Raw genomic sequence first — 144,179 nt, 5'->3', positions numbered from 1 at the left:
CATACACTCAATAGGAACCTTGGGGTTAGAGAGTAAGATGGAAGTGTGAGTTGAGGGACAGGTAGGTTGACATCAACTGTGAGAGGGGTTTCATATATTGACATAAGAGTGCATGTGAGAGTTGGGGGGGGGGGGGGGGGGGGGGTGTGCAGGGGCAGAGAAAGTTCCTTTCTTGATCAATGAGCGGTGAGATCATGAGTGTTAAAGGAATTAATTTAAGAAAATGAACCTTTTTGTTTGCATAAATGCATGAAGCACATGCATTAGATAGGCTAAGCACATTATCTTCTTTGCATCCATTTCTTCTTTGTGAGAATTGAATGATTGAAGTGTAGGTCATGCCCTTTAGAATTGCATCATTTGTGAAGCATGGTGTTTGAGAATCTATACATCAATGGCATTGGCATCATTTTGGATAGGTGCACAAGGGTTAGGCTATATAGTGGTCAATAGTGCAAGGAAATGGGTTGTGAGGGTGTTGGGGTGGAGTGTAGATTTTGTTCTCAACAAGAGAGGTGAGGATGAGAAGAGAGTCTATTAGTGTGAGGAGTACCTAAGTAACCTATGGTCCTATGTGTTTATGTAATTACATACATATTATTTTCTAGTTTTTTGGATATGTGTTTTCCCTACTCGGGCCTACTATTACATGTTCATGCCTACTAGTACATATGGCACGTGGTTTGTACTCATGAGTGCTCCTTTTGTAATATGTTTAGTGTGATATTACTCGAGGGTATGTTTCATTTCTTGAGATCGATTTTGTGGTTCAATATAGTAATGAATGCTTGCGTTTGTGGGGGACATAGGCTATGTTTATATATTAAAATAAGTATAAGATATGGATGTGCTTGTGCTTGAGCTTGTGTTTCCTAGCCACACGAGAATAGGTGCTTGCTGGCGCTTATCCTTATGGTCTTTAAAAAAACACATCTAGAGCACGTGGAGAAGAAGCATGTGGGTAAGGTGGAGGTCGATTAGTAGAGCATACGAGAGATTAAAGAAGGAGAGCAGAAGATCGATTTAGACGAACAAAATTTTAGCAGAAGTTATGAAGAAGAGCGTATCTCTGTGATTCACCCCTCCCTCTGGCACCAAAAAGCAAGATGCTGCATCTTCAGAAAGTGTGACGGTTTCAAGGAGATACGAGATCATACCAGTTGCAATCATAGAATCCTATCTAGAATAAGTGACAAAGGAAACGCGCAGCAAGCAGAAGACCCGCCAGAGATTCCTTACTGATCGAGACGAGGGTCAGATTGACGCCGGGAAGGTGGCGGAGCATAGGCGATCGCAGGGAGGTCGACAGTGTGGAGAGGAGTTGGACGTAGATTACCATCTAATAATCTTCAGAGGAACTGCTGTTGTGTTGAGGACAGAAAGAGTACGAAGTTTGCAATTATATGGGGTTCAAGTGGAACCCTTTTGTCACAGAGTGCATCAGCAGCTCAGCAGCAATCATGCATGGCGCCGTGCCTTCAGCAGCAATCATGCATGGCGCCGGTCCTTCTGGGAATAGTAGAAGATGGTGAGGAAAGCGGCTGCTTTGTCTCTCAGTTCTTCCGACAAGGGTGGGGATCATCCCGTGGACCAGATATGATCAGCAAGCAAAGGTGAAAACGTGGCTGGAGCTCCAATCAGATAGCTGGAGGCACGTTAATGTTCACTTGGGAAGGCACTATATTTGTATCAATCCGAGGTGCTTCAGTGCTTGGAGTGAGCCGAACAGTAGCCGCCAGCTATGTTAGTCAACTCACTGTGGTGCCTCTCCTAATACTATCACTAACTTCCTCATCCAGTTAAATTTGGGATGTTTATGGATTTAGTTGTAAAATTGGAAGACCAAGAGTATGCTTTTTCCTCTCTTAATCATCAAAGGCTTGAAGTATATTGCTTTGTGATGAAACAAACTAGCTGGATAGTGAAGAACATTAACAATTCCCTTGAATGTATATAATAACAAATGAGATGTGCAAGGAATGCAAAAATAGTTTAGAGAAATGTAAAGGACAAAGGGAAGGGTAAATTAGAGACACGAAGAGAGAGAGAGAGGGGTAATGAAATAAGAGCCCTAAAGTGATAAAAACATTTAAAGTTAAGTGATCTTTACATGTAGCATCAAAGTTGTTGTATTATGTTGGTTATTGAAGAGATACTAAGTATTTGTTGTGAAAAAATTTAGAAAAACCCAGTGGAGATTAAATATATTGAGTTGAGTTTGAGCAATGAAGAGAGATACCAATAATAGATATTGCAATAAACCGTGTTATTGCCCATGGATAACACTGAGTTATGAGGGTTGACTTTGCCTAGTGGAAAGTAATTACGAGTTCATGCTATGAGTTAAGCAATGTGGCAACATAGTATATTCCCTAGGGCTATGAATCAAGAGAGCTATTTGCTAGGCTAGGGTTTGCACACATTGACAATCTATACAAGGGAGTTTGTCTTGTGGCCTAATTGTCTTTGAGCGATAGAAGGTGTTTTGCTAGGCTGGGACATGTAAGGCTATTTAGAGAAGGTGTTTTGCTAGGCTAGGTGTTAGTGCTGCCCCTAACAGAAAGTCCACCTCAACATCCTTCTTCTATATGAAAAAAAAAAAGTATTTCAAAAATCCCTTCTTTTGAACCCACATGATATGCTTACATATTTATGAGTGCACTCCCGTGTGTGTGTGTGTGTGTGTGTGTGTGTGTGTGTGTGTGTGTGAGAAATCCCATAGCTTGCATCTTTGCTAGAAATTTTTAGGGGTCCATATGCATTACTAGGGGATATTAACTTGCTTTGTGTGAATGATCATATATGCATTACTAGGGGATATTAACTTGCTTTGTGTTTTTCATGATCATTCACACAGTGAATGGATTGTAGGGAGTATGCATGTGCATAGTAGAATCAACTGAGTGTAGAAGAGTAAAACATGGGTATGTCATAGAGCCCTAGTTCTTGTGTGTGAATGGTGCCTTGTGCCACATAGCATGTCCCCAAATGTAATATCCCTTGTGTGCACGAGTGTTGACCTCCTATATACCTAGTGCAATTTTTTGTAAGTGTTCGATCATGTCAAAATTATGTGCTTTGTTGAGCCTATAGTGCACAAGTTTGTATGGGAAGGGGTGCACGAAAGTATGTGCATATGGGTGCTTAGAACTATGTGCAGAGGTACTTTAGATGTGTGTGTCAGTGTGAACCCTACCTAGTGTGAGTGGGTCCTAACAAGTGTACCCATGTGCATGTGTAAGAGTGCGATAATTGAGTGCCCAACATGCTCTGTGTCATCAGAATGCCTCCAAATATTTTCTCAAGTGCTACTTGTAGAGCACACTTATGGGCCAAGCCTAAGGTGCATTAGCATGGACTTTTTCCTGATGGTTGAGTGGTATAACAATGTGTACCTAATTGAACTAGTTATGCATGTGTGAACCACTACTTTATGTGGTCTACTACATATAAATTGAACCATCATGTGCATGATTCATGCCTACCTACATGCGCACAAATGTGGGGCAAGATCGAAGTGTATTAGGAGATACATATATGCACAATATGGACTTGGTAAGTCATATGGATGAGGAGCAATGGTTTGCTCATCTACATAGTTTACATGCATGAGTTGATGTCTATAGGAGTGGCACTACACAAGTGCACCTCCCGGTATGCATGTGTGCTTGAGATGATTAACAATGTATCTACTTCAATCATGAGTACCTTTCATATAGTGGCGTGCTTGAGTAGAAGCCACAACATGATAAAATAAGGAAAATTTGAATTATAAACTCTTAATGCACTATGGTTGTGATCAAGTGCTCAAATGCATGGATCTAATGCACAAGAGCATATTGCATCAATCGGATGTACACAAGTTGTGTACGAGTCAAGATAATGACATGGACCATGTGCATTGTGTATGAGTAGTGGAAAGTCCATGTACGAGGAGGAGAAGATGATGACCTCACAAGTCAAAACTGTGCGATGACTTAGTATATGGTTAGCTTAGAAATTTAGTGCATGTGCATTTTTGTAAGGAAGCATAGGGTCTCTACAGGCCCCATCAACCTAGAGGCTATGGGGATAATAACACAAGTCAAAGGCTATATAAACAACATAGTCACACTAGGGTACTAGTAGGGCAGGAATTTAGAAGATCATTTTGATTTGCCAAAGCATTATGTTGTTAAGACTCTCGAAGCAAGTGCCAACCAATGAGATGTGTCGACATCATTCTTGCCATCAACATCTTGTGCAAAATGTAGAAAGGAGAATATGGAGAAGGGGAGAAGATGGGCAAGAAAGGCTTCACTCACATCTCTCACTCAACTTAATACCACTCGCAACTTCACCCCTCATCGAGAAGGGATGGATAAAAACAAAGGAGAGTACATGAAACTTCACCTCTCAAAGTCCCCCACTCCCCCCTTCTCTCTCTTCCTTTCCTCCTCTCACAAGCATCTCTCAAGCATGCACAGAAGAAAGAAACTAGGGCACTTGAGTGTGAACACGCTTTCCTAAGGTCCATGAGCCTTTCTAAGGTAAGAATTTACATAGCACACTTTGCTTGAACCTTAAAGAGTCCATGGAAATGAACATTAAAATGATGAAGCTCAAAATTTATGCATCCATCTCACAACTTTTGGTACCTCCACTTAATCTTCAGTTGGCTAGTCCCTTGTGCTTGTAAGAGAAAAAGACATGGCCCTTGAAGAGGAAGACTCCATATTCTTTTTTGTTAGGTTAAAATATATCTACTTATGGTGGCATTGGTCTTGCTTATGTCCCTCTACTTTTATTCTTACCCAAGTCTACACATGATGTTGCCATCGTTGCCTAATATCAAGGTTGAGATACTTTAGGATCTCTCAAACTTGCTAATTGAATTCCTTCATGGAGCACAAAATAGAGTTTCATTGTTGAAATTTTAGGTTTTGGGCCATCCCAAAGGTTTTATACCATCCCAACGGAGTATCCTAACCATGTTGTACTCTCTCCTCGAGGAAAATTTTCGCATAATAGTAGTATTGTCCCCTTCCTATGGGATTTTTTTGCACAAAACCGTTATCCTATGTGGAATCTTGAACATTCCTTTGGACACTCATTTGGGGATTTCTTTGCACAAAACCCTTATCCTAAGTGGAATCTTGAACACTCATTTGGGTAATTGGGCTAACCTATGGGCATGTTCACATTTGCAAATATTTTAAACAATGATGCTCTAAAAGAAGAATAACTCATTTAGCTTGTGGAACACATTTACTTATAGGGCTATTTTGTTGAGCATAACAAAATCTTATGAGCTCATGCATGCTACAAATTTGTTGAAGTAAATAAGATAAAATGATACATATTGCAAATTTGATGATGTAAACAAGATCAAGTAATTTTGAGTTGAACCCTCACATCGACCTAGAAAGGCATGCACTCACAATTTTCATGATCCCAAAAGAAATTAGGGGAATTCATGTCATATTTTAAAAATCCTATATATGATTTTATTCATAGTTCTACCTCCCCATTGTCTTGGAAGGGATTTAGCTGCTCATCCATGCTAGTATAGTGAAACTCTTATTTCTAAGCTATGAAAACCCCCTATATATTGGAAGCATTTAATGGTCTTATTCATGGTTTACATGCATGAACTTTGAATCGATTTAACGCTCTCATTTCATGCTATTATGGACAAACTGTAGGACTTCTTGAACCCTCTTAAATTTTTATGAAGAAAACATATATATCAAATACATTTCATGATCTTTTCTCGTGCTTGCTTTTGGGGCTTTCGACCAGCTAGAGATGTATTATTGAGTTCACACACCGTGAAGAACTTGAAAGGGGAAGTGGAACCCAGGAGGAAGAAGCTTGGCGGTGAGAGCTATGGCAGATGGAGAGCAAGAGCCAAGAGAGAGAGAGACTCAAAAGTGAGAACTCCAACAGCCACAATGTGTGGTCGGGCCTTTCTTTATTCAAACTGTCACTAAAAGAATAAAGAATAAGTGACTGTGATAGGTGCCTACCACCTGCAGTGTGCAGTGGCGGGTACTGTTAGTGTAGTAATACATGGGCGGCTAGGCGGAGGCGCCTTTACCCCCAACAACCTCCCACTTAAAGGCAAATCTACCCCAGTGAGAGAGAAAAACAAAAAGACAGTACAACATGTACACATGTACAACAAGATGAGGAACTCCATCTCATCCAACGCCCATCAATCTCCTGAGGAAGGCAAAGCACTCTGCAATGAGGCTCTTCGTGAGCAAGTCTATAGGATTCTACTTGACAAGGTCAACAGAATTGTCCTCAACGACCTCGCGAATGAAGTGATACCTCACCTCAATATGTTTCGTCTTCACATGGAAGACTGGAATCTTGGCCAACTGAATGGCATTCATAGAATCTAAATGTAGTGTAGGCATAGCCTCTATCATACCAAGGTCTGCAATCAAACGGCCTAACCAGATAACCTTCTTGCAAGCCTCTGTGGTTGCAATATACTCGGCCTCTATAGTAGAAAGAGCCGTACACTTCTATGCCATGGACATACAAGGACATACAAGAGATAGCCCCTCCAACATAAGTGAACACATAGCCAGAAGTGGACTTTCTACTATCTACATGTCCTGCATAATCACAGGCAGTGTACCCACGACTCCTATATCCTAGCTACCATAGCAAAGGCACATATCTACTGTGCCCTTTCAGTATCGCATGATACCCTTCATGGCATCCCAATGTTTCTTGCCATGTGTAGGCGTATAATGTACCACAACCCCAATTGCAAAAGCTATATTTGGACGGGTGGCTATCATGGCATACATAAGACTGCCCACAGCTGATGCATAGGGAATCTTGGCCATCTCGGCCCTCTGCTCATCTGTCTGCGGACAATCGGCCTGTGAAACCTTCACATGAGAAGGTAATGGACAGCCAATAGGCTTAACATATTACATGCGAAAGCGCTCAAGGACTTTATGAATGTACTCCCTCTGTGACACAGAGAGTAGTCCCTGAGATATATCAGGCATAATGCGCATACCAAGTATATGAGAGGCCTGTCCCAGATCTTTCATCTCAAAGCTCTTCTTGAGTTGAGCTTTAAGAGCATCTAGCTCCTCATGAGCTGCCCCTACTAAAAGCATGTCATCCACATAGAGTACCAAAATCAGTAGAGAACCATCACGGGCTTTCTTCTGTACAAGCACGGATCCATAGCACTGTAGCTGTAGCCCTGTGACTACATGAATGCATCAAACTTATAGTACCATTCCCTAGGTGCCTACTTCAAGCCATATAGACTTTTCTTTAGCTTGTACACTAGGTGTTCCCTGCCAGGGTCTGCAAAGGCGTTAGGCTGCTCCATGTAAATCTCATCATGCAAGTCCCCATGTAAAAAAGCCATCTTTACATCCATCTGGTACAAGTCCAAGTCAAGCTGTGCAACCAAGGCCAAGATTAAGTGTAGGGTGGTCATCTTGACCACAGGAGAAAATACTTCATCAAAGTCAACACCATGCTTCTGCTTAAAACCCTTAGCAACCAATCGAGCCTTGTATGCCGGCTTGGGGTGTCCAAGGGTACTTTCCAGCTTGTACACCCACTTGCATGGCAAAGCCTTCTTACCATGGGGCAAGGAAACCAAATCCCAAGTCTGATTCTTATGCAATGAGTCAAGCTCAGACTGTATAACCCTCTCCCAAGAGTGACAATCACCCCTGTGCATAGCCTCATCATAAGTGAGAGGCTCTCCTACATTTGTAACCAATACATAATCCATAGAGGGTGCAAAACGGTCGGGAGGTCGTCTATCTCTAATAGAACACCTCAACCCAGGCTCTGCTGCCTGATCGACATCCTGTCTAACACTAGCATGTCTAACATCTGGGCCATGAGCATCAGGTGATGATGCACGTTGTCTAGCTGGCCGTGGAGTGGGCTGAACCGGGAGCAGGTGGCTCCTCCTAAAAGATAACTCTACGTACCTCAACCACTTTCTCAGGCTGCATATGCATTTTGTCCTCATGAAAGATGACATCATGGCTACGGATCACTTTCCGTGCCTGCGGATCCCATAGAGGGTAACCCATCTCTCTTGCATCTCCATAGCCAATGAAAATGTATTTGACACTTTCAGGATCCAACTTATTGCGTTTGTCCTTGGGCACATGGCAGAATGCCTCACATTCAAAGATACACAAATGATCATAAGAGGGGGCCTTGCCTACCCATACCTCCTCTCTGCAACTTGAAAGTCAATGCCATTGCTAGGTGACCTATTAATAAGATGCACTGCAATAATAACTGCCTCAGCCCAAAAGTGTTGCGATAAGCTAGCCTGGCTAAGCATGCTACAAACCCTTTCTTGAATGGTCCTATTCATGCATTCAGCCATACCATTTTGGGGTGGGGTGTAAGGGGCGGTCAACTGAAGTTTAATACCCCGCTCATCACAAAATTGCTCAAAAGCACGTGATACGTACTCACCCCCATTATCTGACCTTAGGAATGTTAGCCTTTTCCTAGACTAGTTCTCTGCCAATGCAAGCCAACGCTGAAAGGTGTCTAAGACATCAGATTCTCTCTTTATAGGATAAGCCCAAACCTTACGTGAGTAATCATCTATAAAAGTAACAAAGTACTTTGCTCCACCGAGTGACTAACAGGGCATGGGCCCACATACATCTGAGTGCACACGAGCCAAGGGCTCACCCATGTGTTTCTTACCAGACTTTTTATGTGTATTACTAGTCTGCCTACCATACAAACAATGATCACAAGAATCAAAATGCGAAGAGTCAAAAGGCGGAAAATACTGCAAAGCACAGAGCATTTTCATTCCTTTAAGGGACATGCCCCAAACGAGCATGCCAAAGGAATACATAGGAGATAGAACCCACAAACAAAACATGATCCAATGTAGCTCCAGATACAAGGGATAGAGGCTGCCAAACTTGGCACCTCTTGCAAGCACAAGCCTGCCAAGAGTAATTTTCCATGCAGAGTCTCCAAAAGACACAAAATACCCTACATCATCAAGCTATCCAGCTGGCATAAGGCTGCAAGTCAATGCAGGTACATGGCATACATCATATGAAACAAAAGAACTGCCAGAAGGAAACTACAGCTTAACATCTCCAATGCCCACAATGTCAAGAGACCTGTCATCACCAAGATGCACAAAACCAGAGATGGTACGATAGGTATGAAATTATGTGCCCGAATCCAAGAGCCAGCATCGCATGAAGAAGCTGTGAGTATGTAATCATCATCTGAATCAGTGGCCTGCGTGACATTAACCTCTTCTATCTTTACACTGGACTTTGCAAGTACAATGCTACACTCAAAAGACTTTTCTTGCACTTTCTCTTTTCCCTTTTCCTTGCACTTATTATCACACATTTTATGGCACTGTGGCCTAATATGTACTGCTTTCCCACGATAATGACAGGTAAGATCATACTTTCGTCCACGGGACTTATTGCGACCACGTGACTTGGACCTGGACTTCTGAGAGTCCCTGCCCTTATGATCATTATCATGCCTGCCATGTCTGCCACCTCTAACGGTCAATGCATGTGAAGAGCGGGAAGTATCATTGTTTCTCCTGTTGATTTCCTCAGTCAATAAAGCACTCTCAACATCTTTGATTTTCAGCCCATCAAGCTTGTTCGTGCATATGGCAGTATGGAAGACATCCCATGATTCAGGCAAGGTGCCAAGCAGAAATAACGGGTGCAAGTTGTCTTTGAACTCAATACCCTGTGACAACAGACTCTTCATGATAGCATGAAACTGACTGAAATGAGATGATAGGGAGGTCCCCTCCTTCATGCGAAGGTCCATTAACTACTTCAGCCAATACATCTATGATGTAGGACTCTGCTGCACATAGAGCTCCTGAATCTTCTCCCATAAATCCCATGCACTCTGATTCTCATCTTCAACAACATTATGATGGACCTTTTCTGAGAGTGAAAAAATAATGATAGACTTGCATAGCTCATCAACTTCCATCCAAACATCATCATCCATATCCTCAAGTTTAACACCCTTGAAATGCAAGGGTTTAATCTGCAACTTTTGCACCAAAACCTGCCATATTTGGGACTTCCAATATCCATAGTTGGTACCATCCAACTTCACAATGTTAAAGAGAGCTGTCTTTCAGATGGCCAACCATACTGTCCCAAATCAAAGCAAAAAATGTAAAATTGTAGGTGGTTGTAATTAGCAAGAAATAGAGTAAAACCATTGCTAAAACTGGCTGAAAGACTGGATATCACCAAGAGAAGCACATATCCACCAAATATGACAAATATAACATCAAATAGTAAGCATTACCCTCATACAAGTGCTCAAAATCTGCAGATTTCAGCTTGCTATAATAAATGACAGTAGTGTGTAAAACTGTCCCAAAATGAAGCAATCACTGATACATGTCACTGCAACTGCTAGGTAGCAAGGTACATCCAACAATGAGTGTCAAGGGGCGAGAAGGTACCAAGAACTATCAACCAATAACCTGTCAGGAAAGAGACATCTCGTAGGTCTAGAAGTCATGCATGTGATGGGTCTCGGGGTAGGAGAGGAGACCAAGCACAAGCATAACTGATAAAGCAAGAAGCTCAATACATAACCATCCAAGATGCATAAAAAACTAACCACCCTAGACAGAGATAGGTGCCTACCCCAATAGGCGTATCAAAGCAGCCCACTATAGACTAACTGCAAACGTAAAGCTCTCAAGAGAGCAAATGCATGTAACTATCCCACAAGCTCAAGCTCAAGTGTAAATAAGACTTTGTGTATATATCCGAATATACCAGGAGGCTCCCACTGGAAGTAAAGTCAGATGCAAAGAGAAATCAGCGCTCTTTAACACATCAAATACATAGCATCAGGCATGCCAAATCCCAGTAGGGTACATCCGGAGCATAAATCCCAAGCTATCTCAGACCCATAAAGCATAAGCCTGAAAGCATTCAAAGGCATGTAACTGACAACCAAATGTGATGCCCAATAGGTCCAAAATGCTCAAATACATCTAAAGATGAAGCTCCAAGTAAGTGTTAAGCATGGGCAAACCAAGTGGCATCCATATCTGACCAAAGCATAAATGCAAGAAGCCTAAATGTCAAGCAGTGACAATAGGCATAGACCAGTCCAAAGCATGCCAACTGAAGCTAAATGCTAGTGGACGACGACCAAGTTGGAGCCTGATCCAAGCTCAAAAGCATTCCAGAATCAAAATGAAGCATTTGACAATCTCCAAATACATTGGTATGATCATTCAAACCTCCAGTAAGCACCTCGTATCCAAGAACCAGTGCATACACCAAGTAAATGAGCTTCAGCCCACTGTATTACAACATATTTATTGTTAAATGAAATCGGTGCCCAAATCTGCTCCAAATCAGTCCCAAAGCATAGACATAGCATCCCATAACATCTGGGCATCACCGGGAATCAATAGGCTGATAGGCATCAAACTGACAATGCCAAGAAGCATCAAACAATAAATGTCAAATGCTACCATGTTTTGACAGTCCTGGGACTGTGTATACAGCAAGGGCTGAAGGGAGAAGCACTCGAATTGATCACCGGGAGCTAGGAAATAGTGTCGGGGAGTTCAACAATGATCGGGAAGATTGCCAAGAGTGCCAAGAAGCCGAAGAAGAGCAAGAAAATGCCAGGGGCAGGTCAGCCCAGCCCCCTAAAAATACACCGCAATTTGCGCTGGCTATTCCTGGGGACCAGGGGGTCTTCAACAGTGCTCAGGGGCACTTAGCAATGTCCAGCCCTGGAAGAAGCTAATGAAGGCTCGGAAGCTCGGGGAAGAGGTGGGAGATCAAAACATACTTGCAAATGAAGGTGCCACAACTTCCATTGAAGCTATGCTTGAAGCTCTTCAAATCCGGGCTGAAGAGAATATCAGGCAAGCTCAAATGCCTTTGCTCTAATACTAGTTGAAAGAGAAGTAGAAAGAAGAAGAAGCTTGGCGGTGAGAGCTATGGCGGATGGAGAGCGAGAGCCAAGAGAGAGACTCAAAAGTGGGAACTCCAACCACCACAATGTATGGTCGGGGCTTCCTTTATTCAAACTGTCACTAAAAGAATAAAGAATAAGTGACTGTGATGGGCGCCCTGCAGTGTGCAATGGCGGGTACTATTAATCTAATAATACACAGGTTGCTAGGCAGAGGCGCCTTTACCCCCAACAAAACTTTATTAACATATGTCTATATATACAAGACATCTTAAGTCAAGAACTCCCTATCAACTTGAAAGGCATTGAAATCCCTAACATCTTATGGAGCTAGGGTTACTTCCTTAACACACATTATAATGTGTAAACACTAATTAAATACAAAAGGCATTGAAATCCCTAACATCTTATGGAGCTAGGGTTACTTCCTTAACACACATATTATAATGTGTAAACACTAATCAAATACATTTCAAATATTGATGGGACTTTTACCTCCATTTTCGAAGAAATCACAGGAAATTTTTGCCCCTCTTTGATAGATAGATCATGTAGACACTAATTTAACTAGTTACAACTAATCAACTCATTGAATATAACCACATTCATTAAAAGTTCGAAGGTAAAATAGCTTTTAAGCTACCAAGATTTTTTTTTAAAATCCCATATATTGGACACATTTTGTGGTCTAAGTTACTTGCCTATTGATTTGGTGGTTTAACATGGTCTTTTCATGCCACTATAAAAGTTTTGAAGGTAAAATAGCTTTTAAGCTACCAAGATTTTTTTTTAAAATCCCATATATTGGACACATTTTGTGGTTTAAGTTACTTGCCTATTGATTTGGTGGTTTAACATGGTCTTTTCATGCCACTATTAACTTTCTTTGTTGTTTCATGCTATTTTGGACAAATCCTAAACTTTGAAAGAAATCATGGTCTAAGTTAATTTTTCCCACATTCATATGCTTAAAATTTTAATGTTGTCATGAACCTCTTCTCAAAAACATCCATGGATGTCATTTCATATGTGCATGCTCATATAAATTTGTAAGATGTATATACGTGTGTATATATATTATTAAGGCCCATTAAAGTCCCTACTTCAAAAAAGCATGTCTAAATAATGAACTCAGTCAAAATGGCAATCAAACGCCAAATGAGGGCCAAACCATAATCAAACCCATTTGAAGTGGGCTCGTGAGGATATTCAGCTCAAAGGGAAAACACAAGTGCAATCACTAAAAATGCAATAGTAGACAAAGGTGCCAACAAAGAACCATTGCCATGTCCAGCACCAGGTACACTAGAATTGCTAGCACCACTACCACCAGAAGGAGAGCCTGAAGTAGGAGATCCAATTGGTGCTCCAATAACACCTATAAGAGAGCCAATGCACTCATCAAATTTCAATCCAATAGATCCAATTAGTATTCCAATAACACTTGTAAAAGAGAAAAGAGTGCACTTAACAACAAATTAAAAGTAGGAAGTGTAGTTGATGGTTAGAGTTGATGTCAAAGTTGCTATCAAATTTCAAGCACACACCTCATAGGCTTCACCCCTTTACTAAGGGAAAGGATGAAGTGAGCTATCTTGGCAATGCACTATTAAAAAAGGCTTCAAGCCCTACTGATAACACATTTAACCCCAAGGTCACTTGAAAAACATGAACTAAAGAACTAGAAACAATGGAAGACTACCTTTTGCTCAAATTAGAACAAGTAACCTAATCTTGCTTCTCTAGGCTTTGGATCAAAATTTTTAAGTACCTCCATGGAGAGTGCAATCCAAGTCACCACAAATTCATGAGAATCATCCATTGAAGGCAAGGTACTCTCACGTTTTTATCCCAAAGCAGAGTTTTTAATGCAAGCAACAATGTACATCCCAATGCAATCATGTTGGATTTTTTATGATTGCTACGTGTGACATCATCATTTCTCACATGTGATGGATGAAATGAAGCCCCCTCACTGTCCCTATGCAATGATGTAACTTTGTGGCTTGATATGAAAAATAAAGAATATTGGTTTTTGAATAATACACTAAGTATGATCACTTTGCCACAATTTATTTTCATGGCACACGATGTGTAAATCGGTTTCTAACCACCAAATATTAAAAGCATACCAAGCATAATAGTAGAAAGAATGCAACAACATAATTTTTGGTATACAACAAGATAATAGTATAAAGAATGCAACAACATACATTTTGGTATATAACAATATACTTTTTTATACCAAGTTGAAGGAAAAAAACTATAAAATACAAAACATTTCAAATGTGTACTTTGCACAACATACAAAACTCTAGTAAGGACACATACTAGTGTACTAAGGAAAGCAATAATCCATGCACCACAACCACATCACAATTTTACAGTACAACTCTTAAAATAACAAAAAAAATCCACTACAACACCCAAACATAAAGTATGAATATGCACAACTAAACATAACATTTTGACTACCATAATCACCATCACAATTTTATAGTTCACAAGTATACAAATAAGAATATTTCAATTTTATACTACACAACTATAAAGATGCCCGACTTCTTACCATGAGAACTTGCCTAATGAACCTTCCCTACACTAGATTATCAACTTGAAAATATGAACATGCACAACTAAACATAACATTTTGACTACCATAATCACATCACAAATTTATAGTGCACAAGTATACAAATAAGAATATTTCAATTTTACACTACACAACTATAAAGATGCTCAACTTCTTACCATGAGAACTTAACCTTCCCTACACTAGATTATTATCAACTTGAGACATTCTTTCCCCTTTAAGAATGAACCCTTCTAGTTCACACCTCTACATAAAAAAAGAACCCTTCCAGTGCCTCCTCAAAGGAGGACCCTTCTAGTGGCCCCCACAAAAAGAGCCCTAATTTCAAATATTAATGTAACCCTATGGTTTCTTAACATGCTTACATTGATTGATAATACAATTCTTTTATTATATAATATCACGTCATTTAAGAAAGTTTATCACAATCTCCAAATAACTATGTAACCATAAAGTTTCTCAACATGCTTTACATTAATTCATTCAAACTACAATTCCTTTATTTCACATCAAGGCATTTCCTCCATTAAAAAAGAACTCTTTAACATGTCTACCGATCATATAAAAGGCACACACTTAATGTATTACCCTCATTTTTAATTGAAAACCCCTCCCTACACTAACTTCCCACATTGAGAAAGATTGCCATCTTTATATGAACTTTTCTAAACTCTCCTACATTACATTATTAGCTTTAACACAAATCATAAAAGCATTGCCTCATCTAAAAGGGAGACCTTCCATAAATAACATTTCTCACATCAAGCCATTTCTTTCACAAGAAAAGAACCACCCTTCTAGCTAGCTAAAACATTCCCATAGTATAGTGTCAAGATGAATCATACAAAAGATGAAAAAACATTAAACTATTACCGTTATATGTTTTACTAAAGGACCTCCCCTACATTAGCTTATCATGCTAAGAAAGCATTGCCATCGTTGAACTCTTCCGTACACTCACTTAACAAAGCCTCCCCTACATTATATTATTAGCTTCAATATATTATTGGCTTTAACACCAATCAATTGACCCATTTTCTCAATTAAAAAAGAATTATTGGTAAAGGATCTTCCCCACAATAGATTATCATACCTTGCACGAGACTTCCATTTCAAACAAAGAGTGGACATTGGAAAAAATCTTGGGGGGGTCACTCATGAATATATGTATTATATAACGTGAGTTCAAAATAAGGGGTTTTTAAAACACCATTTTTATACATTTTTTACATACAAAAGGGTGTCATATAAAGGGTTTACTTACGGATTGAATAGAAAAGGGTTGTGTTTTATTCAAGAAAAATTCACAGGTTAGGATATTTATAAATAGGCCATGAACGCACGCTATATAGAGAATATATATATATAGTGAACCTCCCGAGGAAAAAAGCAACTCTATGACTAACATCTCCTAATAAGTATAATGTTCTAGTCCTATAGTTTCTCAACATGATTCCACTCCCTACACATCACAAAAGAATTTTAAACTAAAATTACCTTCCCAACACTAGCTTATCAATGGAGAGAGCATTGCCTTCTCAAGGACAATATCCTTCCCTACACCTACACAACTATCAACTTACTTACAATGATGTTTGTTGTCACCCAATAGTTTCTCAACTTCCCTACATGTTTCTCAACTTCCCTACACTACATCCACTAGCTTGCTTGAAGCATTTTTCCACTACATTTTTCCACTACAAGAAACCCTTCTAGCTTGCTTGAAATATTTTTCCACTACAAAAAACCCTTCTAGTTGAAATATTGGAATATTCCCACACTAGAGTTCTCTATCCCTACACTAGATTCCCAACAGTAGCTTATCCATGGAGAAAGGATTTCCTTCTCAATGATGAGAACCTTCCGTAGACCAGATTATCAAATGCAATTTTTCATCAACATATAATTTCTCAACTTCCCTACACACTCACCTGAGAAACTTCCCTACACTATCACCTTCCTTAACTATGATATTTGTCATCATTGTATAGTTTCTCAACTTCCCTACACTAGATTCATCAACTTTCCTAAAACATTTTTCCACTACAAAAAGAAACACTTCTAGTTGAAATCTTGGAATCTTCCCTAAACTAGAGTCATCTATCCCTACATTAGATCAAGTCTAGCTTAAGACATTATTTGTCATCACCCTATAGTTTCTCAACCTCCCTACACTAGATCCATTAGCTCGCATTTTTCAACTACAAAAAAAAAAACCTTTTAGTTGAAAACTTGGAAGCTTCCATACACTAGCTAGCTTGAGATATTTTTTAAATTAGATCGAGTTAGCTTACTTAAAGATGCTATTTTTCATCACTGTATAATTTCTCAAACAACTTCTCTATACTAGATTTGTCAACTTTCTTGAGACGCTTTTCCACTACAAAAAGAAATGCTTCTAGTTGAAATCTTTGAATCTATCCTCTATCCCTACACTAGATTACTAGCTTAAGACACTATTGTCATCACCCTATAGTTTCTCAAGCTCCCTACACTAGATCCATTAGCTTTCTTGAAGCATTTTTCCACTACAAAAAGAAAACCATTATAGTTGAAAACTTGGAATCTTCCCTACACTACATTATCAACTACCTTGAGACGTTTTTCAAATTTTAAAGAGCTAAATATTATTTCAATTTTCAAAAACCATTCTAGCACATCTCTAAAAACCTATTTGTTACAACCCTATAGTTTTTCAACTTCCCTACACTAAATTTATTAGCTTGCTGGAAACATTTTCACTATGGAAAAAAAAAAACCTTCAAGTTTTTTTTAAAAAAATCCAAATTACTATGTTGTAACCCTAAAGTTTCTCAACGTGATTGCACTCCCTATCCCAATCATAAAAGCATTACCTTTTATACATGATTCCACTCCCTATGCCAATCATAAACGCATTGCCTTTCAAACCCAAGGAACTATCTTTTCCCATAAAAGAACTACCTTTCAAACCAAGATTACCTTTTGTATCCTACTCTCTCATCTATTGAGAGAGCATTGCCTTTACCAACTCCAATCATATAGGAAAATTGGTTCCTTAAAACTCTAGCTTTGAGAGAGCGATGCCTTCTTTACCAAGAAAACCTTCACCACTCTAGATTTTCAACTTGTAAAAACCTCTCTCAAGTAAGAAAAGAGCCCTTCTAATGTCAAAATTTCCATTAAAAGAACCTTTCTAGTTCACATCTCCAAATAACTATGCCCTATTGTGATTTCCAGGGTACATGTGGGGGATTTCAAGGTGTGCCTCTTTTTTTTGGGTGGAAAATACAATTTAAATAAATCAAAGTACCTATGTTTGTGCACATTATTTATGTACAAGTTCTATGGTACACTACGAGATTTGCAAGAGCCACGTGTAAGATCGAGGATTATATTTCAATGCTGCATAATGATCCATATCATGTGGATGTATGCCCGCATGCATGATGTAGGTTAAGAGTCCATTAAAACCTATTTGCATTCCCTAACCATGTGCATCTCCACACAACCATGTCATAATCTAGTTTCACTACTTCCAATTGTTCAAATTTAAAGGGATCTTCCAATAGCTTCCATTTAAATAAGTTCCCTTATAGTTCACATATCCAAATAACTATGTCAAATCATAGTTTCTCAACTTTCCCAACTTTCTTGCACTAGATTTATGAGCTTGCTCCAAGATCAAGAGAATAGATATTGAAACGAGAGTCCCCCTTTGTTGGTTTCCAAATAACCATTTTGTGAACCTATAGTTTCCTAAACATGTAAACATTGGTCTCCAAATAAATATGTTGTGAACTATAATTTCCCAACATGATTACAATCCCTACTCCAATCATAAAAGCCTCTCTTTAAATACAAAAGGACCTTCCTTACACTAACTTTATCCATTGAGGGCATGTTGCCATTGTGAAGCTTCACTAGATTACACTTCTTTGCTAGAGAGACCTTCCCTAGAGTTTTAAAAAATGTTACCTTCCATACAAGCCTTCTCTAGAATGGAAAAAACTGTGCCTTGCTACAAAGGCCTTCCCTAGAATTTCAAAAAAGTATCTTCTCCATTACCAAGAGATCCATAAACCAAGATAATTACAATACTCTTTACCTAGAGAGCCCTACCTACACTAGATTATGACCTTTCTTGAGACCTTTCTTCCATTATAGCTTCCCTACACTACATCGTCACCTACCTCTTTACAAGGAGGCCCTGCAATACATTACCATTACCAACTTGCTTCAAAAAAGTATTTTCTTCTTTACCAAAAAAATCCATACACCAAGACAACCTACATTAGATTAATAGCTAGCTTCATTTTTTCCGTTGTGCTCAAAGAACCCCTTCTTGTTCATATATTAAAAAAACTATGTTGTAACCGTCCTTTCTTAACATGATTACACTCATTGACCATATATTCACACCAATCAAGAAATCATTATCTTTTAAACCAAAATGACCATTCCTACACTAGCTTATCACATTGAGAAGACATTGCCTTCTTTTACCAAGAGAGCCTTCACCTACATGCCTTGTTCATATGTATAAAATACTAGATTGTAACCCTAGTTTCTAAACATGATTGCACTCATTGACCATAATTTCACACGAATCAAAAAATCATTATCTTTTAAACCAAAATGACCTTTCCTACACTAGCTTATCACATTGAGAAGACATTTCCTTCTTTTACCAAGAAAGCCTTCACCTCCACTATTTACTAAGACAACCTTCCCTACAAAAGATTATTTACTTGTTTAGAGAGACTTTTTCAATATAAAGAAGAATCCTTCTAGTTAAAAGTAATTAAATAACTATGTTGCAATCCTATAGCTTGTCAACAAGATCAAATACCAATGTTTACTTAATGAGTTCATTGCTCCAATTTGAGACATTTTTAAAATTTTAAAAAAAACTTCTAGTTCAACCATTTAAATAAATATGTTGTGATTCTATAAATTTTCAACAAAGTTGCACATAATTTTTCATAGAATTATGTCAACCTGAGCAATCCTATTGAGTTTTTATTGCTCCACGTATTATTCTTGAAAATGGATTACATGAGCGTTGCTTTGCTTAAAATCTCATTGAACCATTCATTATTCTCAATGTTTTTCCAAGAATGATGTAAACCTATTGAGTTTTTATGCTCCATGCAATATTCTCAATATGATGGATTGCATGAGCATTTCTTTGCTTAAAATCTCAATATGTTTGCCACATCATTGTTCATATGTAATTCTAGATATCTATCTTTATTTGAATATTAGATTTTTAGCAAGCTCTTATCATTGCACCTAAATATATCGTTGTTCATATCCAATCTAGATATCTACTTCAATGCACTTGGGGGGTTGTATTAATATTCCCATATTACACACACATTATTTAGAAACCTATTGGAGTAAACTATGTGACTTAGCTTTTTAACAGGCTATTATTCTTGCACCTAAATATATTAGACACATCATTGTTCATATCTAATCTAGATATCTATTTTCTTATTTGACTACAAGCTATTATTCTTGCACCTAAATATATTAGACACATCATTGTTCATATCTAATCTGGATATCTATTTTCTTAGTTGACTATTAGATGTTTACTGTGCTATTATCATTGCACGTAAATATATGATCATTGTTCATATAATACAATCTAGATATCTAATTCGTACACCTAGGGGGTATATTAATCTTCACATATTGCACATACACATCTTTGACTATTACATTTTTTCTATGCTATTATTGTTGCACCTAAATATATCATTGTTCATATAGTCCAATCTAGATATCTAATTCATGCACCTAGGGGGGTATATTAATCTTAATATATTGCACATACACATCTTTTAGAGATTTCAAATGTCATTGTATAAGCAAATATACCTTTTTGAGGGTTTCGTGTTGCATACTTTTGTACATTAGCCAATGCAGAGTAGTTTTACCATCACACATTTCTTGCCTATAGCAAAACTACATTACCAACATTTCCCTTTTGTATATACTTATTTGGTTATAAATGATTTACATACAATAAAACTTTTAACATTCTAGTTTATTGACATAATATGCTCACACATTTCTTGCCAACATCATGAGACATTGTATCCAACATCCAATATCATAGAGATTCCATCCACATCATAAGACAAACATGGTATATGTTGTTAAACTAACATGACAATTACCCTACTCCATAATTCCCACTAGCAAGCCAATTGGCATGCTTGCACATTTTTCTACTTCCCCATTTCCTCCATAGTGGGACTTAGGTCAACATGACTATTCCATAATTAATTGCACAAAATGGTATAGCCTATCAAACTACTACAAATCACGCTTTTGGTGTACAAATTATTATCAATAATGCATGTTCATTCATTATTCTTTAACATCATGTCCTCAATTAGATAAATATTTTATACTAGGAAGCATTTACACACATTACTTAGCTCCTAGATTAGGTGAAGCCAACTTATCATTTGAAAAACAAGACTAGATAGTAGATTAGATAAAGCAACTTGTCGTTTGACAAACCTACTTATGTGCTTCTTGACTACTTGCAATCAATTCATCCAAACATGACATCCCCATTTAGGGTAGCAAGAACTCATACTCATGCTCCATATTCTCTCCATTAAATTGAAGATGTGCCCATTTAATCTAATAACAGTCTTCTCATGCTCCATATTATCTCCATTACATGGAAGATGAATGGGCCAAACTTACAATCTAATTGCTCCATATTGTCTCCATTAAATTGAATATGTGCTCATTTAATCTAACAAGGGTCTTCTCATGCTCCTTACCACCTCCATTAAAATAAAGATGAATGGGTCAAACCTTCCACAACAATGGGGAAACCCGGACATTAAATAATTGTTTGGAGCCCATCCGATCTAAAGCCTATGACATGCACCGAAAGAGTGCATATAACTTAACAAAATGTCACTGAACCTAGCAAGGTTCACTATGTGAACACCTCATAGAGCCAAGTGAAACACTCAAAATGGGATTTTGGTTATTTTATACCCTTTACACCACCTATGTGTGTATATTTGTTGTAACTAAACAAGAATAGAAAATCCCTTCTATTGCACCAGGGTACTAGCTTACATATTCCAAAGTCACCCCTCAACACCAACATGAAGAGGGCAAATGTTGAGATGATTAAAATTTTTATTGTGAAGCACATTCTAAAACTTGCGACCCATGAAAGTTTCTTTGGTTAACTGATTTGGTGAGGTAAATAATGCATTAAGGAGTTTGCTGGCAAAGGAGCAAGATTGGCCTTAGATTGAATCTATGTCTGTGCTGCTATTCGTAGGAGCTAGAAAGATTGTAATCCCTGCAGATGCAATTGATAGAGCTAATTGCGACTACACACTATCAAATTGCAGAAAGTCTCGATTCTTAAAGCTGTGATCAACACAAGGTAACTCCAAAAGGAGATGCTGATCACCGCAAAACGAAGCGGGCGATTGCGAATCGAGCGATGTTCGCCACATAACAGAAGGTAAAATCATTCGCAATATTTCACAGCATGACAGAAACAAAAACGTGTGCGCCTGCACAGCATAATACTATGGCAACAAGACAAATCGGATTATGGAAAGCTTGGCATACCTGCTAGACACGCTTGCACGCTGCTGGGAACCGTCACCTTGCATTGGTTGACGACCTCCAAAGCCCGGGTTGTGTTCACGGTTGTGCCTGACTGCTGCAGCAGGGGCGCGAGCTGGCACACGCAGGTGGGCTGATCTTTAAGCACAGTAGCCAAGGGGGTGCAGCAATCGGTGGCGGGAGCGCTGGTGTTGGAGCCCTGGATGTAGGGGAAGCAGGGGCTCAAGCTGGTCAAGACGGAGGTGCAGCTGCTGGAGTCCTGGGCGGAGACGAGGAGGGGGGCGCCGGGGAGGGACCCGATGAGGCAGAGGGAGGCAATACAGAGGAGGAGGAAGGAGGTGGCGGCGGCGGCGGCGGCCATGGTGGAATTGGAATTGGAGGGCGATGATAGGATGGATGAGCTTCTTCAGAGAGCCGGGTTGATGATCTGATAAGGTAATCTAATTCAGAGAGACAGACGGACGGACAGACACCTGAGTTTTAAGAAAACAAGCAGCAAGAGTCGTGGCCAGCGCGCGCGAGAGAGAGAGAGAGTGAGAGAGAGAACAGACTCCAGAAGGAAAGAGACGAGCTGCTCTTCTTTCCTTTATTTTTTCTCCTTGTTATTTTGCCATCAATATAAAAAAATATTATTTTCTCACCCTTTATCTCCCCCCTTTTATTTTTTGCAAATATCAGTTTCACCGTCCCAATATCAATAATCACATTATTGCCTTCCTTTTTTATTTTCTAAATATCAGCACTAATTTTCTTTTTCCCTTCCAGTCTTTTTCGCCCTTTCTATTTGGTCAATGTTATTATATTGTTTTGCCAATTGATCAAAATATCAGTACCCTCTTTCCTTTCGTTTTCTCAATATTGTTGTTTCCCGTTTATTTCGTCTAATTAGCAGTATTTATTTTTATCTCCGTTTTACTTTGTCAATAGCAGCATCTTATTTATTTATTTAATTATTTATTTACTCACTTGTAGTTTAGTATTCGTGTCCAAGATGGAAGGTACTCCCTCCCCACCGGCAGACACGTGGCGGACCTTGCCGTTTCCTCACACACCGGCGCGTGCCACGTGTGCCCGAGACGGCGCTCCTCCCCTTCACGGAAAATGGACCCGCGCTTGGAAAGTTCCAAGCTCGTGCGCAAACGCATAAGATGACATTTCCCCCTCCTACGTTTTCTCCCCTTCTCCTCATTAACATCTTATTGACCTTATGAATCCTACAATAATAAATAAGACCTTTCTTTTCCTCTTCATTGAAACCCTTACTTCAAAGTTCAAACCCTTTGATGACTTTCACATGGGACGCTCTAAAAGTACTTACACGTCGAGTGACATACATTCCAATCTTAAAGCTCCTTCATGGACCTCAATTCAAACCCTTTCATGACATAAGCACTTATATATATATATGCGGTGACATACATTTGAGTCTTAAAGCTCCTTCCCATACAGCCCTTGCAAGCTTGTTTGCCTAATAGCCTTCATCTTGAACGTATACATCCATCTTGAAAGAAAAGGCTTAGATTAGAAGGGATTCTCATCATTTAATTAGCATGCCCATCCCATCCCACTTATTCCCTATTGCTCTTCTCTAGCCGATTAGAGAACCTTCAATAGCTCCTTACTATCATCACTCAATTGGGTCATAGGCTTAGTAACGATCCCAAATCCTTAAATGCTAGATCAAACTAGTATTTGTGCATGTCTTACAAGTAAAGTGAACATGGTGCAACCATTTTTCCCTTTGCTTCCTTACTCCCAAAGAATATGGCTAGCTTTACTTAGACAATCTCGTCAAGACTCTAGGTGACACTACCCTTAGAAACCATTCCCATAGTTTAAAGACCCATTTTCAAAAGTTTCAAGGCCACGCAATCACGTATAGCTAACATGAATGGCTATAGTCACATGCACCCAAGCTTAAACGTGATACTCCAGCATGTAGACAATTGTTGGTTTGTTGATTGGGGTGCATCATTTGGCATGAGAACGTAACTTCACTGCTGACACTACATGTTTGACATACTTTTGTGCATTTAGAATGCATTGCATGAATCCAACATAGCCTTGAAAAGCTAGATACCCTTTCATTCCCAAGAAGTGCCAGATAGGGCAAGATGGGCACTTTAACACCTGGTTGAATATATTTTCCAAAATGTATGAGAATCAGAAACACTCTAGATCATTTTCCCTCTAGCTAAAAACTTCAAATGGATGCTCATGCAAAGCTTGGTATTTGTGAAAGCCTATTTGTAGCAAATCCACCTACATGCCACAACCATGTGAGTTCGTCCTTAAAGAGTGATACCTTCACATGGGATTTCAACTTAAAAGATGTGTAATATGTAGCATTTGAGTTCAACAACATGTTTTTCTCCTTGTGTCTAAGAAAGTGGTACAACATAAAATTTGCATGAGGACTTTTTAAACTATACATTGAGGTGGTCATGAAGAAAATGAAACCAATAAATTTATGAGAATGAAATGTTTGAAAGCATAGCTTGACAATTTCCTTTGGTTGATCATTTCAATAAGCCAAAGGATGAAAGATGGCAAAGCATAGCTTGAGAGTTTTCTTCCTCATCCTTTAACTATGGTTTCTTTGATTCTAGAAGGTTCATTTTTTAAGTGTGAGAAGCTAGTATTTTGTATTAGTCATAAAGACTTGATATTAGAATCTCCAATATGGGAAAACCAACACATAACAAGCCTACTTCAAACATATATAAGACTTAAGAGGACTTTGAGATATACTTGAAACTATAAAATTATTTCATTAAAGCATGGAGAAACTTACATTTGCATGAAGCAAGAAAGCATAGACTTCTACAAATTTCATTACCTTCGTGTCTATGGAATCATTTAATGTTAAAGTAGCCAATAGTTCAAAAGTTTGGTGTCATCCTACACACCATTCTTAGCATCCAAACCTTTGTTTGCCACACTAAGCCATCACCTTCTTCTACTTAACAAGCACTAATGTTCTAATGCATAGATTGACTGAGTTTGGACTTTAAAAATTTTGGATTAGCTTTAAAAGAGATAATAGGATCTTGCTCTTTTTACATGGCATGATTTGCATAGCCATGACACAATAAGAGCTTCCTCTTGTTACATGGCATGATTTGCATATCCATGGCACAATTTAATGGCTTTCAAGCTAAATCCCAAAAGTTCTTAATGCATAGAGGTAAAGAATGCATGAAATAAAAAATCTACTAGGTGCTGACCTCAAAATGACTCACAAGAGAGATCATGTGTTTTTAAAGGAAAGCAATGACCACTAGCAATCCTCAATTGTGTGGAACTAATTTAAAGATGACTTTTATCTATCAAAAGAAAGTGAGGTGATGTGATCCTCTAAAACTTTTTCAATCATGGTAACAAAATTCAATTCAATCAGCATCACACACATTAGTTATGTTTTACGATCCTTTTAGACTTGGTAGATTGTCAAGGAAAAGAGAGTAAGCATTGATATTTCTAGAGATGACACTTGAACTAACTTACTTGCTCCATACACACATTTGTGGCTTATTTCTTGAAAATAACTACTTAAGCTTTGTATATCTATAGAAATGCATTATCATAAAGGAATAGTGAAGATCTCCTATTAATAAAACATTGTGCGGGACCAAGCTTTTGAATGTTACTTGAACTTGGTACATGTAAAGAAATGTGTAATCATAAAGGAATAGTAAGGATCTCCTATTAATTCAATAGGGTGTGGGAGAATGCTTCATAAAATTAGAACCTAAATATACTAAGGTTAACTTCAATGATTGATGAATTCCTATTAAATGTACAATGGTATGTATCTTGACTATTCTTAACAAACACTCATTATTTTTCAATAGTCTAACTATTTCATTTTACAAGAAGCAAGAAGGGATGCAACCTTATGATGGATACAAAATGATACTTGGTGATGAGCTTAATCATGTGTGAATAGTTACTTGTAGCAATCATAGATGAATTTAAGGTTTTATACATATATTTATGTTGTAGAACATGTGACTAAGTTTCAATTTAGAGGTAAGAATATGAGGTGAATTGTTTTCATTTTAAAAAACAACATATAGTCCAAGGGGTCAATACATTTGAAATATAATAACATCATTCATTGAACTTTTTCCTTTAAAAATCTGTAATCACAAAATGCACTCAATAATATATCTATAAAAGCATGTTACACTATATATAGTTTTGTCAATTTAATGAAAATAACATAGCCATTACATAGTAAACTATGAAATAAATAAGCATGAGAATTGACGCCAATCTTAGGAAAAAAAAGGGCCGAAAACCCAAGCACGGAATTTGCCACAAACATTTTCAAGAGAGAGCGAAAGAGAGAGCGAGAGAGATCGTCACCTTGAGAGGGAGAGGAAGAGGAAAAGGAAAAGAAAGAGAATGAGAGCTTCTCACTGCCACCACCATACACGAAGAAGAGGGAGAAGTGCGCAAGGGAGAAAGAAGGGATGTCGCGAAGAGAACGTGAAGAATCTATCCTCGAGCCTTTGTGGTAGGTACATTGCCTCTTCTTGCTTTGTTCTTGTGTTTTCTTCTTTTCTTTTGTTTGTTTTTCTTTGTAATGAGATGCATTGAAAGAGAGAGAGAAAGAGAGGAAAGGAGAGATGGAAGAAAGAGAGGAACTTGAGAAAGAGAGAGAGGGAGGGAGGGAGAGTGGAGAATGAGTGAGAGAAACAATGAGGGGGGGAGAGAGAAACAAAGAAAGAGAAAGAGAGAAAGAAAGAGAGGAATGAGAGTGAAAAAAAAGAGAGCTAGAAAGAGAGGGGAAGAAAAATGGATGGAAAGAGGAAGAAAAAGAGAGATAGAGAGAACAACAAATAGAGTGCGAGAGAGAAGGAGAGAGAAAAATAAAATAATGAGAGAATTAGAGAGAACAGAATGATAGAAAAATAAAGGGAGAGGGGGAAGAGAGGCACAAAGAGGGGTGGAAAGAGAGGGTCTTTCAATGTCTTGTTTTATGAGTTTTTTATTTTCTATCTTTGATTTTGATTGTAACGAAATGTCTCAAGTACGAGTGAAGAGAAAAAGAGAGAAAAACCTATTGTTTGCCGTAACATAGACCAAATGGAAAACGATGATGATTGTGATGTCCAAGATTGTGAGGCATATCTTAATCAATGTGTCCCATGTCCTTGCACTCAATGCAAGCTAGCAATCAAATGATAGGGTCGCTTGTCCATAGAACATGTACAATGCTTTAGCGAGTTTCAATCAGAGATTATTGATTAGGCTATCACAGACTTTGAGCAAACAGTAAAAAAAAGTGTGTATCTATCATGCTCTACATTTGCAAAGTAATTGAACATCATGCAACCTTATGAAGGATACAAAAAAGTAATTGAGCAAAGTAATTCAATGGTATATATTACCACGTGGAAACGTGATGCCTAAGTCCTGTGATGATATGCAACTGGTGTTATGAAAGCTTGGTATGGACTACAACAGCAACCATGCATGTGCCAATGATTGCGTGTTGTTTCGAGGAGACTACGAGATTATGGAGACATGTCCAAAGTGTAGTGCTCACAAATATCGACAAAAATCGCAAGGTCAAACCATCCCTTAGAAAATTCTTAAACACTTTTCACTTATACCGCATATATGTCACATGTTTTATACCTTGGGCATGACGAGCTTGACAATGTGGCATACCTAGAATAGATCCACAAATGGAGTCCAAAAAATATCAGTAGATTCATGTGCATGGAGCCACATTGACTCCACCTTTCCAGGATTTGCACAAGAGCCAATAAATCTTTGGCTCGACCTTGCTATGGATGGTGGGAATCCATTTGGTCTCTACTCAATGTCTTACAATGTGTGGCATGTAGTCCTTGTTAATTAAAACATCCCACCATGGATTTCTATGAAGAAAGATTACATGATCCTTAGCTTGCTCATTCTTGAGCGCTACTATTAGGAAAAAAATGAACTCACAAATCATGCGCCTTTAGCCATCTCCTCTCTCCTCCTTAAAAAAAGAAAAAGAGGAGAGAAAAATAGTAAAATAATCATCTTCTCTCTCCACTTTTGCAATCTCATTTTTCCTTTTTTGTATTATCTACAAAGATATAATCAAATTCTTTCTCTCCTCATTCAAGAAGTCTTTTTCAACCAAATTTTATATTCAAAAAGGAGTTAGTTACAGGAGTGTAGTGCCTCATTTTCAATGCAAAATGATTAGTGGATGTAAGGTAATTGATTTTCTAATCAAGAACAAGGAAAATAAAATTTAGGAAGTTTCTTTTAAGATATTTTGGGGATTTTTTATATTCTAGCTTTTGGTCCCAAAAAAAAGCAACTAATCAAATTTCATGTTTTTTTGAAATATTTTTGGAGATAAAATAGAAATTTCTAAAATACAAAAAGTCTTGAACATCCCTACTCTCTGAGCTATTTTTTCCCATATCTATACTCTCTCATGGCTCTATTGTGACCTCTTCTATGTGTTTGTGCAACCTTCATTAACAAAGTGAATTACTTACACCCTCCTTTCCCTTAGCACCTTTGTGTGCCTCTTTGTGCATCTCTACTCTACCTCCTGTGACAACCAAGTAGGCTCCCCGTTTCTATTAATAGTAAAATGAATACAGGAAAGAAGGAGTTGCATATTGAGGTAGAGATTGAATACACCCCATTATTCAAAAGAACCCAGCATACTAGTGTCAACCCTCAGATTCTCCAAAGTTACAAGAAAATGGAATTGAAACATGTGGACTTGTGGATTGATGGGAGAATCTACCCAATTGACCTGTTAAATAATAGACCTCCAACTTTCTTAGGAATCACAAATTTGTTGATGTGTGCGAGGGTGAAAATGGGTTGCTTAGTTACACTAGGTGGCTCAATGATCAAGCATTCAAAGTATTTACAACTTGCCAAGCAACCATAAAAATTTGACATGATGTGATCGCTACACATCAACTTCATATACAATAGCTCATAGGACAAGTGGTATAGCTAAATGGCACTATAATTCAATAAAACAATCAAATTATTTCAATGCAAAAAACTATCCATGACATTGGTAACTTATATGAGGAGGCAAAGGCACAATTGGACAACCTAAGAAAGATCAACAGCAAGCTAACACAGGAGCACAAACAAAAAAAGAAGCCAATCAATGAGTTAATTGTGAATAGCAACGAGTGGAAGTGACATATCAAAGCATGCAAGGTAGCTCAAAATGAGAACCTAGGGGAGGGTGAGGTTGGATTATGTATTAGTAGAATTGTTGAAGGCAAGTACATTGGAAAATGCTTTGAGCAATCCTAAGTTTAAAGCTGTGAAGGAAAAGGTGATTGAGTGCATATTAAAATATGTATCAAATGAGTTCTCATATATGGATACACAATCCATTTGTGATACAACCAGTATTAGCACAGTGACTTAAAGATATTCAAAGATGCGAAGATTGGGTTTGGTCATTTGTTGAAGAGAAATAGAATCATGCCTCTTCCACAACCTTCAAAGTTAGTAGAGGCCCGATGACAACTTAATATAAGGTTTTGGGGCTGATAGGAGATCCCATGCATGTTCAATGCATGAAAATACTAAAGGCTAGGACTAAAAATGCAAATGAGGTGAAGTTCATTGAGCTCAACAATTACTATTTACATTTATACAAGGTGCAGTCAACAATGGTAATGTACTAAAATATGTTTGTTGAGGAATATAATGGTAAAATGTAATTTGTTATAAAATTGGATGAAAGTGAGGTCATCAAAGGAGTAAATCTTGAAAGAGTTAGTGTAACTTTCATGAATAGAGCTTTGCAATTCGATAAGAACAACCTGGGGAACTTTAGTGTTCAATCTGAGCACCATGTGTGGTGGCTCGTTGCATTTGAAGTTCCTAAGGAAACATTTGAGGTGCTGTTGATATTCTTTACACACACAAGCATTCCAAATATCATCGATCATCGGGAACATGGTGAGATGCTCTCGGTTGAGGAGTATAGTCAATACTTGGTTGAATGGCATCTTGCAGAAGACTTGAAAACTTTAAAATGCATGTATAGAATCTCCAATGGTGCAAATACAAAGAATCCATACATATATTTCTTGACGAAGAGGGTGGAAGAAAAGGATGGAAAGAAGAACTGGCAAAGGGTGACAAGTGCTACACCGATGCGCAATAGAGAAGATCCCACTTGGAAGCCCATCTTCAACATTCCATTGGATCGTATTCATATTTGTTCATTGCATGCTTTTTTCAGAATCATGGAGAAACTTGTATATGGATACATTTGCTTTGCTTATAGGATGTAACGAGAAAAAGAAGACATTGCAACGTGTAGGAATGTGGAGCAAGTGCTATCAGAAATTAGGCTACACAAGTAACTTGCCAAAAAAGCCTTGCTTTGGAGGAGCAAAGGCTAGGAAGTTTCTCTCAGAAATCATTCAATGAGGAAGGAAATGTCATGGTTCATAGGCCGTATGACTACGATGGGTGGAAAAAGTTGCATTTTGTAGTTCCTAATCAAAGTAATGAAGGAAGAACAAGATTGGCCAAAGCTAAGGTTTGGATAAGTTTTAACAAATTGGCTTCCTTACTTTGTAAAATGGTGTTTAACAATGAAGATAAGCAAGAATTTATCGATGTTGTGCATAGCTTTTATGAAAACATGATGGAAGCGTGGGGCAAAAGCTTTATCACATATTACATAGTGCATGCTAAGTTAATGTTTTAAAATTGTATGAATTGTATAAACTATTGAGCATATTTTTTCTCATGTGTAATATGTGTCTTTGTAGCATATCCTTGAGGCACATGGTCCACACTTTGTAGAAAAGGAAAGCATCGGAGTTTAATCCACACAAGGGATGGAAAATTCACATTGGATAGCACATTGGTGTATACAAAAGAAAAACGGATCATGGTGGAGGGTTGAAGGATAGTAATCCAATGATCCAATTGCTATCTTGGTGGTATAAGACTATACTAGTGGATGAAGCTAAACTCTTGCAAAAGAGAGCAAATGAAAGTGCTGATGAATTGGCTACAGACATGATGGAATCAAGTGATGTCACTAAAAGAGTGCATTATGAAGCCTCAAGTGCTAAAGAAAACCATGCCAAGTGGCTAGAAACAAGGTTTCGACAAGGTAGCAAATGGGTTCAAAGAGAGCTAAGATAGTAAGATGAACAATGTGTTCAGTGTGAATGCAATTCATAGTTTCATAGAGAAAGAGAGAGTGTGCATCTATGTGAATGAGTCTTACGGTTTAGGGTTATATAAAAGAGGATTTCACTTTCTATCTTATTCATTGAGTTCTCACATCTCTTGTGCATGAAAGATGGCTAGGCCAAAGGTAGTTGCAAATAAGCTTCCACTTAGAGCCCCATATCGTATTCAGCCCCTTGGAGCATCTCCTAGCTCAGATGCACCCCCTTATCAACCTAACGAAGCTTCCTCAAGCCGCCCTCACAAGAGTCCTCCTCAGCATCCCCACAAAAAGCGCAAGTGAAAGCTAGGTATAGTGGCCCTAAGAGAAATCAAGAGGTATCAATGCTCTTTTGATTTCATCATTTTGAGTTCGAGCTTCTCAAGACTTGTTCGTGAGATTGTGCAAGACCTCTACCACACAGAGTGCAATAGGTGGTTTTTGGCACAAGGTCATGTTAGGCATGATCGCTTCACAAAAGAATGTCTTTATACTCTACAGTGTGTACAAAGGCCTTTTTAGTTAACTTGATGACTGATGCTCAGTGTTGTGCAATACATGCGAAGCGCATCACTGTAACTCCCAAGGACTTCCAACTTGTAAGAAATCTTCAAGCAGTGAAGGATGCATTCATTCCAATGGAATGAACACAATTTGTAATATAATCTTTTTTGGCATAGTGTTCTCCTCATGCATTGGACATATTAGTATATCCCAGTGCAAAACTGTTGTATGTGCCCTTAAAATATGAATTAGTTTTTTAATCTTGTCCTTTGCTCTCAAATTTGATTGTGCATTTTCACAGTATTTTGAACTATTACTTACAGTTTTTGCTAGCACTGTCAATTTCAATAGGAAAAACATGTATAAATTTACCATTTCTTGTTGCAGACTTTACTCATGATGTCTCTGTATAGTCTATGTGGTGCAAAGTTTCTAAGGGCCAGTAGTCATGATGTTGATTTCTCAATTATCAATCCATCCATAATTTTGGTGTGGGATAATTTTTATAATACTAAACTATATCGGAATGCGACAAAACTTCACATGCGCACTTGTTAAGTGGCCAAGAGCCCAAATTATTTTTCTTTGGAAAAAAAAATGCCTACAAATCCTTGGTCCAAAGTCTAGCATCTGGAGCCACTTTCATGGTAAAGTGGCTCTAGATGCGAGACTTCAAACCATGGGTCTACATGCATTTTTTTTCAAAAAATTAGATTTTGGACTCTTGGCCACCTAATGAAATGAGTGCAAATGTCAAGTCTTGTCGCATTTCAATAAAAGGATATGGATTTACAATCACACGATGGACAGTGCGTATGAAACTACATTAACCCAATTTCGAGGTTTAAATGGATTAAAAGTTCATTATTCTTCTCATTTTCACATCTTGCTTTCTTTTCTTCCTCCATTCTCACACCCCTAACCTCTATCTCTTCTCCATCTTTTCCTTCTCGAGCTTGCATAGCACGCACCAAGCAAGCATGTAACCGTTTTGACCATGGGAAGGCCTCAAGCCAAGGCCCGCCACCTAGAGCATAGGGTGGAGCCTCCTCTAGTGCAGCGGTATGCTCCCCATAGAGCACAATGACCACCATAGAAGAAGAGGATATAGAAACCAGGCATTGTCACCTTTCGAGAGATAAGGAGAATCCAACGTGGATACGAGCTTCTCATCTTGAAAATATCATTTCATAAGGTTGTTTAGGAAGTTATACAAGACTTGGAGCTAAAAGGGATGGAAAGATTTTGTGTGCGAGTGTGGGATGACCCACCAACAGAAAGGTAGACTGTTGCAACTATGGAGGCCCTGCAAACGGCTCTACATAGGGGTTTCTTATCGACTTATTTGATGATACACAGCTAGCGGCCATCCATGCAAAGCACATCACAATCACAGATAAAGACATGAACTTTATTGTTCGGCTTTGACATGGCAAGGGGACTCCTCCATAGATTATGAGATTAATGATGCAAGGTTTTGTAATGAGTGTTATAGCACCATAATGTCTTGGAAGGCCAAAATATTTTATATACTCTTCCACATTGGAATATATATATATATACATATATATATATATATATATATATATATATATATATAATATCTCATGTAATGTATACTGAATTCAAATAATTGAGTAACGTTGTTTTGTTTTGTTTCTTGAAACACACAACTCTTAATTTTTGTTTAACATATGTATGCATCGAAAGTAGTAATACGTACAAATAAGAGTTACGTTATTGCCTATGCACAATCGCAAGTGTAGTACTACATGTTGACATAATTAAATTTAATTATGTTAACATATGCGAATGTGTCATTCACATAGTACACATTATTATCGCACTTACATAAATCACACATTTATTTAATAAATATGTATTTATAGAGATAAAGTAAAATATCTTATATTTATCAAGAAAAATATGTGATGGCTAATAGTGATAGCAAATACAAAAAGCCGATAGCCAACAAGAACTCTCATTCCTTGGTGTTGTCATTAGTGGAGAGGAGGGGCCAGCTTCCGATGAAAATATTAGTTTCTTGTTTGCTTCAAAACTGACATGCTCCCCCTTCAGCTCTTTCTCTAGGAGAAGTGGATCTGACACTTTAGCAAGGTCATCTAATATAGCAAGCACACACATTGCTCCACCATGCATTTGGTCAAATAAGTAAAGAAGCTTTGACCACTTGACTAGCACCACCTTCTCCAAGCTAGATGTCACAAGTATCACTCAAAAAGGTCCAAAATTGGTCAAAGCTCGAATTTTCATGACTATTTCTTGCCCTCATGGTGAGCACTTCTTATGGAAGACCACCAAGTCTGCAACAAGGTTGCCAATTTACTCCTTTAGAGTTGAATCCTTCCATCAATCTGCATGTTGAGCTTCTCCTTGCCTTAATGCAAACTCATCTATATACAGTATGTCTGAATGAAAAAGTCAAACCAAACAATATAATTAGGAACTAATCTAGAGTTATCAGAAAGCGACAAAACTTGACGGTAAGGTGCATCGGGTCTCCTAAAGTCCACCGATGAAATCTTGGCCAAAAACGATGCTTGCAGCTACCCTATCCAAAGTCCTGGCATCTGGGGCCACTTTCTTGGCACTCCAACGGACCCAATATATCCTACTGTCAAGTTTTGTCACATAAAAATATATGGTAGTTAGAAATCTCACCTTATCTAGATCATCTTGTATCTTCATTTCCTCGTGTGTCAACAAGGCACCTCTTTAGGCAGAGGCATCCGGCACAAGGTAATCTTCTTCAACAGAGGTAATTTGCTCCTATGCTATTATAACGGCACTCATTGTATCTAAGCTTGTGCCATCATATCTTCCAATCTCTGCCATCGTCGAATGCACATCCATGTAATCATAATCAATCAGGTCTTTCATCAAATCCCTAATTAGGATAGAAAATAACTCTTCTTCCTTCATTTCCAAGTATTGCACATCTGACAGAAGCAAGTATTGTGCACCATCTACTTCAATGGGCATCAAGGAGGCAAGGTTGAGTTTGTCAACTTGTGGTTGTTCTAAAGAAGATGGCACCATGAGAGACAACCCTTGCTCTACCTCACCACCCGAAGTTCCTCTTCAACATTTATGAGCTCTTCAAATGGCTCTTCTCCCATATGATGTATGTGATAGAAACAACCTCTGTAGTTGTATCTTCATCGCTCTCCTCCTCTAGGGGTGTATCCAATGCAAGGAGGTAAATTGCCAATACGCAATCACACTCCATAAGATCCAAATGTGATATACATAGTGCACTACCCATGGGAATAGTGCATACTTTGTGCAAAGGATCCACGTTGCCATGATGTTATGAGGACACAGTGTGAAAAAGTATGGAATGCATCATCATCCGACTTTCTATTGATCTAGAGAGTCAATGTGATCTGAGCCATTAGTACTAGTGTAAGTTGCATTGATTATCTGAAAATACTAGATTTTTTAATAATTTTAGTCTATTTTTTATCTTATTTATTGTAAAAATCCAAAAGGTTAGAAAAAGCTTCTAGATTAGGATGGCATGCAAAAAGCTAGTTGCTTTTTCAGCCAATTAGGAGATTTTTCATAAAAAAGACAGATTGACGAAATCGCATGCGTCGCGATCACTGTAAACAGGCTGAAAACTGCAAATTGAACTAAAAGAAGAAGGAGTGATCTGGGAGATCCGTGATTAGGCATCCTAGGGTTTTACCCCTTTTTGGAGCCAACGGAGCCATCAGATTTGGGTTCCAGGCAACAAAGAAAGAGCTGATTTTTCTTATCCACGTTTTTGGTCTACGAAGGAGCTCTAGGAGAACTAATGCACGGAGATTGCTTTTGATTAGTGCAAAGATTCCAAGTTCTTTCAATACATATTGAATCAATTCATTATGATTTGTTTTTGTCCTGTTTACCACTTGGGTATTCTCTATCTTCTCTTCCATCTCCTATCTCTACTTCCTTCTACTTCTGATCCCTGGTGGATTCGACCTTTTGACAAAAACCCCTTCAACATTTGTGAACCCGACGTGAAAGGTCGTCATAATAGAAGAAGGAAAGATAAGATGGGAGAACCTTCGAATACAATCTCCAATGATGTTTTGCAACAGTTGGTGCAAAATATGAATATGCTTATGGAGGTACAACAACAACAATAGGTGATGCAAGCTTCAGCTCAAATAGAAACTCTTGTGATGAATGCTTTGCAAGTAGTTGAGCGTGAGGTGAAGTTATTCAATGGCAAGAATATATCTGCATATGTACGAACCTATGCTCAGAAGATGGAATTCTTTGGAGTGGCTCAATCTGCATGGAGCCAGTATTTTGCACGTGTTACTGTTCATGAATTGAAAGCACGGATTAGTGAATTATACTTGCAAGATGTAGACTGGGTAGCCTTCAAGAAGACACTCAGGGAAGAATTTTGCATTAAGGACACTAGTTTGATTACGCGCAGGACTTTTCAGGAGTGGGTTATACAACCCAATAAGGGTCTTATGGCTACGGAATTGTTAAGAGAATTTGAAAATCGATTTGAGCAGTTGGATCTTGCAGAACAACAAGCTCTTGCAAGTCAGAAAATTAAATTGTTTCTACAGGCAGCTGATCCTCAGCTTCAAGAGAAGCTTGATGATTTGCTGGAGGATCAGACTACACAGACATGTTTGAAAACAGAGTGGAGACATGTCAAGGAAGTTGTTATTGCACTTGTGAAGAAGCATAGAAGAAGAGAAAGATTGCATGTCTCTAGTTTGCCCACTGTTACGGGCAAGACAGTTGATGTATCCAGTAAGCCACCTACTTCTATGGCTAACCCTATGGCTGTACCTAATATTGTTCCCTTTGTTAGGGAAGATGTCTTGGATGAATTGGTCAAAGGTATGCGGGATCTTCAATTGAAGGTTGCAAAATTGGATGAAAAAGGACTAGAGGAAAGGGGACGGGCAGCAGTCCCTAAGCCTGGAAAAAGATGTATGTTGTGTGACAGTTTGCAGCACGAGAGAAATGATTGTGCTGCCTATCAAGAGGCCTTGGCACGACAACTTATCTTTTGGAAAGATGGCAAGTTCCATGCACAGGAAACGAGATCGCCTCTTGCTTTGAATTTTGGAAACAGAGGTATGCAGAAGTTGTTGGAAGACTTGGCTGTCCGAAATGCTTATGCGGCAGTACATGCTTCTACTTTTGGTCTACAGTCGGATAGAATGCATGGCCAAGTGATGGTTGGTCCAAAGGCTGAAATATAGACACATGCTTTACATGCAGCTGAAAAGAGAAAGGTCACTGATAGTGAAATGTCTCATGCAGGGCAAGACATTTGTGGCATAACTGGTTGGGAATCACTGGTAGATACATATTCAGTGTATGCATATTTAGAAAGGGTACAAAACACGGATGTACTTGTGGAAGAAAAATGAAAAATAGATGAAGATATTATAGGGATATCTAAAAGAATGATAAGAAGAAGTGTGGATCAGCCTAAAGTTGCAAATTAGCCACCCCCCGAGCATGTTATTGGAGCCCCAAGAGGAACACCAAGGAAAAGGGAATTCTCTTGCAAGAAAATCTATCTTGTAACATCAACAAGCTTGTTTATCATGTTTCATATGATCACAATGAAGAAAAGAACACCAGGCACAACAAATCTTCATACAGCATCATGTAGATCTCCCACGGTTTTTAATAGAATCAACCATATTCTTCAACATCTTCACAAAATCCATCAATAGAACAAAGAAAGCAAAGAAGTACACCATCTTTGGATGGAAATACATCACATAGTTTTCATCTTCAATATCTTCATAGTCTTCTCTCTCAATCTCTCATATACAATCACTCTGTTTCAGTAGAATTGGCTATCTCTGACTCTCTCTCTCTCTCTCTCTCCATCAATAATACATCATATCCTCACTATAATCTCTCAATAATCACTCTCAATAATCACTCTTAGGTCGTGGATACCCCTCCCAAGAGGTATGTATGATATGAAGAGTCACCAGAGCCACTACAGTGTCTTTTCATAGCTCACTACTGTCACTTCACTCTAGTCTTCACTTGAGTCTTCAGCAGCTACTTCTTCCACTTCTTCAAGCTCTTTTGCACTTGTATTCACCTCTTTCCAAGGCTAGAAAACTTTCCCAAAGTCACACATACATTCCACAGAACACTTACAGAAGCATACAGAACAGTCTACAGAATAGTACCAGAACAGCTACAGTATAGAGCAGAACAGAACAGAAGCAGAACAGAAACAGAAGCTCTACAGAAGACCTACAGAAGGTCATCAAAACTACATAACTCATTATCAAACCATTCCAAACTCTTACAAACCATTCAATAAGCTTTCACAATATCTCATTCTTCATCAATCAATACTCCACCCCTCCTTACAGAAGATAATCAGAACAAAACAGACCAAAACAGAGCAAAACAGAAGGTATACAGAACCATTCAGAACCTATCAGAACATCACAGAACCACCAACAAACATCATGATCTTCCAAAACACAATCAATATCATCTAAGACACTCTCAAACCACTTCTAAATCAATCAATCATCCCATAAAATCAACCATTCAGCTCTCAAAAACAACAAAAATCAGCCAAAAACAAGTCATTTCAATACTCAACATATCCCCACACTCAATAAGGAAGCGTCCTCGCGATCCAGGAAAAAGGGAATACAAGTTCATTTAAAATCGCAACTTTGATCTTCAATAGCTTTTCACAATAAATCCATCCACCACGACCCCAACTTATAACCTGTTTCTAATATAAAAATACAAAGAAAGGAATACCCCTTTATACATTAACACCTCTTATCAAACTAAAAATCACAACAAATTTGTAAAGGATATAAGAGTTTTCTTCTTCTTCATCTGAAATCATCTTCAATTCTCCAACCACGACCCCATCACCACAAATCTCCAAAACGTAGCTCGTACACGAAATCCCATAGGAAACCACCACATTCGTTTGACATAAATGAACTCACAACACAAACACTAATACACAACACAACCATCTGAATGACTCCTTCAAAAAGAGAGTTTTTCATTAAAAAGCTTCCACTATACATTGGAAAGGTATCAATGAAGATGATCCCTCTTAAAGGATTGATGTTGGCGGAATCGATCCATAGATAAGGATTCATCTACAAAGTTTTTAGGAGGATTTTGAAAAAATTGGAGACAGCACATCCTTTCCAACAGGACCAGGTATCTGCTAGGCAAACAGAGGGCATGAAAATACAGTATCTCCAACTGTTGGGAATCAATGCTAACATTGACATTCATGCACAACTTTGGAATAAGCTTTGAATCAGTATGAGAGTGCCTATGCATATACGCCAGGTACCAAGCAAAGTGAGCAGTTAATCTCACTGAGGGATCTGCAGACTGTGAATACTGCTGGGCAAAATGAACATAGTTCTGATAAGCTTGACTGGAAGCTGTCCATTCTCCTGGAATTACTGGCCAATTAATCTGCGGTCCTGTAAGGCAATCATCCGAACTCCATCCCCTTCTTCTGAAAATCTGATTATCAAACCCGTCACAGTCACTAACCAACTGAGGTGGATGAGATATGGAAGTGTTAGGAGAGAGTAGTGGAATAAGGTAAAGTGGATGAAGGGGAGGATAGGAAAAATCATAAAAGAAATAAAAGGTTAAAGAAGGAGTGGCAGAAATTTGTAAGGAATCACTAAGGAACGGTGTTAACTGATAAATAGGAAATGTGGAGGGTACATTAATGAGGGGTGAAGGACAGGGTGGAGAAGGGGAAAATACCCTATCCTCAATAAAGGAACAGTATGTGAAAATGGGAATTTGAGGGAAAGATAAAGGTTGGAAAAGAAGGGGTAAAATTATTGTGGAATTAGACTGACAAAGGGAAAGATATATAGCATAGCGGTGAGCCATTTGTTGATAATAGAGGAGGGTAGGAACAGAAGGTCCTAAAAGAGATCGTCTATGATAGGCATCAAAGAAGGTAGCATCAAATGGATTATGTTTGAAAATATAGGTTAAGAGATCCATCCTCAGTTGGGTAGTACTCTGGGCAAAGGTAGGAGCTGTGTTTTGTCTTTGATTTAGGACCACCGAATCAATCATGGGATGCCACGAATTATCATGACAATCAGCTACTTTGGAGGAATAACTCTAGAACATGTCAGCTATGCGCAACTCCAAATGATTGACATATAAAACAGCCTGTAAGACCACATCCCCCACATACCATGCCATATCTACCTCATCTGGAATTAACAAATCTCCTCGGAGATACATGTATAACATCAACATGGTATCTGGTGTGACAGAATCTTCAAAGACCATTCTGACTACCTCTGTCAACAACTCAGCAGACCAAGCCCCACTCCAGCCATCCTCTGAAAAAGGTAAATCCATCGTGGAAAGCTTCATGTAGAAGACCAACTTCTGTAAGTGGTAGTGGACAAAGAAAGAATGGTCTGGTAAGACATATTCCTAAAACTGCTCAAAGGTAGACCATAACAAGTCCATTCTGGACTGCAATCTTTCCACTTTTTCTTGGAATAGAGGGCACAAAGTAGCCTGTCTCTGAAAAGCAGCCAAGTCCTGCTGTGAAAGAGAAGGAATCAATGGAACAGGAGGGCTTGGAGGAACAGAGCGGGACTTTGCAAGCTGATCTTGCAACTGCTGGATTTGGGAGGCTTGGTTGGCCACTGTGTCATTAGCCATCTGTAAAGCTGAAAGCTTGTCATCTAAGATAGCGTGGAATTCTTTCGCTTCTCTGGACATCCTCTCCTTCTCTGCTGAACGGCTAGTAACCTGTGATTGAGCCTCTAGTAACTGGGTCTTCAATGAAGAAATCTCATCGCTTTGGGTGGCAACCAGTTGGGTTTGCTGTTCCATTTGCTTAAATAAATCTGCTAGGGTATCCTTAGCAGAAGCTAACTCAGATGTTGCCTTATGCAACTGGTCTTTGGACTGCATGAGTTCTTCATAGAAAGATGCGTACAGCTGTTGAACACAGGCTGTCACTGACAACTCCATGGAACTTTGAATATCCTTGCAGAGGAAAGGAATGGCATCTCTTGAGACGAGACTGTTCAGGGAAGGAACTGAGATCTCCAAGGATCCTTCTCGATGTGCTCTGAACAGGTTATTGCAAGTGAGATACCCAGGGAGTTCACTACCAGAAGTAGAACTCCCTGCTACTTCTGGTAGTGAACTCCCTGGGTATCCGCTACCATTGATATAGAGGATGGTAGCAGGGGCTTTATCCGCTACCCTCTTCAAGCGTTTGCGCTGTATGACCAAGGGAGGCGGAGAATCATCATCCTCTATATCAATGGGTGCTGACTCTTCTGAAGGTGGAGGAGGAGGTACTGGATCTGATGGAGGAGGTGGAGGCACAGTCTTCTGTAAACCTGAATAGGTCAAGAAGGCAGACAAATATGATCCATATGTAACATTGGTAACATTACCTCTGGTGACTTTAACAAAATGCTGATCCATTTTAGTAAGGAGGTATGTGCTCCAATCAATAGCAACTCCTTTCAGCACCATCCTGGAAGTTGTAAAAAGCTCTTTGGACAAATAGTGGGATGGCGTTTTGGCAGGCATAAACCTGTCCTGAAGAAACTGACACATCGTCTTCCATACGGGATCAGTAATCATAGAAAAGGAAACTCCTGAAGAGTTTATCACCTTCTTAACATCAAGGATTTCCCGTGTCTACTTCTGCAACAGCTTGAGAATCTCTTCATTAGAGAAGAGCTGACGAGTGGTCACAAAAGGTTCTCCTTTGGAGGGTAGAGACAGAGCCTTCCCTAAGCCTCGAGATGTCAAAGTCATAGACATGCCCTGGACGACGCCTGTCTTCTTGCTGTAAGAGGCCAGGAACTCATCACATAACGACGGATCCTCTGGAAGTAATGGAAAAGGAGTGGCCATAAAAGCAGCAAGTCCCGCCTTCGTGAGAGGCTCAAAAGTAAGTAGGGAAGAGTAATCCCTACTAACTAATGGGACGTACTGGATAGGGGGAGGAGCATGAGAAGGCGCCATTCAGATGGTTACACACACACCACAAACACAGACAATCAAGGAGAATGCCTGCAAAGCAACAGACAAAAAATCAAGGATAAGAGAACAACCAATAAAATGTGACACGACCAACTAACCCCAAGCAAACCACATCCTAGAAAAAATTTGACATGACCTTGAGACAAATGCGACCGAAAGCTTCATGCGATGCATCAGACAAACACCCAGAACCCCGTATCAGGCAACAAAAGAAAAAAAAACTGCATACCGTACCCTTAACCGGAACAAAGATAGTAAACCAAAATAAGATCACATCCGGCACATATCAATACTACATCTGTGATAAACCAAAACTGGACCATGGAAAATAACTCTAATAACTGCGCATACCCATCCCTCGAAACGGTTCATTAAAAAGGGGAAGTAAGTGCAGTGAGGGGGGATTAATTTAATGAAGGGTTGATTTTAATCAATTATTAAAAATGGGTGAATTTTTATTAGGTGATAAACCTTAGCAAGAAAACGACGGTTCCTTATTAGTTATTTAATTACCACTTATTAGGTGAAAACGGTGCTTTTATTCGATTCCCGGACTTCGATACCTGACTGGGTCTCTAAATGCAATTCATTGATTACAAATTAAGGTGATGTGGAGCGCTTTTTTGCCAGCGCGTGCTCATGTGACGGCTGGTTGATTTTAAATAAAAAATTAAAGTGCCTCTGTAGCACACGTAGCGCGTGCTAAGTGAACGGCGGGTTTATTTTATTTTAAAAGTATGTGTGTATAGCGCGAATGCGCGTGGAAACTGTGAGTGAATTAAAGGGTTCTTTTTAACAATTAATCTGTGATTAAGGGAAAAATGAAAATAAATAAAGCACATAAAATAAATACCTGGAAGGGGTGTGTATGTAATGCAGAAATGTGCACAGGAGAGTCTCCCAAAAGAAGTGAATCCAGTAAAGGAAAAGTAAAGATCACTTATGAAACAACAATGACAACACCTTAGCGGATGTGTGGATTTGGTTTGTGTTGGTTGTTTATTTTTATTTTATTTTTTATTTTTTATTTGTTTTGTGTTAAGTTGTGATTATTTATGGTTAAATAAATGGAAAATGAGCAAGGGAGGTGAGGGGAAATTTTTAGTATTTTTTTACTATTTTGTACTATGTTTAAATGAATTTTCTACATTTATTGGCAATTTGGGGGATTAAATGAGGAAATATTTAATTTTCAGAAATTTTAGGGTAGGCAATTTCCAGCGGACAAATTCCCAAAAATGGGCAAAAGGCAAAAGAAATTTTTAGAAATTTTTTGAATTTTTTGTTATGGAAAAATTAAGTGAGAAATTAATTAAATCACATAAATCATATTAATCAAATAAGTCAGGTAGGAATAAGTCAATTAAGTCTGGTTAGTGGGGGTAAGTCATGTTAGTCACAGGAAGTCAAGTCAGGTAGGTTAGGCAGGTTAGGTTAAGTTAACTAGGTAGGGGTTAGTTAACTAGGTTAGGTTAGTTAGGTTAGGGTAACTAGGTAGGGGTTAGTCAACTAGGTTAGGTTAGTTAGGTTAGGGTAACTAGGTAGGGGTTAGTCAACTAGGTTAGGTTAGTTAGGTTAGGGTAACTAGGTAGGGGTTAGGTTAGTTAACCTAACTAAGGTTAATTTAGGGTTAGGGGGTGGGGTTAGGTTAGTGGTCCAGTTAGGGTTAGTAAACCTAGTTAGGGTTAGTTGAACCTAGTTAGGTTAGTTAACTAGGGTGAATTAACACTAATTAGGTTAGTTAACTGGAATTAGGTTAGTGACTAACCTGAGGGAGGAGGTGGAGAGGAAGAGGAGGAGGAAGGGGAGGTGGATGGCGGCGGCGGGACGGAGGCGAGCGGCGACGGCGGCGACTGGAGCCCGACGGCGGCGAGCGGGGAGGAGGCTGCGCGACTGGGTCGGGAGGGCGGGCGGCGACGACTGCAACGGGGGCGACGGCGGCGTCGACCTGCAACGGGGGCGACGGCGGCGTCTGGCTGCGTGGCGGCGGCGGTCTTTAGCAGGGCGGCGACTGGGCGCCGCGTGCAGACGGGCGGCGGGCGACTCCACGGCGGTGGGCGACTCCACGGGCGGCGCTGCGAGAGGAGGGCGGGTGCCAGGCAGGCAGGAGGAGAGAGGGAGGAATAAGAGGAAGAAGAAGGGGAAGGAGGAGGGGAGGAAAGGAGCAGGAGGAGAGGGAGGAGGAGGAAAGGAGGAAGAAAGGGAGGGAGGGAATGGAGGAAGGAGATGGAGGAGGAGGGAGAGGGAAGAGAACGCAGAAAGAAGAGGGAGAGGGGGGGGGTTGGAGGGAAGGGGTGGGCAGTTGGGGCAATGGGCGGGCGGGGTGGTTGGGCAGGGACAAGGGTAGGGTAGGGTAGGGGGTGGACAGGGTAGGGGAGGGACCAAAGGGGGGTAGAGGTTGGGCCAAGGGGGTTAGGCAGGGCCCAAGGGCACATACCCCCGTCCCGCGCAGGGTAAAAAAATTTGCCGTGACGGGATTGAAATGGCGCTGGGATGACGGTACGGGTCATACGGGCATGACCAGGGCGCGTGGAGACGCGTAAAATCGAAAAAGGGCGCGTTCACGCGCAAAACGGGCGCGTGAATACACGTAAAAATAAAGAAAAATTAATAACGCCAAATCCGGACGTCAAAACGAAATAGCGTAAAAACAAAAAGTGGGCAGGACGGCAGGCGAAAAACAAGAAAAATATATGACGGAGATTCCGGGAGGGAAAAAAGGCGGTCACGTGCAAAAAACACAAAAAATGAACAAAAAAACGCAATTAAAAATTAATATCAAAAAATCCGTTCATCGGAATGAGGTGCAGAAAAAAGGAAAACTGTGCAGAAAGATGTGCCCGACAATCCTATCACATCAAAACATAATTCTGACAGAGATAAGACGCATTCACATGGGAAAAACCCAAAAAACAAACGCGAAAATGGGATCGGAAATTAATATCGGACAACCCATTCACCGGAATGACATGCAACAAGAAGGAAAAATGTCCGCAGGAAGGGGTGGTACAGGGTTATCATGTTAAACCGCAGTTCCGGTGGAAGTAAGAGGGGTTCACATGTGAAAAACTCCAAAAATACTCCCGAAAACTCATTTAAAAATTAATAAGTAAAAATCCGGAAGTCGAAAAAGGGTGGAGGAAAAAAAAAAGGTAGGGGAAGGCACAGGGGACACGGCTGTTAAATCAAATTGGAATTCCGATACAAATAGGGCAGGTTCACATGGAAAAATGTCAAAAATACGCATGACAAAGTCTTAAAAAACCGGAAAATTAATAACGGACAAACCGTGTATCAAAATGACTCAGAGTAAAAAGGAAAAATGTCAAGGGGAAAGTGGTGGTCAGGGCTATGATGTCAGAGCATGATTCTGAAGCAAGAAAAACGCGTTCACATGGAAAACTGCCTAAATTACGCAAAATGGTTCAAAAATTAATAACTTGAAAACCGTGCACCGGAACAGGGGTAGATAAAAAGAAAAAATGGTCAATTCAAGGGGAGGAACAGGGCTATAAAGTTGGATGTGGACTTCAGTGAACGTAGGGTGCATTCACATGGAAAGACCGCAAAATCAGGGAATGAAGGAAAACTGCAAGGGAACAGTCCCAAGGGTGGGTGGAACATAACCGGATGGGTGGGAAGGGACCCCATGAGGGTAAAAGCAAGGCATGGCATACATACATGAACAGGGTAAGGCATATGCAGAAAGGTATGCACTGTAGACGCGCAGGGACGCGTCCCCACACTTAAGACCATAACGGATAGGGTTAACCGAGCAACAGGGACCTAGGACCACGCCACAGACCATCCACTAACGCCCCCACACTTAAAACATGACTGTCACGAAGAAACAGAAGTGGGAGGGTTAGAAAAACTTGGCCCATTTTGTCAAGAAGCAGGGTTGAGTGTCGATGGCACGTCCAGTGTGGTTGTCGGCGCTGGAGGGACCAAGGCATCTTTACAGCACACGTTCGTCAAGGCAGGGACCACGCGGCAGTACCCAGGGAGGTAGCTGATGGAAGGAATCGCAGGAAATTCGTCGATGATGAGGGATACTACACTCAACTCACAATCACTTAATTGGAATGAAAGAACAGTCACTCGTCCCATGACTAATATCACTCGAGGAAGAATGATTAAAACCCATATCTCATACCCGGTTGAGGAATCGACAATGGGGAATGGTGCAGAAGGAGTACGCCAGGGTGCACAGTTGATGGTGCATTAGTGCGTCCAACCCATTTGGCATAGGTGCAAGGAGGAAGGCAAGGGAGCCTTACAGTGCAGTGTATAGAACAGGGTGATGTGTCTTGTGATGACGGTAAAGACCCATCCCGTGGGTGCACAGGGAAACGGGAACATACCTGACTCCAAGTGTCGTAACGTCCCTCAATCTCACCTCTCGGTAATTGATTGAAGAAACTCCAGTCACACTCATCCCACCCTCTGTCGCACGCTCTGTTGATAGATACAGGAGGGTAGCCCTTTTCTGAAACCCATTAATATAATCCTCACAGTCACTTGTGCAAAGGTTGTATGCCTTGTGCGCATTTGATGGTGCAACTGTGCATCCCGCCCTGTGCCGGCATACGGTGCGAGAAGGAAGGCAAGGGAGCCTTATGGTGCAGTGCACAGAAACAAATTGTGCTTTGTGCATTGAGAGGCCCATCCCGTGCGTGCAACACTTCATTCACACTACTCACCTCTCATTTGATTTGAAGGGAAAAGACTGGTCTCTCGCCCCACCCTCTATCTCACTCGTTGTTGATAGATACAGAGGGCAACCATACTCACTTCCCCATCCGGTTAGGATGAAAGCTCTCATCACTCTATTGTTTGTTGATGAAGATCGCGTCATCAATTGTTAAAGAGGCGTACCCAGGGAGGTAGCCATCAAATCGAATATTGTATTGGACAGGATCATGTCGTCTGCTGGAGGACAGGTAGTCACTTTGCAAAGAGACCCAGGACACAGCGTACCCAGGGAGGCAGCTTTGGAATTGGATCCTAGGGATATCAATTAATGAATCCACTTTCTGGACTGCTGGGTGTTACCACCTTTTCCACAGCCAGCTTCTCGCCCAAGGGTGTTTATCACCTTTTCTTGGAACAAGGCCTGCTATGACAAGGAATTGCTTCCTTTTCTCTCATAACAAATTTGTTTGTCTTGTTTTTTTTTCTTCTTTGGTTTTTTTTCTTTTTCTTATTTTCCCCTATTCCCGAGGGTGTTTCCACCTTTTCTCAAAGAATAGGTCAGCATGACAGGGACCTAAGTCCTTTTCTCCCATGACCGATATGTTTTGTTTTGTTTTTTTTTTTTTTTCTGCAAATTGAGCAAGGGAATGGTAGAAAGACCATGTATCAAGACCAACCTCGCCACTGTCGCTGGTGGAAAATAGAGGATAAGAGATCAAGGCTGGAGGGTGGTTTTGAGGGGACAGAGGGTTACGCCCACTTCATCAGAAGTGATTGAAAAACGGCTATCAGAAGTAGCATCATAAGAAGTACAATGCCGCACCAATGAGGGAAAGGATCAAGCGTCCGTAATTGTCAAGATCCCCAAGGAAGGAAGTACTTCTTCAAGCGATATCCATTGATCAGAAAGGGATCATCAGAGGCATCAACGGTCTGTACTTGGATAGAGCCATTAGGGTTGACGGCAAGTACCTTATAGGGGCCCATCCACCGCTGTTGGAGCTTACCAGGAAACTTGCCAAAATGTGAATCATAGGCTAGGACCAAATCACCTTCTTTGAACTCCTTGTGCTTGATGAAGCTGTCATGGTAAGCCTTACGTCGAGCTTGCGTGGCTTCCATGCACTGTAGAGCCATCCTACGAATTTCGTCCAAACATTCCAAATGCAGGAGACGGCGTTGCAGTGAATCATCATCCCCCAAACGCTCTTTGATAGCCACTCTCAAAGAGGGTAGTTCCAATTCAACAGGGAAAACAACTTCTGTTCCATACACCAACTGGAAAGGTGTCTGTCCCATTGCTGCTTTATGGGAGGTTCTGTACGCCCAGAGGGCCTCTGTAAGTCGATCATCCCAATCACGACGATGTGCAGCAATTGTTCTTGTCAGAATCGAGCAGAGGATACGATTGGTGACTTCGACTTGGCCGTTGGCTCTGGGGTAATAAGGAGTGGACTTGCGATGGCGGATCTTATACAACTCTGTCAACTCTTCCATGACTTTGTTAAGGAAATGAGTGCCTCTGTCACTTACCAGCTCTAAGGGACTGCCAAAACGGGTGATGATATTCTCGTACATGAACAGGGCCACGCTGTTACCATCGTCCCGCTTTAGGGCTTTAGCTTCACACCACTTTGTAACATAATCCGTACATACGAGGATGTATCGGTTCTGTTTCCTTCTGGTAGGAGGATCGATTGGACCTACGAAGTCAATGCCCCACTTCTCAAACGGCTTCAAAGGAAGGATAGGTTGCAGTGGCATGGCACTTGTCTTGGTGGGTTTTCCCATTCTTTGACAAGCATCACATCTTTTACAGTAATCATAGGCATCCTTGTGAATGGTAGGCCACCAATATCCTGCTAGCAGAGCCTTCCTAGCTGTAGCTTCTCCTGCAAAGTGACCTCCACATGGCTCGTCATGGCAAGCCTTCAGAACAATCCCAATCTCTTCTCCTGCAACACATCTTCTGAGCACTTCATCTTTGCCTTTCTTGTACAGTGCACCGCCTAGCAGGGTGTAGGGGGCTGATTCTAGCATGAGCTTCTTCCTTTCCCGACTAGAAATACCAGGAGGGTACTATTGGGTTGCCAGCAGATTGGCAATGTCTGCATACCAGGGAGTTACAGTCTCTACCAAGAATAGGGAAGCATCAGGGAGGTCTGGATCATCCTGCTCCTCGTCTGCAGTTTGTGGGATACGCGACAGATGATCAGCCAGAACATGGGAACGGCCAGGCTTAGTAATCACCTCAAAGTCGAACTCCTGGAATAAAAGGAGCCATCTCATCATTCGTCCTTTCACATCTGCTTTGTTCATCAAGAAGGACAGGGCCTCATGATCCACATAAAATTTAAAGTGGGTGGTTAGGAGGTAATGGCGAAACTTCTCTAGGGCAAACACCGTTGCCAAGCACTCCAGCTCGGTCACTGTATAGTTTCGTTCCCTATCAGTGACTTTTCAGCTTGCATAATAGATCGGTTGATCCAACTTCGAGGAGCCCTTTTGGTAGAGGACAGCACCTAAACCTTCAATTGATGCATCAGTGTGTACATGGAACTCTTTCGTCCAATCAGGAGGTTGCAGAATGGGTGCCTCAATTAGACACTGCTTCAGAGTGTGGAAGGCTTTATCACATTCTTCCGTCCAAGTAAACTCTGCATCTTTCCTTACAAGCTTGTGCAAAGAAGTTGCCTTTGTCGCAAAATGGGCTATAAACCTTCTGTAGTAACCCACATGGCCTAGGAATCCCCTCAACTGTTTGAGGTTGGTGGGTGCTGCCAGAGCTGCGATCTTTTCAATCTTTGCAGGGTCTGTGGATATTCCTTGTGCAGAGACAATGTGGCCCAACAGAACTCCAGAAGAAACCCCAAAGATGCATTTGTCAGGGTTGAGGGAAATCCCATACTCCCGGCATCGGTCAAAACATTGTTCCAGGTGTTCCTAGTGTTCATGGATCAAACTATAGACACAGAAGTCATCCAAATATACTTCAATAAAGTCGTGCAGATGATTTTGAAATGCAACCATCATGACTCGTTGGAAAGTAGCAGGGGCATTGCAGAGCCCAAACGGCATCACCCGGTAAGCATAGGTTCCCCATTCTGTGGTGAAGGTTGTTTTGGATTGGTCTTCTTCCGCGATTTGGACTTGGTTGTATCCACTGAATCCATCCAGAAGAGAATAAAGTTCATGTCCTGCCACCGTGTCCAACCGTTGGTCTGTAAAAGGGATAGGAAAGTGATCCTTCTTTGTCTTGGAATTAAGCTTTCTGAAATCCACACATATTCGCAATTTGCCATTCTTCTTGGGTACAACCACGATGGGTGAAACCCATTCACTATTTGCCACTGGATAGATGAACTCGGCTTCCAGAAGCTTCAACAGCTCCGCTTTCACCAATGTGGAATAATTCGGGTTCATTCGCCTCTGTCGTTGCCGTACTGGCTTGGCATCAGGCTCCAAGTCAATATGATGTTGACATATTGTGGGATCAATCCCCTTTAGGTCTTTGTAAGACCATGCAAACACGTCCAAATTTTCTTTCAACAAGTTGTACAAGGTTGACAACTCCTCTTCTGGGAGGCTGCTACCCACCTTCAAGTGGCGTTCAGTGCCTTCTGCATCCACAAAGGTTAACTGCCTTTCACCTTCTACTTCACGGATGAAGGTCCCGCGGACCACTTTTGGATACAGATCCGACTCCTTCAAGGGAGTGATGTCCTTGTCTGATGTCCCACTAGAACCCACTTCTTTTGGTGGAGACTTAGGTTGCTCCTTAAGATGTTGGAATGGGATAAGCGCAGTTTCGGGTTTGGTTTCAAAATTAATTACCTCTTGGCTTGAAGACTCCTCTTCTGAAGATGACACATCCAAGAACGTCACATAACAGGGACCCTCTGATGCCTGTTGGGTTTGTGGGATTGGTGCTTGTTGGCACGGTGCATCATCATCATCTTTCTTTGGCAAGGATGGGTTAGGACGGTAGGAGCCACTCTTGAAAGACGGCTTGCTCTTCTTAATCCATTCCTTATAAAGGTTTTGCATATGAGAAGATCCATTTACTAAACCAAATGGTACCATCACCATTCTGTCCCGTAGCATGAGGTCGTCTGTTTCTGATGCTTCTGGAACTTCTTCTTCAAATGTATCCTCTTCAGGTGGGATAGACCCTTCCATTTCACTTTCATAATCTTCTTCGTCCATATCATATCCCTCCTCTTCTGTCTCTGTCTCTGTCTCTGCGTCTGCTTCTGCTTCTGCTTCTGTCTCTGCTTCTGTCTCTATCTCTGTCTCTGTAGGAGCTCTGTAACAGAAGAACAGATTCTCTGTTTCCTTTCCTGACTCTGTCTCTGCTGTGGCCATGTAACAGGGAGAGTAGTACATCCATGCTTCTATATCACTATCAGAAGTGATTTCAGAAGTCATTCCCGGTTCAGGCAGGAAGTATTCACCCATTGATAATGGCTTGGCATCTTTTGGAAGTCGGCTTACAGTTTCCACTGTTAAGGAATGTGCCACTATTTTCTTGGGAAGGATCTGTTTGACAGCATCTTCGTCTGCCTATGTTCTATCTGTAGCCTCATTAGGGGAGTCAGAAGATAATTCCAAGGAGGTGGATCCATGTCCTTTTTGAGAACCATACAGTTTCAGCACCACTTTGTTGGGTCCTCTACCCAAGGTCAAGGTTCCTTTGAACCAATCCGTCCTTGCTCTGGCTTCAAAAAGCCATGGTCTGCCCAGTAACAGAGGATAAGATGTACCATAAGAGTTTGGCTTCACCACCAAATAGGTCAACAATAATCTTTTCCAGCCACTGTAGTCTTCACATATGGAAGAATGCCCAAAGGCTTGATTCTACTCTGATCCGCCAATCTGATGAGCCATTGGGTGGGTTACACACCTTGTAGGCCTAAATCCTTCATTGTAACATCCGTCATAATGTTTACTGATGAACCACCATCAATCAGTGCATTTGCAATAAAACAGCCTTCTATCCACACACCAGTCTCTGGGGTACCCGGATCTAGGAAAGCATTAGCCACATCCACTTCTTTTACAGGCTCTGGAGCCTTATTGGGCTTTGTTGCTGTTAAGGGAGCAATCCTTAAACCACGTCTTCTTGTCAGTATACTTTTGAACCTTTTTCGGCAACTGGGAGACAACATCAATAATTGTCGGAATGTGAGGTTTGGTCTAAAGGTATCTAGATCTCTAACTAGATCGTATTCCTTAATAGGATCCACTGGCTTCTCTAACCGGTTAGGGAATGGGGCAACACCCATTTTCATTTTCCCTCTTTCTTCTAACAGAGGAATTACAGGAACTTCTGGCAAATCCATCCAACCCCCTTCTCCACCTAAATCAGACGAGGAAAATTAGGCACTGGCTGTTGTGTGTTGTTCCTACACCTTCCATATGACTTTTTTTTTTTAAACATCCTGTTATTTTGACATACGGTTGGCCCATTATTAATTTTTGTGGATTTTCGTGTCTTTTCAACATATTTTCATTCTTTTTTCATGTGGACTTGCCCTATTCTCCTCGAAATTCAATTATAACTAGATAACCTTGTCTGAACCCTCTTCTTCCGCATTTCTCTTTTTTCCACCGTCCTAGTCTGACCTACAAATTTTTTGTTATTAATTGTTATAGGTGTTTTTGAGCTTTGTTTTATTGTTTTTCCCATGTGAATGCCTCCTAACCTCATTAGAATTGAGTTCTAATGTGCCAGCCCTAACGATCATATGTGTCTTGACATTTCTCCTTTTGAGTGCCCTCCATTCCGGTGGACGAATCATTAATTATTAATTGTCAAATCCCTTTTCGGGTTTGATTTTTGGGTTTTTTCCATGTGAACGGATCCTATCTCAGTCGAAACCGTGTTTTGACATGATAAGTTTTTTGAGCACGTTATTTTGCACATTTTCCTTCTTTCTGCCCTACATTTCAACAAGCAGATTTCTGTTATTAATCCCCGTATGTATTATCAGGCTCGTTTTTTGCATTTCTCCCATGTGAACGCCCTGATTTTGCCTTGGACACCTTGTTGCAGTTTTCAATCATCTTCGCCTCATCGCTCGACCCATTTTTCTTTTTAACGGCATTTCATTCCAATGCATGATTTGTGTGCTATTAATTTTTCTTTGTCTTGTCGTGTTGTCGCGCGCCTCGCCTTGCATGTGAATGCGCATGTTTTGCTTTTACGCACCTCGAGATGCCCCCGTGGCATCCGCGACTCTCATGCCACCGTCCTAGCCCCATTTTATCCTGTCAACGCAAATTTTTTTTATCCCCACCCCGCGCACGCGCACAGGATGGGGGCAAGCCACCCTTTTAATGGTTTTTTTCCATTGAATTTCTTAATTTAAAAAAAAAAAACAAGAAAACAAGCCTTTAAAAATTAAAAATTTAAAAAAAGTAAACTAACAAACTAACCAACAAACCACCCCCCTTCCCAGCCGTTTCCCATGAGCCCCCCACTCCCAACTACCTTCTCTCTCCCCACCCTCCCATTTCCCTCTCTTCTCTCTCTCTCTCCTCTCCTCCTTCTTCTTCTTCTTCTTCTTCTCACTACCTTCTCTCTCCCCACCCTCCCATTTCCCTCTCTTCTCTCTCTCTCCTCTCCTTCTTCTTCTTCTTCTTCTTCTTCTTCTTCTTCTTCTCCAGTCCTCTGCCTACCACCCACGCCTTCCACTTGCCGCATCGCCCGCACCCTCTCCCCCCCTTTCCTACCTCTCCCACCATGCCTACCTGCCAGCCCGTAACCCCCTACCCTACCCCCCCACTTTCCTACCCCTTCCACCTCGTCTACCTGCCTGCTTGTAACCCCCTACTCTACCCCCCCCTTTTTCCTACCCCTCCTGCCCTGTCCTACCGCCCACTCTCCCACCCACTAACTCCCACCCCCTAGCCCCCATTCTCCCCTTTTTTTTCCTACTCTTCCATCCACTAACTCCCACCCCCCGTTAAACACCCTTTCCAACCCTCCCCTCTCCTTCTCCATGCAAGCCCCTACCACCAAAATCCCACCCCCCAACCCGCTGCGTCCCCTCTACCTGCGCGAGCGGGTTCCTCCATGTGCAGGTCCATCTTGTTTTTTCACCTTGGTTCACGTGCTGTGTCTCTGTGCGTGGATTCGTGCGTTCCAGTTTTCTTAGCGGCTGTTAACACGCAATCGTGTGTGGTCGGTGTGTCCGTGATCTTTGCAGATGTTTACACGCGACGACGCACGTCATACTCGTTCATGGGCATGCAAGGTTTCCACTGTTCACATGCGCATACCTGGGTATTCATTTTTTAATCCCGAAAATCCCTTCACAATCATTAAATCCATAAAAACCATTTAAATTTTCCAAAAAAAAAGAGAAAAAATTCAAAAATTTACCCAAATTTTTTTGTTGAAAACCTTTTTCCACATTTTGCAACTTTTTCTTCATGAAAAATGCCATTAAATAATTTCTAAAATTTTAAAATTGGCAAAAATCATTCATAAAATGATGAAAATTCATAAAAATCCCAAAAAACATAAAAATCGGAAGAAAATCCAAAAAAAATAAAAAACATTAAAATTTTAAAAAAATCACATTCATATTCTTTCACATTTTGGACAACTTTTTGGAATGAAAAATATCAACATTTTTTTTTGGGACATAATTCTTTCATAAGGAAATCTTATAAAAATGTACTTATAATTTAAAATCCTTTGAAAATTCAGAAACATGATTAACAAATTTTCAAAAATTTGAAACAAAATGGTTTTCACCTTCATGGTGGAAAAAATCCATTTCTTGGTTTTCTTTCTTAATAAAAAAAACAAATCAAACAAAAACACACAAGCATTCCATCATACTTTCCCAAATTGTTTCCATTTAAAAAGAAAAACAAAACAAAACAAAACATCTCCATACTATATTGTCAAGGTATGAGAAAAGAAAAGAAAAACAAAACAAATTAAAACATACAAAACAAAATCCAAAACATTCATCTTTTCATTTATTTTGGTCATGCATATCATTTTTTGCTTGGTCAAGGTGTTAGTTGGTTTCCATTTTTTCTATACGACAAGATGACTATTGTTAGTAGACCTTCTGTCAGTTTTTTTGTGGATTTTCGTGGATTGCGCATTCCATCTTTGGGGACGTGGTATCAAACTTTGCCAATAAACCCACACATCACCAGGTTTTTTTCTCTTTTTCTCTCTCTCACGTTGCACTATAACACACATACATATGTTTAAAAAATCAACTGGCCATCGCACACACCCAATTAACAAAATACACATCATAAAATTGTAAATAAAATGAACTGGACGTTATTTGTAAAAGAAACCCCGCTGTTGCATGCACATCTTTGCACTCTAACCCACTTAAATTTTGTAAATTAAAAAACATTTACAAGTGCACACACATACGGTTATAGACACATTTAAATTGTAATTAAAAATGAACCCCCTAAAGTCACGCCTACATGCACTCAAGTGCCACACATCATATAATTGTAAAAATAAATTGCATCAGTAGAGACCCAGTCAAGTTAAGTAGTGTCCAGTTTGAGAGGGACTGGGCTACATTTCTGACTCACCATGCATTAACATATTAAATTAACAATGAAATGTGGTTAATTGATCATCTTTTTTTTTAAAAACAAAACAAATGAGTCGTTAGTTTCACCCACCCACTTCACCGCAATGTAGGACGTTGAACGTTACATGGGATTTGGGATTATCAGTCTGATCGGTGCTCTTTTTATTTTCGGTCAGAGTTTTTGGTTCAGTCATGACTTTTTGAGTCTATGTCTAGGTTTTGGTATGAGTGGTACTTTTGTTTTCTGTTGTGTGCTTGTCTACAGGGATCATGGTGCTTGATTGTTATGCATATCATGAAGCTTTCGATCGCATATGTGTGTGTAGGTCATGTCAAATTTTTTCCCTAGGCTGTGGTTTGTTTGGGGAAGTCTGGTCCAGTCTTGTTTTTTGTTGCGACTTTTCCATGATATCCTTCTTAGCTATGGTTTTGTTTGGGGTTTTGCAGAAAATTTTCCTATTTTTCATTGGTTTCGTGTGTGTGTGGGTTTTTGATATAGTCTAAATGGCACCTTCTTCTACCCCTCCAATTCTGGTACAGCATGTTCCCCTCGCAGTCCGTGATTATTCCCTCCTTTTAGAGGCAGATTGCATCCGATGTGGCCTCCAATCATTTGTTTCCCTCACATTGCCGCTTGTGGATGAGAACCTTTGTTACTCCTTCTTGGCTTCTTATAAAAACCAGTCTAGCCCCGCACCTTCTCTTTATCTACATCTAATATCAATGAAGCACTATGCTTGCCCATTTCTACTTCATTTGTGCCCAACGGTAACCAGTTACTTACTGCTGAAGAGATTGTCACGCTCGTGAGGAAGGAAACTTCTACCCCCTTGCTTCTCAACCAACTTATTAACAATTCAAGGGTATCTATTGCCCATATCTCTTCTCCCATATGGAAGCAGTTATGTCAGTTCCTCCAGGACCGGTTTATGTCGACGGGCAAATCTACATCTAAGTATCTATCCAAGGAATTGTTCATAGCTTCTATGAAGATTCTAGAGGGTGCTAAGTTTGATTGGGCAGGTTTTCTCCTATCCAAAATGGATCAACATTTTCAGTGAGTATGGAAGGGTCAACTCAGTAATGTCTCCTATGGTACCTTCTTACAGCACATTATCACTTTTGCACCTCCTCCTAGTGGTGTACTAGTGCTTGATCCTACTTCTTTGCTGATGCAGCCTCCATCTTCAATCCCTTCTCCTCCATCCATGCAACGTAATTCAAAAGATGCAGAGTCCCTTGTTGTTTTTCCTGACAAAAACGCCTTCGTACAAAGGGTCATTCTAGTCCTCTTGTACTAGATTCCCCTGTACAAGCATTTGCTCCTGCTGGTTCTGGTAGTGCCCTTCCTTCATTCCTCTCTTGTACCAATTTATTTACAGCACCAAGGGAAGGACAGCTAGATTTGCAACTCCCTTCATCTTTACAAACCATATTATCTAGACCCATGCTTCCCCAGATGGTTTCAAGTGTCCTGTCTACTCTAGAAACCTCCCTCACTTCTTGTCTTCAGACACTGTACACAAGTGTTTACACTTCCATGCAAGACAAGGTGGATTCCCTAACTAGTCCGTTGAGTAAGGAACTGGAGGATCTGTCTTCAGAAAGGGCTACACTCAGTGATATCCATAAACAAATGAATGTTGCCACAACCTTAATGGATTCACAAAAGGAAACCATTCAAGAGCTAGAATCTAAGGTCATTAAATTGGGGGAGGAGAATGCATCTCTGAAGATTGAGAAAAAATCTGCCCTCGAGGAAATGGTCACTTTGGCTAGTAAACTTGGTACTAATGAGGGTCAGTTGCAGCACTCTCAGAAAATTGTAGAGTTCCAAAAGAAACTTATTGAAGAACTTCACCAAAAGGTGGCTATTTTTTCTATTCCTCCTCCAGCTCCTATATCTTCTGTTTTGTCTTTCAAAGAGGAGCTTGATCACTTGCAACATAAAGCTAAACTATGTGATGGGTTTTCTGCTAAAGTGGATCGCCTTCAACAGCATATGGATTGCATGCAACAATATTTTGTCCATTATATTGAATTGGTGCCTCCTCCTCCATCCTTTTGGATATTTCTTTGAGCAATGTAGATTTGGAACCTCCAAAGGATGGGTGGTCAAATCTATGGTTTGTAGACTTACTGAGAATAGTATTTGATAGATTCGTGGATGAGCTAGTTTCCCATGAAGTTCAATTATTATCTTTTATGTATCTTACCAGCCATTTATAGATCCCTGATGAGGAATATCTAAATTTTTATGTAGGGGATGTGATCTTGCAAGTTGTCATGTATGTGCATTCAATTGAGCTTCTGCTAGCAGAAAGTTTGAAGACTTATCATACGCAGACATTTTGGTGTAGAGGACATGCCTGGCATCCACCTTTGGAAGTTGATGCTTTTAAACCTTGTCATCTTAGGAGTATATTTCATCAATCCAATATCTAGCCCTTACATACTCAGTTGTTGAGCTTTATTGCTGATCATCCATTATTTACTAAGTCCTTTTTCCAAGATCTTAATTTTCATTGTTCTATTTATCCATTGGATCTTGCTAATCTCCTTTCTTATTCTCTTATGGCGTATCGTTTCCCTTTTTATGTTTCCCTTCTTTCCTCCAGTCCTGATACCATTCTACTTTTATCTTTTACCCCTTCTAGATCTCCTCATATTCTTGTGTTTACCATTTGTCCTTTTATTGTTGATCCTACATTATCTCCTACCCCTTCTAAACCTCCACATACTGCTCCTCCTATTCCTTCTGTTTTCTTAATGGATTCCCTTCAAACCTTTTTTATGCATTCTCCATCTTTTCCATCTTCCTGATCTCTTCATTTACCCTCATTTTATGATTTGTGTTATCCTCCTTTACAATCTTCTCCTCTTATTTCATTGCCTTCTCCCTTAGTTATATTAACCTTCCTCCCTAGTCAATGTTGGATACACCTAGCTATGATCATGACATTCTTCGTCGACGACAATGGACACTGCATGATTCTATGACAGGACTGGCATTTAGTTGGCCTCTTATTCCATGGTCTTGGGATACGTCTATAGCATGTTTGAATTCTTATCTTCATTTTGCCAAAGTGTATGTTACTTTTGAGGATACCATTGTCCGTCTTGCAGCTCATTTTTGTTGGTATCTTTCTTTCATGCATCAGCAGTCAAACCTGAATACTTGGAAGAGTATCCTCCCATTGACCATCTATCCAAATGTGCTGCTCAAATGGATGTTTTGTACTACTTTGCACAGGCCTTCCCTACCTGAATACTCGAAAGAGTATCCCCCCATTGACCATCTATCCAAATGTGGATGTAGCTGCTGCTCAAATGGATGTTCTGTACTACTTTGCACAGGCCTTCCCTACCAGGTTCATTATCTTACTAGAAAGGATGTGTTGTTTAGAATGTGCGTCAACATTTTGTTGATGAGAGTAAAGCTCTCGAGCGCCTCAAGCTTATTATGTAGTTGAAGAAGAGATACCTTCATCCTACTTAGTAGTGGATCTTTTCATGATTGTATCATATTTTTATTAATGGAAACTTATTTTTTCTCTCCAATTTTTGGGGATCCATGCCATTCAGACTATATTTGTATATGGGTATTTTTTGTGTTAGGTGATGTGTTTTTTTTATTTTTGATCGTGTGGAGCTAATGAAGATGAAGCTATGAAGATTGATGATGTTAGTTATAACATGGTTGCAGTTGAAGACTTGGATGTCGAAATTTTATATCCTTTAATAGTTTGAGTTATTTTGGTTTTATGATGTTGGAATGGTTCTTGGTGTTATTGGTTTTCCTTTCATATGTGTTTTAGATACAAGTTCTATGAGGCTAATATGTTGGGGAAGTAATAGTAGTTGGTGACTCGTGATGGATTGAAGATTATCTTTAGAAAATATTAGAGTTTTTATTCTCATTTTCTTTCTAAGGTCGCGAGGATGCTTCCTTTTTAAGTATGGGGATATGTTGAGTGTGGAAATGATTTTTTTTTTGCACTGATTTTTTGTTGTTTTTGTTGCTGAATGGTTGTTTTTGGTGATTGATTGTTTGAATTTGAATATATTTTAAAGTGTTAAGAATGTTTTGAGTATGTTTGAAAGGTTTATGTTGGTTTTTCATGAGGGTATGTTGTTTTAAAGGGTTATGTGATTCTCTATGTTTGGTTTTGTGAGGTCTGATTTTGTTCTGTTTTGTTTCTATTTTGGTAGTTGAGATGGTTGAATGGATGTTTTGAGAGATAGTTGAGGTTTTGTTAAAAGGTTTACGAAAGATTGAGTTGGTTTTGGTTTGGTTTTTTTGGTTTTTACGGTCTTTGTTGATCTTTTGTAAGGTTCTGTACCTTTTGTAGTTCTATTATCTTGTCCTATTGTTCTATGGTCTATGATGTTTGTTTTTGTTGAGTGCTATATTGGATGTATGGATGTTTTGGGAAGTGTTCTTATCTTAGAAAAGGATGAATGGAAGCTCCATTCAAGCTAATTGAAGTGAAGAAGTATTCGATAAAGATTTATAGAAGGTTACATAAGAACAATGACACAAGCCAAATCTCACAAGACACTATGATGTCTCTGGTGACCTTTCATATCGCACACATATTTTGGGAGGTGTATCAATGACCTAAGAAGGATTATTATGAGGGATTATTGAGCATTGTAGTGAGGAGATGATGTACTATTGATTGATCGATTGATTGATTGATTAATTGAGAGAGACAGAGACAGAGACAGAGATAGCCAATCCTATGAAAAAAATGTATCCTTCTATGAGAGATTGAGAGAGAAAACTATGAAGACAATGAGGATGAATACTATGTAATTATTTCCATTCAAAGTGGTGTTTCTCTTATGTTCTCTTTGTCTATCAATGAAAAATATGAAGAATATGAAGAGCAATATCAATTTTGTTGAAGATAAAACAGTGGGAGAATTTTTTCTATGATGTTGCGTGAAGATTTCTTGCTAGTGGTGTTCTTTTCTTTCTTGTGGTTCTCTAAAGAACGAAACAAAAGCTTGTTGATGTTACAAGATAGATTTTCTTACAGTAGAAACCCCTTTTCCTTAGTGTCTCTCTTGGGGCTCCAACAAGTAAATACGGTTGTATCTTTTGCGTTTGACATGGTCGATCTTGGAGATATACACTCATGTCTTGGTATTCATATTCAACGCTATCGAGAAAATGGCGTTTTATTACTATGTCAAAGAAAGTTCATTGAATATATTATTTAGAAGTTTGTTATGGGTTCTGCACATCCTATTAGTACTCCTTGTCGTATGAGCTCCACCAAAAACTTTCACTTTCTATAGAATGATGGACAATTAGCATTAAAAATCAACGTTGTGCTAATCCTGTTGGATGTCTTCAATTTGTTGGCTTAAATTCTCACCTTGACATTCTTTTTGTTGAAAGTGTTCTCGGACAACATCCTAGTTCTCCATGCCTTAAACATTGGACTACAACTAAATGAGTTTTGAAGTATTTGAAAGGCATTAAAGATTTTGGGTTGGTTTATCGATGCCAGCAAAACTCTAATTCTCTACATTCACTTTAACTTTTGGGTTATACAGATGCAGATTGGGTAAGCTCTCACTTATCTATGTGTTCTACAAGTGAAAATTGTTTCTTTATCAATGCTTGTCTTGTTTCTTGGACTATCAATAAACAATGTTGTGTTATTGTTTCCACTACAGAGGCTAAATATATAGCTGCATCTTTAGTGGCTCAAGAGTTAGTATGGCTTTGACAAGTTCTATCAGATATTGGCCATTCTCCTCTCTCCAGCACACCACTTTGATGTGACAACCAAAGTGCTATTAGTCTTGCTAAAGACTATGTTTAAAATAACAAGTCTAAACATATTGCAGTGCATTATCATTATGTTCGATATGAAGTAAAGAAAGGCATGATCATGATTGAACATTGTCCAAGTGATCAAATGGTTGAAAATGTATTCACCAAAGGACTCAATGAAGCATGCATGCTTCACTCTACTATGCTCAGAACTTGGAGTTGTCTCAACTTCAATCTTTGGGAATTAATCTACTATGACATTGTAGTGCCATTGTATGTACTCCTTGTAGAAACCATACACTACACATATGCACATACACCTCATACATCTTGGTCATCTTTGTACATACATATTCAGTCTCACTTCACATGCATGGATTCACTTTACATCCACACAATAATCCTTCTTGATCATGTTTGTACATTTGTATATAGAAGCTCGGGTTTTTCCCTTGTGCTCCCCAAGGGTTTTTTCATTTGCAACTAGAGACCTTTGTTTGAGTGGGGTGTTAGAGCTATGTATAGCTCACCCTATCTACAATAGGTCACACACACACACACACACACACGCACACACACACACATATAGTGATCAATATGATATAGGCTTTGGGAGTGTATATAGTGTATCTCTTGACTCTCTCTCGTGTCTCTACATATCTTCTCTCTCTATCATGTCTCAACATATCATCTCTCTCTACATTTCAACAACTTTGGGCAAGGAACCTCCTTGGACTAAAATTAGGGAAAAATACTCTAGGATTTGATCCTGGATTGTTATTTCCAATTCCAATAGGTTGAACCTTTCTTCCTTATCTTTCTTCCTTGTGCCATGTATCTCCTTTAGAGAGAGATAACTTCTATATGGTTCTTTCTTAGGTAGTAAGAATAGAATGCTCTACCGATAATTTTGGGTACATTTAGTAGTAAAATGTTTGGTGAAAGCAAATTTTAAATCCAGAATTCAAGGGCAAAAGTGGCCCAAGATCCCGTAAAAGAGGCAGTTTTAGTGAAAAATGGAACGATCACATATCAATGGGCTAGAGTTCTCCTACATGCATTTCGACACTAGGAATCCAACACAAGTGTCCATTCGTCAATCAAAGTCCATTTAACCCCCCATTTATTGCAAGATTTGGCATTATGAAGTAGCTACTAGATCCCGAAGCCAAAAAACATGTGAAGGAGACTAGGTGATAGATTTCGATGCGAGAAATCCACCCATCTAGTCGGATTGTGATTCCAAAGCCGTTTGCCCCTCAATCCATATCAAAACCTCTTCGGGTCAAGTGTGAACATCTAAATTGGAACTAGATAAGTTAGCGGTTATAATTTAAATCATACTTAATAGGACAAAAGCCAAAAAATACCACACAAGATGGAGGGGGCACCTTTTTTTTCGGTGCCCTTTTTCTCCATAAAATTTTGATTTTTTCTAACTATAGCAATCTTCTTCACTCTCTAGGGCCTAAGTTCCATCAATTCCTCTAGGGCTTGAGTCGCCTCAATCTCATGCAAAATGATGCACTCAATGAAGAGATCTATTTTCAGTATTTCTCTCTCCTCTTTGTTCCTTGTTCATATGGTTGCGTATGAGAGAGAGAGGGAGGGCTTTTTATGTTGATGAATCATTAATGCATACGCTAGAAAATTTATTAAAAATGGTTAAAATATATTTGCTTATGTCTACAATTTCAAAAATTCATTCACTTTTCTTTACACATATTGAAAACACAATACGTAGAACACATGATTTAATGAAAAATATTATTGTTTTTGGGTTTTGGAAAACAAACGATGTTCATATGGTATAAAAATGAGTATGCTGATGGATCACACTTCACATAAGTCATGCAAATTAAGAAACTAAAAAATATCAATAATTATATTGAAATAAATAGAAAATTTCATTAAAAATAGTCAAATAAAGAGATTTTTTTAAAAAAAATAGTTTTTACATGTTAGAAAGTACCAAAAATTAGGAGAATGTTTGTGATTGTGTAATGAAGGTAAAGCATGAGGGTTTGCCTCAATTTGCCTTTATTTATATGTTAAAATGTGTGTTTAGGACTTGGTTCTATGAAGAATTATCATTAAATCTCCCTACATTTGTGCAAGTAAGAAAAATATAAATGATAGAGAGTATTGAACTAAAATGGAAAGATGTTTGATTAAGTTGTTGATTTCTTTGCATATCTTAGTACATAGGTCGTAGTTTATATAAGGTTTAAGGGGTTCAGTAGCACAGGTTGGCCCAATGCTATTTCCTAGCAACACAACACGATGCTAGTAGAAAGAAATCATGAAGAGATTCTTTGTACACTTCATGATGGATGGTTTTTAGTTAATGTCTTTGAGCGTAGAAAGCCATACACTTTGTATATGCAATCTGAATATGGTATCAGAAGATAAATTCTTGAATGCATTGCAATTGTATATCTAGGTGATGATCAATGTTGAGAGTGTAAGATCCCCTTTGCTGTAGGATAGTGCAATATCTTGGAAATGGATTAGGAGAGGAATATATACAGTCTCTTGGATTGTAATGTTTGTATTATGAGAGGACCTTGTTACATTTGTGTTCTATGTGTAAAACGGTGCATCATGGGGCCAATCCCTAAGGTGTAGGAGAGTTGTAGGAGCTACAACACTTTGCTAAGGAAAGCTCTTGGTGGTATGTTTGCTAGAAGCTGCTAATGAGTGGCTCTTTTTGAATCTTGGTTAGCAAGGAGGACTAGTTATTTAGTGTATGCTAAAGAGCATTGAAATAGATTCGTTATTTCCTGTGATAGACACCATCAAGCCGAGATTCAACAGAAGAAAGAGCTAAAAGGGCTAGATGGCGAGCTGAAATCATTGGGAGACATTCTCCTAAGCGTAGTAGTCCGATATCTTTGAGAAAGAGAGGTCTTGTTGACTCAATTAATATCCCAATCTATTAGAGAGAGAAGGAAGCTCTAGTACTCCTATTTCCTCGAAAAGTCAATCTACTTCGACTGGGAGTATAACCCCACCAATGCAAACCCCTCGAGAAAACTCGATCATCATGATGGCACAACCCATTGCCATACTTACATAAATGTCAAATTTGCTAACCCTAGGTTTTCATCTACCAATTTCAACAATTCATTCATTTTTCTTTACACATGCGGAAAACACAAAACGTAGAACGCATGATTTAATGAAAAATAGTATTGTTTTTGGGTTTTGGAAAACAAACGATGTTCATATGGTATAAAAATGAGTATGCTGATGGATCACACTTCACATAAGTCATGCAAATTAAGAAACTCAAAAATATCAATAATTTATATTGAAATAAATAGAAAATTTCATGAAAAATAGTCAAATAAAGAGATATTTAAAAAAATAGTCAAATAAAGAGATATTTAAAATTCATGAAAAATAGTCAAATAAATAGATATTTTAAAAAAATAGTTTTTACATGTTAGAAAGTATTGAAACTTAAGAGAATGTTTGTGATTGTGTAATGAAGGTAAAGCATGAGGGTTTGCCTCAATTTTCCTTTATTTATATGTTAAAATGTGTGTTAAGGACTTGTTTCTATGAAAAATTATCATTAAATCTCCCTACATTTGTGCAAGTAAGAAAAATATAAATGATAGAGAGTATTGAACTAAAATGGAAAGATGTTTGATTAAGTTGTTGATTTCTTTGCATATCTTAGTATATAGGTCGTAGTTAATATAAGGTTTAAGGGGTTCAATAGCACAAGTTAGCCCAATGCTGTTACCTAGCAACACAACACGATGCTAATAGAAAGAAATCATGAAAAGATTGTTTGTACACTTCACGATGGATGGTTTTTAGTTAATATCTTTGAGCATAGAAAGCCATACACTTTGTATATGCAATTTGAATATGGTACCATAAGATAAATTCTTGGATGCATTGCAATCGTATATTTAGGTGATGATCAATGTTGAGAGTGTAAGATCCCCTTTGCTGTAGGATAGTGCAATATCTTGGAAATGGATTAGGGGAGGAATATATACAGTCTCTTGGATTGTTATGTTTGTATTATGAGAGGACCTTGTTATGTTTGTGTTCTATGTGTAAGCGGTGCCTCATGGGGCCAATCCCTAATGTGTAGGAGGTGTAGGAGAGTCGTAGGAGCTACAACACTCTACTAGGGGAAGCTCTAGGTGGTATGTTTGCCAGAAGCAACTAATGAGTGGCTGTTTTTGAATCTTGGTTAACAAGGAGGACTAGTTATTTAGTGTATGCTAAAGAGCATTGAAATAGATTCGTTATTTCCTGTGATAGACACCATCAAGCCAAGATTCAATAGCAAGAAAGAGCTAAAAGGGCTAGATGGCGAGCTGAAATCATTAGGAGATATTCTCTTAACTGTAGTAGTCTTATATCCTTAAGAAAGAGAGGTCTTGTTGACTCAATTAATATCCCAATCTATTAGAGAGAGAAGAAAGCTCTAGTATTCTTGTTTCCTCGAAAAGTCAATCTACTTTGATTGGGAGTATAACTCCACCAATGCAAACCCCTTGAGAAAACTCGATCATCATGATGGCGCAACCCATTGCCATACTTACAGAAATGTCAAATTTGCTAGCCCTAGGTTTTCATCTACCCATTTCAAAAATTCATTTATTTTTCTTTACACATATTGAAAACACAACGTAGAACACATGATTTAATGAAAAATAGTATTGTTTTTGGGTTTTGGAAAACAAATGATGTTCATACGGTATAAAAATGAGTATGTTGATGGATCACACTTCACATAAGTCATGCAAATTAAGAAACTCAAAAATATCAATAATTTATATTGAAATAAATAGAACAATTCATGAAAAATATTCAAATAAAGAGAATTTTTAAAAAAAATAGTTTTTACATGTTAGAAAGTACCAAAAATTAAGAGAATGTTTATGATTGTGTAATGACGTTAAAGCATGAGGGTTTGCCTCAATTTTCCTTTATTTATATGTTAAAATGTCTGTTTAGGACTTGTTTCTATGAAAATTTATCATTAAATCTCCCTACATTTGTGCAAGTAAGAAAAATATAAATGATAGGGAGTATTGAACTAAAATGGAAAGATGTTTGATTAAGTTGTTGATTTCTTTCCATATCTTAGTACATAGGTCATACTTTATATAAGGTTTAAGGGGTTCAGTAGCACAGGTTGGCCCAATGCTATTTCCTAGCAACACAACACGATGCTAGTAGAAAGAAATCATGAAGAGATTCTTTGTACACTTCACGATGGATGGTTTTTAGTTAATATCTTTGAGCGTAGAAAGCCATACACTTTGTATATGCAATCTGAATATGGTATTAGAAGATAAATTCTTGGATGCATTGCAATTGTATATCTAGGTGATGATCAACGTTGAGAGTGTAAGATCCCCTTTGCTGTAGGATAGTGCAATATCTTGGAAATGGATTAGGAGAGGAATATATACAGTCTCTTGGATTGTAATGTTTGTATTATGAGAGGACCTTGTTACATTTGTGTTCTATGTGTAAAACGGTGCATCATGGGGCCAATCCCTAAGGTGTAGGAGGTGTAGGAGAGTTGTAGGAGCTACAACACTCTGTTAGGGGAAGCTCTAGGTGGTATGTTTGCCAGAAGCTGCTCATGAGTGGCTTTTTTTGAAACTTGGTTAAGAGGGAGGACTAGTTATTTAGTGTATGCTAAAGAGCATTGAAATTGATTCGTTATTTCCTGTGATAGACACCATCAAGCTGAGATTCAACAGCAAAAAAGAGCTAAAAGGGCCAGATGGCGAGCTGAAATCATTAGGAGATATTCTCCTAAGTGTAGTAGTCCGATATCCTTGAGAAAGAGAGGTCTTGCTGACTCAATTAATATCCCAATCTATTAGAGAGAGAAGGAAGCTCTAGTATTCATGTTTCCTCGAAAAGTCAATCTATTTCGACTGGGAGTATAACCCCACCAATGCAAATCCCTCGAGAAAACCTAATCATCATGATGGCACAACCCATTGCCATACTTACAGAAATGTAAAATTTGCTAGCCCTAGGTTTTCATCTACCCATTTTTAATGGGTTAGCAGAGGAAGATGCGGAGCTTCGTATTAGTGAGTTCCAAAAATTAATGTTCAATTGTCGAATTCAAGACGAAGGATATCTCATAATATTTTTCAACATGACTCTGAAAGATAGAGATGCAATGTGGTATCATGGCTTGGAAGTGAGAACCATAATCACGATTGCCTTATATTTTATGACCTTTGAAAGGGAGTTTTCCTTGAGAGGTGGTCAGTATTGGTTGTGTGTTTTGAATGTGACACGTCAAGAGCCCCATGAGAAACTAAAAAATATGTTTTGCAAATTGTAAACATCTATTCCTATTTCACCTACTGTCCAATTTCAATACTTTTTACATGGATTAGATTTCAATATTCAAGTGCAATTGAGTAGTGTTGCTCTTGCTAATATAGATGTTGCTATTACGGGAGTAGAGGAGATAGAGTCATGCTTATAGGTGGCCTACGCATCTAGGTCAAACCTAAATTCAAGTCTAGGTCTTGGATATAGTTTTGCATTGATTAGTGAAAGTCAAGGTGTGACTAGTACACCTATGACCAATTTGAATGGAACAAGAAGCATAATATAGAATGTGCCCATGTTGTCAGCTCCTCCTAATGTTGCTATGACAATGGCTAGCCAAATGGGTCCACTAAATAATAGAAGCCAAATGGTGAACCCTAATGTCATGCCAATTAATCAGTGGGCTAATCCCTAACCAGATGGTTAGGCCAACTGAATGACAAGTGAATGATCACAGTTATGATTCTAGTTTACCTCTACAATTCTCTGGATGGCTGATAATAGTTTGAGACAATCAGAAGGTTGCTTTACCAAAGTCCACATTTCTATAACTAATGTGAAATGCATTTTTAACTTTAGGGTTATTAGGTTCGCAAGGCGGCCAAGCTATCAAGTATTATTTGGAAGGCCACGGATCTTGCAATTCGACTATCAAGTTGATATACCCATTGGTCGTCTAATTTTTTGTAGCGGTGTGAGATGCATAATAGTAGATGCATATCCTGAATCTCCTCAAAGTGAGAGAGTACCTTTATTATCAACATAATTGGACACATTAGAGGATCCTTCTGGTAGTGAGACTTTGTCAAGTGATGAATCAAGGGAGGGATCCCCTACAGAAGATGTCTACCATGTGACTCTGAATGAGTTGATAGAAGCTAAAGATAGAATCAGAGACATGGATGTGATTGAGCTAGATCTCATACGTTGGATGATCCACGGCTAATTAATTTAGGATCTATTCTTAATCTAGAAGAATAGTTTTGCATGGAGCTATGATGAGGTGAGGGGCATTCCTCCTAGTCTGGCTGTGCATACTATTCCCCTAAAGGAGGACAATCGCTGTGTTTCACAAAAAGTGAGGCACATGCCTTTTGAGCTAAGGGACAGACAATTTGAGGAGCTACAAAATTTATATAAGGCTGGCTTGATATTTCTTATACAACACATGGAGTGGTATTTTCCATTAGTTATCAGGAAAAAGGAAAATATTCAAATCCAAATTTGCGTAGATTTTAGGGAGCTCAATAAACAGATAGTCAAAGATTACTCACCACTTATTGATCAGATTTTAGATCAGTTAGTGGGTAGTTATATCTATTTGTTTATGGATTGCTTTGTTAGTTATAACCAAATGGCTATCGCAGAAGAAGATAAGTTGAAAATGACATTTATCACTATATTTGGTTTTTTTTTGTATCATGTTATCACTTTTGTCCTATACAATGCACCATGGTCTTGGCAATAAACAACTAATAAAACTTTTTATGATGTTTTCCCAAAGGAGTTGAAAGTATTTATTGATGACCTAAGGACAACCACCACAAGGAAAAGACAACTAATTATTCTAATAAAATGTTTTGAGTAGTGTAGGTACTTTTGCATTGCTCTCAATCCAAGGAAATGCATATTTGGAGTGCCCTATGGATTGTTGTTGGGCCATGTGGTTAGCTTGGCTGATATTGCGACTGCATGTCCTAAAAAGATAAAGGTTATCGTCGCTCCTTTGAGTCTGCCACACACTCATGAAAAAGTGAATAGATTTATGTCATCAATCGAATATTATCAACAATTCATTAATGCATTGGCTAAGAGGACATTGCCATTGATAAATCTATTATCCTTTAATTGTTTGTTTTTTTGGAGTGATCTGTGAGACAAGTATTCTTCGAGGATGTGAAGAAGGAATTGGCAAAAGCACCAGTCCTGCAAGCACCTAAAAGATGAGATATTGAGAGCAAGATTTTAAGCTGGAAAAGAAGCTAGAGATGTGTTGAAATATGTCATTTTAAAGTGGAATTTAAATATCAATGGAAGCAAGAGATGCAGATTTGACAATTTTAAGTGGCTGTGGAAGATAGGAATTCAAATTACTTCAAAATACCAACCTTTGCCATGATTGTAGATTTTTCATGAATTTTTTGGGTGCCAGATTGAAGTAGGACAAGTTCTCGGTAATTCAAGACTTCAAGATCACACAAAATTTTTTGGATGCGGAATAATTGAGCACCAAATGTGTGATATACTGGAGGCCGAACTTTGGAGAGGTCAAACAATGGCCAAGATTTCAAAGGGCATGGCCATTGGGTCCATTGGCCCCAAAAAAAATTTATTTTGGGGGCGGGGGATGGGTGTGCCATTTTTTGCATGAGCAGTTTTGCAAACAAGACCATGATGACAATTTGATCATGAGGGGGATTGGGGCTAAAGAACAACCTATAGAACCAAAGATACATGCCGACTCCCATAATTTTTTACTCTCCATCACCGATCTTTGGGCAGAGAATGGCTACCTAGTTGTGGAGTTCCAAATTCAATCTTTCTCTCTCGTCTCTCTCTCCTCCAAGAGGCCATTCATATGGGCAAAAGAAAGAGAGAAGGGGATGAATAATGCTTGTGCGGCGGCATGCACCGGATTGATGTAAGATTGAGAGGATCCTAAGAATTGATGTCAAGTTCTATGTAGAGATTGATGGTAGGTCTGATGGCTATCCATGCATTTAATTTTCGTGACTCGAAACATGCAATTTAGCGATATGTCTATTTTATGAAGAAAATTTGCTTGTTTTTTATAGTTTATGGTCCAAATGAAATGCATATGGTATGAAAATTTGTTTCGACCTTGTTTCACATGTCTTTGAGGGTTGGAGTGATAATACATAGAACCCGTAGTTAAATGTGGCTGTTATTAATAATTTAAAGCCCAAAATGTGGTATTTAAGTGGAAAAATAAGGGGTTTTATTGTTTCGGGTGAAAAAATCATGTTCTTGTGGGATGAAATGAAAGATAATGGTGAATCTCAATAATCCTAATTATATTGAATTAGAAAATTAAAAATAATAGTAATTATTAATGAATAAATAGATAAAAATTAAGAAAAATGAATTTTAAATAAAAAATAGTTTTAATATGCTCCAAAAAATTTCAAAAAATCACAAATGTGTTTGTGGATGTATAGTGACCTAAGGCATGAGGTTTAGCCTCAACTTAGCTCTAATTTCATGTTATATTGAGTGATTTATTACTTTTCTAACAAGAAAATGACATGAAAACATTGTCTATACCTACCACCACAAGCATAACATTAAATGATAGGGAGAGAGGGGGATTTATGAGTGTTGATCATGGTTTAAAATCAGACTTATCCATTGCATTTTGCATATAGGACATGTTTATTTTAAAAGTTAAAGGTTTCAATAGCATGAGTATACTCGGTGATGTACCTATTCAACGTCGCAGTACGCTAGTAGTATGAAAATCATGAAAAGAACTAGTTGTGTACATCCACGTTGCTAATCTATTTTAAATAAATTGTTTGTGCACTTGTGAGCATTGACCTTTGCATTGCATTCTATATACATGGTATCAAACGTGTAATATCTCTTGGATTGTATAGCACTTCATTTCCTAAATGTTGACCGACGTTGAGAGTGTGAGAAGTCCCAAGCTATAGGGTTTTTACATTTGTTTCTTTGGGCACTAATAAAGAGAGGATCCATAGTAGGCCGTAGCAGTCAGCCCGAGGGGTGCTCCCTGTGTATGTGCTATGAGGTGCTAGGCACCATTATATTTGGGTACTCCCTGTGGAGTTAGGAAGGGATCCGTTGGACTATAAATTATATAAACTTGTGTTTAAGTTAGATTAGTAGTGTGTATAGCCTCCAGACGCTCCTGGCCACAAGGCCTTGGGGTGTTTTGGTTTAGCATAGAGGTTCAGCTAGAGCCTTAGAGCTAGTATTGGGCCAGTTTTGATCCTGACATATATTTTATGTATTTTCAATGGCTACGATGTATAGTATCAATTGATGCTGCTTAGCCCCAATTTAGGAGGAGTAGTAGCATCTGATTGTGTTTACTAATTGCAAATTGGGGGTGTCTGAGATTAATTATACCTACATGGAGAAACTATGTCTTGGGATGGTCTTTGCAATGAAGAAATTCATGCACTATATCGTGTATGAAAATGTAGTCTTTATACAAAGACAAAGGGACTGAGGCTATTGTTGAATAAGTTACAGCCACCTAACCACATAGGGAAGTGGTCGATCACTTTACAAGAGTTTGACTATAAAATTAGGAGTAAGTCACCAAAGTTGTAGGGCATTGTTGCATGTCTTGTGGATTTCAGGGAGTTGAAGGAAATCTTGGCTAAAGGTAGTGATCTCGAGGATCTATTTAAAATTGATATAGCCTCCATTCCATCCTGGTATGCTGCCATAATGCACTATCTATCGATAGGAGAGGTTGAAGCCGCTTTCTCAAATGTTGAAAAGAGGAAAATTAAGTAGCAATCCTTGAAATTTCCTTGATTACAAGAACACTATATTGACAAGGGATTGATGATGTTTATCGCCAATGTGTTATGCTTAATGAGGTTCCATTTATCTTGAAAGAGTGTCACGACTCCATTTGTGGAGAGCACTTTGTTGGATGGTCAATTGCATAGAAATCTTTGAGATCCAGATATTGATGGTCATCCATTTTCCAAGATACATTTGCGTATGTCAAGATATATGATACATGTCAAAGACATGACAATAGGGAGAATAGAACTGCCCACTGACTCCTATCATGGTTATACTACCATTTGACAAGTGAGGCCTTGATTTCATTGGGACCTATACATCCTTTGTCAACTACATGGAGAATTATATCATTGTGGCAACATACTATTTCATGAAATGGTTTGAAGCCTGCACTACGATGAAGGATAGTACCAAGAAAATGGCTAGTTTTATTTTGGAACAGATTGTTTTCCATTTTGGTCCATCTAAGGAGCTTGTGTTTAATTTTAAATAAAGTAATTGAGACTTTGACAGAAGCTCTGAAGATTAAACATAATAAGACATGCCAGCTCACAACCCATGGGCAAGTAGAGAGTACTAATAAGTAGCTTGTGGGGATTTTATCCAAGACTATATCTGAAGGTAAGTGAGATTGGGATAAGAAGTTGTATGTGGCTATTTGGGCTTATAATATGACATTCAAAAGAATTACAGGCCACACCCCTTTTAAATTAATATATGGAAAAAAGTGTGTTCTACCTCTCGAGATTGAGCTACCTACAATAAAGATCAATCTAAACCATTCTTTGGATGAAGAGGAAGCATTGCAAGAAAGGTTCATTTCCCTTGCACATTTGGACAAGATTAGGTTACAAGCTTTATTACATCAGGAAAAGGGGAAGAAGTAGATGAAAATGCTTCATGACCTTTGGGCTAAGAAGTATAAATTATGTGAGATTCAATTGGTTCTATATTATGATATCCGTCTTGTAAGCTATTCCCAGGCAAGTTGAAAACCAAATGGGATGGTCCTTATAGGACTATTCATATACGAAAGAATGGCTCTATAGCCCTTTTAGCAGATTTGGAAGGGGTAGAGTTCAAAACTAAAGTAGACTCAATAAACTGAAGCCATATTATGTAAGGGGAATGACATCAAACTTTGTGTCTTTGCAGGTCCTTCAGGTTCCAGCTTAAACTTGTAGAGGGTACACAGACTATTGGATGGGGAAACTCGTTCCTTAACTTGAGAATCTATATTTAGAGTAGAGTTACCCCACTAGGGCAAAGTGATCTGGTAGACCAAGTGTTATCACATTAATGAGTGGCAAGATGGATCATTTATGTGAGATATTAAGGTCTATTGCCACCACTATTAGTGGGTTCTTACTAGTGTCCCTATTGAGTACAGTGAGGAAGGAGAGACTGTACGTGTTACACCCGCTCTCTTGATTAGATTTTGACTATCATAAGTACGAGTAGGTTGATTACCATGGTAGGTTACATCAATGAATCCTTGGCTTACATAATATATTTTGATGGAGCTTCTCAAGGACCTACTAAGTATGCGAGTGTTGGGGTTGTCACTAAAGACCCCCAAAAATGGGAGTGTATTTAGGCACTGCCTTTATGAATAACATGGTGGAATATAAGGCCTTGTTGATAGGGTTAAATCTAACTAGACATGGTAATATTTGCTGGTTATTAGTAAAAGATATTTGCAGCAAGGTTTATGTGGGGACCAGGGGTTTGTTTTTAGTAGTGGGGTGCTGAATGGTGTGCTTTATAGATATACTTTTATTAGGCCAAGAGAACCATTTTTTTTGTAGTGAAATAGTTTGATTTTGTTAGGCTAAGAGGGCCATATATTTTCTTGGTGTGGGTGTGGTTAATAGTTTTTAATTTTAGTAGTGTACTAAACAGATTTGAAGAAGCACTTAGAGAGATCCTCTTACTGCACATAAGCTTCTTATGGCCAAGTCTAGGTGATGCCCTTCCTTTATGAGTCCTTTTCTTTTATGTTATATGCTTATATGTATGTGGAGTATTTTTCTTTTATTGGGGATGAGCATTCAAGGCATGAAGTCCCAGGATTGGGTTTAGTGTGACTGGGTTATTTTTCTTTTGTTAGGGAGACTAGCATTCAAGGCATGAAGTCCTAAGATTAGATTAAGTGTATCTGGGAAGGTTTGAGCAATTGCCCACCTCCTCTAAAGACATTGTCGGCGAGCACTCTCAGAGACTTTTGTGAGAGTAGTCTAGTGACCATGTTCTATTAGCATTATGTCAAACTACGCTTGTCCTATCCCTCATGGACTTCATGCTTTGATTTAGTTAGGGGGTAGGGTGACATCTGTGTTTGTGCTTTGTTGTGTATTCTTATTTGTAGCAGCTTGATGCTCTTTATGATTTCTGTTTGTGAGATCAGTTTATGGGTTCGATGAGCTGAGTCATCCTATCCCGTGGTTACAAATGAGAGCGGATTTTAAAGCCAAAATTCAAGAGCAAAAGTGGCCCAAGAGTTCGTAGAAGAGGCAATTTTAGTGGAAAATGAAATGATCACTATAATATTTTGTACAACAAAATATTATAAGACCCTATATCCCACGCAAAAGCAATTTGAAGTAATCTCCCGCAACAAGAAACTCTGGCCTAAGTGCTCCATCCTCTTGTATTAACAATACCATCCCCCGCGTTGTGCATATGAGACCGTGGCTCACAAAACCACAAACCACCGCAGGAACTCCCCCCCCCCCCCCCCCAAGAAAAAGGATAATGAATCATTTCAAAAAAAATTTATATAAACTCCCTCTCCTTCACTCGTTGCATGGCGGGAAGAGAGAGTGTGTAGGAGTTTATGGAGGGGCATGGGGAGGAGAGCATGCGACTACCACATGTGTGGCCACCCCCACACCCCCCCCCCCCCCACCTCCACCTTATATGACCCCCCCTCCCAAACTTGAAGGGGGGCATCATCTAGACCCGTCGCCATGCCGTCGAGCTACCGCCAACGCCGTCAGTTGTTGCCCACGCTGCCAAACTACCGCCATCATCGCCAGGCTGCTCTGTCGTCGCCATCATCTTCTTCATCCTCACATGTTCGTTATCATTATCTTCACCATCATCACCTTATTAGTCATCAACATCAATCATGTCATTCTAATAATTCAAAAGCTTCAGAAGCTTCTATTGAAGCTCCTCTAGACCAAGTTCACCCGCGGCTTTCGGGATTCTTAGATCGTGTCCTGCAAGGCTTAATTCCTGCACTGCGGGTTGCTAGTAACTTCGGAACTCGTAAGGGATCCAAGGGAGAGTTTTCTGAGTCGATATTAATTTCGTCAATGGCTCCTAAGTAAAAATCGAGAGGAGCACATGCGGGAGCTTCCACCCAACGTACGAGAGTGGACAACACCCCGATATTAAATGCCCAGGTTCCAAAAAATATCCTCGCATGGAAAGGATGCATAAAGCATGTTTTAATTCACATAGAGAAACTTAAATGAATTGGAAATTTTATATACTTGTTTCGATTTAAAAAGTTTAGTTGCATGACGAGGTACCTGTATTGCTTGCACTTCCATGGTCAAGGGTAGTCGCATTTTTGAACATATGATGCATAAGATAAAAGATACAATTATGCAAAGGCATCCTTATTGCATCACGCAAAGGATAGGGCATATAGCACATGATGCACTTATGTAATAAATACCTTATACAGGATGATTGTAGAAGGTCATTTAATGATGAGTAAATAGTTGCAATGAAAGGAAAAGGATTATGAACTTTGACAACAAAAATAACATAAAGTATGCAATTCGCCTGCAATGATAGTTACATTTTAGGTTGAGTTAAGTGATAAAGGAAGGATTAAATCAATGATGTATTCATTGGCATCTGGTTATGAAAGAATGATGCCACCATGCATAAAGTTCTTTTATCAAAAATTTGCAATTGGGAAAGGATGCATCTTCATTAAAAATACAAAAGATTTGAACTCGATGCATAAACGTAGGGTTTATAAGAAATAGTTCTGAATGTCAATCAATATCATATAGGGCAAGGAAAAGAAAGATCATTGTAGATCCTATAGTTGCATAAAGGCAAAAGGCCTATGGTCTTGAAATTGCATGTTCGCATGGAATGATACATCTCATGCATCTTGCAGTTACTTTCATCTTTTAAGGAAAGTTCTTGCAAATTTTAGAGGGAAGTATTTGCATCTCTAAAGGAAGGATCGTCTTTATTTGTAAGATAGTTAGATCAATTAAGTAAATCGCATGTAATTGAGTAACTCACATGAGATTCATAAAGGCGTGAATAGTTAGTGTATGACGATCACCTCAATGTGCTAGGTTAGGTTAAGTTATGTTAAAATTTTGCTTAGTATCGCACCTAGAATGCCGATTTAATATTTTAAATCTTAAAAGTTCAACCCACATTCACGAAATGTTAGGGTTATCTAAACGCCCGTGCAAGAATAATCTAGGGTTCTCACCCTAAGGATCAAATGACCAAATGCTAGACTTCCGCAAGGAATTTAGGGACCCTAGGGCCAAAACGTTTATCAGCCTAGTAGGTTCATGGCTTTGGATTGGGTCAATGGGACTCCCAAACCCTATATCTTGATCAAAGGTAGTCTTGATCAAGAAATACCGTATGATGAGAGATATAATCCCACAAGTTAGGTACTGACACCTATCTCATGCAACAAGCTTGCAAGGTCATATGCTCTTGTGTCTAAATCACAAGTTAGTACTACTACACCTTAGACCAAGGTTGGCGAGTTCTAATTAAAAATTAGTTTCTCTAATAATTGAGTAGTTGCCCTACTACAACACTCCCTCTTGGGAGCTGAATTGTCAAGCTTAGAGCAGTGGTGAATTGCAAAGAAGCAAATCGACCAACCAAGTTGGGACGACGGGGTTGTCCAGGATCTATTTGACTATAATATAAGGAAACCCAAGGTAGTGACAATTTGGGGTCAACAGGGTATAAACCCTAACCCAAGGAAAAAGGATAAACAAGCAACCTAGCTTGCTAAACCTTTGGGATCTTGCCAAGTCACGAATGATCCAAGATCGAATGCTGGGAGTATTTGGGGAGAAGGAATCACACCTTAGCAGTTGGTCGTACGAACAACCACTGGAATGCTCATGATTGTACACTTAGGTGCATTGTTTGTATTTCTTTGCTCAAGGAACTAATTCAAGAAAAATAACTAATGCTTCAGTTAAAAGCTTGGAGGGAGAGGCAATTTCAGTAACCTCCGACTGTCTATCTGAACCTATCCAAGGGGGTTGTTATCCGCGCCAAGTACGTGGACCGAACCCACCGCAAGAGGTCTCTCCGTGGGTGCTCCTTGGAGCAGAAGGACGCTTGGGTACCAGGGGAGGCTCTGGCCGTAAATTCCTTGCCTCCAAATCCTGCACAAGAGGCCGACTGACTCAAGATGGGATCTCGAGGCCCGCAAACTAGTCAACTGGCAGAACTTGGAGTAGCAATCGTGAGGATTGCTGGGATAGCCTTCGAGCAGGATATTTGATGTATTCCAAAGACTATGATAAATAAAGATCAAATGTTGAAAAAGGAACTTGCTTGACATTGTTTTTCTATGTCAGTGCCTAAGTTACGTGAAGGAACCAGTGTTTAATTTGCTAATTAAGGAATTTGTTTTTGCATGTCAAACATAATGTGGTAGATAATTAGATAACTAAGCAACCTAAGGAAAGTGCGGTGGATGTGACTCTGGGTCCATCCTACGGAAGGGTGGTCCCGGTTAGCTGGGAACTTTTCTCGAAGGAATTGATAGCGAAGTAGTGATGACCTAGAATCAATAGAGTTAGAGTCCCGATTTATGCTATTTTAAGGGAATAGAACGTGACTATGCCTTACGGGCAGAGAGGTCGAGCTTCGCATCCCTCTCGTTTTCCATTCTCCTTGAACCAAGTGCAATATAAATCTGCTTCGACCCTGATGTTTCTGCGCAAAGTGGCTCGTCTAGGGCTTGACGACGCTAGCTACTTCCTAAAAACTTGCCTATTAGGAAAACCCTGATTCAGGTCGGTCCTAAGTGGGAACGGCCAGATGCTTCCACTTCATGGCAGACTTGGGAAGACCTTGATCGCAAATCCCGTGACATTCCTTGTGAGTGCCGAGCGGCGCTTTCTAGACTCTCTTCCTGATGGGCTGCTAAATCATGTCCTACAAGTGGACAGGGGGATACATTACAATCACAGATCAAGGAGTTAGAGTTTTCCTAGATGCATTTTGACAGGAATCCAATGCAAGTGTCCGTTCATCAATCAGAGTCGGTTTGATGATCTATTTAATGGCCACAAGGTTTGATGTTATGAAGCAGCTACTACTGGTTTTGGAAGCCAGAAAGGCAATCGTCTAGTCAGATCCCAATTCTGATGCCATTTGCCCCTCCATCTAGGTCGAGACTACTTTGAGTCAAGTGTGAGCATCCAAATTGGAACTAGATAAGTTAGAGGTTATAATTTAAATCATGCTTAAGAGGTCAAAAGCCAAAAAAAACCACACAAGATGGGGGGGAACACATTTTTTTTCTGTGGTGCTCCTTCCCCATAATTTTTTTAATTTTCCTTACTGTAGGAATCTTCTCCACTCTACCCCTTGAGGATCTTCATGCCTTGATTTTGAGAGCGGGTAGGGTGAGAACTATTTTTGAGCTTTGTTGAGTATTATTTATGGCAACTTGATGCTTTTTATAGTTATTATTTATGAAAATCACTTCATGGGATTTGACAAGCTGAGTCGCCCTATCCTGTGGGATTCAACGGGCTAGGTCACCCTATCCTGTGGTGTCACCAATGTGAGAGCATATCTTTAGAGCTTGTTTTTGAAGCAGAAAAGAGCTTGGGAGGCCGTAAAAGACCAATTTTTCATGCAAAATTAAATGGTTGCAGATTGATGTGCTAGAGTTTTTCTAGATGGAGTTCGATGCATGGAATCTAAAGCAAGTCTCTGCTTGTCAATCAGAGTCTGTTTGACCCCCCATTGAATCCTTGTAAGGTTTCGTGTTATGAAGCAACTATGTGATTCGGGAGCCAAAAAGTGCATGACAAGGGCTAGCTTTATAGATTTCAACATGAAAAAGCTAGCTAGCCAAATGAATCTCAAATCTCAAATGAATCTCGAATCTGAGCTCCTTTGCCCCACCAAAATGCAAAAACCCACTTTATTAATGTGTGAACACAAAGACATGAACTAGTTCTTTTGTGGTTAAAGTTTAATGAACTTAGTTTAGTGGAGAATCCAAAGGACATCATTTTTCATGAAACATGGGGGGTAGGGGGGGGCACAATTTTTTTTGTGTTCCCAAAAATGATTGTTGCTACTGTTGATCATGAGGGGAATGCTCCAAGCTATGAGTTCCTCGATTTCCCCACCCTCTATCACGACAAACAAATCAAAAATTGACGCATTCTATGAAGAGATTTGATTTTAGACTTTCTCTCTCCTCTCTCCTCTCTCCTCTCTCCTCTCTCCTCTTACTGTATATTCTCATGGATTAGTGAATGAGAGAAGGGGGTGGACTTGATGAAAGATTTCGATCGTGCAATGATGCGGGAGCATAAAAGAAGTGTGAATTGAGTTTGGACGGATCGTTAGTGGTGGCTGTTGAATACCATCAGCGGGCCTCCAATCTCAAAATACGTACATCATCAGGCATGATTTCACGAGTAATGATAGATGCCTTTTGACACCGAGAAGTTCTTAAAAATAGCCAAAAAATCCGAATTTGAGGGGAAAAATAGATTTTGTTGAAGGCAGATGCAATCAGTACGATTTTAAGTGGCAATGCCCCAAAAGTGCTTTAAAGACCCATCGAGCAACGGTTGGGGAATTTTCATAAATTTTTGGCATGTTAGATGGGACTTCTGGAAATACTCAGAAGTGCGGGACTTCAAGACCAATGCCTGGAATTTTTCAGTGGTCAAATCTGAGGCTAGACGTGGGCCGAAAAGGAAGGCCAAGACCAAATGGCCAAGTGGAAATGGACTTAGAAAACCCCAAAGGTTGTGACCTTTGGGACCTCCCTTTGGGGGCCCCTAATTTTTTATTTTCATGGGGGGAGGGGGGGGGGTGTTTCTTTCATATGGGTGCAACAGGGAGATGCCATGGATGGATGGCGACGATTTTGTGGGAGGGGGTTGTAGAGCTTCAATGCATCCCCCCCAACAGATTACATACCTCATCTCCCTCTTATCTACGCTTCCTATTGCCAGTCTCCACGCATGGAATGGCTGCTTGGATATGGAGGACAGAAACTAATATTTCTCTCTCCTCCCTCTCTCTCTTCCAAGAGGCAATTCATGTGGGAAGAATCAAGAAGAGAATCGGTTGAAGGATGCTTGTCCAGCATGGTACCGGATTACTCCTGGATCGATGGAGGGCTAGAGTTGGCTCTTCATAGATGGGCTCAGCCTTGAATGAGGGCTGATCTGAAGTCCTGCATCAAATTTTAAAACCCGCAAAGAATGAAAAAATCGGTAATTCTATTTTACAAAGGAAAATTGCTTGTTTTTTATATTTGATTGAGCTAATGTTATTCTTATGGAGTGAAAATTGGTAGACATGTTTTTTACAGTTTGTTCTATGCTTGGAAAGTGAAAAAATCAGAAAAAATAAAGTCAAAATGTTGGAAATAATTTTTTGAAACTCGTAAAACACGATTTTTATGAGAAAAATGGAATTTTTGGTGTTTTCGGGTGGAATAAACCAATACACATGGGATAAAATGCCAATAAAATCTATACTTATGATGTTCTTAGAATCAAGAGCCACAGCTTTGAAAATATATAATTTTTTTATTAGAAAATTAGATAAAATTGGAAAAAATAAGAGAAAAATAAAAATATGCTTTAGAAAAATACGAAAAAATATAATAAGTTGTTGTGGACGTATAGTAGTGGCAAAGCATGAGGTGTGGCCTCTGTTTGCCCTATCTTTTTGTCACAATATGTGATTATTGCTTTTTATACATTAAACTATGACAAAACAACCTCTATACACCTATGCAACAAAGCAAAACTTAAATGGTGAGGGGGAGGAGGATTTTGTGCAATAGTTTGAGGGCTGAAATAATACAAATTCTAATTGCTTTTCTATGCATAGCATTTAGGAAACGTTCACCCTGGTGCTAGATTCTTGCAACAAAGCATATACATATTAGTTGGAATTCATGGAAAGATTGTTTGCGTACTAGCACATAGGCTGATTTTGAAACATAATTGTTTGTGCAATTGTTTGAATTATAGTTTATCCACGCTTGAGAGGGTGAGATTCCCCTTGCCGTAGGTTAGCCGTTCCTTTCTTGGGGAAAATTATTGGTGAGAAAACATGGTATCTCCTAGATCTCGTTGAAAAAGAGAGGAGTCTTGTGCGAATGTGTTTATATGTAAAAGCAGCGCATCGAGGGGCCAATCCCCAAGATATAGGAGAGCTACAATGGGGCCATGGCAATCAGCCGATGGGGTCCCTTCTGTGTCTGTGATACGTGGCACTTATTGCCAATATGTGTGGGATACCCCTTTGAGGGGTTTTGGGAAAGGTGCCGTTGGACTCTTATCCAGCTACTACAAAGACAATATTAGATGTATCTAGTGTGCATTTAGTTATTATAGATGCTCCTGGTCCATGAGGCCGTGTGGTGATAGAGGTGTTTGTTGTGTGCATGATGTCCGACAGCTAGTGCCATAGCCAGTGCCATCCCATTTTTTGTCCCATCAGTGGTGCGTTTGCCGAGAGCCACCTCAAAGTGGTGGTTTCTGAATCTAGGGTCTCTTGGGACCTACTTGTTAGTTGATGTCCTTTGAAGAGATCCGTCAAGCCGAACTCCAAAAACATGAGAGATTCAAGAGGGCTAGACGGACCGAAATCAGTATGCATTATTCTCCTAAAAGAAGTAGTCCTGAACCTATTCAAGGCGGGGTCTTAGTAACCTTAGCCTGAATCAAAGTTTTTCAGGAGGTGGAAGTTCTAGTACTTTCCCCCTCTCAATTAATCTGCCCACTTCAAGTGGTGTGATAGCTTTGCTTATCTCGATTCCATTAGTAAATTCGATCATTGCCATGGCATAACCTATCGCAATCCCTATGGGAACGACAAATTTTCCAGCCTTAGGTTTCCCCCTACCCATTTTTAATGGGTTAGTGGAAGAGGATGCGAAGCTTCATATAAGGGAGTTCCAAAAGCTGATGTTTAGCTGCCGCATCCAAGAGGAAGGGCATCTAATGATGCTCTTCAACATGACCCTCAAGGGAAGGGCAGCTGTATGGTATCACGGCCTTGAGGTCGGAACCATAACCACCGTGGACTTATTTTATGAAGCCTTCCGAAGGGAGTTCACCCCTCAGAGGGGTGGCCAATATTGGTTGCACGTGTTAAATTTGATATGCCAAGAACCACATGAAGATATACAAGCGTATGCCAAGAATATTAAAGAGGTTTTCCATAAATTGGATGCCTCTATCCCTATCCCACGTGCTGCCCAATTACAATACTTCTTACATGGTCTTGATTTTAACATCCAGGTGCAACTGAGAAGTGTCACCTTGGTGGATATAGGCACTGCCATTAGACGAGCGCAAGAAATAGAATCTTGACTACAAGCGGCCTATGCTTCTCGAATCAATCCCAATATGGGTCTAGCGTCGGGAAATAATTCACAATTAATCAATGGCAGTGAAAGCCAAGAGATAGGGATGGCCAACCCTAATGGGGAGAGGGAATGTGGTGCCGAATGTGCCTCTATTGCCAGCTCCGCCTAGTGTGACTATGCCTATGGCTAGTCAGATGGCTCCAAATGTGGAAGGCCAAGTAGTGAACCCTAACATCATTCATGTGGGTCAGCAACCAATGCAACCAATGTCTAATCAAATTGTGCTGCTAAGGGACCAACGGGTAGACGATCAAGGCTATGAGTCGAGTACATCAAATGTCCTTAGCGAATTCAAGGACATGATGATGAAGCACTACATGGATATGATCTCTAAAAAATATCAGCAAATAGCCGTTAACGTTAATTTCTTAAAGAAACAACAAAATCTAAAAGGGATTCGACGCCCCAAAGAGGGTGCACCCTCTAGATTCAGCTACAAATGGTGTGGTGGGCAACATTATCCACGTAATTGCCCAAATGTCAAGTGCAACATTTGCAGGAAGTCCGGCCATTTAGCAGTCACCTATTGGAGCAAGATCAATTCCCTCCAGCAAGGTAGTCAGCAACCAGGGCCTGTTAATCATCGTACACAAGGAAACAATTTTCAGCAGGATGAAGGGCCAAAACAAATACTCCAAAGGGGTAAGGCTACTGCTGAAGAACTGCTAGGCGACAGTGGAGTGAGCCTCATCGAGGTTGTGCAAGTTAATGTCACTGAAGCTTCTAGCCTACGTTCTGTAACAAGAGGTCAAAAACATAGAGAAGGTGACAAAGATAATGTAAAACCTATCGATGGAAACCCTAGGCAGCAAGATGATAAAGGAACACAAGTTCTAAATCCTGACAAGGAAGGGGGACCTTTGAAGCCCATAGAGAGTAAGGCTGATGCCAAGAGAGATAAAGAGGTGTCGAGAAAGAAGGTGAGAGTTAAAAAAGAGGCAATAAAGCCGGTGCAGCATCCTAAAGAGCAGATGGTTTGGCGTGAGAAGCGAGCTTTAGCGAATTATCACGATTTTGATTTAGCTAGCTCCCTTTGCGATGTTAAACTAGACGTGAATCTCTTGCAGCTAATCAAGCTGTTGCTAGGAGTACGCAAAGAATTTAAAAAGATCTTGCGTACGGGATATATCGTAGATCCGTTGGGAATAGCGCGGGTAGGGGATGATTGGTTTGCTGAAAAGCACTGCCCAAGGGTTGCAGCCTATGTTGATGGGATTTTAGTGGATAATGCTATCATTGATATAGGATCCTTGGTTAATATTGTGAGTTCTGAATTGATGGAGAGGTTGGGTCTTGCAATTCAAAAAGATGCCTCCACAATCCTTAGAATGACTGACGATATTCTAAGACAGTTGAAGGGCTACATTACTAAAGTCCACATGCCAATTGCTAATGTAGAATGCATGTTGGACTTTAGGGTAATCAGATTTGTAGGGCATCCAAGTTACCAAGTATTTCTTGGTCGACCTTGGATTTTGCAAGCAGACTGTCAAGTAGATATACCTGCTGGTAGATTGATATTTGGCAAAGGTGCTAGATGTGTGGTAGTCGATGCATATCCTGAATCACCTCAAAGTGAGCAAGCTCCCCTATCTTCTACAGAGTTAGAGACAATGGAAGATGTGTCTGCAAGTGAGATGTCATCGACTGCTGACGAATCCAAAGAGGGATCGACCATAGAAGACACCTATCAAGTAACATTGAACAAGCCATTAGAAGCTCAAGGTAGAATAAGGGATGCAGATTTTATCGAGCTAGACCTTGGTAGACCAGATGATGAGTGGCCAATAAAGCTAGGGTCTATGCTTAGTGCAGAGGAACGGGAGGATTATGTCACTCTGATCCAAGAGTTGCGCGATATTTTCTCTTGGAGTTACGATGAACTTAGGGGCATTCCTCCCAGCCTCGCTGTCCATACAATTCCGTTGAAGGAAAGAAGTCGTCCTATGCGATAGAAAGTCATGCGTATGCCGTTTGAGTTGTGGGATGGGCTGTTCGAGGAGTTACAAAAATTACAAAAAGAAAGTTTGATCTTCCCTATGCAGCACACTGAATGGTGTTTACTAGTTGTGATCAGGAAGAAGAAAAATAATCAAATCCGATTGTGTGTGGACTTTCGTGAGTTGAATAAGCAAACAATTAAGGATTACTACCCATTACACTTTATCGACTAGATTCTGGATCAATTGGCGGGTAGGGAGATATATTCATTCATGGAATATTTTGCATGCTATAATCAGATGGCGATTGCATAAGAGGATAAGCTCAAAACGACATTCATAACAATCTTCGGTACCTTTGTGTATCATGTGATGGCATTTGGTCTATGCAATGCGCCTGGTTCTTGGCAACAAATTGCCAATGAAACCTTTGGTGATATTTCCCCTATGAGGAGCTGAAGGTATTTATTGACGATCTAGGGGCAGCCACCATGAGAGAAAGGTAGTTAATTTTTTATGAAAATGTTTTGAGCGATGCAGATAATTTTTCTTAGCTCTCAAACCGAGAATGTGTGTTTTTGGCGTACCTTATGGGCGCTCCTGCTGGGCCATGTAGTTAGCTTGGTCGGGATTACGATGGATCTTGAAAATATCAAAGCTATAGTTGCCATGAGTCCACCATGCACCCCAAAAGAAGTCCATAGATTTCTGTCATCAATTGGATATTATCGACGATTCATAAATGCTTTGGCAAAAAGAACATTGCCATTGACAAATCTATTATCCTTCAATTGTTTGTTTATGTGGAGTGACCCTTGTAAGGTGGCTTTTGAGAATGTAAAGCATGAACTCGCAAGAGCACTTGTGATGAAAGCACCAAAGAGGGGCAAATTTTTTAATATCTTTTCAGCAGTAGCACAGACATGGGAGGAGAAGTGGTATCACCCGATTGCTTTTTCCATTCAGAAGCTGGGTGTATCCGAAATTAATTATACTTATATGGAAAAGTTGTGCTTTGCGATGGTCTTTGTGACTAAAAAGTTCAGGCACTATATCCTTTACGAGAAGGTTATCCTTTATATGAAGGCAGAAGGGCTATAATTGCTTATGAATAAGCTACAACCGCCTGATCATTTGGCAAAGTGGTTAATCACTTTGCAGGAGTTTGACTATGAGGTTAAGAGCAAGCCACCCAAGTTGTAGGGTATTGTAGAGTACCTTGTGGACTTTGGGGAGCCAAAGGAAGCTCTGGCTGAAGGTAGTGATTGGGACTCATTGTTCAAGATTGACACGACATCTATTCCCTCCTGGTATGCGGCGATAACGCATTATTTGTCAGCGGGAGAGATTGGAGGTGGTCTATCAAAGTCAGAAAAGTGAAAGATCAAGCAGCAAGCTTTAAAATTCATAGTATACGCAGGCACGTTGTATCAACAAGGGGTAGACGATATCTATCGCTGATGCATAATGCTTGACAAGGTCCCTTTCATCTTAGAAGAGTGCCATGACTTTGCTTGCAGAGGTCATTTCGTTGGGCAACTAACTGCGCAAAAAGCCTTGAGGGCAAGATATTGTTGGCCGGCCATCTTCCAGGATGCATTCGAGTACGTTAAAAGATGTGATATCTGCCAACGACATGATAGCCAAGAGAATAGGAAGCAACCACTCACTCCTATTATGGTATGTAGCGGCGGCTGTTTATTTTACTAAGTGGTAGAAAAGACACTGCAAAGGAAACCGGTAGATTCCTATTAGAGAAAATAGTATGTCGATTTAGTCCGCCAAAAGAAATAGTATCGGACCGAGGGACGCATTTTCTTAACAAAGTGATAAAAAGCTTGACTAAGGCTTGGCACATCAAGCACAATAAAACAACCCCCTATAACCCACAAGCCAATGGGCAGGCCGAGAGTACCAACAAGGAGCTTGTGGGCATTCTATCTAAGGTAGTATTGGAAAAGAAACGAGATTGGGACAAAAAGTTGTGCGTGGCAGTGTGGGCATACAATACAACATTCAAACAAGCTACTAGTCACACCCCATTAGAGTTAATATATGGAGAGGAGTGCATCCTACCTCTAGAGATCGAGTTGCTAATGATAAGATTCGCAATCAATCATTCTTTGGGTGACGGGGATGCCCTCTTAGAGCGCTTTATGACTCTAGCACACCTCAATGAGATTAGATTGCAAAGCTTGCTACATCAAGAGGTCACCAAGCATTGGATGAAGCAGCTCCATGACCTAAAAGTAAAGAAATACACTTTTAAGAAAGGATAGCTAGTGTTGTACTATGATGCGCGTAGAGAATTATTTCCAAGAAAATTGGAGCCCAAATGGACGGTCCTTATAGGATTGTCAGGATCGGGAAGAATAAATCCACAGCATTATTGACAGATCTTGAGGGTGTGGAGTTTAATAATAAGGGTAATCTTAATAAGATTAAACCTTATTATTTTTGACTGCGCTAATGACATAAGTGCCTTGCATGTCTATGTGCCATTGATTAGACATCTGCAAGGAAATAACGATAGAGGTTGATGGGTTGATGGGTTGATGGGTTGATGGGTTGATGGGTTGACCGATCCCTTATTTGGAGCACCCATACTTAGAGCAACGATATCATCAGGGAAAGCTCATCTGGTGGAGTAAAGGCTATAAAGTGACTAAGCAAGACAACGGGACATTCGTTTGGGAGATTAAGGTCTTCTATCATCACTGTTTGTAGATTTTGACGAGCGTCCATGTAGTCTTTAATGATGAAGGTGGGATGGAGCCATCAATTCTTCCTCTCAATATGTTGAATTTTTACTATCATAATTACGAATAGGGGAGTTTTGGATGGCTGGCTATGTAAACCCATTGTGGACATACACATTATATTTTGATGAGGCATCTAGGGGCCCTAATAAGAAAGGGAGTGTTGGAGTAGTTATCCGAGATCCCCGATATAGAGTTACAATGAAATTAGCTACTTATCTCGGGGTAGGATTCACTAACAACATGGTGGAGTATAAAGCCTTGATTATGGGACTGAATATTGCCAAGAAAGGTGGTATTCAGCAGTTGTTAGTAAAAGGGGATTCCCATCTGATCTTAAATCAACTCAATGAGACATATATAGTCCGGAATCCTATCCTTCGTATGTATCATTGAAATGTTATAACCCTACTTGATGAATTTGAGAGTGTGTCTCTTCAGCTGATTCCACGTTCTTGGAATTAGTTTGCGGATTCACTAGCCAATTTTGCTTATGAAGAGGACCTCTTCTTCAATTATGTTCCTAGTTCGGATGTTGCTTTTGATAATGAGGCGGGACCTGGTTGTTTGTGGGGAATGTTATCAGACCACGCATTATATGGCAGGCGATGGTTGATATGGGTAATGCGAAGAATAGTCAAAACCCATCTACCACTATTATCTTAGACCCATAGATTGGTCAGACGACATGTTATGCGTACGCCACTTGCTATATATATAGGAGGTATGGGTCACAACTTGATGCATTTAGTTTAGGGCTGAGAGCCTTATTTTTCCCCTTGAAATAGAGCGTATTTTCGTATATCTGCCTTCTTTTCGAGGGATCTATATGAGCTAGTTTGTTTGATTTCTTTAGACTAAGAGGGTCAGTTAGTTTGCAGTACAAATGTGCTATTTCTTTAGGCCAAGAGGGCCCTATGTCTGTTTGGTACAGGTACGTTTAATGTTTGTTGTTTTAGTGATTGCATCATACAAGTTGATGAAGTCACTGGAGGGAGCCTTTGCTGCAGAGGAGCTTCTTGTGGCCATTCCAGGTGGTTTCATACCCTTTCTGAGTCTTTTTTTCCCTTAAGAAAATAACGATACATGTGTAAGGGGGTACTTTCTTTTTGTTTGTTGGGGACCGAAAATCGAGGCATGAAGTCCCAGGTTTAGGTTATGTATGTCTATGGGAGGTTTGAGTAGTCATTGCCTCTTGCAAAGGCATTGTCAGGCACTGAAAGACCTATCTTCGAAGGAAGTTCTAGTGACCCTGTTCTGTTGACCTACTAGGCGGCTGTTCTAGGAGGTCCTGTTAGTGTGAGGTAGTTAGAGAAGCCTACTAAAATGATGATATAAAGAAGCAAAACCCTAAATATTTGAGAGAAAGTTTATGAATATACGGAGGTGTGTAAAAAGGGGGTCTAACCCTTATTTAAAAATACAAAAAAGGAAAGAAAGAAAAATCCTTGAGCAATTGTTCATCGCCTTGTGAAGGCCTGGTAGGTTCCTAGGGATGAGTCAGACCCGGGGCCAATGCCTTGTCTTACTAGGGCTGGCAACTAGAAAAGCAAATAAAAAAAGGTTGGAGCGAAAATAAAAGTGAGAGTTAGAAAAGGATTAAGTGTCACCTCGCGAGGGCTTGGTAGGTTCTTGGGTACCAAGACAGGACTTGAGGCCGATGCCTTGTTCTCCCTAGGTCACTACACTTAGCTCCCTCCTTTTTACATGTCCAAGTATGAAAAATAAGAAACTAAAGGACCAATGTGCTAAAAGATAATATTTGTTGATCAGTCTATAGGAGTCCTCGCCTAGTAAGAGCTCCTAGTTGAGTTGTCCTTAATTAGGTAGGTAGTTCAGACCACCACTTAGGATGACCTCTCTGATAGTTCTTTTTAGCTTAGCTGTGTTGGAGTAGTTGGTTAGTGACTAGCTTGGGCTTTCTGTGGGATTACGCTAGGCCTACTCCTCGTGGATTTCATGCCTTGGTTTTGTCAGGGGGTAGGGTGAGAGCTATGATGTGTTTTGATGTGTATCTATTTTGTATCAGCTTGATATTTCCTTTGGTTGTGTATGTGCAGATCTATTCGTGGGATTCAATGGGCTGAGTCGCCCTATCTTATGATCGGCAATGACAGATGATTTTTTACACCGAGAAGTGCTTAAAAATAGTCAAAAAATTTTGACACCAAGAAGTGCTTAAAAATATCCAAAAATTTTAAATTTTAGGAGAAAAATGAACTTCGTCAAAGGCAGCAACTGCAATCAGTACAATTTTAAGCTGCAATGCCCCAAAAGTGCTTTAAAGACCCACCGAGCAGCAGTTGGGAAATTTTCATAATTTTTTCGGCATGGCAGATGGGACTTCTGGAGATGCTTGATAGTGCGAGACTTTGAGACAGTTGCCCAAAATTTTTCAGTGGTCAAATCCGAGGCCGAATGCGAGAGATAGGCTAGAAAGGAGGGCTAAGATCAAATGGCCAAGTGAAAATGGACTTAAGAAACCCAAAGGGTGTGACCTTTGGGGCCTCCCTTTCGGGGCCCCTAATTTTTTTATTTTCATTGTGGGGGCATTTTTTTTTCGCGTGGCTGCAGCAGGGAGACGCCATGGATGGATGGCGACGATTTTGTGGGAGGGGGGTTGTAGAGCTTCAATGCACCCCCCCCCCCCCCCCAAACAAATTACATACCTGATATCCCTCCTATCTACACTTCCTATCGCTGGTCTCCATGCATGGAATGGCTGCTTGGATATGGAGGACAAAAACCAGTATTTCTCTCTCCTCCCCCTCTCTCTTCCAAGAGGCAATTCATGTGGGAAGAATCAAGAAGAGAATTGGTTGAAGGATGCTTGTCCGGCATGGTACCGGATCACTCTCGGATTGATGGAGGGGGAAGCTTAAAATGCATTTACTCATTCGATTTACAAAGTTTAGTGGCATGTCAAGTACTTGCATTTGCTTGCACTTCCATGGTCAAGAGTAGTTGCATTTTCGAACATATGTTGCATAAGTTAAAAGATGAAATTGTGCAAAGGCCTCCTTGTTGCATCTCGCAAAGGATAGGGCTTATAACACATAATGCACTTAGGTAATAAATTCCTGGTTGTGACCCGTGTATAAAGATAATCGTAGACGGTATTTGTTAAGAACAAAACGAGATCATGTGGTGGTGGAGGTGTTTGTTGTGTGCATGAGGTCCGGCTAGTGCCATAGCCAGTGCCGGCCCATTTTTGGTCCCATCAAGTAATCGATTTTATCATTTTATTATACATGAGTAAGTTATCAATTTTTCATGAGGGGAATTCTGATGTTTTATTTTGCATGTCATATAGGGATCGGTGTTGTCTAAAGTTCAATGTAGCAATCGTGTATTAGAAGAAAATCATGAAAGGAACTATTTTTGCACTTCACAATGCTAAGTGTTAACGAACAATTTTTTTTGAGTGCGATAGTCATACACAATTGCATTGCATGCACCATATGGTATCATATCTTGAATGAATAGCACCTATTTGTATGAGAAATGACCTACGTGGAGAGTGTGAGGTATCCCAAGTTGTAAGGTTTGAGATTTGGTTTTTTGGGGGATATTCGGTGAGATTTATGTATTATCTCCTAGATTGATCAATCGAAAGAGTGAAGTTTGTTTCGAAAGTGTCGCATTGAGAAAGATGGCCAAACCATAGTTGTCGCTCCTCGAAATGGTAATCTTTTTGAGTTATCTTTAAATGAAGATGTTGCAAATATTGTTACAACTCTTGGTGATCTTAACAACAAAATATGGCATCATCGCTTCGTTCACTCTGATTTTTCTAAGCTTGTCGATCTTTATCGGCATGACCTTATTCAAGGTATGGAATTCAAAGCTCATCCTCACATGGGTATTTGTGAATATTGTGTGCTTGGAAAGCATTTTTGCAAACCCTTTTCCATTTCCACCACAACTCATTCTAGAGATTTGCTTGATCTTATTCATATTGATATTTGTGGACATTTTCCTCCATTGAAATCTCAATATTTGTATTTCATGACTTTTATTGATGACTTCTCAAGATACACCATTGTTTTTCTCTTGCGACATAAATTAGAAGCTTTAGTATCTTTTAAGAAAGATCAAAAAGCTACAGAACTTCATATTGATCAACACATTAAGAAACTTTATAGTGATAATGGTGGAGAATACATTGCAAATTATTTTGATGATTATTATAATAATCAGGGTATTCATCATGAGTATACAATTTTCTACTCTCCTCAACAGAATGGTATTGCTAAACATAAAAACATGACTATCCTCAATGCCATCCAATGTATGCTCATTCATTCTGGCTTATCTCAATGTTTCTGGGCTGAAGTTGTCTAAACAGTAGTATTTGTGCAAAATCATCTTCCTATTACTGCTCCTTCTGGTAAAATATCGATTACTATTTGGACAGTTGAAACTCCTTCAGTTTCATATTTTTCAACTCTTGGATGTATTACTTATATTCATGTACCCAAAGAGACTCACAAAAAACTTGATCCTCCTAGTTTGAAAATTATTTTCATTGGATATTCAATTTTTTCTAAGGGATACAATTTTTATGATCCATCCTCCAAGAAAGTAATCATAAGTCATGATGTTATTTTCAGTGAGCAACTTATGGACAACATATGGTCTCAAGAGGATGCTAAAAGGACATGGTCACTAGAGGACGTTGATGATACAAAGTCATTATTCACTTCTTTTTCTTTTCTATATGATGATGAACCTCCTTCACGGGATAATATTGACTCTTCAAATCATGATTCACAACCTATATTGATGATGACATTGGTGTTGATCTTTATGTTGATCTTTCAATTTATAATGAGCATGGTTCTTATCATATTTATGATGTTGATATTCTTGAGAATGCTCTCAATATTTGTGAAGACCTTGTCTCTATTAGTAATGCCATGCCATCCCCACAAAAGACATAATGGTAGGAGTCCATGGAAGCTGAGTATGAATCTCTTTACTCTAAAGGTACATGGATTGTAACTGAGTTACCACCTGGATGTACTGCTACTAAATGCAAGTGGGTTTATAAGACTAAAACAAAAGCAAATGGAACATTTGACAAATTCAATGCATGGCTAGTTTCCAAAGGTTTCTCACAAATTGTAGGATTTGATTATCAAGAAAGTTTCTCACTTGTTATTCGTAGTATTACCAATATTCAGGTCTTGTTAGTTTTTGCTGTTGAGTTTGATTGGGAGGTTCACCAAATGGATGTGAGAACTGTTTTTCTTAATGGTGATTTAACGAAAGAGATATACATGGAGAAACCAGAGGGATTTGTAATTAAACATAAGGAAACTCTTTCTTGTAGACTTCATCGGGCACTCTATGGCCTCAAACAATCTTTATGAGCTTGGTATCAAAAGATTGATCTCTTCCTTACAAAACAAGTTTTTATCTCTTGTTCTTTAGATCCTAACTTATATGTCAACTCCTACAATGATCATTTTGTTATTCTTGCTCAATATGTAGGTGATACCATACTTATTTCTAACAATCTTAACTTCCTTCAACAAGTAAAGAAGGTTTTATGTTCTACATTTGACACAGTGGATCTTGGAGACATACACTCATGTCTTGGTATTTGGATCAATGCTATCAAGAAAAGGGTATTTTATTACTACGTCAAACAAAGTTCATTGAAGACATTATTCAAATTTTTTGTTTGGGTTCTACAAATCCTGCTAGTGCTCCTTGTCTTGTGAGCTCTACCAAAAACTCGCTTTCTACACAATGATGGAAAACTAGCATTACATCAACCTTATGCTAATACTTTTGGATATGTTCAATTTGTTGCCTTAAATTCTTGCCCTGATATTCTTTTTGCTGCAAATTTTCTTGGACAACATCTTAGTTCTCCATGCCTTAAACATTGGACTGCAACTAAACGAGTTTTGAAGTATTTGAAAGGCACTAAAGATTTTGGGTTGCTTTATTAACGCCAACAAAACTTTGATTCACTGCATTCACTTCACCTTTTGGGTTATAAAAATGCAGATTGGGCAAGCTCTCACTTATCTATGTGTTCTACAAGTGGAAATTGTTTTTTTATCAATGGTTGTCTTGTTTTTTGGACTAGCAAGAAACAATGATGTGTTGTTGTCATGGGGTTATTGTTTCCACTACAGAGGTTGAATATGCAACTACATCTAACAATGTTGGCATCATGCTTGGGCACAAAGTGGCAAGTTTGGCAATGCATATGCAACCCATTGTGCTTGGGACTCATGGTATTAATGATATTCATGCAATAGCGGATCGAGAGTAAGTATGGCTTCACCAAGTTCTATCAAATATTGTCCATCCTCCTCTCTCTAGCACACCACATTAATCACTATAGCCATTGGGGGGCTATGCAAAAGGGGGATAAAATATTCCAGTGTCGCTTATACAATGACAGGGCCGTCGCATAGGTGACTTTGTCGTCATATAAGCGACATTAAATTTTTTTTTAAAAACTTGCTGTCGCATAAGCAATGAGAAACGTCGCTTACACAATGCCGTCGCTTAAGCAAATTTTGAAAACGATACAAAGGGCAACGTTTACACAGTGCTTTATGTTGCTTAAGTAATGGTGTCATGAGATTCTAGGCTCATGATGTGAAAATTACAGTTTGGTTGTCTATATGATGGTCTTGCTAACTCTTGGTAAGAACAAGTCCTAAGGTGAATTTCATGCTTCATCAAGACTAAGTCACCTAAGTCTGCTCCATGGGACATGAAGTATGCTCTATAAATCATTCATTGTTTTAGAAGAAACATTCAACTTGGTTAATTGGCAATATGTGATGACTTCTAGCTTGAAACCTTTCCTCTCTAAGAGTATATTCACTACTTGAGAAAATGTAGTTTTGTAAGTCATGCTACATATGTCATAGTATATGTGATCATGGACAATCATATGGCTTGGTTGAGGCCCTGACTACTTGTGTCAGTGATGTAGTTACTCCAAAAACATGACTCACAAGTTCATTATAAAGAAGAACCACTAAATTTCATGAATTTTATTATGTTTGTGAGCATAGGACATTGTATATGTCTTGCAACTTACTTTTGTGACAAATGATACATGTAAAATAGTCAAGGAAGAAAACAAGAGGGCATCGTGATCATCGCCGCATTTTTCAGGCAGTTCTCAGGACTGAAACAGGGCACATCCTGGATGGAGGAGAATGAAGCTCATACACAAAGGAGGTCAAGCCATGCAACCACAAGCATCTGAAGAAGACTCCACTTGACATGTAAGTACCACTCTTCCCATTTATTGGCAAAAATGGAAGGCCACTCTTGGCTGTGTAATACAAGGTAAATATGTATAAAAAGGGGGGTACCATCCCATTCAAGGATTCATTCATGCTCATGAAAGAAGAAAGAAGGAATCTTTGAACATTGTTTGTGTCTATGTCTATGGAGTAGCAACTCTCTCCTATCAAGTGAGTCTCTTGTTCCACTTCTTGATCTTTATTATCAAGACTTGTGGGCTGAACTGAAAAGCCCAAGAATGCTCTTTAATGGACTCAATTTCTATTTTACAAAGCATCTCTTGCACGGTTCAAGAGGTACATGCATTTATAAAGAAGAAGAGAAGGGCAATGTCTTATGTACCTACCTCTTGATGTAGATTCTCTTCTCTATCAAGAAGAGATCATGGGAGACATAAAGCTCTGATTTTTGGACTGTTATGTGCAGCCCAATACTCTCTTTGTGGATTGAATCATGTCACACTAATGCTCCATTTCTATTCTCATGGTTTATGAAGAAGACATACTCTATTTTCACTTGTAATTGCTGCATCTAAACACTCTTTCCTTGAAAGGGCATTGTAAATACTCTTTGGGAGATTATTTGTGTCATCTTGGAATAATCTTGGCAGCCCAAATTTGTCAAGAATCACATGGTGGGGGACTTCCTTGAGCTGCTGTGCCAAACACACACTGTATACACAAGAGGAAGCTCACTCAAGAACACAAGAAGAGAGATGGAGGCCAAAACGTTTTCTTGCTGATTTTTCTTCTTCTTCCACACACTATACAGTATACACAAAGTATAGATAAGATACACATAAAGGAAAGTGGCCTTCTAAGTCAACCAGTGTATAACCGACTACACTAATCGATTGGCGTTATATCTTTGCCAGCAGTAGGTAGGTATAACAAACTAAATATAATAAGTGATAAGTCAGTGGCCATGTGAGTATCATAATGACCACCAACATGCTAAGTGTAGACATACGGACTCATCTAGCCAGGCGGTCCATCATCAATGTCTATACATGTTGAGTTTGCCATCTCAACACTCCCCCTCAAGCTCAACTCTGTCTCTACAACTACAAGTAAGCTTCAGAACTTTTGAAGCTTTTCTGCACCCAATGCCTTTGTGAAAATGTTAGCTATCTAATCCTCTGTGTTGGCATATACCAAGTTAATCTCTCCTGCAAGTACCTTCTCTCTCACAAAGTGGTAGTGCACCTCAATGTGTTTTGTCCTAGCATGGAGCACTAGATTCCTAGCTAACTGTATGCTGCTCATGTTGTCACAATGAATGACAACTGAACCATCTCCCTGCACATTCAAATCACCTAATAGCTTTTGTAGGCATACCACCTCACATGCTGCCATAGCAGCACCTCTATAGTCAGCCTCCGTACTTGATAAAGCAATTGTAGGTTGCTTTTTGTTGCTTCATGTAACTGCTGCACTACCAAGGGAAAACATCAATCCACTAGTAGATCTTCTATCTGACATGCTACCACCCCAATTTGCATCTGTGTATCCAAATACATGTACGTCCTTACCTGCCTCATAAAAAAGTCATAATGTAAAGTGGACTTCACATATCTCAATATATGTCTAACTGCATCTAAATGAGGCTTTCTAGACATTTGCAGAAACTGACTGACAAGGCCAACAACATAGCTCAAGTGTGGCCTTGTGATAGTCATGTAAATCAAAATCCCTACTATCCTCGTAAACATAGTAGGGTCTTCTATCTCATCCCCAATGTCGGCACTCAACTTCACATTTTGCTCCAATGGTACTGAAAGAGGCTTACATATTGTCATACTATACTTGGATAACATATCCAACCCATACTGCCTTTGGGATATCCATATACCATCATCACATCTGATCACCTCAATACCAAAAAAGTATCTCATCTCACCCAAATCTTTCATCTCAAACTTCTTCTTCAAGAAGTCCTTAACTTTAGCAATCCCATTGTCACTGTCACCTGTAATAATCAAGTCATCCACATAGATGACTATGAAGACCAAACATGTATCTCCCTTTCTCACATAAAGTGAGTGATCAACATTAGAAATTCAAAATCCAATATTGACAAGATACTCTTCAATCTTGTTAGACCATGCTCCAGGTGCTTACTTCAACCCCCATAGACTGCCTTCTTTAACCTGGACACATATGTGGGATGCTCTAAATTCTCATAACCTGTTAGCTGCTCCATATACACTTTTTCTTGCAATTCACCATGCAAGAAGGCATTCTTAACATCCATTTGCTACAAACTCCAACCTTTGGCGCTACTGCTAAGGCAATCACACACCTAACAGTTGCCATCCTAGAAACTGGACTAAATGTCTCTTCATAATCTATGCCATATGTTTGAGCATAGCCTTTTGCAACCAGCCTAGCCTTATACCTATTAACTGAATCATCTACACTATTCTTGACTTTGTAAACCCACTTATAGCCAATAGATTTCTTACCCTTAGGTAAGGGTACCAAATCCCAAGTCTTATTGGCTTCTAATGTAGCCATCTCCTCATCCATTTGTTGCATCCCAATGAGCATAACCAACAGCATCCTCAAAACAAGTGGGCTCAACATCCTCAGCTAGTTGCACCATATAAGCATAATGGTGAGCTGCATAACCTTCAAAACCAAATCTTTTAATAGAGTATCTGACCCTGCTAGATCTGTGTACAACCGGATCACTCAATGGAGCCTTTACCTTACTATGAGCTCTCTGTACACCTGGTGTCATGACTGAAGGAATACCAAGCTCATCATCCAAACTCTCTGAACCACTAGAATCTCTATCAAATCCCAAATGATTGGTAGATACATCATTACCATCCAGCACTTTCTTCTTTCCTTTGTCCTTCCCTGCAACACTTATAGATCCACCTGAAGATGTGGAGCTACTCCTTAGTCTCCCAGACCAAGGCCTCATTGTAGGTATAGTACCAAATGATGTTTCTGATCCACTAAGACTCCATGATTCTTGTTTTTCTTTATGCACATAGCTGTCCTGATCATTATCATCATCTAATACATCACCATTAGGTGCATACCAGCTGCCCATCTCATCAAAGATAACATCCCTGCTCACTCTAAACTCACCTATGACAGGGTTATAACAATGATACCCTTTCTGCTCTAAAGACTATCCAATAAAAATATATTTTTCTGCCTTTGGATCAAGCTTCTTCCATAGCTCATCTGGCACATGAACATATGCAATACATCCAAATACCTTCAAGTTTGATACATCAGGCTTCTTGCCAGTAAAGCATTCTTTAGGAGTCATCCCATGAATTGCAGCTATGGAGGTTCTATTCATAATATGGACAATAGTATGGACAACTTTAGACCAAAAATATTTTGGCATATTCTTTTCAGCCATTAATGCTCGTGCAACTTCTGCAATATGCCTATTTTTTATTTTTGCAATCCCATTTTATTGTGGGATATACCTACAAGTAAATTGCCTCTTTATCCCATGAGTCCTCAAGAAGCCACTAAACTCATTAGAGATGTACTCTCCCCCTCCATCTGATCTCAAGCACTTCACTTTTAAGCCTGGTTCTGTTTCAATAGCTACCTTAAAAGATTTGAAGTGCTCAAAAACATCACTTTTTTCCTTCATGAAGTATACCCATAACTTCCTTGAACAATCATCAATAAATGTGACAAAGTATTTGCTACCACCAAGAGATATATTCTGTGTAGGCCCCCAAACATTTGTATGCACTACATCAAGTATTTTTCTACTAACTTCTCTCATGCGAGAAGGGTTGTCTTGCATGCTTACCAAACTTGCATACTTCACAGACTTTATGTAATTCTACAACTCTAAAAGAAGGCATCCCTATAACCAATCCTCTGAATTGCACTAATTTCAGCCTTTTCACATTTGCATGTCCAATACGTTTATGCCATATTCAATATCTACAACTACTCCTTTTCCTTTAGCATACATAGCAGCATCCATTGCAGGAATTCCAGCATCTAAAGTGAACATGCGGCCAACTCTACTTCCTTTTGCGACCAACATGTACTTATCATTAAAGTCTTGCACAAAGTAACATTTTGGATTGAATCGGACTTGCAACCCCTACTCTACCATTTGGCCAACGGACACTATATTCTTTGTGATTGATGGCACATGTAATACATCTATTGGACTCTTTGTCTAGCCATCATACAAGGACAAGGGAATCTTTTCAATGTGTGAAATTGGGTGGCGTGAATCATCACTTGTCTGCACATAACCTGGATTTTGTAAGCCTTGCATCTCTCCAAACCTTTTAGCATGATTGGTCATATGATTAGATGCACGTGAATCAACATACCATACATCATCATGTGCCCCCTTTCCTGTAACTGTTTTTATCATATGCTGCATAACAAACAGACGCTCATTTTTATCTTCATTCTGTCGTGAAGACGATGCATAGTTTCCTTGCTACAATTTACCACTGCAAATATCATCCTTCTTAGCATAGCAATGGGCTCCAATATGGCCTGTTTTGACACAGTAATGACAAATAATAGCAAAATTTTCAGAACCTCTATTCTGCCATCTACCTTTTCCTCTATAGCTCCCCCTACCTCTAAAGTTTCCTCAGCCTCCTGAAACCTGCATTTCACCAAATTGTTGATTGAACCTGTTTTATTGGTTATCACTAGCACGTCCCATACCATGGCCTCTTGAAGAGGATCTACCATGTCCCCTTCCTGAACTTGAGTAAAATACTTGAACCTGTTCACCATTTTTTTCAAATGAGTCACCCTGTATATTGATCTCTTCGGTAATCATGAGAGAGATTAGCTTATCAAAATTTGGAAATGGCTTCCTTAGTATATTAAAGTAACAAATGATTTCCATGCCTTCTCATTATTAAGGCCACTCAAAGTGGATGAAACCAAATCATCATCATCAGGCATTGCATCAATCGCTGTTAAAGCGTCTGCAATGCTTATCACCTTCAACACATACTCATTGACAGATATTTTCCCTTTCTTCAAGGCATTCAACTCTTGCTTGAGTTGAATCTTTCATGCATTTGTTTTTACTGAAAACATGTTCTCAAAAATTGTCCAAGTTGCATGTGAAGTTTCTACATTCCTGATATGTCCCAACATTGTATTATCAATGACTGCAGATAACCAGTACATCACATTTTTTTCTTTCACATTCCATTCTTTCCATGCTTTTAATTTATCTACAGTCTGAGGGATACCCAGCTCTAGCTCCTTTTCTTCACCTGAAACAAACTCATAAAGACCCTTTCCAATGAGGAAGTTCGTCACACAGAACTTCCACGAAGGATAGTTGTTCTTGTCGAGCTTCTCAATAATGAAATTTCCACTGTTCTCTACCATTATCACAAATAAGGATACAACACAGCAAGTTAGTCTTCTGCAATCTTTCACAACACGTGCACAACAATACACCAAGCAACCTTTTTCATTGATTGCTCAATAGTACATGTAATCTGAAACCTGTTTACAGATAAACCTTATGTTTGCTTCCTGTAAACACCTCAAAAAAGTACAAATTCGAAATATGTAACATGTGCACCCACTTTCGGTCAATACAGTCGAAATCACAGTGTATCCTGAAACTGTTGTCCATAACCTTGCATATCTAAAACGGAGCTTGAAACAGCCTCAGACGCCCAAAATAGCTACAGGAATATACATTGCTTTGCTTGCACACCAAATCTCACAACAATCTGAGATTTTCACTCTACCCTACTCTTGGTGCCCCCATGGGCACTATCCAAGAGAGAAAGTGGAAGAATGGGAGAGCTTCTTACCCTTTGCTTGCTTGCTCAAACCTTGCTTCTTCTCCTTCACTTCAGCCTTAAAAATCAGTCTCTCTCAGTGGCACGACTCTGATACCATGTCAAGAATCATGTGGTGGGTTGGGGGACTTGCTTGAGCCGCTGCGCCAAACACACATTGTATACACAATAGGAAGCTCACTCAAGAACACAAGAAGAGAGATGAAGGCCAAAACGTTTTCTTGCTGATTTTTCTTCTTCTTCCACACACTATACAATATACACAAAGTATAGATAAGATACAATATAAAGGAAAGTGGTCTTCTAAGCTAACCAGTGCATAACCGACTAATTGACTAGCCTTATATCTTTGCTAGCTATAGGTAGGTGTAACAAACTAAATATAATAAGTGATAAGTCAGTGGCCATGTGAGTATCATAATTACCACCAATGTGCTAAGTGTAGACGTGTGGACTTATCTAGACAGGCAGTCCATCATCAATGTATGCACGTGTTGGGAGCTTGCCATCTCAACAAAAACATGGGTTGTTTTTGGTTTTCATGAGTGACTACAAGCTATACTCTTTGTAAGAAAGTTTCAAGGACATCTTTTGGCATTGCTATGTGATACTTTTGGCCTCATCTTTTCAGCCTAAAACAATGTATTTTAGGGCTGAAACCAGTAAGCGCAAATTCTACTTCATCTACAATCATTGCAAGTACAAACTAGACCTGTAATTCCCTCTACATAGTATCTTGCTTTCTCTTCATTCAAGAAAGGTTTCAAAGAAGTCTTTTTGTGATTTTTTGTTATGTTTTGGAATTAATCTTGACTTTCCATAACAGTCAATTCACAAGCTGAAGCTTATATGCAGCTGTTTTATTCAAGTTACGTTGATCTAAGTCATAAATCACATGATCTTTTTATGAAAAACTAGCAACAGTGAAGCTAGTTCCATAACCTTGAATCATTCAAAGGCTGACATATGCAGTATTCATCTTGAACCTCTATCCTCATTGTACTAATAAGTTGAAAAGAGAAAGTATCTTAAAGATCTTCTTCATGCCTAGGCTGAAATAGGCAGCTATATTCATAGGCAAGGAAGGGTAAGACTCTTCTTGAATCAATGGAAGTTGTCCTCCTATTTGCAATTCATCCATCTTGTGACCATAAGTTTCAAGCTATTAACCCATTCATTCAACCGTATTATGTATAAATATACCTTTCCAAGTTCAATCAAAATATACAAAGAACTGAAGGTTGTGAAATTCATCTCGAACTATAAATATTCACTTAAATCTACTTATCTCTTTAGGACACATCTCCATATATCTTGCCCAATTTTCTTGTCAAACCCTTGTGGTAACCTTCAACCCTACACGCAACAACATTGGTGAACCCAAGGTGAAGGTCGGTTGTAAGAAAACTCCAAGATGGGGGATTCTTCAGGAGATACTCTACAATAGTTGGTGCGCATACTGAAGCAGATCTAGCAACAACAAATCCAGATGTTCCAACAACAGCAACAAAGGCAAGACAAAGAGAAGATTGATTCCATAGCTATCAAGGCCCTAGAAGAAGTTGGGCAAGAATTAAAACAATTTAATGGTCAAAATGTCTTTGTTTTCATTTGCTTGTATGTTGAGAAAATGCTCTTCTTTGGTGTACCACAACATGCATGGAGTTGCTATTTTGCCAAACTAGCCAAGCACGGTCTTCAAGAGACAATCCATGGTCTTTTTCAGCGAGATGCAGATTGGGCTGCATTCAAAAAAGCCCTTCGCGAAGAATTCTTCTTAGAAGACTCTGGCCTAATGACAAAGAAAAGTTTCACTGACGGGGTTGAGAAACCAAACAAAGGTTTAGCTACAACAGCTTTATACCATGAGTCTGAAAGTAAATTTGGACAACTTAATGCTAAAGACCAACAAATTATGAAAGGTCGAAAGATTGAATTATTCCTTATGGCTACAGATCCCATTCTGCAAGAGAAGCTTGTTGATTGCCTAGAGGATGCTACTTCCAAAATAGGAGTCAAAACTGCATGGAAAGATGTTACGGATGTAGTTAACATGATTGCTTGAAGAGAATGAATGCGACTAAGATTGGGCTCTCCAACAACTCCACTGATGGAGCCTGTTCCACCTCCAAAAACCCCTATCTCTTTGAATAATCAGCCATCTCTTCCTTCTTTTGTTCCTTCTATTTCACCTTTTAAAAATGATGTCATGGATGAACTCATAAAAAGCATGCAAGATCTTCATCTAAATCTTACAGAAATTAGTTCCAAGGTGGAGAAGCTAGATGTCAAAGTTGAAGAACAAGGATGATCATCAACTCAAAGACTCATGAGAGAAGGATTTAAGAGGCGTTGTATTTGGTGTGACAACCAACAACATGACAAGAGGGAGTATTTTGTCTTCTATGAGGCTGAAGCACAAAAGCTCGTCTTTTGGAAAGACAAAAAAATTCATGCAATTGAAAGTGGTCTTCCACTAGAGCCAAATTTTGGCAATGGTGGAATGAAGAAAATAAAATATTAGAAGATTTAGCTGTAAAGAATGTCTACAAGGCAATTGATGTAGTTACCTATGGGCTGCAAATTGAGCCAACTAAATCTAATTTGAAAGCTTATAAAGCTGATGTGCAATCGAAAGTATGGATATAAGCATTAGATCACATGGAACGCGGTAAAGTAGCCAAAGATGATTTGACTAATTCCAGTCAGTGCATTCGAGGAATAACTGGTTGGGAAGAACTGGTAGATTCTTTCTCCAGCTTTGCACATTTGGCTGAAGTCAATCATAAAGAAGTCTTGATTAAGGAAAAGAGAAGAAGAGAAGATGAACTTGGCCCTTCCCCTTCTGGCCCTCCAAAATGGGTAACTAGAAGAACGCCTGAACATCTAAAGCCTGCTAAAAAAAACCCCAAATCAAGAGATGGAAGATGCGCTACAAACTAAGAAGGCAAAAGGAAAGAAAAAAGGCAAGTAGCCAGGCTACAAATTGCAATCTGACATAGAAACTATAACTTATCTCAAACGAGTCCCAAAAGAACAAATTCTGGAAAGTAAAATTGAGTTTACCTTAGGCAAAGTTCTTGGAATTGCCAAATGTGAATTTCAGATGTAATCATTTATGTAATCAAAAGAAAAAGACAATATGTTGGTGAAGACACTGAAGAAATAGTGCATGCCTTTTTGTAAGCTCTTCGAGTATTTGTGCAAGAAGAAGAGAAGCCGAAAACACAAGGAATTCAACTTGAAGCAGTTAAAGAATCAATTGTAGCAATTGAAGCTAAAGATAAAGAATGCATGAAAGTAAAAATTGAAGAAGTAAAGGTTGAAAATGTAAAGGTCAACTGGTCCAAACTAGTTGGGAAATTTGACTCTCAAAATGAAGGTCGCCTATAGCACATGCATGATGAGGATGAAGCTTGATTCATTCCAAGCAATGACTACTCCCGCACGCATTGGGCAAGAGCAACAATGGAAACAATTGTCAAAATTGGAGAAAAAGAAACACCATGTATTGCACTCTCAGACCATGGTTCTGAGATAAACATCATTCTAGGAGTCTTTATAAAAGCGGTGGATGGCCCATAGATGTTAATCCATGTTGGCGAATGAGAGCTACAAACAATTCTTCTGGAGAGTTATATGTTGCATGTCCTAATGTGCAGGTAACTGTTGGAGACATAAATACAATTTTCACTTCTTTATTCAAGACTCTTGTAGTTAGCCTATCATTCTTGGGCAACCTTACATTACTAAAGCGTGCTTGGAAATAAAAGCTCTTGATGACGGTTCTTCCTATACTCGAATCTGAAGCAAGGATAATGAATGAGATGTCCAATTTCTTATTGCGTGTGTTAATCATCATCGAAACAAATATCAATTGTGAGATTATCCTATGCCTCCTAATGCCTAAAAATTCAAGGGTTTTCAGGAAGCACTACTGTAAAAGGAGGCTATGGTAGTGCTTCATGTAAAAAGATTGTGCCTCCTCATGCTATAGAAGTTGTGTCTTTAGCAAATCTACATGTGTATACATCCAATAGTATGGGCTGTTATAAGTCTCTTCCAACCATAACTAGGGCTGAAAGAAAATATTAATGTCATCTAAAAAGGGAGCTGAAAACTTATGATATGATGGCTGAAAATGAAGATATTTTAGGTGTTTTTTTGGGTTGATTACTATTGACACATTGGCTGAAATATATGCAGTTGTACATTCAAAAAATCTAGTTGAAAATTTGTCTATAGAAGTATGTACATTGTATTTTTATCAAGCAATTCAAGAATTTATTGAACATGAAGATATTGGTTCTCTCAACAAGGTTGAAGCACAAGTGGAAACAAAATAAAAGATGGTGGATAAGAAAGTCAAACCTGTGGCAATTCCACTGCCTCTTGAAAGTCAAGGGTTGGCTGATAGGCCAGCAAATTAGCCAAGTCTACCAACATCGGCCACAAGTTTACATTGGAAAGTATAAAAGAGCTCAAAATAGGTGATAATTCTTTCCTTTTATCAATTGAAAAACACTCTTTTATACAAATGTTAATGAAACATGGCAAAGCCTTTGCATTTCGGCCAAGTGAAATAGGCTGTGTGGATCCAAATATTGTGGCTTCTATGGTCATTTTTACAGTTCCACATGTGCCTTGGAACCTCAAGCCTATTCCTATTCCAAGGGCGCATTTGTCCAAATTACTGAAACTTTTGATTGAAAATATCAGAATGAAGATTTTAGAACCTTATTTAGCACCTTACTCAAATCGATGGTTTACTGTACCCAAGAAAAATGGAACTTTACGATTCATTCAAGATCTACAGCTTCTTAATCGAGTCACAATCTGAAATGTTGGTTCGGGTCTAATTGTTAACAAGTTTGCTGAAGCTTTTGCGGGCAGAGAAATGTATTCCATGGGTGACCTATATTCAAGATATGACCAATTTTAGCTTTCATTAGAGAGCCAAGACATTACCACAATGAAGACACCTATTGGATTGGTCCGCATGTGTACTCTACCGCAAAGTGCAACAAATTATGTGGCCCATATGATGAACACCATGCAAAAAGTCTTAAGGGACTTTATTCCACAGCTTACTCTTCCTTTTCTTGATGATGTACCTATCAAGGGATGTGAAGTTTATGAAAAGAATGAGGATCTTGATGAACATGGCTGCAGGACATTTGTAGTTAACCATATTTGTGATTGTGACAGGATTTTGAGAAGGCTAGAAGAGGTTCATCTTGCCCTTTCTAGAGCTAAATCAATTTTTGGGGTAGAAGAAGTCCTAGTGGTTGGACATATGTGTGGGCCCTACAGACGTAAACCTTCACCAATCAAGATAGATGCCATCAGCAGAATGCACGAAAAATGCACTAATATATCAGAGGTGAGAAGATTTCTTGGTGCATGTATATTCTATCTCATATGGGTACCACATTTTGCTCATGTAGCCGAAAATCTTTATCAGTTATTAAGGAAAGGCCAACGATTCTTTTGGGGAAAAGAGAATACTCTCACCATACACAAATTAAAGAAGTTGTTAGTTTCAGTCCCCCACTCTCAAAAGGGTTGATTATTCAAATGGACAACCTATCATCCTTACTGTGGATACAAGTTGGATTGGGATAGGATGGGCTGTTGGACAAGAAGATCTTGAAGGTAATAGGTATGCAATTTGTTTTGGAGCAAAGGTTCTCAATGAATGTCAAAAAATGTATGCACAAGTAAAAAGGGAATTTTTGGGAGTTGTAACAACATTAAAGTGTGATCATGAATACTTTATAGGTACTCCCGTAGTGGTAGAAACTAATTGTCTTCAACTCTTGGGCATTATTGCCAACTGCTCAACACCCAACATTGCTATGCTAAGATGGATTGTATATATTAAATCTCTCAACCCTGAATTAAAGCATATTGCAGGAAAGGAGAATCCAGTTACTAACATGTTGTCATGCGCAAGGTATGATAATGAAGAGGAGCTGATGGAAGAAGATGAAGTTGAAGAGTCTATACTTGCTGAATTTCATTCCTGACTGTTGATAATTCCTTTTCAACTGTTTCATATGCAAAACCAAAGCTAAAAACAACAAGAATAGCTGGTCTTTTTAATGGTACAACATTAAGTACAACAAGAATAGAAAAAGATACTGTTGCAAAACAGAAAGCAACAATAAAGGTTAAAGATTTTCCTATGGAAGAAGGGTGGAAGAAGGGTGGTCAGCTAGAAGCCAGCATGCTCATCGCATCACTCAAGTTCTAGCTCATTTCCTTGAAGAACATTATGAAGAAGATTGGCTGAAGATCAGCCAATATTTGAGCACAATGAAGAAGAAGGAAACTTGGACTAATGAGGAGTTCAAGCATATTAAGAGGAAAGCTTATGGATTTTTTCTTAAAGATGGTCATCTATGGAAGCATGCAAAGAAGAAGAAAGAAGCGCGTGTCTGAGTTTTAGGTAACAAAAGATTGCAACAATAGGTAATGAAGGAATTTCATGAAAGTTTGTGGATTGGCCATAGAGGCAAATGGGAAACCTTTCTTAAAGTCAAGGAAAATACTGCTGGGTGGCAGAACATGTATCGAGACATAGAGCATTTTGTTGAAGCTTGTTATGCATGTTAGATGTATTCTATGGTTAAGCATCGAGATGGGTTACAACCGACTTATCCCCCGTCTATACATTGTAGACTCGTTATTGATCTTGTAACCATGCCTATAGGAATATGGAATATGAAATATTTAGTGCTTGCAAGAGAATATCTAACCAATCAAGTTGAAGGTAAAGCTTTAACAACCAAGACCACTCAAATTGTTTGTCGCTTCTTGCTTGAAGAAGTATTTTGAAGATATGGCTGTGTTGGCAAAGAAACTGCAGATAGAGGATAGTTGGGTGCCGATGAGGCACACAACTTCTTTGCTCAATTGGGTATTGATCTAGCTTTGACATCAGCCTACAATCCTAAAGGTAATGGGAAAAGTGAGAGAGGGCAACCTATTCTCAAAGCTCTAGCAAAGTCTTGTAGAGGAAAAATCAAAGAATGGCCTAAAATGTTTCCTTTCGCATTATGGGCTGACTGGACTACACACAGTACTGTAATTGGCTATATGCCAAATGAACTTATGCATGGGCAACAACCAATTATGCCAATTAAAGAATATATTCTCACATGGAGTCTTCTACCTTGGGAGGAAGACATCAATAGAGAAGAATTGCTGACTTTATGCATATGGCAACTAAAAAGAAGGCCTGAAGATGTTCAAGCAGCTATTGAGAAGCTAAAAGAAACAAGGCTAAAGAACAAAAGAAGATTTGATAGACAACATTGACTTCGGCCAAGAGCTATTCAAGAAAATGATTGGGTGCTTGTCTATGACAGCAGCCTAGACAAAAGAAGATTTGATAGACAACATTGACTTCGACCAAGAGCTATTCAAGAAAATGATTGGGTACTTGTCTATGACAGCAGCCTAGACAATCAATACAGAGCTTCCAAGAAAATGGTAAAGTGTTGGTTTGGCACGTATGTGGTAAAGGTTGTTCATGACAATGCTACCTACTCATTGGCTGAATTAGATGGAACAAGTATGAAAGTACCAATAGCTGGAAAATGGATCAAGATCTTTAAATAAAGAGAAGCATCTACCTATGAACTACAAGACTTAGAAACAGATAAAGGACTTGAAGATACGGAATAGGAAGAAGACTTCAAAGATGAAGATGAGGACATGACAAAAGAAGAATCTCCCAAAACTGCAAATTCATGAAGTGGCACATGCTGGAGGATGTGTAGGTTAGGAGGGGGTGAATGCCATGAGATTCTAGGCTCATGATGTGAAAATTATAGTTTGGTTGTCTATATGATGGTCTTGCTAACTCTTGGTAAGAACAAGTTCTAAGGTGAATTTCATGCTTCATCAAGACTAACTCACCTAAGTCTGCTCCATGGGACATGAAGTACGCTCTATAAATCATTCATTGTTTTAGAAGAAACATTCAACTTGGTTAATTGGCAATATGTGATGACTTCTAGCTTGAAACCTTTCCTCTCTAAGAGTATATTCACTACTTGAGAAAATGTAGTTTTGTAAGTCATGCTACATATGTCATAGTATATGTGATCATGGACAATCATATGGCTTGGTTGAGGCCCTGACTACTTGTGTCAGTGATGTAGTTACTCCAAAAACATGACTCACAAGTTCATTATAAAGAAGAACCACTAAATTTCATGAATTTTACTATGTTTGTGAGCATAGGACATTGTATATGTCTTGCAACTTACTTTTGTGACAAATGATACATGTAAAATAGTCAAGGAAGAAAACAAGAGGGCATCGTGATCATCGCCGCATTTTTCAGGCAGTTCTCAGGACTGAAACAGGGCACATCCTGGATGGAGGAGAATGAAGCTCATACACAAAGGAGGTCATGTTGAGATATCGAGCTCCACTCGTGATACGCCAGGGTGACCGTTGTGTATTTATGTCACCGACTTGTCAGTTGCAGACGCGGTTGGTACACCGCCCATGAATAATAGCTACATGATAGCTATCCTTATCTACTCTAGTTCGTGGCTCAGTTAGTATGCCACCTTAGTTAGTTGAGTTTGGTTTGAGACCCATATATAGGGTTCTTCTATTTCTTTGTACTTGAGTTCTTTTGGCTTACACAACTAAGAAGAGGAAAACTGTTTTCAGCCTCCACCCTTGTGTGTCTTCCCCCATTGTGCAAGCAAGAAAGCTTCAAGGGAGACTCCTTCCTTCTCTCCCACAATATTGACATGGTATCAGAGCCTTGTTCGTGGTAAGGAGCTCAAGAAAGCAAGCCAATCTCACGGTGTTCTGGTAAGAGGAGCAATGTTGCTTTCATTTTCTGTTTTGGGAGCAGATCTCTGCAGGTAGCACAGCCGGAAAGTGCAGGAGTGCATTGTCTCAGGTTGAGACGCCCTTCGCGGTGAAGCAAGAGGGCAGTATATGCTACGGGAAAGGGCTTTAGCCCTAGGCGACCTTGCTTTTTTTATTTGAGGCCATTTCGGGGCCTGTTTTGGAGGCGGAAGTTTTCTGCACACACTCAGAAAAAGGCCCAATTTTATGCTGTGCAGCCACTGTTCTACAGGTCGGTGAAAAGTTACTGTAGAAATTGCATCGTATGCTTGTGCGCAGAGACATTGGGAGTTATAGAATCATCCCTGTTGCCTATTGATGCAAAATCGTCACTAGGAAGTGAATGTGTGGTCAAATACCACTTTCGCCAATTTTGCAGATTTTCCCTTGTGAGGGTGAAGCTATGTTTTTTGCAGTGACAGAATTTTTTGCAGTGTTCTGTAATGGCATCTGATTCTCTTTCACAGATTGTCACTGAAAAGCTTGACAAGAACAACTTCCAAGCATGGAAGTTTAGAATGACGAATTTCCTTATGGGAAAAGGATATTGGGAATTTGTTGCAGGAAATGAAGAAGAACCAGTTCTTCCTGATGTTCCCAATCAACAGCAAATGCAGGCATTTAAAACATGGCATGAGAGAGCCAGAAAAGTTATGTACTGGCTATCTATCAGCATTTCAGACTCTATGATTGTGCATATTCAGGATGCAAGTACGCCAAAGGAGGCATGGGATACTTTGTCAAAAATGTATAGCACAAATACGCAAGCCAGGAAAATGCAGCTCAAGCAAGAGTTGCATAATGTGCAAAGAGAAAATATGAGCATCAATGACTACCACATGAAGGTGAAGAAGATTGCAGATGCACTTGCTTCCATTGGGTCGCCAATGGAAGATGATGATTTAGTTTCTGTGACCTTGAATGGTCTAGGAAAGGATTATGCACAGTTTTGGACATCCATTTCAGTTCGTGAAAGATTTCCTGATTTTGAGGAGCTGATTGCTCTTCTAATTTCTAAGGAGCAAAGAAATGGTGGTGCATCTTCTTCAGGAGGAACTTCAAAAGAAGCTGCCTTCTACTCAAATGCTGGAAGAGGTAGAGGCAGAGGTAGAGGAGACTGATTTGGAGGCCGTGGTAGAAATCAGAATATGCAGCAAACTCAAGAAAACCAGTCCTATGGAGGAGGACGTGGTAATTCTAGAGGCAGGGGGAGCCAAAGAGGTCGTGGTGGATGGCAAAGAGGTCAAAATGCAAATAGTAATGTTGAATGCTACTACTGTGGTAAAATGGGTCATATGGCTAAAGACTGCTATAAAAAGCATAATGACATCATGAATGGAAAACTGCAACAAGGGAATTATGCATCTTCTAGCAGACAGGGTGATGACAAAAATGAGCATTTGTTCATGGTGCAGCACATGAACAATTCTGTGACAAGTGCAGAAGAAAGCAATGATGTATGGTATATTGACTCAGGTGCATCAAACCACATGACAGGTCATGCAGAATGGATGGAGGATGCAAGGAAAATGGAAAAACCAGGATTTGTGGAGACTGGTGATGATACTGCACATCCTATTGTGCAGATTGGAAAAATTCCCTTGTCTATGCAGGATGGGAAAAAGAAATACCTCTCCGATGTATTTCATGTCCCGAATATCACCAAGAATCTGGTTTCTGTCGGTCAAATGGTTGAGCAGGGCTTGCAGGTCAGATTTAATCCTCATGGATGCTTTGTTGAGGATATGAAAAATAAAGGTCGCTTGATAGCAAAAGGAAAGAAGAAGGGCAGAATGTTTACGTTGGATGCAGACATGTCTGAATTGAGTGCAGCAATGTTTGCACATGGAACCGGTGTAGTTGCAGATATTGATATCTGGTATAAACGCATTGGTCATCTTAATGTTGAGCGACTTAAATCAATGCAGGCCCAAAATATTGTTGCAGGATTGTCAAAATTCAAGGTTGCAGAAATGCATAAGGTATGTGAAGCCTGTCAGTTTGGAAAACAGGCAAGGAAACCATTTCCTAGACATGTTCAAGAGAGTGAGAAGCCATTGGAATTAATCCACTCTTATGTGTGGACTACTAAAGCTGCATCTCTTGGAGGCTGTCATTATTTTGTTAGTTTTATTGATGACTATAGCAGAAAAGTTTGGGTGTATTTTATGAAAAAGAAAAGTGAAGTTTTTGGGTATTTCAAAACTCTTAAAGCTATGGTTGAAAAAGAAACAGGCTTGCAGATAAAATGCCTAAGGTCAGATGAAGGGGGAGAGTACCTCTCAAATGAGTTTGCAAGGTTCATGCAGGAGCATGGCATAAAGCAGCAATATTCATGCAGTCATACCCCACAACAAAATGGAATTGCAGGAAGAAAAAACAGGCATATTGGAGAGGTATCTCGTGCCATGCTCAATGAAAAAGACTTGCCAGATTTTTATTGGGCTGGAGCAGTTGCTACAGCAGTCTACATAATGAACAGGACTCCCACTGCAGCAATACATGGAATGACTCCAGAGGAGAGGTATACTAGTAGGAAACCAGATATTTCTCATTTGAAAATTTTTGGTTGCATTGCCTATGTACATGTGCCAGATGAGTTGAGATCCAAGTTGGATCCAAAAGCTGAGAAGTGCATCTTTATTGGTTACTCTCTGCAGCAAAAAGGGTATAGATGCTATAACCCTTCTACTCGTAAGTTTACAGTGAGCAGAGATGTTGTTTTTGATGAGATGAGTAGCTGGTATAAACCAGTAAATGTGATTGATGATGTAGATGCACAAAATGGTAATGCTGCACAAAATTCACAACAGCAATCACAAAATATTAGTGGACCTGGAGCGTCCTCTAGTAGTGGTTCACATTCTTCGCCATGGACAGGCAGATTGAGATCAGGAGAATCTTCTCAAAGTAATGCAGATAGTGGTATGCAGGTATCACGAAAAGGAAAAGAGAAGGTTGATCAGCCCATGTTTGATGTGAATGCAGGTCACTCTTATGTGGATGGTGAATCCAGTGGCTCAAAACAGAGCATTGATGATGAGTTGGGTATTCCTTCTATTGTTACACCTGGAGTAAGGAAGACCAGGGATGTTTTGAGAGCACCTGGGAGTGAACCTACTTTGCGCAGGTCTACGAGAGCTAGGTATCATGTGGATAGGCTGAAATATGATGGATTTACAGCCATTCACTATGCATATATGGTTAAAGTGATACAGGAACCAGAACCCACTTCTTTTGAGGAAGCCATGGGAAAAGAAAAATGGGAGAAAGCCATGGATGAAGAAATGGATGCCTTGGAAGCAAATGCTACATGGGAATTGGTACCTTTGCCTAAAGGTAAAAATGCAATTGGCTGTAAGTGGGTTTATAAGGTGAAGCACAATGCAGATGGTTCTGTGAATAGATACAAGGCAAGATTAGTAGTCAAGGGGTATGCACAAACATATGGCATTGACTATGAAGAAACATTTAGTCCGGTTGCAAGGATGGCAACTGTAAGAGCAGTCATTGCTATGGCTGCATCAAAGGGATGGTCTTTACATCAGATGGATGTAAAGAATGCCTTCTTGCATGGTGATTTGCAAGAAGAGGTCTATATGGAGCAGCCACCAGGTTATGTGCATGCTGTTCTTCCTGAGTTTGTTTGCAGGTTGAAGAAAGCCTTGTATGGCTCGAAGCAAGCACCTAGAGCATGGTCTGACAAGATAGGACAGTATCTTGTCACTATTGGCTTTCAGATTTCCAAGGTAGATTTCTCACTTTATGTGAGAAAAACAGAGAAAGGTATTATGCTACTTGTCATTTATGTTGATGATTTGATTATGACAGGTGACAGTGATGAAGATATCCTTCATGTGAAAATGCTATTGAAGCAGAAGTTTGAGATGAAGGATTTGGGAGAGCTGCATTATTTATTGGGCATTGAGGTGATTAGATCACCAAGTGGGATTCAGCTCCTGCAGAGGCAGTATGGATTGGACATGCTGTCCAAATATGGGATGACAGGCTGTAAGTCTATTTCAGTTCCTTTGGAGCAGAATGTGAAGTTGAGCACAGATGCAGGTGAGCTTCTAGAAGACCCTACTATGTACAGACGCATAGTAGGAAGTTTGATTTATATGACTATTACCAGGCCAGATTTGAGCTATGCTGTTGGATTGGTAAGTCAGTTTATGCAGGCTCCAAGGAAACCACATTTGGATGCGGCTAGACGCATACTCAGGTATGTGAAGTCCACATTGCAGTATGGACTATTTTATGAGACTGGGGTTCAGATACAGTTGCATGGATACACTGATGCTGATTGGGCTGGTAGTATTTCTGATAGACGATCTACCAGTGGATATGTGTTCTCTTTTGGGAGTGTTGCAGTCACTTGGAGCAGCAAGAAACAGCCTACAGTTGCCTTGTCGAGCACAGAGGCTGAGTACAGGGGTGCAGCAATGGCTGCATGTGAGGTAGCTTGGTTGCATAAGCTACTTTATGATATGCATCAATCTACAGATGGACCAGTTGTCATTTATTGTGACAACATGAGTAGTATACACTTGGCAAATAACCCAGTCTATCATGCTAGAACAAAGCACATTGAGGTGCATTATCACTATGTGCGAGAGAGGGTTTTACTAGGTCTTATTGATCTAGTTTATGTCAGCACAGAGGATCAGGTAGCTGACATATTCACGAAGGCATTGGGCGCAGAGAAGCTGCGCAAGTTCAGAGACCTGCTTGGTGTGCAAGAATTGGGATTGAGCTCGAGGGGGAGTGTTGAGATATCGAGCTCCACTCGTGATACGCCAGGGTGACCGTTGTGTATTTATGTCACCGACTTGTCAGTTGCAGACACGGTTGGTACACTGCCCATGAATAATAGCTACATGATAGCTATCCTTATCTACTCTAGTTCGTGGCTCAGTTAGTATGCCACCTTAGTTAGTTGAGTTTGGTTTGAGACCCATATATAGGGTTCTTCTATTTCTTTGTACTTGAGTTCTTTTGGCTTACACAACTAAGAAGAGGAAAACTGTTTTCAGCCTCCACCCTTGTGTGTCTTCCCCCATTGTGCAAACAAGAAAGCTTCAAGCGAGACTCCTTCCTTCTCTCCCACAATATTGACAGGTCAAGCCATGCAACCACAAGCATCTGAAGAAGACTCCACTTGACATGTAAGTACCACTCTTCCCATTTATTGGCAAAAATGGAAGGCCACTCTTGGCTGTGTAATACAAGGTAAATATGTATAAAAAGGGGGGTACCATCCCATTCAAGGATTCATTCATGCTCATGAAAGAAGAAAGAAGGAATCTTTGAACATTGTTTGTGTCTATGTCTATGGAGTAGCAACTCTCTCCTATCAAGTGAGTCTCTTGTTCCACTTCTTGATCTTTATTATCAAGACTTGTGGGCTGAACTGAAAAGCCCAAGAATGCTCTTTAATGGACTCAATTTCTATTTTACAAAGCATCTCTTGCATGGTTCAAGAGGTACATGCATTTATAAAGAAGAAGAGAAGGGCAATGTCTTATGTACCTACCTCTTGATGTAGATTCTCTTCTCTATCAAGAAGAGATCCTGGGAGACATAAAGCTCTGATTTTTGGACTGTTATGTGCAGCCCAATACTCTCTTTGTGGATTGAATCATGTCACACTAATGCTCCATTTCTATTCTCATGGTTTATGAAGAAGACATACTCTATTTTCACTTGTAATTGCTGCATCTAAACACTCTTTCCTTGAAAGGGCATTGTAAATACTCTTTGGGAGATTATTTGTGTCATCTTGGAATAATCTTGCCAGCCCAAAACAAGGTATTTATGGGCTGAAGCTTATTTTGTGATCCACTTCTTTAATCTTGGTAAAACATGGGTTGTTCTTAGTTTTCATGAGTGACTACAAGCTATAATCTTTGTAAGAAAGTTTCAAGGACATCTTTTGGCACTATTATGTGATACTTTTGGCCTCATCTTCTCAGCCTAAAACATGGTATTTCAAGGCTGAAACCGGTAAGCACAGATTCTACTTCATCTACAATCATTAGAAGTACAAACTAGACCTGTAATTCCCTCTACATAGTATCTTGCTTCCTCTTCATTCAAGAAAGGTTTCAAAGAAGTCTTTTTGTGATTTCTTGTTATGTTTTGGAATTAATCTTGGCTGTCCATAATAGTCAATTCACAAGCTGAAGCTTTTATGCAGCTCTTTTATTCAAATTACGTTGATCTAAGTCATAAATCACATGATCTTTTTATGAAAAACTAGCAACAGTGAAGCTAGTTCCATAACATTGAATCATTCAAAGGCTGATATAGGCAGTCTTCATCTTGAACCTCTATCCTCATTGTACTAATAAGTTGAAAAGAGAAAGTGTCTTAAAGATCTTCTTCATGCCTAGGCTAAAATAGGCAGCTATATTCATAGGCAAGGAAGGATATTCATAGGCAAGGAAGGGCATGACTCTTCTTGAATCAATTGAAGTTGTCCTCCTATTTGCAATTCATCCATCTTGTGACCATAAGTTTCAAGCTCTTAACCCATTCATTCAACTATCTTATGTATAAATTTGTCTTTCCAAGTTTACTCAAAATATACAAAGAACTGAAGGTTGTGAAATTCATCTCGAACCTATAAATATTCGCTTAAATCTACTTATCTCTTGAGGACACATTTCCATATATCTTGCCCAATTTTCTTGCCAAACCCCTGTGGTGACCTTAAACCCTATGCGTAGTGACAATTGTATTTTTTATCGCTTAAGCGACACTAAAAATTCGTCTCCCCAATCACAGGAGATCATTACCTTGTTTGTATAAGAGCATTTCAAAAAGCACAGAGACAGAGAGTGTGTGAGGAGATGATAGAGACAAAGAGAGAGCAAGAGGGAGCCACATCGATAGAGCGACCAATTGATACTTCACCAAGAGAGGGCGCCACAGCTTGGCGGTCAGCTGCATTAGGTAAGGAGAGAGAGAGAGAGAGAGAGAGAGAGAGAGAGAGAGAAAACTCCCCTCCTTTGGCCAGCCACTTAGTATTTGGACTAGCATCCTCTGAAGAATGGACAATGTACATCAAAATGTCTAACCACACATTTGCAAGAATCTGCCACTTTAGGTGCTTCTCTTGTTCTGACATCTTTTGATGCAGACTCAGGGTGAATTGCAAACCAACAATATTGCCATCTTTGAGGTCACTGCCACCATACTCGAGAAAGGCCTCCCACTTTGGATTATGAGCATTCTTTAGCAACTACAACTTTAGCCTCTACTTCACACTAGTATACAACACGTTGACCACATTCAAGTCTTCCGGCATTAGCTCAGGCTTCTTGAGCATCAAATGCACACAATACCTTGATATCCCTATGTTCACAATCACATCCATATCTCGGGCATGTCCCCCAACCATAAACAGATGAATGTAGAAGATGGAGTTCGAAGACACGCGTAAGTAGATGGCATCTCACAATAACATCTTGCAAGCCTTCATCCTCATCGAAAGGAACATTATGTATGTTCTTTAATATTTCGCTCATCAACTTCCAGAGATCCTTGAATTTGCCAAGAACTTTGTATCTTGCAACCATCTTATGGATCAAGTGATCTTGTAGCTTCTCCATGTCAACTTGCGCAAAGAGATCAGTGATCTCCAATTGTAAGGTTTGCACCTCACACAATTTATCAATTTCAAACTGAATTAAGTAATGCCATCTGACAAGATTGAAGGTGTCTACCAGAATGGAGAGGTGCCCAAGTTTGAAATTCCAATGAATGCTCTTGGGATTCCCCACAAATCTAAATGCACATGTGATTGCTCATTGATTGATAAGATGTAACCGCCTTTGTCTCTCCTGGAAATGATTGCTTGTACTATCCTTGATGGTGAGTCCCATTTTTCAGTGCTTATAATGAACATGGTTTCTTGAGCTACCTGAAATGCAAGATAAATGGCCCTCTGTAATGTACTTGGATGCCATCTAGACTCTCGACCAATTGGACCTGAGAATCTTGCAAATTTGTAGGCACTCAATTAATAGGGCAACAATTACCAACCTGTGTGCTGAATGGAGTTTTAATGGAAGCTCTATTGGTTTATGTCGATCCTTATGAGCTCCATTGTAGCAGTAAAGAGTAATACTGCACTAGAAAACCTAGTTAAGATTCCTATTCCTTGGTTTCTGATTAGATAGATTGAGCTCTCCTCTAACAATGTATCTCTAGTTTAACATATAGTTATTTTAAATATATAGTGACCACACCCATAAAGTGAAGTTGGAGATCATCAAGATTTTGATGCGAGGCACTGGACTTTCTGGAGATACATTGTCAGAGACCATGGCAGATTATGTGGAGATGGATGATGGCGGTTTAGACAATGCCATCGATATTCTTGGGAGATTCAGTATTCCTATATGTCCTAGAGAGGGTACATCCTCCCAGCCACATACAAGAGTGGAGACTTCTTCTCATGCACACACTATAGCGCATCGGTAAGCTTCTCAATTGATTAAATGATGATGTCATCCTTTTTTTACATATAAAATTCTTAATATATATATCATTTTGATGTCTTTGTTTGCCTAGGACTCCTATCCCATGTACATCACATCAGGAGAGTCAATGGCTTACTCCTAATGTACATCCTCCTACTTGGGTGACACCTGATTCATAGGCTAGTGGCCGTCAGTCCCATCGGTATATCTTTTATGGCGATTATGGATTAAATATCAAGTAGTTTTTAAGAACTCACATCTCAATGTATCATATGTTTGTATTGCATGTATGCGTCAACGACAAAGTAGCACACCACCAGCCTGATCAATTGACAAGTCACCACCAAGGCCCCCACTAGTGCCCCCACTAGTACCGATGTGCACTGGCACTGGCACTTTGGGTGTCACATGTGACATCATGCCTGACGGGGGTATCCTTTAGGTCGAAGCTGACATCGCCTTCACACGTCGGATGAGAAACCTCTGCATGTCTTATCTACAATGAGTTCATGTACCATGTGAGTAAGTATTCTTTAACATAAAGAATATGAATTAGAGTTTTTTATTTGAATTACTAATTGAATTTATTTTTCAATGCAGCGATAATATTGAGGATGACAAGAAATATGTCATCAACACACTGGAGACAGAGTTTGGGATAAGATGGATTTGGAAGTGGTTGCTCAAGCAAATGTGCAAACTCATGAGTCATCGATGCAACAATGCACAATGAGTAGAGAGAGAGAGAGAGAAATGAAACAAAATGAAATGCCATATTTACATCTTCAAAAGGCCAAAATGACCTATGAGACAAAAAATTTACGACCAGAGAGCTCTGATATCAATGTTAGGTAGAATAGTGGTACTGATGGTTTGCTGCTATGGAACAAACACGAGATCATACAGATCTGTGGTCTCTCAATTTGCATCCATGAGGCGGCTGACAAGCATGGGGCCCATATTGCTGCCACATACATCAAAGCTAGGTGACAATACATCAAAGCCAGGGTGACCATAGTGTCATAGAGAGAGAGAGAGAGAGAGAGAGAGAGAGCAAGACTAGAGCAGTAAATGGGCAGCATGGGGCGGGGGGGGAGGGTACTGCGGCTAAGGGTGCTATAGGTACTCACTGAGGGCGCTGTTGGAATTGCTACTAGGAAACGATAGAAGACTGTTGGCTTTGATGGTCTATTGCTAGGCCAAGTCGATCCAGGAAACAATGCTTGATTGTGGGTTGTACTGAAGGTTGAGATGCTGATACTAGGGTTGAAGTGCAAGATAGAAGCCTTGGAAGAGGAGGGGAATCAAACCCCGATGCAAACTTTCTTTCAATGAACTTGAAGCTAAGATTACCTTGTACATAGCTAGAGAAAGAAAAACAAGTCTGAGGGGAATCGAACCCCGACACTAGCCATATAAGGCTATCACCACGAGACTCCCCACCACCCACCCTTGTTAGTAATTTTTTAAAAGAATAAAAATCATGACTTCACAATGAATTATTTTGAGATTAAAACTTACCAAACATAGGTTATCCGTGAGTTGACACATGAGACTAATAGTCCTCATCATCATCTCAGATATTAACTGTCAATAAAATTTCATCTTCATTATCCTTGTTGACTTGCTCAAACTCCTCTGTCATTAAATTCGTGTCGACGTTCATTTCCTCCATAGGCTCAACATCCATTATTTTTTGCTCTTTGGTGTTTGTAGTGTCAAAGTCTAGATCGTTGTCGTTCTCATCATCGATAATGTCATCATGATCGAAAAGAAGAATTCTACACCTCTTTGACATCGATGTGTCTAGGTTCGAGGACATAATCAATTCATCCTAATCTGCTTCCTCAAAGTCAACGCTATCAAACAAGTGTCAACCTCTAAGTTGGACATGCACAACTTGCCACCATGGATGAGCATTTGTATTCTTGTAAAAGAATGCTTGTTCAACATGAGTTGGCAAAATGTAAGGCCCTTTTGTTGAACACAATAACTTCAAGGAGTCGACGGCCGAACGGTTCTCTTTTCATTGTGGCATTATTACCTTTATACTCGGCACGAAACCAATCCACCTTCAAAACCACCAGTCAAAATACACAAATCAAAACTTTAGAATTATGTATAGCTTCAAGAAATCTACATGTCATTGTTGCTTGAAGAGAGATTTCATTTACATGCTTGAAGATATGATACGATACTTCATAAATGCCGACTATGGTTCCCATGTAACCAAGTTCATTGTCTACAAGATTTGTGTCTCTTGAACTTGCATATGATAATTGCTTGAAAGAGGCAACAACGCAAGAATCTTGAGTTAGACGTAAGTCATCAATAGCTTTTATCCGAAGATGTTGTCCATAAGCCCACGTGTTGGTATACATTCAAGCCTAGACCAATAAATAAATTATTTTTTAAAAAATGAAATTTGCTTATTTAGTTCAATATTTTCAAAACCCAAAAAGCTACCTATCTTTCACACCTAATCATAAACTCTCTCTGTTCTGTTGAGATTGGCTCATGATCACTAACCGCCCATTGCATATGGGTGTATAACCAATCCATGAAAGTAGGTACGTCCCTGTCATTGTTTACATTGGTTTGATGTCTAGATCTCCTCTTTTTACGTCTACCAACTCATTTTCTTGCAAGTTCCTCCTCGTACTCATCAACGAATTGTTGCATGCATTCGCTATTATAGACAATGAAAGTAGAAATATCCAATTTACCTTGGACCTTAAGTCGAAAAGGGACTCCCTTACCGGACAATACCTTGTCTGACATGGTAGAAGATGACTCATTTTTCCATATGCGTGGAGCTTCAGAATCAGTTTTCCCAAGGTATTCACAAACATAATACATGCATTCTTCAAGCATCCATCCCTCTACCATAGAACCCTCTGGTCTTGCTTTTTGACGTACATAACCTTTCAATACTCCCATAAATCTCTTGGCCCAAAACATCTATCGAGTGCTCACAACACCAGCAAGCTCTATCTCATCCACTAGATGGATTAGAAGATGAACCTAGATATCAAAAAAGGAGGTTGGAAGTTCCTTTTCCATTAAACAAATAAGCTCTATACATTGACGCTTCTTTTATGCAATTGACCCTTTGGCAATCTCTTTAGATGTGATCCATCTATCAGTAAAAGACAGAAGATATTAAATATTTTTTTGAATTAAGAATATATCAAATAAAATTTTCTACTAAAAATTAACAAGTGATAAATACATTGCAAGTGATCCAAGGCGATATATTACATCTTAGACTCCTCTTGTAGTATATCCATCAATAACAAGGGGTAGAACATGGTGCATACATGATCAATCCGATCAACAAAACATGCAAGAAAGTAAGTACTTACAAAGATCTAGATGGAAACCCTAAACCCTAAACCCTAAACCTTCACAAAATTTTTGATGTCACATACCATAGGTCAATGTCACTCCTTAGGTGGTGGTGCTTGCTTAAAAGTATCATGAGTCATCTCATGTGAAAAGCACTCCTGTCGTGGCATCTGATATGTGACACGACAACAAGTGCACTAGCATATAATAGACTCATTGTAGTAGAAATCATCGTAAATGGGTTCATGTACAGTATTGGAACTCTGTGCACCCCAACCACCCCAGTAGGAGGTGGTGGTGTACCCTCTGATCGGTCCAAATCTGATTTTCAAGTACCATAAAAACATGAGACGTTTATCAAATGATCAAATTTTAAAAATCAACAAAAGAAACAAAACATTGAAATCTAACAAGTTCTTTGGTATATTCTAACGCTTATTGTAATATGAAAAATAAGCAAATGCTAATTTATGGTGGAGACAAACAAGAGGAGGGCTGATATGTGCACGGAGACATGGCAATACTTCTGCAAGGAGAGATGCCTACGCATCACTTTTCCTTAGCAGAAGGTGTGTGCCTTTGCTAATGTATATTAGAATTAATATGAACTTTGCTAGATTGATTCTAAATATTCTCTAATCTATGTTATTTTGTTTAATCAAATTTACATAGGAGGCAGCACGAAAGAGAGTGCAAGTTGGTCACACATCTAAACTAGGCAGGATTGATTCTAACTATTCTTTAATCTATGTTATTTTGTTTAGTCAATTTTACATAGAAGACAGCACGAAAGAGAGTGATAGCTAATGTCACACATCTAGACTAGGCCAGATGGGACGAGATAGATTTGTGGCTACATTTGTGAGTATGGATAATTCAAATTTTAACTTTCAAAGGTAATATTATACTATTTAATGAAGGAATCAATAAGTCTTTGGTTTTTTCTTGATGTAGACCAAAGACTATGGTCGTGCACTTACGGCGCAGGAGATGGAGTACGCCACATACTACGGCTACCACACTTTGTAGGGGACACTTACTAATAGGCCAAATCCAGTTGTGAGTATCACTGTTTTTTCAACAAGAGGCCAAGGGGCGACATCGAGAGGCTGAGAGGAGCGGTAGCCAGATCACTGGCCATGGTGGTGAAGATCATGGAGATGGGAGCACTAGTGGTGTTGCAGGTGGGGGCAGGGGTGGTGGCACTCGTGATGGTGATCATGAGTCCGATACTGGTGACTCGTATAGTGATTACTCATATAGTGATCATGCCTAGGGATTTGTTATGTATATTTGAGGATGAGACTTGTATTGTATATGTGAGGATTCATCACTATTCATTGTATAGACATATGTTAGGATGACACTTGTTTTGTATATGTGAGGATTGATCACCACACACTCTAGACACATGTACATATATTTACTGATGATATATATTGATGTATGTTCATTGCATCATTGAATTTGTCTATTGTTAAACAATTAATTATTATCTATTGTCTCTTAGAAAACTAGATAGAGACAAATCAGAATTTTTATTGCAGTTCAATGTTTTTCTATGTTAGGCTCTAATATTAACAAGCTTTTGATTTCCATAGTTTCTGCAGAGGTCCTAGATTCTACACTATGTATCAACTCAAGCTAATTTTCAAGCTTAAAGATCCAAACTATGAAGTTTCAAAGCACGTGATTTCAAAGTATCAAGCTCACCATAAGCTATTATGGTTACAATACCCGATTTCAATTTATGTACCATGTACCATGTACCAATTGCACGTATGAGGTTTCATTATGAAACCTAATACCAAATCAAGTACCAAGTACCAAGTACCAAATCTAACACTAAAAAGGTTTCTTTGTTTCCATGTTTATTGGTTAAGGTACTGCAAAGTAGACCAACCAATCAAGTACCAAGCACCGAATTAAGTACAAAGCACCGAATCTATACCAAGTACCAAATCAAGTACCAAGCACCAAGTACCGAATCTAGTACCAAGTACCAAGTTATACCAAATCAAGTATCAAGCACTAAATCTAGTACCAAGTACCATGTACCATGTACCAATTGCAAAAATGAAGTTTCATTATGGAACCTGATATCAATCAAGTACCAAGTACCAAGTACCAAATCTAACACTAAAACTTTTTCTTTGTTTTCATGTTTATTGGTTAAGGTACCACAAAGTTACACCAACATGTACCAAGTCATACATACAAAATAGGGACAAAAAGGTTGAACCTAGGTATGATACTTGACGTCTTATAATTTTCAATATTTATATTTTTCTTGTTTTTATTTTTGGCTCAAAATTTAGCAACCTAATATATCGGATGGTAAGTCGGCAATAATCTCTCTCTTTCTTTATTTCGTTCTATCTCTGTATACACAAGAGTTGTCAGGGGCAGCCATGACGAAATATGATGCTATGGAGAAGAGTTAATGCGATTGTAGATGCTTTTGTATGCAGAAGTGCTTGAGCTTCACACCACCTAGTTAGATAATCTATCATGACAAGGATAGATTTGTTGCCTACCATAGAACTAGAAAATGGACATATGAGGTCCCAGTCAACCATCTCAAATGGTTCATTCACCTGTATCAGTGAGAGATAGCCGGGTTTCTGATTGGGCGATTTAAGCTCTTGGCAAGTGCGGCAAGTGCAGTTTCTTAATTAGCAATGTAGTTGGTCGACCCTTTCCTGTATTTGATTGTAAATTGGTATTCTTAACGCGCCTAAGCCCATCAAAGAAGCCATCCTGGTGGGTGGGATTTTTGCAAAAGAGGGATGATGGGTTGATGGTCAGTTTCGATAGTGACAGTGATTCCATGAAGATATAGGTGAAATTTGGTAAAAGCCCTGACCATTGCAAATGAAAGTTCTGCACTCTCTTTAGTACTTCCTCCAAGACCTATAGATGTTCATCCCAAGTTGGGGTATGGATGAGGATATCATCCAAATAGACGAGAAGGACACCCTTGAGGATGAGGTTGTGGAAAATTGAGTTAGTAGTTCGTTGAAATGAACTGCTAGCATCTGAGAGGCCAAAAGGTATGCGTGTGAATTCATACAAGCCCGTAGGGGTTTTGAAGGCTATTTTGTGACCATCCCAAGGATTAAGGGGAATCTCCCAATACCCAGAGGCTAAATCAAGGGAGGTGAAATATCTAGATTTTCCTAACTGGTCGAGAAGATCATTGATACTAGGTAACAGGTAGAGGTCGATTACCCTATTTAAGGGGAAAAAATCAATGCAAAACCTATATGTGCCATCTTCTTTCTTCACTAAATGAGGCTCAAAAACCCAATCACTACATGAAGGCTTAATTATTCCCTTTTTGAGCATGTCTTGAATAGCATCATTAATCCTTTGTTGTTCCAATGGAGACCATCGCTAAGATGCCATGCGAACTGGGGAAGCATTGCCCATATTAATGGAGTGATGGGTTGGAAGATTGATTATGGTGGTGTTTTCAGGTTTGAGAAAGAGCCTAGGGAACTTGTGTAATAGAGAACGAATATCGTTCATGCGTACAACTATATCAACTAATGTGCTTTGTGTCTGGACAAAGTTGGGGCCTTGTGAAGAACACATCATCTAGTTCGACTTGAGCATTTTGTACTTGATGATTTTCTCGTGATCGTCGACAGTGCTTGCAAATATGTTCATATTGGTTGCAGTATAAACATTTTGGGTGGCCTTGTGCATCCCGAACTGGCAGGTCACGACGATTACTGACTTGAGCTTTTTGGACGTTGATGTCCATGGAGGTAGGCTGATGATCAAACATTTGTCATGGAGGAACCGGATGTGTTACCAAGATGTTATTTTCTACACTGTGTGTTGTGCTTTCAATTCGTTGTGCAATATGAAGTGCTACATGAAAGGAAGTTGGGCCTTGGTCACAAATCTGGTGGGACAAATCATGATGAAGGCAAGGCCAAAGGAAGAACAACTTCATTTCTTCAGACATGGTGGGATCAGCATGCAGTAATAGTTGATTTAGCTTAACCACAAACTGTGCTATTGGTTTGAATTACTATTGCGTCAATGTTTTTAATTGTTGCAGAGTAGTCTACGTGACATTGTGATTAGCAAAATTTTGAATTAACAAAGATATTTGATTTACCCAATCTATTTTGATAGCATCCCCTTGCTGTTGGACAAACCACATGGTGGCTATGCCTTCGAGTAGAGTGCGGGCCTCCATTGCTTTTCGTGGGTATCAGGCCATTGTTGATAGCTAACAGCATTCTCAAAATGATCCAACCATGTCAAAACATCTTCTGTGTGAAGGCGAGAAAATGCTTTGGGATGCACCTTGGGGTCAGGCTTATATGTGTGGGAGCCTTTCATGGGATAGATAACAAAGAAGGGCTTGATTAGTATTGTTGATCTGAACAACCATACTAGACACAGCTTGGAACATTTGTTCCATTGGAGTTGCATGGGAAAACTCCAGATTCAATGAGGCATCCTCATAAGGAGGGCTCTAGGGTGAAATTGGGTGACTCATGTGGGTAGAGCAATGGCGAAAGATGACTCTATGTAGTCTGTCTAAAGCAACAGATGGCATGATGAATAGCTACGTGAGTTAGGGGAGAACTATTCGCTGCCTCCACCAATGTGATGTGCATAGGTTTAGTCCAAAACTGGCCCTTATTCTAGGCGTCCTCTTCTCTCTTTATTCCCATTTGGTCATACATCAAGAATGTCTCCACAAGTGAACTGTTGAGGCTATTTTGGGAGTTGTACCTATGTGGCAAGGTCCAATCCTACAGCTTAGTTGGCATTACATCATGGGCTTGGGCTAGGCTCAATCCTATGGTCGTTAATATATATATATATATATATATATATAACCATATTAAAAAACTTGGGATTCTTCCAATTCTTAATTTTGTATATACTAGAAAAGTGGCAACTCATAAATATGTCTATATATTTATCAAAACCCTATAATGTAGCCAATCATTAAAAACCACACTAAAACTGGAATCTAATGAGCCATCGAGCTCATGCATTCAAGTACATGCATTTTTCCAGTTCGATGTCCCGCTACAATACTCTAAGAAAATATTTTTTCTTTTATTTTCAATAAACAAACACAAGAGTCTAATCTTCATTTAATTTAAAGTTTTAATTTCAAAAATTAACAATAAAATAGAGATAGCGTTGTTTACCATGATTCATGTTCAGGCCGAAACTATAAATTTGTATCGCTTACGCACCGGTCTCTGACCAACCTCCGCAATATTATGCACAATAGAAACAATGAGAGCATCGAGAGCAATCACAAGTGCAAGGAATCGAGCACCAAATTAAAGAGATATATAAATCTCATCGGCCAAAAACAGATCAATTTCTAGTCGTTGTGTGCAGGTGTCGCTTAAATGACATTCATCGTCGCTTAAGCGACGCAAAGTTTTCATAGGCAATTTTATACCAACAGCGATGCTAAAGGGTCGCTAGGTGCCTTGCTAAAGTTCTCGCATATGCAACAAAGAGCAGCGACATCACTTACGATGCAATGTGGCATCGCTTATGATGCATAAGCGTCACTAGAAGATGTCGATGTACACCCAATGGCTAGTAGTGAATGTGATAACCAAAGTGCTATTAGTCTTGTTAAAGACTATGTTCAACATAACAAGTCTAAACATATTGTAGTGCATAATCATTATGTTTGATATGAAGTAAAGAAAGGCACAATCGTGATTGAACATTGCCCAAGTGATCAGATGGATGCAAATATATTCACCAAAGGACTCAATGAAGAATGCTTCACTCTATTGCACTTGAAACTTGGAGTTTTCTCAACTTCAATCTTTGGGAATTAATCTACTATGACATTATCATGCCATTGTACATACTCCTTATAGGCACCATACACTTCACACATACACATACACCTCAGACCTCTTGGTCATCTTTGTACATACATATTCATTTTCACTTCACATTCACGGATTCACTTTACATGCACACAATAATCCTTCTTGATCATGTTTGTACATTTGTAAATAGGAGCTCGGTTTTTTCATCTGTAGCTAGATACCTTTGTTTGAGTGGGGGTGTTGGAGCTATATATAGCTCACCCTATCTAGACTAGGTCTCGCCTATATATATGTAGATTGTGATCAATATGAAATAGTCTTTGGGAGTGTACATGGTGTGTCTCTTCTCTCTTTCACATCTCTACATATCTTCTCTCTCTACATCTCAACACCTCTGGCCTAGGGAGGGGCCTCCTTCACTTGAAGGTGACCCTCATGGAGTTCATTGCACATGATACCCACTTCAATCAACCCAACTATAATCAAAATAAATGATCCTTTCATGATTGTAGACACAATCATTTTTCATAAAAGAAAGGTAATTGTTTCATGGGGATTTTATACTCAAGAAAGACCATACCATCAAACAAATGTAAACAACAAATTTAGCAATACATATGAGAACCTTTTCTTCTTTTTCTTCTTTTCTTTTCCATTTACATTAACAAAGTGATGAACGAACATAAGAAATTTACAACAATGAGGCCTTGAAGGCTAGGTTCAAAGATCTCCTTGAGGATAGGGGAAAAATCTTCAAGCTTGCCACGAAGGTGTGAGGTTGCCCACGAGAGTGGCAAGGTTTTCCTTCGGGTTGTCATTGGGATGGGGGATGAGGTTGTGGCTAGGGCTAGGGCCAGGATGTTGGATGTATCTCATGCATATCATATCAAAGAGCTCACAATCTCTCCAGTCCCCTCTCCACCACTTGTGACCCACTCTCTATAGTTTCTCTCGATTGAGTGCATTGATGAATGTCTTCCATGCTGGCCTCACCTCATATGATATCTTACACCTCTTCTAGAGCCCTTATCTGCTCTTATTCATGCTTGCATCTCCTCTACATTCTCTCTTACTCTCACTCATCTCTTTGCAATACCTCCTCCCTATAGTGCCTGGAAATTATAAATGTAAAAAATAGAATAGCACTAACTTTGAATTTCTTGACTTCAAACTCCCAATACTGCCCTATATCAATATCCTACATCAAAGAAGAAATTACAAAATGTGAGCTTCGACTAGCAAAACAAGTTTGCATCATAAGAACCACTCACATTTAGAAGATTGTATATAACCTTTAGAAGGAGAAATGCATTGAGATATGTCCTCGAACAACAACTAACATCTTGAGAGCCATGTTGTGAGACCCACATAATCTTTGTAGTCATGTTACATAAAAGGGTTGTTACACAAAGAACACCATCCATGTAGGCCATAAGTTTGCACCTAGTCCTAGAGACATAGGTCAAGTTAGTTAGCAATGATATCTTCAAAGAGTAGGAGTTAAAACTCAAAGGAGAGACATAGATACTTACTATCGGGCTCTCCCATGATAGTCCTTGCTAGCAGGATTTGTAAAATAATAAATATTTTGATGCATGTTGTACAATATCGGACTCCATTGAGACCTATTCAATCATCAAACAAGATAAATCACCAAAACAAAGATAAAAGAACTAGTGTATACAAACAATTAATGCTATTTAGCCAAGCATTTATTACTAATGGTACGAAATGAAGACAACTTGCACACACCTTGCACATCATCAGTCTCACCATGTAACTCCATTGCTTCGAAACGTTCATCCATAAGACATCAGCATGTTGTAGAGGACCCGATAGTAGTAGCGGGTCAAGATAATATACAAATCTCTAAATCTCCAGTGGCATCAGTAATATTGCATAGCTATCAAAGGCAAGGGGCATGAAAAGAGATTATTAAGGCAACATACCAAACGAGATCAAGGATTGATATGATCAAAAAACAAACAGTGAAAATTTACTATTAGAGGGAAAGAAGGATGGAGTCAGCGGTCATCATTAGGGTGAGCAAGCACTCCAATGTCAATGTTATCTAGCTCCACAACTTGCAACTCCCCTCTCAAGGGTACACCTACTCCAATGCGGGCCACTACCTCCCCCATTATCATCATGTACTTGTTGAGGACGAGGTTAAGCTCATTATTGAGGGTGAGCTTGTCCTCTGTTAGAACCATTGGATCTTGAGGAGCTAAGATGGAGGCAAAGGAGCAAGAAGGTGAGGGAGAGGAGGGGGCTACTACAAGTTGGGACCGACACTCAACGAGAATGATTACGGGTGGTGGATCTTGGCCTAGAGGGGCTCAGCTTGAAGGGGCTCATCCTTGAGAGGCTCAGCCACCTAAAGGGGCTCATCCTTGAGGGGCTCCTCCTAGTGGGGCTCTTCTTCGAGGGGATTGGCCTAAAGGGGCTCATCCGTGGGGGCTTGGCCTAAAGGGGATCATCGCTGGGAGGGCTCAACCTAAAGGAACTTGTCCTCCTTTTGGAAGGCTAGGTGTGGAGGGGCTCATCCTTGAGGGGCTCTTCTTGGAGAGGCTCTTTCTAGAGGGTGTCAAGGGACTCACGTTGGTGGAATGTGGCTTGTGGGCTTGGAGGGGCTCATTGTAGAGGGGTTCTATGTGATGGGGCTCTGTCTAGAGGGGCTCCAGTCTAGAGGGCCATAGCCTTGGCCTAGAGGAACGCGTCCTTGAGGGGATTTTCCTAGAGGGCCTTAAGGGCTAGGACCTGGAGGGGATCAGAGTGGTGGGGCTTGTCCTAGAGGGCCTGAATGGGTGGGACTTGGAGGGTCTTAGGGTGGTGGGGCTTGTCCTAGAGAGCATGGAGGGGCTTAGTGTGATGGGAATCAAGGTGATGGAGCAAGGCCTATACACACTCGGGTTGATGGGCCACATCTCGATCTTGGCCACTTGTTGGCCACTACTTGTGCTCTTTATGAGCACATGTCCCTCTCATGTGGGACAAGGGATCTCAACTTGGCTCATCAATGGTGAAGAGGTGGGATGGCAAGAATTTTCCACGTGCACCTATCTGAGATATTAATAGGATTCGATAGTCTGGTCATACCGTGGCCACGTGGCACAAGCTATGGAAATCTCTCGGCATAACTATTACCCTATGTGCATGGGCTGCAAGAAAATACACGTCCCAAAAAAACTCCACAAGGAAGTCCTCTAAATCTCCTAAAGAGTTAGAATTGCAAAAATGCTCCATCTCATGTCAATGCTCCATTCCTCATAGATTTACAAAACTACCTTTGGAAGTGAAGGTTGCATGCAATTTTTTATCCTATGTAGCTCTCCAAGCACTATCCAATGAGCATGGTATCTCATGCATGTTGAGCGGGATGGAGGCATCATACCTAAGCAAAAGACCAAAGAGAGTCACTACCAAGCGGCATAGGTTGTTGCCTTACACTTATGAACTACACATCGCTTGATGTTGACTCTAGAATACAATAACATGGGATGAGGGCCAGTACCATGCAATAGAGGCCTTCCCTTGCGTTGGATAGCCACACACTACTTGATAGTGACACTTGAAGATAATCACATGGGATGAGGATCACCACCAAGTGATGGAGGCTTTCCTTGGCAATGTGCAACCATGCACCACTTGGCAGTGTCCTTTGGAGACAATTACATAGGACGAGGGCCACCACCAAGCCATAGAGGCTTTCCCTCATCGAGGGTGGCCATGCACAACTTGGTGGTGACCTCAAAGATACGGAACATAGGCCACCACTGAGAGCGAGGGATGCTTCTCCTAGTAATGGGTTGCAAGGTTTCCACTGGCAATGGTTAGCCATGTACCACTTGGTAGGGATTGTCGAAGTCAATAATAAGGGACAATAGCCACCATTGAAGAGCGAGGGAGGCAGCTCATGGAAAATGGATTGCCACATATTGCTCGGTAGTGATCCTGAAATATTCTCCAGCAGTAAAGTGAAACCTAGTGCGAGGACCATCGCCATGGAGGAAAAAACTCAAATATGTAGTGCTCGAGGATGTTTATTGGAAACAAAACATGGCCTTACTAGCAAATAGGTCATGACAAATTGGCATCATGGTGGCAGAATCTCTTCGTTTGGCAACAAATTCCTGATGCGGATGGATCAGAGATATGCTATTTTGGGGTTGGGCTCAATACGAGGGCTCAATACATGGTTGGTTTATGCAAAGGACCAAGTAAAGGCGAGAGCAAGAAATCTACAAACTGTGTGCATAGTCCAGTTTGGAGGAGCTATTGCATTAACTAGTTTACAATGTGAGGATTGAGTAGTTTTTCATAAACCTATTAAGCGTGTGGACATTGCATACTGGGTGTTTTTGCATTAAAAGGTGAATTTTTTAAGCTTTGTTTTGGATAGGTTCCCATTGAGACATGATATAGGGCACTGTCGGAACATGTACTTATTTCTAGGGGTTCAACAAAAAGTAACAATAAAGTATTGCAGGCTAAGAACAGTTACGTATATTCGGCCATTGATCCACACTCCCCATTGATCGATTTGGGATGTTGATCCTTGTGGAAGATAGTGTTACGGCCCACCGCCACAACAACTAGGAAAAAGGGAGATAGAAATTAGAATCTTAAAAAGGGGTGCCTCTATCATTATGGGTCTATCATTTAAAGAGAAACCATTGAGTGTATATGTACAATCAATTTATGATTTAGGGTGTGTCTTACACTCACTTTATCAACCTTCTTTGATCATGCGTGCTCTCTTGCATCTAGTGCATTTGCTCTCGTCTTACTCCTGCTTCACACTTTCTTGATCACCCTTGCTCCATTGAGGTGGTAGATCAAGGAACCAACCCATCTAGCGATAGAGATGTCGGCTTTTTGCGCAATGTGCCATCTAACAAAGCAACAGGTGTGGGCTACTTCTAACCTTGTGCTATTTCTAATTCTATGAGCGCTAAGTGAGAGGCACTTCCACGAAGTAGTGAGTCATCTTCTCATTCTCTACTAGCTATGAAGCCCTCATAGGTCTTGAATGCACGTGATATAGAGAGTTTTCACACATAAGGGTATTTTCTAACAAGCCTTGAATGCACATGATATAAAGTGTTTAGTGTTAGTGGAACCCCTATGCACTAATGCCATATGCATACCTTGGTTTTGACCCAGGTATGCACTAAGCGCCGCAAGGTCACCACAAAGTGAGAAAGGCTTCTCTCTAGGCTTGAGGGCCTCCACATTGCTTGGTATTGACCCTCATGTGCACTTGAATATAGTATGGGTCACCACCAAGTGAAGGAGGCCTCTCTTTAGGTTTAAGAGCTCCCACATCCCTTGGTTTTGACCCTCGTATGCACTAAACGCCATGTGGGTCACACGAGTCACCACCAAGCAAAGAAGGCTTCTCCCCAGGCTTAAAAGCTGCCACATTGCTTGGCTTTGACCCTCGTGTGCATTGAATGCTATATAGATCACCACTGAGCGAGAGAGGCTTCTCACTAGGGTGATGGGCAAAGAGCATAGCTTGATGTTGACCCTCATGTACACTCAAACATAGTATGGGTTACCACCAAGAGAAGGAGGCTTCTCCCTAGGCTAAAGAGCTCCCATATTGCCTAGTTTTGATGTCCTGTCCACTTGAATGCATCATAGATCACCACCAAGTGAGGGAGGCCCCTCACTAGGGTGGCAAGCAAAGAGCGTCGCTTGGTGTTGACTCTCATGTGCACTTGAACATAGTATAGGTGACCACCAAGCAAAGGAGGCTTCTCCTTAGGCTTAAGAGCTCCCACATTGATTGGTTTTAACCCTTGTCTAAATGCCATATAGGTCACCACTGAGTGAGGGAGGCCCTCACTTGGGTGGCAACCAATGAGCATTGCTTGGTGTTGACCCTCATGTGCACTTGAATGTAGTATGGGTCACCACCAAGTGAACGAGGCTTCTCCCTAGTCTAAAGAGCTCCCACATTGCTTGTTTTTAATGTCATGTCCACTTGAACATAACATGGATCATCACCGAGCAAGGGAGGCACCTCATTGGGATGGTAGGCAAAGAGTGTCACTTGATGTTGATCCTCATGTGCACTCAAACATAGTATGGCTCACCGCCAAGCAAAGGAGTCTTCTCCCTAGGGTTAAGAACTCTCGCATTGCTTGATTTTGACACTCGTGTGTAGCGAACACCATATGGGTCACTACAAAGCAAGGGAGGCTTCTCTCTAGGTTGAAGGGTCCCTACATTGCTTAGTGTTGACCCTCATGTACACTTAAATGTAGTATGAGTCACCACTAAGCAATGGAGGCTTCTCCCTAATCTTAAGAGTTCCAATATCACTTGATGTTGACCCTTATGTACACTTGAATGTAGTATGGATCACCAACAAGTGAAGGAGGCTTCTCCCTAGGCGTAAGAGCTCTCACATTGCTTGATTTTGACCCTTATGTGCACTGAACATAGTATGGGACACCACCAAGCAAGGGAGGCCCTTCACTAGGGCGGCAAGCAAAGAGCATCGCCTAATGTTGACCTTCATGTGCACTTGAAAGCACTTTGGTTCACCACCAAGCAAAGGAGGCTTATTTTAAAGCGGTTTGTTTGGCTTGAAGAATCAATCTTTTTTGCTTTTAAATTATTTGTTGGGCACAAGAAACAAGAAAATCAAGTTGGTATTTGAGGATGATATGGAGGAGACCCAAGAGGAAAAGCTATATATGTTCCTCTACAATATTGGTGCTCACTTCCATGCTCCCAATTTGTCATGCATATTCAAATCTTCGCTTCCTATTGAGAAAGTATTGAGCTCCTTTAGAAATGTGTTGGTGTCTAAGAAAATGGAGGATTACCAAAGAATCACATCATCTAGCATAGTAACCATTGATGCAAAGGAATATGTTTACCCAAAGGACTTCGTGACCAATAAAGTTGCCAAGAGAAAGTTAGTCAATGCATTGGATAAATTACCTACTTGTGCCTATAGGGGCATAGAGGACTGCCTAGTACACTCAAAGAGGTATCAACTGCTACATTCTTCCTTGCATTCCTTTGCTACCTCCATCTCCTATCGGATGGGAACAATTTGCAAGGGACTTCACAAGCACCTTTAATACAGAGGAGGAGAGAGTGGAGACTGCTCAACAAAGGCAAAGTTTGACAGAGCCCTAATTATTTACTACGCACGCATGCCAAAGTGTTTCCCACAAATAAGTATTTATCCAACCCTCTATAAATCAACTCAGCATGTTATTCTTGGCTTGTTTCCAAAGCTCCCACAATTTCACAAGCTTTTTGGCAATAGGGAAAGGTCACGTCATGAGGAATTATGCCCAACAATTGCATTTGTCTGTATGAGGTCAAAGCTTGTTCATCAAGTCCGTGTTCAGGATATCTTGAGATCAATGCAGTCCAAGAGATTGCATCTCAAAGAGGAAACTTGTCAAATATTGATTGTCATGTACATGTAACAACTATGTTGCCCACCAAAGGCTCGTCACATTTCATGTTCCTCTTTTGACCACATCAGCATGTAGTTCTTTGCCCTTCTCTATAGCTAGAACTATACAACAAGCTCTCAAGCTGCAAGGGTATGTGCCTGTATCTAGAGGCATGTTATCCTTCTACATCTATTGCAAACAACTCAATGCTTCCTTGACACCATGTCCATGGTTTGTGAATTCTCCAATGCGGGCATCCCAAGAAAGTACAAGTCTACAAATAGGAAGCTTGAACATAAATGACTAAGCATCTACGAGTAAGTTATAAGATGGATTCCATAATAGATGGCCTTCCTGGATCATAACACCACTTTCTCTTTTTGAACAAGCCACCTCCCCAACTATTGATCATGCCTGATCAAGCCCAGGTGAAGTAAACCACTAGCAAGCTTCCTTATAGAAGAAATAACCATGCATTATCTGGGTTGATTTTTGCTTGGTCTTTTTCAGGTGCTTCTCAGAACATGGACCGAAGCCGAAAGACCACATATCCGGTTTCTCTTCAATTGCCCCAGACCTGCGATTGAAATAGGCTATGCCATTGAAACACACTGTGCCCTGTGTTGACAGTATGGTAACAAGCCTGATGGGGTTGATGCATGAATATTAGAATAATCCTCAAGGTTGAGCTGGACCGGTGTTGCTAACACAGGGAGGACTGAGTTAGCTCAGCTCTTGTTTACAGTATTCAGATCATCGGCAAACTGAACAAGCTAGCCCCTGCGCCCAACTACAGGTAATGTTGCATCCCACCGCCACTGAAAGTGTTGGTGTTGTCTGCAAGCTAACTATGGATGGTACACCAGTAGTAGTGGCACTCGGCAAACTGAGCTTCATCTAGATGAGCTGCTATTGTAGGCTAGTCCTCCTCCCTTCCATGCAACATAGTCTACAACCTCAAAAGAATTGTTTGTTTTCATGAAAAATGAACAAGGTAGTGACGTTGATGCCTTAGTGCTGTCACAATTGAACATAGACTTTAGAGTCTTGAGATCACTGCCCAAGTGCCAATTAATGTTGAATTCTCCGAGTCCTTCCACTTAGAGCTTCTCCCCACTTGTTTGCTTCGACATTATATCCGGATATTGAGTACATTGAAAGATCCAAGAGAGAACATTATGGGTCTCCTTGGGCACTTTAGCTACTGCTAGCCACCAAATTTCCTTTTCTGACTGCACATTAAACGGTTGGACAAGTGCACTACGTTTTGCATAGGCCATGGCATAATTAATCAATGTAAGGCCTACCCTCTCCAACTTGCATCTCTTTACAATTTGGCATTCGTTAGCTTGATAATAAACTCCAAGGTTGAAAGAAAACCTGGCAATCACAGTTGGTACAAACTTAGGAGAAACAAGTGTACTATATTGAGTCCATAATGTTAGATTAGGACAAGTCAATACATTTTGAGCATTTTACCTTGTAGAAACGAGCCATAGCACATTGCAACTTAACCAGGTCAATAAAAATATTGTTGAAGTTATCATAGTCATAGAAAATCTTTTGAGTCTTAGTTCCCTCCACTTCCATTTTACCTGTGATAATAAAATACTTTCCTATTGGGTTAGCAATGGATATATTTTGTGCTCATCTTACAGCTCTTAGCCAAAATGGACAAGGCAAAATCGTGTGCTTTATTTTGCTACGAGCCAAATCATACTACATGTGGCGTCATAGCCTTGTTCACTAACCCCGTCTATATCACGTGCTATTTGAGCTTCTTCTATATATAAACTATTAAGAACATCTATAAGAACCTCATTCAAAGCAACAAACCGAAGGGCTCAATGTCAAGGGTCTCTCAAAATTCCAATCAAATGCTTAAGTTTTAAGAATGCCTTTAGAAGCTCCATTTTCTAGCCCTCGCCTTGGCCTCCAGCATCATCGAAAAAGTCCTTTAAAAATAGACATTTTTAGGGAATAAAGTAGATTCAGATTGTCTTTCAATAGAAAATGTCGAACCTTAATGCTTGCACATGTCTTTTCCATGCTCCATCATTCAAGGATAGTGATAGCATTTGAAGTAATTGACATTTTCTTTCCTTATAACCCATGTGAGTTTGCTTGCACCTTTGCAACTTTGCTTCTGAAATGTTCTTATCCTTCTCCATTTTCTCCAAAAGAGATTTTAATGAAGCATTCTCCTCCTCCACGGTTGAATTTCTTTGTGGGTCCATTGCCATGTCTTGTCCCTTGTCTTTGTATTGCTTCAATTCTTCTTCAAGCTTCTGCACTTTGATTTGTTGATCTTGTGGGGATTTTTGCAACACATTTAAAGAACCTTGAGATTGTAACAAAGATTGATGAGTTCAATATAACATTGATTGATAATATTAATGTATATGACTATTTCCATCTAAGCATTTACAATAACCTAGTTAGACCATTTTCACCATCCCTAACAAATGTAAGCAACAAAGAAGTGGAATTGAAAGGTGGATTTAGCCTAGTGCTGGGATCATTAGGATATAAAGAACCATCCACCCAAATATCAATATTTTTTCTTTCCCTCTAAATGAAATTGGGAAGCAGTTGTTGTGTCTAGCTCACGCTTGCTATATAAGGAGCCTTTGCAATAGCATACTCTTCATATACACAAACATGCAAATCCACATTTCTCATACGACTGATTATATCCCTGATGAGTGGTTCCATTTAGAGCTGTTGAGAGTGGAAAAAGACTGAATTTTTGACTGATTTTTGTTGTTTTTGAGGATTGAATAATTGATTTTTGATGGATTTAGAGTGATGTATGGTTGTTAAAGGAAATATTTGAGAGTGTTTTGGATGATATTGATTATGTTTTGGAAGTTCATGATGATTCTTAATGGAGATATAAAGCTCTATGATGTTCTGATTGGTTCTGTATACCTTTTGTATAGCTTATGTTTTGTTCTGATTTTCTCCTGTATGAACCATGGATTGATTATTGATGAAGATTGAGATCTTTTGGAAGCTTATTGAATAGTTTTTGATAGTTTGGAATGGTTTGAGTATGACTTATGAGGTTCTGATGACCTTCTGTAACCCTCTGTAGACCTTCTATAGAGCCTCTGTCTCTGCTCTGTCTCTGTACTGTAACTGTATTGTAGCTGCTCTGGTGCTATACTGTAACTGTTCTGTAGACCTTCTGTAAGTGTTCTATAGAAATTATGTGTGAATTTGGAAAAGTTTTCTAACCTTTGGAAAGGATGAATCTAAGTTCAAAAAAGTTAAAACAAGTGGAAGAAGTAGCTGCTGAAGACTGAAGAGAAGACTAAGTGATAGTGACAGTAGTGAGCTGTGAAAAGACATTGTAGTGGCTCTGGTGACTCTTCATATCAGACATACCTCTTGGGAGGTGCATCCACGACCTAAGAATGATTATTGAGAGTTATTATGAGAGTATTGTAGTGAGGAGATTATGTACTATTGAGAGAGAGAGAGAGAGAGAGAGAGAGAGAGAGAGAGAGAGAGAGAGAGTCAAAGATAGCCAATTCTATCAAAACAATATAACTGTATATGAGAGATTGAGAGAGAGAACTATGAAGATATTGAAGATGAATACTGTGTGATTGATTTCCATTCAAAGATGGTGTATTCTTTTGTGTTCTTTGTTATATTGATGGATTATATGAAGATATTGAAGATTATGATTGATTCTATCAAATCCGTGGGAGAAATCTACTATGATGCTACGTGAAGAATTGCTATTTTCTTTGTTTTCATGATCAAAAGAATAAAATAAAAGCTTGTTGGTGTTACAAGATAGATTTTCTTGCAAGAGAATTCCCTTTTCCTTGGTGTTCCTCTTGGGGCTCCAAGAGTAGAAGAGAAAATGGAATAGATTAAGATTTCATTGGATAATACTAATTTGGAAGGGGTAGAGGGCAAAAGAGAGCATGAAAAATACTTAGATGCATATATAATATGGTTAGGCACTACTAGAGATGGAAAAGACCATGTTTTAAGAAGGGAGGGAAATAGTCACTTTTGGGGATCCAAATTAGTTCGCCCTATTAATGTGGCAATTAGGAGGAGTAGTGGAGTATAAAGTAGGTATGTAACTACATCTGAAAGGTCCCAGGTCTCACATGTGTGGGTATTAAAAAATTTGAGCTAATTTTGAGGCCCTTCAATATTAAAAAATGTATAGAAAATGAGTATTTCAACTTGCAATATAATTGGGTGCCTAATGAGAAAAAGAAACCTATTTCTTATGAATTTTTTTAAAAGTCATTTTTTGGCACAAAAATCAATTAGAGTTGCTGATGTGGCACTTTTGGAAGAGTGGTAGTTGCTTCTTGGAGGATGAACTAATGTAGAGGGCCTTTAATGCAAAAAATATATAGAAAATGAGTATTTTGACTTGCAATATAATTGGGCATATTTTTCAAAAAATAAATCCATTTTTGTGAAAAAAAATTAAAATTTGTTTTTTGGGTCAAAAACAAATCCAAGTTGTTGATGTTTGTGGAACTTTTGGAATAGCAATGGTCCCAACTTGGAGGATGAAAAGGGCTAGTTACTAAGGTGAAAAGAAAGGGAGACCCCCTCCTTTCTAGGTAGGGTCCACCACAAAAAGTTGGTGGAACCTAGGAATGTAGAGGGACCAGGGGACAAAAATCCATACAATGATGACCATTAAAGAGGGACTAATCCAATATTAAGAATTTCTTATCAATTTCTTATGAGGCCCTTTTTGAGTCCATATTCCCCTAATGTGAATGGAAAATAAATTTAAATTAAAGACCATGAAATTATACTTAGAAGGAAGTCCTGCAATGCTTGGAATAGAAGCACCATAGGCCAACAAAAGGCATCTCATCTACAAAGCCTAAGACCCAATATAAAAACCATGACTTACATCAAGTGAAACCTATGCACAAATATACTTATCATATTTCTTGTCACATGGAAATGAATATTTGAATTGTTTTGGATTCTAAAAAATGATTTGTCTAATAATACACATTAACTCTTAGATGTGTACACTAGATATCCCCCAAGGTTAGTTACACTAGCTCTTCACTAAGGACCTTGATTACTATGCCATATGCTAAGATTGACATCAGATGCAAAAGGTTTCTCTGTAAGGGACTTGTTGTCTAACTAAGAGATCCCAAGGATCCAGGGGGCTCTATCTATAGTTCCTTAGAAATTCTAGGACTAGCTTAACCCCTATAAGCCTGGGGATGGATCTATGAAACGCCTTAATTCTAGCTAAGCGGAGACTTGGTGGGGTTTTTTGGCTAATAGAATCCTAATATTGACTGAAATAATTATTATGATAAGAATAAAGAAAATAAAATTTGAATAAATATTTATTTTTTGAAAGGACTACTTGTATTCATGGTTGTGCTTAAACTTATGTGAAGGAACAATGTTTAATAGGCTAATTAATAAAATATCAAACCAAACTATGTTAGGCTATTTAGAAAACTAAACTACTCCCCAAGAGAAGTAGGTGGTTAGATCCTTTGATGGATGTTTCCTAAGTAGGTTGTTCTCGATTAGCCACCGAGAGGCTTCCACAAAAAAGTCAAGAAATTAGATTAGGATAAGTTAGGAAGGGCCGAATGTTGATTGTCCTAGTGTGTCATCCTAGATCCCAACTTGAACTAGAATCAAGACTTTACCTTATGGGGATAGAGGGGGTTGACATATATCACTCCCCCTCATTTCTCACTCTCTTTGAACTAAGTGTGGCAATGGTCCTCTTAAGTTTGAGGGATGATAGCAAAACAATCACCTCAAGCTAACAATAGATAATGTTGATAAGAGACTATAGTAATAATTCAGGCCATGTTTCAAGTCAATCTTGGTGGGGTTGAGGTAGAGGTTTCCCTAGAGATAGACTCAAGTAGTTCACAGTTATAGATGTTTGATTATTCCAAGGGATTTTTAAATGGAAGTTGCCTTGGTTACCTCTTGAGGGACTACCAAAGATTCGTGCCATCAGGATTCGTTAGATAAACATGTTGTACCTAGCATCATATGGATCGAAAGAGAAATTTCAATGTGAACCTAGATATTATTTGCAAAGAGTTAAAATTAGATAAGAATCAATTCAGAAAAAAATCTTTATGATTCATTTACCACTAAATATATTTGTATCAAAATAAAGAAGCTTGAAAGTGTTTCCTTGTATTCCAAGCCATGTTTAGTTTAGCCATACACTCTCTAGATTTTGGATGGAGGGATCAGCTTATGCACACCTTAAATCAACTTTATGATCTTTCCCCATTGCATCATAAAAAGTATTGGATGTGGAATGGCATATATTGATTTATCAATGTTAATCATTTTTCGTATATTCAAACCAACCTTAAGAGGATACAATGGATGGAATGCCTAAGAGTTATTAAGATATTTATTTTTGAGGAATCTAGGGTTAACCCTATTGAGTATGTTAAAAGAATTTCCTAAATACTCACTTCGGCAAAGATATTACTCCAAAATCAACTATTAAATAGTCAAGCTCAACAACAATAAAGAATTTCCTAAATACTCACTTCAGCAAAGATATTACTCCAAAATCAACTATTAAATAGTCAAGCTCAACAACAATAAAGTGTACATGACACTTGTCTCCTTAAAGGCCTTTCACTTCTCTCTACATTGATACTTTTCCAACTTCATATGCACCCAATTTTGGACAAAAAATGCAGTTGAGAAAGAATTGTAGAAGCCAAAGAATATCCGTGAGCTACCAATATCATTGCACAACGTAAGAAACCATAACGATTTGTTTTTTTTGTGCTAAACTTGGGTATATTGAAGGTCATTGACATGACAAATTGTAACCTAACAAGACCACTACAATTGACCCTTACAACATTTGGAAGTTACTAGATTTTGCACTTGATTGGACTACCAATTCTCAATAGCAAGAAGTAGCTAAACATATAAAGCAATCATCATGTAAATCTTTTTCCATACATGCTTTACTTCAATTAGATTTTGAAATCAACATATTGCATGATGATGGTAGTTTGCGTTACTTTATTTTAGAGAAATTAATTAAGAGATTGCAACTAGAGACAACTCCATCATTATACAAAGTTGAGTCTACATTTCAAAGGATAAGATATAGTTGCATGAGAAATTAAAGGATTAGATATCACAATGGGACCATATAAGGAAAAATAAGAGTTGGAGAATAATGCTTCCCTAAAGCTCTAGAGGATGATTTCCTCTTTTAGCCTTGTTGACCTTCTTTGAAGACCATATAAGTTAGAAAATTGTGGGTCTTTGTGAGCTATGATAAAGTATTTATTGTTGCAATTAACTATGCTTTGTTGAACATCAACATCTTCCTCTTCTTTCCAATCCTTGGCATCATTTGGCCTTGAAGTCCTAGCTTCCTTATCAAAACCAACATTTACAACATGCTACCCATGCCAAGAGTCCAATCCAAGAGCTTTGTTTGCACCTCTACAATATTCATATATTGTATTGGGTATGCCTTTTAGACATCAATCTAATCCAAACATACATTACCATATACATACAATCACTTTTAATTTTCAAGGTTAATCTATTTCCTTATCTACCGATGTAGAAATCGATTTCCTTTAACAAGCTAAGAGATCACTTAGGAAACAACAAAAGGCATATATGATTTATGTTACTAAGGTAGAGTCCTCCCAATTGTCTAGCATACACATAAAAGTTTCCTAGATAACTATAAGTACTGTTTTGTTGAAAACTAATCATTCACCACATTTACAACCCTCACAAGGAGACTTAGACCATAAATTGGAACTTTTCCATTATGTTACTTCTCCCCGTAAAGCCCCTTAGAGGCATAGTCCATTCCACTAAAAAGAAATCCAAAGATAGGTCACTAAGCTTCTAAATAAAGGCTTAATTAGACCAAGTTCATCACACTTTGCAGTACTTATACTTTTACTAAATAATAAAATGTGCATTGACTCTAGGGCACTAAATAAGATGAATGTTCACAATAGATTATATCAGTGGATATGACTTGTTAGATAGATTAAAAGGAGGTGAAACATCTAACTAAATATATATCAATTTTGAGTATTATCAATAGACCCTACAAGTGTGTTTATGATCGCATTTATGACACTATTTGATCTTTATGATTTTTTTAAAACCCTTTTGGATGTACTAATGCATTGTTGCATTTACAAGGTTACTTAATAATATTTTTCTTGATTATCAAAAATTTATCATTGTATTCTTTGATGATATACTAGTCTTTAATAAATAAGAGGAAGAGTTAAAAAACATGTTTGCATTGTTTTGATTTACTGCATAGAAATAATTTGTATACAAATCTAGATAAAAGTATATTCTTTTGATATAGAGTATGATATCTAGAATATGTAGTGTAAACTAAAGAAATTTTTGTGGATCTTAGGAAAATTGATATCATAAAAGAGTGACCCACTATTCATGAGGTTAGATTGTTTCTTGGCTCGGTTGATTTGGAGCTAGTCAACATAAGTCTTTTGGTACATTGAAATATATTTTGACTCATGGATCACTATTACAATTGATTGACTTCAACCAATCATTCGTTTTGGATATCACTGATACCAGTGGTTTGTTTGCAAGGGTTGTACTTATGCAAAATGATTGTCTTAGAATATATGGAAGTAGAAAACTCAAGCCATCTAGGTAGAACTATAGCTCTTATGATAATGAAATTTTTGCAATAATTCATGCTTTAGATATTTGGAAGCATTATCTTAGTATTATTCAACAGGTTCCAAAGTTCTAATTAGGTCTAATTTGTAATCTATAAAGCATTTATTAACACTATTTTTGACTGGCATATCTTTTACTCAAAAAAATTATCCAATCATTTAATATCAACTAAGGCATTACTTATTTAATATAGTGGTTGATGCAGTTAATTGTTTTCCTATTGAAGTACATGCTTGTGTTTTACAAAATCAACATGTATATTTGAACAATGTTTCGTTAGTTGAAATTCAAACATTTGATTCCATGATTCCTATTTATGCTTCATGTGATTATTTTTCTTGTGCATAAAATACATTCCAAAATACAAATGCTACCTCTTTTTATCGTTTTATGTATGTGAATGGATTTCTTTATTATGAGAATAAACTTTCTATTATTGTACCATACCCCATACATGGGTCATGGAGGTATCACACATGACTGAGATGGATGGAATAATAATCATTCTACCATACTTGGGTGTGTGTGTGTGCGTGTGTGTGCGTGTGCGTGTGCGTGCGTGCGCGTACCTCTACGTCTGCATCTGCGTGTGCGTGCGCGTGCGCGTGCGCGTGCGCGTGCGTGTGGGTGTGCGTGTGGGTGTGTGTGTGTGTGTGTGTGTGTGTGTGTGTGTGTGTGTGTAAGATATGCAATTCTATTATAAAAATTCAAATGTGGAAGTGGGTTCATTGTAATTTTTTTATATCTGTGAGTGTTTGCGATAATGAAGATGATGATTTTTGGTACAAAGGGAAAAAGTTATGGATTCAATGAGAAGTTTTCTTGATTGGTATGCTTCATGGTTCTTGTATTTTTTTCTCCTTGGTTTGTACATGAAAAAATATCATTGATGTTTTCTTAGTGTTCTCTAGAAAACTCCATTTTATGGTGCAAAATTGAAAAGACTACCATTATCAAACCACATTAAAATGTTCAAAATTAAATAAACTATGGTATGAAGAGAAGAAGATTTCCATGGAAGAGATCAACAGTGCAAAAAAGGTGCTATTCTAATACAAGCCACAAATTTGGGTATACCTCTACTCTCTCTTGTCTACATGAATGCTTATGCAATCATCTGAAATAATTTACAAAAAGAGTGAATAATTAACACAATTA

General features: G+C 39.3%; 1 protein-coding gene and 3 pseudogenes across 1 annotated transcript; 1 reads left to right on the top strand and 3 right to left on the bottom strand.

Annotated features, from left to right (window-relative positions):
• Nucleotides 1-13,010: 13,010 nt before the first annotated feature.
• Nucleotides 13,011-22,731, bottom strand: LOC148013717 (non-specific lipid transfer protein GPI-anchored 12-like). Its single transcript, XM_087667833.1, has 2 exons — nt 22,172-22,731; nt 13,011-13,348 (listed from the first exon to the last, which is right to left on the bottom strand). The coding sequence occupies exons 1-2, from the start codon at nt 22,527-22,529 to the stop codon at nt 13,185-13,187; spliced, it is 522 nt and encodes a 173-aa protein (XP_087523959.1). The 5' UTR covers nt 22,530-22,731; the 3' UTR covers nt 13,011-13,184.
• A 21,015-nt stretch (nt 22,732-43,746) lies between these two features.
• Nucleotides 43,747-122,059, top strand: LOC148013715 (uncharacterized; annotated as a pseudogene).
• Nucleotides 119,238-119,712, bottom strand: LOC148013716 (uncharacterized; annotated as a pseudogene).
• A 2,515-nt stretch (nt 122,060-124,574) lies between the features above and the next one.
• Nucleotides 124,575-125,243, bottom strand: LOC148013714 (uncharacterized; annotated as a pseudogene).
• Nucleotides 125,244-144,179: the final 18,936 nt, after the last annotated feature.

This window comes from Lygodium microphyllum, chromosome 26, assembly GCF_053477565.2.
Source record: "Lygodium microphyllum isolate KBCC chromosome 26, Lygodium_microphyllum_v1.1.10, whole genome shotgun sequence".
In the NCBI taxonomy this organism is placed as follows: domain Eukaryota; kingdom Viridiplantae; phylum Streptophyta; class Polypodiopsida; order Schizaeales; family Lygodiaceae; genus Lygodium; species Lygodium microphyllum.
Note: the sequence above shows the minus strand (reverse complement) of the source record. Positions and strands in the feature narration are given on the sequence as shown.

Excerpts from the sequence above, each read along its gene's own strand:
- LOC148013717 (XM_087667833.1), bottom strand. The coding sequence starts at position 22,529 with ATGGCCGCCGCCGCCGCCGCCACCTCCTTCCTCCTCCTCTGTATTGCC. Across the intron at positions 13,349-22,171 it reads CGTGCAAGCGTGTCTAGCAG|GTGTTATTGGAGCACCAATT; the intron begins GTATGCCAAGCT and ends GCTCTCTTATAG.